Genomic DNA, 112,045 nt, shown 5'->3' on the forward strand with positions numbered 1-112,045 from the left:
ACTAATCTAAAAAATCAAGTCAAAAAAAGTGGAGATTTTTCTTAATATACATGAATTTTATAGCATTTTGTAAGTGTAAACAGGGGGTGGCCATTTTTGGCCACGAACAGTCTCAGAGGGAGTTTTTTTGTTTTTCTGCCACTGCACAAAACAACAAAGATGCATAAATGTCATTGATGCTGTTAATTATTGCTATGCATCTAACCTTCATCATGGTTAGCAAATAAATCAGATGGCATGTATTATTTAGAAAAAAAACTGGGATTTTATGATTTTCTCTATTTATGAGTTGTTATGATTATGTGCTCCAACTGGTATTTAAAGGGTTGAATTTAAGAATTTTAATGAAATTTTGATTTTCATGAACAGCCCTGATGCTAATCTAAAAAATCATGTAAAAAAACCTGGACATTTTTCTTAATATATATGAATTTTATAGCATTTTGTAAATGTAAACAAGGGGTGGCCATTTTTGGCCACGAACAGTCTCAGAGGGAGTTTTTATGTTTTTGCTCTCTCTGCACTAAAATAACAATGCATTGTAATCAATGTTGATGTGAATCAATTATATGCCCCAGACTCTACTATTAATAATACAAGAAATTTCAGTAGCAATGCAATTATATAAAATTGCGAGATTTGAGGTTGTCGTCCAGCTGGTGCAGTGGACAAACAAACTGGTGTTTAAAGGGTTAAAAAATAAAAAAGTAATAATCATTTTATATTTATGGAAAGAACTGAAGTTACTTAAAAGCACAGCCTTGTCCTCAATATTCAGATCATTAATATAAAGTACATGCACACACTCAAGCTTCTTTTTAAAAGAAAAAGCCAATCTTTAATGCATTATTTACATCCCGTCATTTGGGCTTTTCTTTCTACATTTTGTCTCAATTGACTTCAAATTCGCATCAGCCACTCATGTGCCAACAAATGTCTAAACCATCACTGCTGCTCTCAACTGACAGTACAGTTGCTCCTCTAAGGAGCCATAATGCCTTTTCACATTGTAAAGTCACACATACATACAAGTACAATAAGTTAACCTGAATATTTTTTTTTTTTTATCTTCATTTTTTTTTAGTTGCTTCTACTTGGCTTGCTCTATCATCATAATTTCAGGATGTATTTTGCATCATATAACACAAGGCTGTTCAATTGGGCTAAAACCTCATCTTTACAGCTTTGACTGGCAGCTGCAGTCACGGAGAAACTTGCTCATCTCTGTTCGGGAATGGCAGATAGAGCGGGACTCCACTATTTACTCCACTGCCAGACCTAAAGAAGAGTTGGCAGTTTTGGCACGCGACGCTGAGAAGGCATTGGACCAGATCGAATGGCCCTATTTGTTTGAAATATTAGAAAGATTTAAATTGGGTTAAAAAAAAAGTATGGCTTATGAGAAGCTCACTTATCTGGGCATTCAGGTTACAAAAAGCTATTCCTCTCTATTAAAATCTAACTTTTCTCCCTTAATATCTGAGCTTCAGTCAAGTAAACACTTCTGGAATACGCTTCCTAAATCACTCATTGAGTTAATCATATAAAGATGAGAATTTTGCCTAAGTGGTTGTACTTTTTTCAAAATCTCCTTGTGTTCCTTCCTAAAACATTTTTTAAAAACCTAAATTCACTCATCTTACCTTTTTCATGGGGCAATAAAACACATGGAATTGCTGGGAAAAATCTTTGCAAGTCTAAAACAGAGGGTGGATAATATATGAGTAGAAAAACCTTTCTACAAAGAATAAGCCATTCCAGATGAAAATAACATAGCTCAGGTTTTAGCTCAGGTTTTCTGCAACTGCATTTCAGAAAGTGAAAAACATTGTTCTCATCAAAGGAAGCATTACATTTAGAAAGTTTGGGGTCCTGAGCAATGACTCTTTGGGTTCAAAGGGATGAAAAGCTGCTGGAGTGTGTGCTAATGTCTATAGAAAAAGGTTTTTATGCAACTGGACGTGTCACTCTCTTTTCAGGAAAGTGCAAATTTGATCTAATCATATTAGAAACGTTGTGTTTCAGACACAGATGTTGCTAGATTTACTATTTTTGGAGCGAGTATAATATTTTGTATAAGGATGAGGGTGTTTATGTAAGAAACTGGAACAAAAAGTGAAGATTTCTTACACCGTGACGTGTCACTCCCTACAAACAAAAGTGCAAACTGGGTCCAGTTATGTCTTGATGCATGCTCAATCATCTAGGTAACTAAATCCCAAAAGGTTCATTCTGTTAGATAAGATAAGATAAGATTTTATTGATCCCACGGCGGGGAAATTTTTGCGTTTCCTCAGCTGAGGTACAGATAGCAGAAGGAAAATACAAATAAAATACAAACAAATATAAAACATAGAATAGAATAGAATAAACCTTTATAATCCCACGGATCAGAAATTTCTAACCCTTACAGCAAGGGAAAATAAAATATAAAAGGAAGACACAGGGTGGTCCTATGAACGTAAGCAACCGAAGTTCGTATATACAGGTAACAATGTACAGAATATGTATAGAAAAATTGAGAAAATTGTACGGCGATATGTATAAAATGTAGAGTAAACTAACAAGCTGCTGAGTAAGATGACCAAAGGAATGTTAAGCTGCATTATAGAGTCTGACAGCTGCTGGTAAGAATGACCTGCGGTAGCGCTCCTTCCTACACTGTGGGCGTAAAAGTCCACTGCTGAAGGAGCTGCTCAGTGCTCGTACGGTCTCATGCAGGGGGTGGGAGGTGTTGTCCATGATGGATGTTAGCTTAGACAACATCCTCTCCTCCCCAACCTGCTCGATGGACTTCAGCGGACAGTCCAGGACAGAGCTGGCCCTCCTGACCAGCTTGTTGAGTTTCCCCCGTCCCTCTCTGCCATTCCACCACGCCAGCAGACCACAGCATAGAAAATAGCCGGCGCCACCACAGTGTCATAAAATGTCCTTAGGAGTGTCCTGTTCACCCCCAAAGGACCTCAGCCGCCGTAGCAGGTGGAGACGACTTAGACCCAGTAGAGTGGTTGAAGGAGAAGGAAAAGTGGGACAGGTGAGGTGCATTTCATGTCCCCGGTGCTATGGGGGGTTGCAGAGAGGTGTGACGAGCTCTGGTGGATGGGGGAGGGAAGGGCTACTGAATCAAACCTGTTAAACAACTGGTTCAATCTGTTAGCCAGAACCTGGTCTCCAGACTCTGGACCCCCTCCGCTCACAGTGCTCCGTCCAGTGATGGTATTCAGTCCTCTCCACATACCTCTGGTGTTGCTCTATGAACAGTAACTCTGGAGCTCTGTGGAGTGTGCAGATGATCTCATGACTGTCTAAAAATGGATAACAAAACCGAAGGAGTGCTGAATCATTGACAAATACAGAGTAACAGGTGTGCAGCATGGCTAACTAGGTAGCAACAAGCCTCTAACACAGCGTGTATGCTAGCGGCTAATCTAGCGAAGAAATGAACAGAGTGCTTTTAGGTGTTGTAGAAGGATAAGATGATAAGCTGTGTGTGTTTTTCAGAATGACCTGCTTGTATTTACCTTCATTGATGAGTGGGACTAGGTAGGTGTGCTGAAACGAGGCAAAAAAGCCGAAGTTGAAGAGCGTGGTGTAAACATAGTGGCGCCGCCAGCAGGTTTCCGAGCAGGAAAGCTGATTCCGGGTAGCAGGAAGGCTTTGTCTTGGTAAGCCGTCCAACATTGGCAGTCCCATAGTGAATGGCAATGGAAAAATTGCTGGGTTTCCATGTGTAATTTGTGTGGAAGAATATTGCAGAAGAAAGTTAATAGGTCATTTAGAGAGCCCGCCCCCCCCCAAAAAAAACAAGTGTTGAAGAACAGAAGATAAAAGTCCTTTTTTTCCCCCCTATTTTCCATGCCGGCCTTTGGTGTAAGACGTGTGACGGAGCGCTCTGGAGCAGAGCGTCCCGAGTTCGACTCCCTCACGGACTCGCTGCCACGGCCCGGACTTGGGGACGGGGAGGCGCCAAGTCGCCTCTCCTTTTTCCTTTTCCCTGCTCTCGCCAAATACTCCGCCTGCACTACTACATCTCTCTTATTACCCTTTATTCACCCAAAATACCCATGCTTGCCAGCTCTTCATTCCTCAACTATTTGCTCGCTTATTACTCCACCTTGGACAACCTGCACTTTTTCTCTTCAGGCTAACAACTCTGCCTTCATTTTTTCATACTGTCTCCCACACTTTTACAGCAAATTATTAGCACCTAATAAGGCAGAAAAATGGTAAAAAAACCAAAAATAATAAAAATTACAGACCTAATCCTTAGGTGGCCACTTTTGGCCACGAACAAGCTGAAAGGGTGGTGATTTTGAACAACCCCCAAGGGTTAAATAAGATCTAAAAAAGTTTAATTTACAAGTGACCAGCTAGAGAAATGGCTCCAGATTGGCTCCAGGATTTTTGACCTGACAGTTGCTGCCATCAAATTCAAAATGAGCTCACTATTTGTCATGAAATAGTAAAACGTCTAATTTTAAGCATTTAAACATCATTTATGACAGGTGCCACAAAGTTTCTTTTAGAATAATAAACTAATCTAAACAATTTAGAGCTTCTTCATTTACAGTGCCAGATTATAACTATTCTATTCAAAGATACGTGAAGTGTTTTTCAATAATTTGAGCCTTGACAGAGTTTTTAATATTTAAACTTTCATTACATCAGCTAGTCTCTTTCCCCTAAGGCTGCATTTTGACTGAAAAAAAATAAAGAAAGTCCACAAGAAACATTGCTAAAAGGCACTGCAGTTATTTTAATTTTTTAAGCTGGTTCATTTTGAGATTTCATACTGGGCACCTGCAATATAAGTATAGAAAGTAATATAGAAAACATAACAATATAGAGAGTAATTAAGTAATGTATTGAGAAAAAAAACACAGGGAAACAATAACGGGTTAATTGTTATACCAATGTCCCTTTGCAGTAAAAGAGCGCCCTCTGGTGACTGAGAACCTTCACAGACCTCTGGTGGAGTGTTTATATAACGGCAGACTTACAAATTAGGAAAACGTTTCGGTTTACATCTCAAACAGGATTTCTGCACTAATACACACAAAAAATACTTCACTGTGTTTATTAATACTATTATTAGTATTATTATTGTATAATCATATTACGCTGTGTAATCTGAGGTTTCTTTTTATCTGTGTGTATTCAATAATAAAAACACCTTATAATGAAATAGATTTTGCTGGATAATGGCACTTTTCAAATATATAGGATTCATCTTGAAATTATCCATATAACGTGGTGGGTGTGCAGGTGACCAGGACTGGAAGGTGTTATAGTTACTGTTTTCAATTCATTTCAATCCAAACTATCAGACAATCCCCTGTGAGCAAGCACTTGGTGACAATGGGAAGTAAAACCTCCCTTTAAACAGGAAGAAAACTCAGGCCTAACCAGGCTCAAGGAGGTGAGGTCATCTGTCCTGACTGGTTGGGGGTGATTGGAGGGAGACAGGACAAAAGACACTCCATGGAAGAGAACCAGAGATTAAAAATAACCAATGATTAAATGCATAGTGGTGTATAAACACATAGAGAGTGAAAAAGGTAAGTGAAGAAGAAACAATCTATTGCCGCTTAAGTAAGAGAGAGTTAAGGATCACGTGATTCAGCTCTAACTTTAAGCTTTATCAAAAAGGAAATTTTTATACCTAATATTAAGTCCCAACAGACACACTTTCTATGTCTCAAAAGAGTAGGAACTTTAATCTGTTCTGACCGCATAAAACATAAAGTCTATTTTTTTTAACATGATAACACTGTCACTGACTTCATTTGTACAGTGATTTAACATAAATTTCATTTGAAAATAAATAATGACATAGACACAGGATTTTTCTACAGGTCCCCAAATGTAGTCAGAATGGAGGTCTTGTTGTAGCTTATGTTGTACTGAAGTTGTGAAAATATCTAAACAAACTTACAGGTCAACACATTACCAAACAAGGTGGCACGTCAGCTTTTAATCATTTAATGGAAACTGATGATTTATCATCATTGTCCAGCAGTCACATCTATTGTTGCTGTAACAGGGACAGTGTTTGACTTTCAGAATGAAAATTGCCCAATTTCAATTATATTTGCAAAGTCACACTTCAACACACTAAATCCCAGGAGTTATGGGTTTTTTTCCACAACAGATATGTGGCATAAAGACGAAAACAAAGCAAAATTGCATATCAACATGGCGATAAGTCTGTTTGACCTTTCCTCTGACATCTGAGCAAAGGCTCTACTTATATTATGTCTGTGAACACTTGAGCTGATAGTTCAAGTTATTATTTACATTTTTCTTTACTATGCAACTTATGTGTGTACTATGCAAGTGAATTTGTACACTGAGAAAATCAAATCTTGCTTTTTCATATCACATCCAATAGTTTTCTAAGCAACTTTTACTCATCTGGTGTGAGTTGTACATACACACTTCCATGTAAGGTGGTACAATCAATGAAAAAACTAGGACATCCTTAACTTTTCATAAAATTCGAGGTTGAAGGTACAATATAATTAGGCAGGATTTAGTTTCTCACTTAATCAATGTGGGTTCTTTGAACTAATTAAAATATTGTCACATCTTTGTGTTAATTGCAGGAAATGTACTGACTAAACAAAATTATTTATTTTTTTATTAGTAAAATGCCTTTTTAAATGTGCAGAAATGTGTGAGGACAACAGCTCCCTTCTTGTGCTTTCATTTTTCTGAACTAACAAAAATGCTCATCGCAGTCTGTGTTCTTCCATGTTGTCTCTCACATTAGTTTGAATCTCCTGGATAGCTGGGTGGAGTTTGCATGTTCTCTGTGTGCCTGTGTGGCTTTCCTCTAGGTACCCTGGCCTGCTCTCACTGTTCACAGTCATGCACATTAAGTTAACTGATACTAAACTGGCTTTGGACCTGACATACAGTAGGTTCTGTACCTCGGGAAGTGCTGTACCAATGAGTGCTTACAAGTGGCTTGTAAAGTAGAGTGCTTTGAGTCAGAATGGGGCCCTTTCAAGACTGTAATGAAAAGTTTGGTGGCCTGAATATATCTGCTACATGACTGAACTTTGATTTCAAAAACCAGTGGACGCTCTCGGAAGCCCCTTTTTTGCATCTGGTGCACAAGTGGATCAATGACCTCACCACACCCTGGGGTAATGGACTGTGAGCGCACAAGATCTTTGACCCATATTTTGCAACTTCAGAGTGTAGTCATTACTCTGAAACTACACCCTTTGGACAAAAGTACTGAGCCACCTCCACATTACGCCTACAGGAGTTTCTCGGCCATGGAAGCCCTGAACCATCCATGAAGCACTTGGCACACACGCTTTGTTCCAATTAAATGCCATCAACACAAATAGTGCAGTGATGGCACTGGAGCTCTGCAGTTATTGGGTCAGCAGAGCTTTTGGTGACCTTTACACACTATGTGAATCAGCACTTGTCGACCCCACTCTGTGACTTTCCCTGGTCTGGTGCTCTCTGGCCGAGTGTCTGTGGTTCCTCAACACTTCCACTCTGAAATAATGCCACTTACAGCTGTTCATGAAATATCTAGGAGCTCTGTAGAATGAGTCATTCTTTACAAATGTTTGTAAAGCCAGACTGCATGGAAAGGGTGCTTGGTTTTGTCCATCTGTGGCAATAGGACTGCAAGCACCTGAATTCAGAGATTAACAGGTTATACTTCTGTCCATAGTGTAGCTGCACAAGATGACGAATGACCTCTTCTGAGTGCCAAAGAAAGAAGAAGGATACTTCCGAAGCTTGATCTCATAAGCTCATTCACTCCAAAGTCAGTGTCCTCCTCATTGACACTGGTTATGTGATTGCTGCAGAAGTACTTTTCTGGCATGGTTCGGGTCCACTTGGAGAGAAGGATTACTGTAAATTAAATTAGCACACAGTTCTGAATAACAACCTTTATGCTATGCTGATTTTTTTTTCTAGTGAGACAGAAATGTTCATAAATTACAGTTGTTTGATGAGTTTGAAAAGGACATGGCTCATACATATCCTATGTCCTTTGAAGCACCATATGGAATATTTTGGAGCAGCATGGTAGATTTTGATGTCGATCGCACTCCATCAAAAAAGGACAAAGGAATAGTGTTTTTAATCTCCTAGCAGAGTTTCTCAAAGTGAACTTAGGAAACATTAAGCAGTTTGAAAATAGCAGCATAGCCACCAGTTTCAAATTGCTAGTCCTGGTGGGGTACTGCTAGCATTTCTACAAAGGAGTGAAAATGTGTGAAAGGTTGATAACATTTCTAGATCTTGATAAACTGTTTGAACCATAAAGAGTTAAATACTTATTTGGTTTACTTCCAAAACCTCTACATGTAAAGATTGTATGCTTTTATAAATCCACTATGATCTGCAATACATGTATAAAGAACCAGTTTTAGCCCTCAACACTTTAGCCATATTTGCCAACACAGCAACCCGGGTGAGTAATCGATCTATACGCTGCTTGAGTAAAATAAAACAAAATTGAAAAATAATGAAAATTAAATAAAACAATGATAACTATTTGACACACATTTAGTATGTTGTAATACTGTATACCACCCTATATATTACAGATAATACATAATTCACATGACTTTAAGCTACTTTTAAAATCTACTTTCAAATCTACCTTGCCCAGCAGTTACATAGTCTGACTTTTTTTTGTCATTTCAGTATTTATTTATAAATTATTTATCAAATACACTATTCATTCAAACTATTATAAAGGTTATTTCATTGAAAGTGATATGTTAACACAGTAACAGGGTTGCACAAGTTAACATGGCTGGATGGAGATATTGTTTTTATTTATAGATTATGCCATAAATCTGACAAATACTCAGGACCACAGAAATCTTGTTTAATAATATTTTCTATGTTTTTAGCATGTCTGTAATGTTTGTTTTGTATTTACAGTAACAGGGTTGCAAGTCAGTGCTAGTATTAGTCTTTTCTTGTAGAAAGATAGTAGCGGTGGAATGTAATGGAGTGTGAGAGTCAAGGATAAATGGCATCTATCCTTCTATGTATCCTTCCGTCCATCCATTTTCTTCCTCTTATCCCAGGGATGAACAAACTCATTTTGCATTGTTGGTCCCTTACAGGTTACTTTGATCTTAAGTGACACGTTCTGTTAGTGTAAATTTGTTTAAATGCACATTTAATCCTATTTAATATAAATATAAATATAAAAGAAATGCAAATACAACAGTACATCTCAGTTTTTCTACACGATAAAGAAATGCTGTTGCAGTAAATGCAAGAAATCTGTAAAATTACAGAATAAGTTCTGATAGATCACTTCCCAGAAAATGTCCCCTTGTGAACCCATTCTTAAAAAAAATACCCTGACATTTCTATAGTAGATAGATTTAAAAAAAAAACCAAACAAACAAAAACAAAACTGTATTTAATTGTTATTGTTTATTTATTACTACTACTAAATTGGTGTAGTATGGATGGCAATGGTGGCGGTCTTAATCAATACGAAACGCTGTAAAACCTATGAAAACACAGAAGTCCAAAATCTATCCCTCCTCTCTCATTTTCCACAGCCATCCAATGGGTTAGGGTCTTCGCCGGGTCGATTCTGGCCCCGGGCCTTGTGTTTAACACCCCTGCCTTAACTAGTTCGGGGGCACGGGAGACTGAAGCCTGTCCCAACTGTCATAGAGCAAGAGGCAGGGTACATCCTGGACAGGTCGCTGTGTTGACATTAAAGAGCCATGATTTGCCCATTCCTGATTGGAGACGATGAGGCCTTATTTGCCTCCTTCTGATTGGATAATCGAGGCAGAGTGACTGTGTAAATGAACCAATGGGAGGCTGCCACACTGTGGTTATGAGAGTTTTCGCAGCCTGTGTGAAGGGCTACACCGCCTCCATTCCTTTCTCTTTCTCTATCGACCAGTCTGCACTTGGCCCTGTCTGAGGAGCTCGCAGCCTTGGCTTTCCCCTTGCAGCACAGCTGAAGAGGGGCGCTTCTACGGACCCCATCTGCATCCTAAAACCGTTCTGTGTAACTAAAGGACTCAGTAAGCGCCGTGTACGATGTTGAGACTCATCTTTTTGGCCGCTCTCGCCGGGTTCTCTCGAGCCAGTGATGTGCTTGAGTACACGGATGACGATTTCGAAAGCAGGATCGGAGACCATGAGCTCATTCTCGTGGAGTTCTTTGCCCCTTGGTGAGTCTTGTCACATGTTTTCTCTGAAGTATCAGAGAAATTTGCATAAGTGAAAAACGCGAATGCTAGCTTACTCGCTTTGCGGTTAACAGTTGAGCGGTACCCATTTGCAGAACTCGCAGCATCGTGAATGTCAGTGGGGTTTTTCTTTTTGTCGGAAACGTGCAATTAATTGTGCAAACTGCAACGCTGTTTGTTGCTAACTTTAATGGAGGCAGAACTGTCAAATTCGCTCGCTTCTTGGCTGAGGACCAGGCATTAGCATGTTAGCTATTAGTCGAAAGGCACAAGCTAATTCGCTATGTGTTTGGCGTTTTATTTTACGTCGCATTTTAAGAGGTGCTGCAGTTTAGTGGCACACTGAAAATGCTACCTTAAACAGTGACTAACTAAGCGTATTTTTTATCTCCGCTTAGTTTCCGTTTAAAAAAAAAAAAAGAAAAAGGGAAAAAAAGAAAAGAGATTATGTGCGAATGAGGCTATGAGGAAGTTGGGGGGTGTGTCCGTTCATTGTTGTAACCTTCTGATTGGCCAGGAAAGTTTTGGTGTCCACCTAGGATTGGCCCAGAGGAAATATGACGTGTACCCTTGTGCCAAACTTGAATAAAATAAAAATGTACAGTATTCCTTATAATAAAGCACTAACGAGTAAATTTTGTGCTGTCTAGTACCTAAACTCTTTAATGGTTTGAAAAAGGTAAATATTCAAAAATTTTAATGAAGATTTAATATTTAGTCTTGGTTTTATTTTCTCAATATAATTTAAACCTTCGGGTTTTCGACCTACAGAAAACGCAAGCAATATTATAATAATGGTCTGTCGTATATTAAGGACAACTTTATATAGGCACCTGAGAAAACATAAAGCACAGCTGTAACAATATGTGGCTAATTAAATCTTCAGTACATTTTTCATGTTTTTGCTTGTACTTAAACCTGTTTCCATTTGTTCAAACATAGTTAAGTTGCATCATCAGATTCCACTAGGTCTACCTTCGGGTCTTCATCTGGCTAGGCCCTAAAGTTTTTTGTTTTTTGCCTGTTTGACTAATCCATATCATCTGACTTTAGGTGTGGCCATTGTAAACGGTTGGCACCTGAGTACGAGGCAGCAGCCACACGTTTGAAAGGCATCGTTGCACTGGCCAAGGTACTGCACAACACTGATCACTTCACTTTGTCCACTTCAGTGTGGCTTCTCTGCACTCTGAATTGCAGTGCTGTGTGTGTCTCATCGAAAAGTGAGAATAATTTGCTTTTCCACTTAGGTTGACTGCACTGCCAACAGCAACACATGCAGCAAATATGGCGTCAGTGGCTACCCAACCCTCAAGATCTTCAGGGATGGCGATGAATCTGGTCCCTATGATGGTCCCAGAAATGCAGGTATTGCCCTCATGTCTTTTAGCACTGGAAGATCTGAGAGTTAAGTGTTTAACTTGGCATTCAATCTGCCTTTTGGAGGAATTCTTTATATTATGTTAAAATGATATCCTTAGTGGGATGAGGGCTATGTGGAGAGGTAACTAAAGGATACAGAGTTTTCCACAACAGCAGCCTAACCAGTCTTAAAGGTAAAGAAACAAGAGATGGCTAACAGTGACTGAATTTTCAACATAAAATTCATACAAACGGAACCTCGTATACAAAAGAGTATAACGTTCATACTGTGTTAAGCTGAACTGTCGAGATAAAACCAGCAAGTTTGCTACCACAAGAGATGTGAATTGATCTCTTTGCCACATCACCCACTCATTCAGTTTCTTATGTTTGCATCTTAATTCAGTGTACAAATGGCAGAAATGAGCAGGTGAATGATCCTGTGGCTCTTCGCTGTCTTTTTGCATCCTTCTCACCTCACTACTTCTCTTTGCAGATGGGATTGTCAGCTTCCTGAAGAAGCAGGCTGGTCCAGCTTCTGTGGTGCTCAAGGATAACGCAGACCTAGAAAAGTTTCTTGCAGATCAAGATGCAAGTGTTGTCGGTAAGCATCTAGTTGAGGAAACCAGTCTAAAGGTCTTTTTAAGCTCTTCACTAGTAACATTCTTCATAATTTAAAGTTTAGGGTATTTTATGTTACTCACTTTTTGTTCAGACACTATTGCCGCTTTTTGCTGCTGATATTGAATCCTGATCTGACTGACCTTTCCTTCCCAGGATTCTTTGCTGATGACAAGAGCACAGAACAGGCTGAGTTCCTGAAGGCAGCGAGCGCCTTGAGGGACAACTACCGCTTCGCCCACACAAACTCTGAGGCTCTCCTCAAAAGCCATGACATTGAGGGAGAGTGAGTAGATCTCTTTAGACGTCTCTCACAAACCATTTAAAAATAACACTATTGCACATTTGATCTCACCTTTGTATCTGCTGTTAGTGAAATATTTCTTTCTCGGCTTACAGGGGAGTCATTTTGTTCCGTCCACCCCAACTCAACAACAAGTTTGAAGACAGCTCGGTCAAATTCAGTGACGATAAATACACCAGCAACAAAATCAAGAGATTCATCCAGGATAACATGTGAGTCCTGCTGTTTAGAAGAGACGCTTTGTAGAGGCATCAAAATGATCAGTCTATAAATAGTTGATCTGTTTAGGATTAAATGCAGAGTCAATTTTCATAGCAAAGGTACATATTTACAAGTTTGGGCCCAGTGCCAACAGGATCTTGTTTGGTAGGTAATTGTCCTCTCGGGACACAGTTTAGTTCTGGCAGTAGCAAAGAGTTTGGCACTGAATAAATATTACTTCATAGTAAATTGGTCTCAAAGTGTAATAACACTAGTAGATAATTGAATCTTCAATTATTGAATTTTCAATTCTTTGTGACTTGTTGTTTAGTCAGTCTTGAAGGGAATCAGCTAAGATGGAAACCCTGCTGTTTGAGATCTTGTTTTTATGCAGAGTGAGTTTGACCTCAACCCACTTTATAAAGTACATGCAGTTGATCCAGGCAGATTTGTTTTATTGCCCCCCCCCCCCAACGTATTTTTCAAAGTAGCCCTTAATGATCCTATCTGGGGATCTAGAGCTCCCTTTATTTCAGTTCTGTCTGACACGAGCAGATTCAGTTGGTCTCCCTTTAAGCAAGCTTTTTTGTGATTGGCTCTCCTTGCAGAGAGTTTGAACTACAGGTGGGTGTAGCGGCAGAAACCTGAGAAAGATTTAAGGGTATCCACTTCAACTGACATTCAGAGAGAAGAAAAGAGAATGCACCTGAAAGTGGTTTAGCGCAAGCTGGTGTTCAGATATGCGCCTCCACCACTGCAACAGCGTAACAGATAATAGGGACTTGATATGGGTTTTTATTTTGAGTAATAACTTTGACATTTGACGCACCTACAGAGAGCAGTTGTTTGCTTATCTCCTCCGCGTGGTTTACAAGTGCTCCTGCTAACCAGTCTACACATGTTGTCGTTTTGTTTTTTTGTTTTTTTTTTCTTCAACCCAAGCCCATGTGCACACAATGCAGGATACTCCTATTTATTTGCTATTTAATTTTGCTTCAGCATCACATATTTAGAGGCTAAACTCTAAGCTCTAATTTGATTATCTTTTTTTGTGTGTGTGTTTTGTTTTTTCCTCAGCTTTGGATTCTGTCCCCACATGAATGACAACAACAAGGACCAGCTGAAAGGGAAGGACCTCCTGGTGGCTTATTATGATGTTGACTACGAGAAAAACCCTAAAGGCTCCAACTATTGGAGGAACAGGTACGTGTTTGGGGGGGAGAAGCTCATTTAGGTTTGTGGGATTTTCTGTTTTTGAAGCTGCAGTTTCCCTGCCAACTTTAAATCTGCACTGTGCAGAGATGGCTCACTCTTAGATTGATCTTGAATATCATAAGTTTTGTTTTCTGTTTAGTACAACACCATGCACCTCCCTTTTGGCAGTTAGCCACATGCTAAGAAACGAAAATGAGACCAGATCTTTTTTTCTTTTTTTTAATGCCTTAATTTAATCCTCCACAGTATTATCTTTGTTTTTGGCAGCATGATTAAAACCATCTTGACATTTTTCAGGGTGATGAAGGTGGCAAAGGGCTTCCTGGATCAGGGCAAGAAGCTGAACTTTGCTGTAGCTAACAAGAACATGTTCAACCACGAGTTGTCTGAGTTTGGCCTGAATCCCAGTGGCGAACTGCCTGTGGTGGCCATCCGCACCGCCAAAGGAGACAAATACACCATGACTGAGGAGTTCTCGTAAGTCCAGGGCAACTTTTCACCACAATTCCCCACCAGTGCACACACACATCACATCACAAGTTGCTAGTTGGATTTAGTAGAACCCTTGCTACATGGAGTATAACTCTAAACAGTATAGCTTCGTGATGGTGTGGCAACACTGTATAAAAACTGGACACCAAATATTGATATGTTATGAAATAAATGGAATAATCTGGGAATATAATGAACAAGAGCGCTCATCTCATGCACCACCATCCTGAGATGATGTTAGCTGAGCAGACTTGGCTTAAATTGGCTCGACTGAAAGCATCCAACATTGAACACAGTTTGCTTTGATGATTTATCACAGTTGTATTATCAGAAACTGACTGCATGTAATTGCCAATTTGACCCCCATTCAGTTACAGATAGTAGTATTTGGGGACTGCATTTAAGCTCTGTCTCATTTTGCAGCATATCTGAAGTAAGAAATTGACCTTATTGGATAAAATGGATATTGACAAAGATTAAAATTGTAATTTGTTGTTGAGAAAAGTATTTATTGCAAAACTTGCCTTATATCAAAATGTATAAATGTGGTGGTCTTGTATCGTGTAGTGTCTGATTGCCACCTCTGTTGCCTAAGAAACTAATCAGTAGATGAGGAACTTACTAAAAGAACAGTGCCTAGTTAATGACTTCCACCTCAAGGAGAATCGTGACTTTACTGACTCGTTGAATCTCTTTCAACAGTCGTGATGGAAAAGCTCTGGAGCGTTTCTTGCAGGACTACTTTGATGGCAAGCTGAAGCGCTATCTCAAATCAGAACCCATCCCAGAGAACAACGATGGACCTGTTAAGGTGAGATCAATTTCTCCTGACACTTGTAAGATTTGTACTAAACATTTTCTTTGTGTATCATGGACATGATTTATGCTTTTAAATATACATTAAGCCTAAAGGGGGCCTAGAATCATTTACAGCTGCGAGTGTTTATTCTCTGCCTCGGCTGGAGTAGCTTTGCTTGATTCATTTAAGAAATAATCGTCATGCTGAGGTTTAGTGCAGTTGCCTAGTTCATCCAGTCTCTGAAGTGAACTGCCTTTAAGTCAACTTTCTTTTTAGAGGCTACATCTTATTTGAAAGATTTCAACAGCGGATGGGTTAAGCTCTGTGCTTAACATGCTATAATAAGTAAATTGCCTCTGTCATACATATTCAGAACAGGAAACCGTATTTCCTGAGACCAGCAGTCTTGGGAAAAAGTGAGCTGACAAACAAACACTGATGCCAAACGATGAATAAATGCAGCGTGAGGATGTGCAATTATCCTGGATACTCTGCTTAATTCAGTGACAGCGCATAATCACAACTCGTATAATCAGTCTACAACACACACCCCCACCCCCTTCCCTTCACACTCTCGCCTCATGTTTTGACAGCTTTAATGGAGATTAAGTTTTACTGTTGCCTAGGACTAGAGATAAAGCCTAAGGCCGTTTGTCCACTGCAGGAGCTATCGGGCAGTTAAATTATTCCTAATAGTGGAACCCAGCACTCTGGATTGGGAACAGCAGAACAAATTGGAAAGATGGTTAAAGAATAGTTTAAATGGATCAGTGAGAGACTGCGATGCTGGTGGGGTACAAAAGTAGTGAATCAGAGGTCAAAAACTTTCAGAAACCAGAAAGATCATTCAGTTCATTTGGAAGCAATGATTTCATCATCTTACCTCATCTGGGTTACTGAGTATGCATCAGCACATTAGTAGAAACAGACAATAGCCTTTGAGTGGAGGAAGTTCTGGGTACTTCAGGTGGAAAAATGGCTGCAGTACAGAACCGGCTCTAATACCTGCAATGTCTCTTCAGGTTGTGGTGGCTGAGAACTTCGACTCCATCGTTAACGATGACAGCAAAGACGTGCTGATTGAATTCTACGCTCCGTGGTGCGGGCACTGCAAAAGCCTGGAGCCCAAATACACAGAGCTGGGAGAGAAGGTGAGGGAGCGATCCTGACCTGCTGCTTGTTCAGATCTTGCACATTAAAACAATAACACGTTCTTAATTAACTTATCCAGAACGTGGCTTTAAGTCATGTGACCTCCAGGTTTAGCTTGCTCTTCTTCTGGCCTGCATCACCCAGCCTGTAGACTAGTCTAACGTGTGGATGTTAAGGTTTAGTGAACTGTCTTGCAAAAACTTAACAATTTGCCCTGTTTGTTTCTAAAGCTGGCCGATGATCCCAACGTCGTCATTGCCAAGATGGATGCCACAGCCAATGATGTGCCATCTCCATATGAAGTCAGCGGGTGAGTGCTGAGTCATTTAATGTGACGATAAGGCCTGGACTGTTTTTATTTTAATTAAAATGAAGCTTTATGGTTCGCCCCCCCTGTATGTGACATTAGAGTGAATTTAAAGACCATATGTGTCTGCCATGGTGACAGAGCATACAGTATGTTCCCTTCAACATAACTTGGAGACTGTTCCTGTATTCCCTCGAGTGATAAGTGTTAAACAGAGCCTGCCTTGGGCTACATATCTTCATCACAGATAAAAGGGGGGGAAAAGCTGAACATTGCACATGAAACAGCAGACATCCTGAAGCGTAATTACAGACTGTGATTATGATTAGCTGTGAGCTATGTAAGAAGCTTGACTTTGGGAAAGGTGAAGGAACTCAGGTTAACATGCATGCACCTGTGCAGTTTGATACATGAAATCATAATCTTTGTCCTCAACCTCTGTTCTAGATTCCCTACAATCTACTTTTCTCCAGCTGGACGCAAGTTGAGCCCAAAGAAATATGAGGTGAGTGTCTGCTAAAGTGCCGTTCACAGCAGCAAAGTGATATCTGTGCTTTGCTGATGAACCCTCTGCTTTCGCTGCAGGGAGGTCGCGAGGTGAGCGACTTCCTCTCCTACCTGAAGAGGGAGGCCTCAAACCCGCTGGTGATGCAGGAGGAGCCCAAGAAAAAGAAGAAGAAGAAGTCAGAGCTATAAAAGCTCCAAACAGGAACTCAGCAGCACCCCTCCCTACCTCCACCACCACAACAGGAGGATTGGGGAAGAAAAAGAACTAAATTATATTCCTCTCTTAGTGAACTACCGAATGGTCTGAAGTCAAAGACGTGGCCCTTCCTTTAGGTCCTCGTTGTGCTGGGAATGCTGTGGAAGGTGGAGAGGTTTTGGCCAGGGTCTGCCCAATATTTCAAAACCAATTTTTAGGGAAGATGGGATGACTTTTTAAAACATGAGATTTCTATTTCCCCTGGTCTGTCTACTACACCTCAGGCTGATGCACTTTGGTTTGATACAGCCTGTCATCTGTCGCTTTAGTTTCTTGTTGTTGTCATCAAAGGGGATCACGGTAATGGTGAAATTTTCTTTCTTTTTTTTTTTCTTTTTTTTTTTTTTTTGTAACATGCCTTTGATTTTGTACATTTGGAAGGATTGTGAAATAAAAAGGCCCACAAAACCAAAATGAACTCTGAAGTCTTTTCTATATCAACTCAAACGCTTGTTTGACACACACTTAGACATAGATGATCATTTTAATTGGAAATTAATATTTGGTGGCTAAATGTGAACAAGTGATGTATCTGTAGTGAAACTGAGACTTAAGCAGGCTTTTGTGGTGTTGTGTGGTTTTTTTTTTTTTTTTTTTTTTTTTTTTTTTTTTTTTTGGGGGGGGGGGTTTTGAAGATGTAAAACCTAATTTGAGTTATTTGGTTATATTTACCTTAAATATCACTAAACCAGCCTGCCTTGGGCTGGAGAAAGTTATCCCTATCACAAAATACTATAAATATAAGCCAAATAATCGGTGCATCTACATCATTTTTCTGATATTTACTGAACTGTAGCTTTTTTTCGGGGGGGATACAGTTCACATGTTGGAAATCTAGATGTTAACCTTGATTAGATGGAAGCTAAAATTGAGATGGATTCCAAACTCCATCACAAAGGGGGAAAATGCCACCACATTTTGTAAAGGGGGACATTTATAGTCCTACAGTTAATAATGTGGGATTCACATGAGATTTATTTCAGATTTAGTACCTCTCCACTGAGTGCAAAGAAAGGGAGGTGTTTTGTTAATGGGACATTTCCAAACCCTTAGTCTATATTACAGGTAGCTAATGCTAAAATCTGTAGTCTTTTTTTCATGTGTTTTTGGCAGCGGTCTGAATAACGGACCGTGTATAATATACAAGATAAGATCACTTTATCGTCTCCAGTAGGAGATCAGAGAGCAGCTACAGTCCCATAAAAAACTGATATAATGTTGCTGCAAATACCAAAAACCCAGAGTATCTGGAGGAAATGAAGACACTGATGGATTCTCAGACTTTTCTTGTGTATTTATTTTTTTTTAAATATTTGTCACGCTTACATGTTTTACATCATCAAACAAAGTCTAATATTAGACAAAGACATTATTGGACAAAGCATAATGCTGGTTTTAAATGGGAATTTCATTGGGTACGCACCCAACCAATAGGCGGCGACTCCGCAAGTGAGTTTGTCTGAGAAAACTAAAGAAGAAGAGATTGAGCCAATGGGATTAAAGAGTAGAGGAGATTTGTCCGGGCATGTTCAGACCCTACACGTGCTGCTTCAGAAGGTAACGTAAGATTTTTTTCCTCTTTTTTCTCAATTCATTTCCCTTCTTGTGTTTGTCAGCGTTCAGAAATACGTCGTTTATGCTGTAATGTATCTCAAGGGGCGTTGTGTCTTATTTTTAACGGCTCGCTGGGTTTGTTTTTTTTATAATCAAACTGAGAGACAAACTGTTTAAATACGTGGAATTTCCAGCTGAATTTAGTCGCATGCAAATTCTTCGTACATGAGCTTCGTTTTTTTTCTGAAATGTTGCCGGCTAGTGTTTGATTTCAAAAGTGCCTAGCGCGTTTTTGTAAACAACTTTAAGCTTTTACAATCTATCAAGGCCTCGCCATATCCTGATCATCCAGGCGGGTGATGTTTGGATGATGGGTGTTTTGTATATACAGCCTGAATTGTATGCTGGATCCATTATTTATCCAGTTCATGACTAACATGAAGACTAGCGAGGAAAAGGTTTTTAAACTTTAACTTGACACCGCCATCACATTTATGCCACTAAGAAGAGTCAAACTCTGCACTTATGGACTGTTTGTAATGTGTTACTGTCAGGTATGTGGCCCTTAAAGGCACCCGTATGTATGGCCACGTGTCAAGATTATTGTGGCTGGAGAATTACGATGTTCAGGTGGTATCAAATACGTTAGTCTCAAACTTTTTTGCTTTACTGTCTTCATAGTGCATGAAGTAAAAATCGGGGCTATACCAAAGTGATTTACTTTCGCATTAGCTAAAATTCACTTTCAGGTGTACCAAAATGCGACTATGCAGGGACAGTCCTCTTTGGGTGTTTTTCCAATCCTAAAAACATCAAGAATTCCTCAGACTGTTTGCAAAACATCGATACAGCCTATGGGTCTGAAAAGCGAAGCAAGTGCGCAAAGTGCCTTACATTTGCATTTATTAATTCATTCATCCCTTATGTGATCTGGTCCATTTAGGGATCACCACATCTCCCTTCATTTCACCCTATTCCTTGGATCCTCTTTTATCACCCCAGCCCCTTTCTCTGCATGTCCTGTTTCACTACATAATTAATCTACTCTGTGGTCTTTCTCTTTTCCTCCTGCCTTGCAGCTTCATCTTCTCCAAGATATCCACTCTCCTGCTCATGCTCAAACCATCATGTTCAAAGTCTCTAGTTTCAGGTCATTCCAGATGAAATTTGAATTTCTGGTTATTGTATTAGTATTAGGAATTGCACTGGGTGTGGTCTGGCCTTAGCCAATCATTTCCTCCCAAGATGGTGCTTGTGATTCCACCAGACCTGCTTCATGTCACTGGTTCTATTGATGCTGTGTAAAAAGCAGATAAAGAGGGAAGCCGAGCAAAGGATGGAACTAACCTCATGTGAAACATGCTGTTAATAGAATAATCCTTTAATTGTCCCACAAGGGGAAATCTGGTAGGTAATTTGTGCCTGGTGTATTCCTCAGGTTATCCAGGATATGCTATCCGGCTAACGACTTGTCAGTCCCCATGTACTGTGCATTGTACAGGAATAGTTCATTAACAATATTTAAAATCATTTTCACGTCATCTCAATAATCTGCAGTTCATGATGAGCCACATTTTTAAATAATGGTGATCACTATCCTGACTTTTGTGTTATTTCCTCAGACATGACTGTGAAAACTGTTTCACGAATCAATGATGGCGGAGTCATCAAACAGGAGAAAAGCCTCCTCACGAGGTCTTCTCAGCAATTATCGGTATCTGTGTAAAAAAGCCATGGTGCTCTGCGCCATGGAGAATGCAAGAGCCAGGAAGAGGCATCAGGAAAAGAGGATAATCGCCAACATGAAGATGAAAAGGACGGCCGCCCACCATGAATCACTTGATACAAGCGTATTGATCAAAAGGTCTAAAATGAGCGCTCCGGACCAGGAAAATCAAAGCACTTTGAACTCTGAAAGCACTGATCTATCCAAACATGCATCAGGGTCTGGAACAGCTAACCACCACTCTGTGATTGCGGCCCTTGGAGACCGCTGGGAGATGGACAGTGGCTTCTCCTCTGAAGCCAGTCCTCCAGCCAGCGGTCGAAGTTCGCCGTGTTTCAGCTCCTGCCCGACCACAGTGGTGGCGTTGGACTGTGAGATGGTGGGGACAGGGCCTGGAGGACGTTGTAGCGAGCTGGCCCGTTGCAGCATCCTGGACTATCATGGGAACGTACTGTATGATAAATACGTGAAACCATGTCAGCCTGTCACAGACTTCAGGACTCGCTGGAGCGGCATCCGAAGGCATCATCTCCTCAACGCCACACCCTTCGTTCAAGCCAGAGAAGAGGTACGTCTGAGTGTTTGTAGACAACGGTGATGAAAGATTTAACCTGGGCTCTAAATAGAGACTGCTCTCCTGGAATAATCTGGTGGATTGAGGATGTGAATATGTATCCCAAAAAAAAAGGGGGGGGGGAGGGGGGGGTGTAAGGAAGAAAAACTTCAGTTTAATCATCTTAGGAGAGACTGTCATTATGAGGGGGGGGGGGGGGAAATGTATATCAGACTTTTGTTCTATCATGTGCCCGACTTTAGTTTTTATTTGAAGAAAGTGGAATCCTTACTTTAAATTTTTATCCCTCAGCCGATAACTTTGGTGTTATCGTCACCCCCTGGCAGTGCGATAGGGTGATGCTCAAATGAACACAATAGGTGCATTAACTAAAAATCTTGGCCATCCCTTTTTTCTTTTTTCTTCCTTTTTTTTGTGTAGTAGCAGGTTAAAACTGTAAGCATGCTTGGTCTTGCTCTTTATTTGTCTATTTTAACATGTTGACTGCATGAGGATACGTTCATGGTTGAAGCCAATTAGGGCTGCAGGGCTTTGTCGCAATAATCAGTGACATTGTCTATTAAAATTTACAGCGTAAATGTGGAAATGCAATGCACTACTGGAAGCTAATCGGGGCAGTACCGCTTATATCGTCTGCCAAGACTAAGCTCAATACTAACGAAGAAGAACGTAGTGCGAACTGCAAAACCAGGAGGAAACGGATTTTTAAAAATGTAAAAGCATTTCACAGAAAACAAAGTTAAATGCAAACTGCGTAAAGTCGAGCTTTCCTTCCACAACAGCACTACTGCAGTGCACGAGCACTTAAAACATTGTCACTTGACTTCATGATGATGAGTTTAGAGCCCTTAGTCTGTCACAGGACATAAGTATGAAGATTTCAAGGTACAGCCAAGAGAGACTGAATCTCCAAAGCAGGTTGCAAAAGTACATGACAGCAGAAATCTAACCCCTGAATTCTCGAATTACCTCAGTAAACTTATTTGAATCTGGTACAGTCTGAAAAAAAAATATATTTAAATGTTAAGTAAATTATGTCTTCCTTCTTGTTCCCTTGCATGGATTCTCACTCTCTCCCTTAGATCCTCAGTATACTTGAAGGCAAAGTGGTCGTGGGCCACTCCATCTATAATGACTTTGAGGCACTGGACATGCTTCATCCGTGTCACATGGTCAGGGACACGAGTACAACGCGTCTCCTCAGCCGGTTGGCCGGTTTCCCCAGTAAATGCTGTCCCTCCCTCAGAACGCTGGCAAATAAGCTGCTGAACAGGAGCATACAGGTGAGAGTTTGAGATGAGAGGACGCTCTAAAACAAGTGATGAGTGGCTGTTTTGGAAAATTGTTCCTTTCAGGTCACAGCATTTTTCACTGAAGTTATTTTCTGGTATCTGAGACTAGATTTAGTAATATGCTTGTGTAACTGCAGTTGTAAACCTGTGGATCCTATCTCTCTCTCAGGTTGGGAAGCGAGGTCATTGTTCAGTGGAGGATGCTCAGGCCGCGCTTGACCTCTACAAGCTGGTGGAGGGGGAGTGGGAACAGGAGATGCAGGACAAGCTGAGGGATGACGACGCTCCACTCGAGCCAAGCTTCTCCTCATCAAAGCACTACATGCAGGACGAGTACTGGCCGGGTGACATCATTGCTGATGGCCAATAGGAGAAAAGTAATGGTGGGACAGTGGGAAATACCTCAGCAGGCTCCTTTTGCGTGATGATGCTCGTAGTCATCAGAGCAGGTTCAGAGAGTTAATGGAAGTCCGATCTGAACGAAAAGTGATGTTAAATTGAAGGTGTCCTGAATCACTTTGGAGAGAAATAACTTTAAAATGTGGAACAAAAACACTTTCTAACTTATTGCTTTTAACATGTTAAACATGTTCAGAGCTTCTAACAAAAGATTTTTGGTTGTCTGTAGAAATGGTTGATCAAATTAGTCGCTCCAGACTTGAGTGTATTTATAAGGTAAGAGTTGGTGCTCTTGCGTTTGAGGTTTGCAGTTCTCTAACAAGTATCTGCTCTTACTTGAAAAATTCAGCTATTCATTGGAAAAGATGACATAAATGTAGCTGTTCTTGAAAACACAAGATAAGTGACTGCTTTTGAAATGTTAATTACTGCCTTGATAGAAACACTTGGAAATCACAAATATTACTATGAGCTGATATTGGTCATGTGGACTGATGTTGGCAGGGTTCGGGTTAGTTGTGACAGTATTTTGATCACCTCACATTGTAAGCTGCTGTGAAATGTCCTAATAAAACTGCAGCATGTTTGGGAAAAAAAATTGTCTCATTGTTTGGCCTCACTTTAGGAATTTATCACTGTACTTTTAAAAAAATATATATGATTAGTGCTTATGAGGACGATTTTAGAAATTCACAATGCAGACACCTCCAGCCTCGCTAAAGTCATTCCCTGATGATGAAAGACCTTTACTGTACATTCTTCTTTCAGGTTGGTTTCCTAAGTACACTGTGTCATATCAGTTCTGGTTGTGGGTTTCTGTTAGCAGCAGTAGCATTACCTAATGAAATCTCACTTTAAGTGTTGGGAAATAATTTGGGGATCATTCAGACCTACTATTAAGTGTCAGGAATAAATACAGGATCAGCATGTGAAATAATGTGATGGCACCCTGGCCAAATGGGTTACAAAATCCCTTCCATAACCTGGCCCAGTATCCTCATTTAACTTGGCAAAAGCTGTTTTTAAAGGATGATAAGCCAAACAAAAGGAAACATTCTTTTTAACTAATGTGCACGATTTACTTTATGTAGGCTAGTGCAGTAAGCTCCAGGTGGAGCTGTACATATGTTTTTACATCTCATGCTTTAATCCTCAAGCATCTTTGTACGTACTCAAACAATCTAACACACACACGTCTAAAGGCTGGACTTGGCCCTAAAGCTCAGGCAACAAGGGAAGAACAGAGCATAGCATTGTTTGCACAATCCATCTAATTTTGCTCCACAAATCTCTTTATTTAGCAGATCAGGCCTGAATTAGCAGATTACTGGTTGGTTGGCTGCCTGCGCCTTCGTCATAGCATCATCAGTGACGTTAACACGGTCGGGGTCATTCTGTTTACCTATAACACAAGATTATTCATGTTTGAACAGAGAAATTAAATCAGCAAATATTTTTGGCGCCAAGAATCTTTTTTTGATCATGCTTCACTGCTGCATAAAGATGACCTTGGATATTGGTCCAGCAAAATGAAAAAAGTGGCTGTTTCATGCACAGTTGTGTGCGTGAGAACTAATCAAATCACAGAGGAGTGTGTAAAGTTTAAGATCTGTGGCCGCACATGTCTACACGCAGATCTGGGGGCTTGTGTGTGCAGATATGCATGAAAATGGTGTATATTTTGAACCTTATTATCTTAGCTGCTTCCTTTATTTGATACGTGTGACATACCCAATATAGAAAACATGTCTGACAGTTTTTGCTTTTATTTTTTATTTTTTGCTCTTGGTCATCTTTCAGTTATAGCAATAAGATTTCCTGAGCATTTCATGTGAAAACTAAAAACAACATTCAGAGGATGATCAAACATATGAACCTTTTTGAAATGTTACCTACAGATGAAGGCGATATACTAAACATCGCAAGAAAATACAATCACAGAGTTATGCAAAACTGACCAGCAATTTCTGCATCAACTTCCTCAGATTAGTAACCACTCTTCTATATAAAATTCACTTCCCTGGATGATGTTTCGAGTGCACTTGAGTTCATTATCCTGTTCCAAGACAGCTTCAGAGTGAGCACAGATGGCCTCCCATGACCTTTAAACACTATTTCGAGAGCCACTGAAACAACTAGAGACACAACGTTTCCACTGCCATGCATTACTATTTCTACAGCACATTATTTTCCAAAATGTGTGTTCTTTGCACGTACAGTATGTTTAGTGGAAAAGTGTGTTTTGGTACAAGAAAGGTTTTTGCTCGGCACACCTATAATGCACCTCAAACTTTGCAGTCTCTGATCGTGAACACATGTACTTTGAGACCAACAGTTGTAATAGTTACCTGCAGGTACCCTGAGTAAATTTTGGGGTTCTTGGAGACAGTTTTCCATCAGACGATCTGCGCCTAGGGATAAAATTACTGGGATGGGAAATCAAACTGCCTGCTGTTTTGAAAGATAAAATGATCTTTCTTATAGTAGTAAAAAATACTTTTTACTAACTCATGGACATTAAAATCTTTTGTCTGAAGGCCTTTAAGAGTTCTTTAGGTTTTGGTATGATGATAGCACGGAGTTCAATTGGAAGGAGATCACCCTGATTTTTAAATAAAGAAGTTAAATGTCATTAGCACCATGGAGCCCCATATTCTAAGGTGCCATGGGTTTACAGGGGTTTGTAGTGGATCTTTCCAAAGAAATCCCAAAAAGTGATTCTGTTCATTTGGATGTTGCGTTTTCAGTGGGAGAAACGTTTTATACTCATCCAAGTGACTTCTTAAGTCTCAGCTGACTTCAGGTTTCCCCAACCTTATAAACATAATATTTGCATAACGACTGAAACTAGCCCACTGACAAAAAATGGGCTGGGAGGTCAGTTTCATGATCAATAATATGCATTGATTCAGAAAAACAAAATGCAAACTCTGTAATGGCCTAGTCAATGTCCTGACCTGAATCTGATTGAGATGCTGTGGCATGACCTTAAAAAGGCAGCTCAGGCTCAAAAACCAGCTGAATTACAACAATTCTCCAAAGATGAGTGGGCCAAAACTCCTTGCCAGCGCTGTAAAAGATTCATTTCCAGTTATTATATGCTTGCTGAGAGTGGCTCAACCTATTATTAGGTTTAGGGGGCACGCCTCGTGATTTGTCAGACAATTTATTTTAAATTTCTTCAAGAAACCACCAACAGCACAAACACAGAGATGGTTCAGTTCAGCGACTGGCCAGCAGAGAAATTGTAATTTAGTTGCACTTTTCTGGTGGCTTAATTTTTCAGCTCTCTGGTTTTCTGCTCGACCCCAACAACTTGCATGAAATGTGATAAATTATGCAATTTAAGTTTGCCATGTAAAGAAACAAATGTCCTAATAAATCTGTAAAAACTTAATTGATAAACTGATTAATCCCTTCAGCATTCCCTTTAAGATGATATTGCTGGTTCTTTAGTTAGCGATATGACAGAACCAGACTAACAACTTCTTCACAATTATACCTCCAAACAGAGCATTTAAACACAGTGTGATCATCCTGGGGACTCAGCACTCACAATGGTCACTGTTCACTCCGTTCAAGTCTCCTCGGAATGCAATCAAATCCCTCTTCTCCTTAAATCACCTCTGAACTGAAGGGTACGCTTAACATTACATCATCCTGGCCCTGCCTTTCATCACCGGAAGCCCGTCCACCATTGGTTAAAAAAGAATCACCATCACGGTTGCCCTGTCCTCCCCCCTTTTTCCACACTCACTGCCACTTTTATACTGATTGAAAAGAAAAAGGAGCCTGTTGGGCGTAATCTGCTGTGACGCCACTAATCCCAACACTACAAATCATAGGTCCCATCGACACTTCTCCGCACAGACCCCTGTGACTCCCCGCCAGCTACTTCACGTCTGCCTCAGGTAGGAATTGGCCTTCTCTGCTCAGGTGATGCTTCCAGTTGTATTCAGTTCCTTAACTCCTGTTGTTACCAGGCAGAGGATTTGGCTCAGCTTTACAGACTTGGTCTTATGTAGTAGGATGAAAGTATGGATGTTTTGCTGCCTTGTTTCTCTTTTATCTCGAGGTATCTAAAAGCAGATCATTCCAGCTCAAATCTTGTGCAGTGGGTGCATCATGGGGCTGACAGTGGTTAGGTTTGAGGCATTTCCACTGAGACCGAGAGTCATAAAAATGCAAGCACTCGTGATACCACAGCTTTGGGCGGAAGTCTCTACTCAACAACATGTAGCATGGTATTATAAAGATATATGGATGTTGCTGGTCTTTATTAATCTATTTTTATAAATGCTTAATAGACTATTAGACCGCACTTTAATTTTCTTTCAAGTAAATAACTGACTGCAACTAAGTTAGCTATTCAACTTTTGTTCAAATCTCTTTCATCAAGTGGTTGCACGCTTTATTATACTGTATGTATGCCTATATGTATGCACCATTGTACCAATTAAAGATTTTCTTGCTCTATATTTAACATTTTGCCCATCGACACCCACTGTGAGCCTGATGATTATGAAACTAAAAAGCAGTCAAGCTTAACTCTCCTGATAAGTCACCGAGGATTGGCAAAAGCTAAATATAGCCAAAAAGGTACCGTGTGAGAGCAGAGAGGATGGGATAAAAGGGGATTTAGATGGACTACAGTTTGTCAGTTTTAAGATTTAAGTGGGATTCATAAGAATCACAAGTTACCTCTTCTTTTCTTCCAGACAGGACAAAGACATTTTTAAAGAGAAGACATGGCTGTAGTCGTGAGTATCTCAACTTTTACACTCTTAAAGAGACAAACAGAACAGCATTCATAAGGACAAACATCTATTCTCTATCTCAGATGGATTCAGCTGCAGCTCAACACTTCCCAAAGGCCCATTGTTACAGACACCAGCGATAGCCACAGTTGCTTTAGCTGCTAATCTCTGATCCCTGCTTCAGGTCGAGTAGTGGTCCTCACCATGTATTTACAGGCTTTGCAGGACTCATGTGAGGGAGATTAACCAAAACACTGAAGTCTATTGATTGCGGACCTGCAACACTGGTGGACAGGCATCCTGTCTCACGTGGATTAGACGTGTTTTAAAGCTCACACAGCAAAACCCAGTCTTGTGAGAGAATTAAATTGACATGATGAGGCACTCGGCTTTTATCCAAAGTGCTGCGCAACTTAAAGGTTTTCCTGCAGACACATGAAACATAAACATCTTTGTGCTCACAGGGAAACTGTTTTCCATCAGCCATTATAACAAACTGCAACATCTTTAGTTAGTCTCCCTCATGACAGCAATTTTGACAGGTGACACTGCTGCCATTAAAAATGAATGTGCTTCATTCACCTGTGCCACTAAGCCAGTGAACATCCATAATGTCAAGGTCCTGGAAATGGCACACCTAAGTGGAATGCATCCATTTTTAATGATGGTAATCATACCTGTGCCTTCTTACTATGATAAAATGTTTGCTCTGAACAGGGCCTACTGGGGGGTGTGCTCAAAAGCACGACTTTAAATGCTTTAAACCAACAGACAATCTTGACTAAAGTGGATATAGCATGCTCAGTTCCATATTCATTTCTTGACCACAACTAGAGTAGCTTTGAATTGAGATCAGTTTCACTTATCCTTATTTTGCAGTGGGGTGAGGTGGTGGTGTTGGGGGTTTAGAGTGGTGGAGCCTATCACAGCAATCATAGGGTGAGAGGCAGGGTACACCCTGGACACATCGCCAGTCTGTCACAGGGCTAACATGGAGAAACAGCCACCCATTCCCACTCAGACCCATGGCCAGTTTAGAATCATCACTTACTCTACAGTCCCACCATATGTCTTTGGACTGTGGGAGGAAGCCTGAGACAACCCACCCAAACTCAGGAAGAGCATGCAAACTCTACACAGAAAGACTTCGGCAAGATGGTGGAGTCAAACTCATGACCTTCTTGCTGCGAGGCAACAGGGTTAACCACTGTGCCACCCGCTGCCCTTCAGTTCAATTCAATTAGTTCCAAATCACAACAACAGTTACCTCAAGGCACTTTGTATCTCTGTATTATTGTAAGGCAAGGACCCTACAATAATACAGAGAAAACAATTAGGCCACCCTGAGGTGGCTGTAGCTCAGGTGGCAGAGCAGGTCAGCTACTAACCAGAAGGGCGGTGGTTCGATCCCAGGCTGCTCCAGGCTACATGCCAAATATCCTTGGGCAAGATACTAACCCCATGCCACCTACTGGTGGTGGTCAGAGGGCCCGGTGGAGCCAGTGTCCGGCAGCCTCGCCTCTGTCAGTGCGCCCCACTGTCAGCTTACCATCACCAGTGTGTGAATGGGTGAATGACTGAATGTAGTGTAAAGCACTATACCATTTACCCTTATGAGCAAGCACTTGGCAAAAGCGTGAAGGAAAAACTCCCTTTTAACAGGAAGAAAAATCCAGCAGAACCATGCTCAGTGAGGGTGGTGGGTGAGGGCAGGAAAACAGGACAAAAGACACATTGTGGAAGAGAGCCAGAGATTAATAATAGCTAATGATTAAACGCAACGTTGTGTATAAACATAAACACATAGTGAGTTTAAAGAGGTGAATAAAAAAGAAACACTTTGTGCATCATGTGCACCTATTGCTGCATAACAAAGGAACTAAGGGAGGATTCAAGGTCACTTGATCCAGTCCTAACAATATGCTTTATCAAAAAGGAACATTTTAAGCCTAATCTTAAAAAAAAGACAGCGTGTCTGTCTCCTGAATCCAGACTGGGAGTTGGACTTTGGGCACTCGTTTAGCTGTAAATTTACTAGTCCATTTGTTTTTCCCTGAATGGATTTAAATCTGTACTGAAAAAAAAAATCCATCACGCGAGAAAACTAATGTGTCTCTGGGTCCATTTCATTCACATTTAAATGCATAGATTGTGACAGATTAAGTGGCTTTAGATGTTTCTGAGGAATTTGAGATTACTGGACCAATAGATTTTCTCACTATAAATAAACATGTTCTAAGCAACCATGACAAGCTGTAATAATATCTTCTGTCCTCAGAGTGGAACTTACCGTATGGTGTCGGAGGAGGAGCAGGCGCTCAGGGCCAAGCTGGAACGTCTGACCGTCAAGGACCACGGACCAGTTTTTGGACCCTGCACCAACGTGCCAGACCACACTATGCAGAAGGTAATCAAAGAAACCTTTGGAATAAGATCAAGATTCATCAGAGTCACATCAGGACAAAAAACTCTTTAACAAGCAAAGGAATTGCAATGCAATGCCATTACAACCCCAGTAAAACCCCCAGGTTTCTTCTTGTTAAAAGGGAGTTTTTCCTTCCCACTGTCACCAAATGCTAGCTCATAGGGAGTCATCTGATTGTTGGGATTCTCCCTCTATTGTAGAGTCTTTACCCCATTTTACGCTAGGTAAATGACAATAAATTGAAGTGTGTTTTCATAAATAAAATTAAGGTTTGAGAATGTACAACTTTCAAAGGTTTACTTATTAACAATGTCCAGTTTTTTGAAGTTACATGTATTGTATTGGTGTTCCAAATGGGGAAAAAACATTAAGGCTTCATTAGGATGTGCAATACCCTTTCACAACAATAGGTGGCACCAGAAATGTAAAACTTGGGATTGTTTGCATTTATGTTCCCCTCCAATTGTTTTTCTTAGTTACAAGTTACAAATTGGAAGCAGTGACTTTAAAGCTGGCTTGTCATTCTTAATTGTGGTTAGACCACTACCCAATCTAAATTATCACCCTGTATCTGGTAGAACACAATAGTTTGATTAGTACGACCATATTTATGAAAACAAACCCTTATACCGTACACGACTAAAACCAGGACCACTCAAATATAATCTGTGAACTAACTCCTGGACTGGCTCCTCTCTGCAGGCCAAGGATGAGCTGAATGAGACCGATGAGAAGCGGGTGTCAGCAGTGAAGGAGTTGCGAGCAATTATTAAGGAGAAGGCAGAAGGTGGTGATGATCTGGCCAAGGGGGTGCAGGACACCTTCGGGGAGAAACCAGACAACATGCTGACCCGCTTCATTCGTGCCAGGAAGTACGACGTGGCCAGGGCTTTCGACCTTATGAAGGGTAAAATGTTCAAAATGAGCGGCTGAAAGATGCAGATCCAAATACATCCATATCATTTCTTCCTCTGTGCATCCAAGCGTCATTATGGTATCAATTCTGAAAAGTGATGTAGCCTCACAAACACATGATTTTATCATAAGGATCCAGGTTTAAAAAAAAAAAGTCAAATTTTTTTTCAAAGATGAAATGAAATCTAATAGGACTCCTGTGCCTCTACTCAGGTTATGTGCGTTTTAGGAAGGATTACCCCGAGCTGTTTGAGAACCTGACCCCTGAGGCCGTTCGCAGCACCATCGAGGCCGGCTATCCCGGCATCCTGCATAGCAGAGACAAATACGGCCGTGTGGTTCTGCTTTTCAACATTGAGAACTGGGACTACGAGGAGATCACCTTTGATGAGGTAGTTTTTTTTTTTTAATTACACAGGAAGGTTATGCATTTTTTCTCCCATCTCTGACAGGAGCTTACTAGAAGGTACTATAAATATAAAACATGTTTGTCTGTGTGTATTCAGATCCTGCGCGCCTACTGTGTGATCCTTGAGAAGCTTCTAGAGAACGAGGAAACTCAAATCAATGGATTCTGCATCATTGAAAACTTCAAAGGCTTCACCATGCAGCAGGCATCAGGAATCAAACCCACTGAGCTCAAAAAGATGGTGGACATGTTACAGGTGGGGGAAAAAAATCCATTATTTTGGTTGAATTACTTTAGAGAAGCTCAGAAACCATTGTACAGTAGAGTAGTCAAACAAAGTTTCAACACTTTGACTTGTCATTCATTTATGATGGAATTTTTATATTCCTTGCCCTTTGTCTTGCTCTTTGTGTTCCACCAGGACTCATTCCCTGCCCGTTTCAAAGCTGTGCACTTCATCCACCAGCCGTGGTACTTCACTACCACCTATAATGTGGTCAAACCTCTCATGAAGAGCAAGCTGCTGGAGAGAGTGAGTCAAATGAATCAGATTCAATGACAACATACTGGTTTCAGTCCTTGTAGAGGAACATTAATGGCAGACTTTGAGGCAGTTTGCAATGCAAACTGTGACCACTGTTGCCCCTCAAGTCTCTGATATATAAACCTATCATCAGCCAAGCCCAAGATATCCTTTATATTTTGGTTTTAGTGCAGGAGAGCTGTAATATGCAACGTGACAGCATCTGACTTGACATGAACCTGGTTGGCAAAAAGTAGCAAAAACAGTTTATGTTCACTTAGGTTTTGAATTTTTTCTATTAAAACAAGACTTTCATACATACTCGACAGTCAAGTACCACTGTATTAATTCAATAATGTGTTGGTCTGGATCCTTCAATTTGCTTCTGAAAGGATTTTGATGTGGGTTTCACACTGATTAACAGAGCTGAATCTAATAACCATAATGCCACTCTAAAAATTGGTTTTATGGTGCGCTTAAGCAATATGTTGGAGTCTCTGTCAGAATATTAGATACCAGGATATTAAATTAATTTATGACTGACATTTGGCTGGTGAAGGATAGAGATGCTTAAAAGTGTGTGCTAACAGCTGTGGATGTTTGTTTTAGGTGTTCGTGCACGGAGACGAGTTAGAAAATTACTACAAGGAGTTTGATGCCGAAATTCTCCCTGCCGAGTTTGACGGAAAAGGTCCCAAGTACGACGGCAAGGCCACAGCAGCCAAGCTGTTTGACTAGACATCGTCAGTCCCTTTGCCAATGAGGTCGAGAGCCTTTACGTATTATAAACCCTATAGACTGTGAAGAATCAATGCCCAATCTAGCTGTGTGGTTGTAGGAACTAAAGTTATGAATGAAAATCGTGACTGTGTTAAAAGGTAAAATGATATTGTAATGCAGAGGTCCTGGTAAAGCACAGTCAAGACAAAAACTAGACAAGCCATTCAGGTGACACCGTATAGTTTGAGTTTTCTAGTTGATGACCATCAAAAGTGGCATACATGCTCCAAAAAAAAAAAAAAAAAAAAAAAAAAAATATCAGTCGTATATGTGATTGTCTCATCACATAGACAGTGTTTTTCCATTACGCAAAAACACAGCAAATCCTGACCAGCTCTGAACATCGCATGTTCTGTCTCCATTTTGTCAAACTGTGCTTTCTCTGGACTTAAACCATCTGTGTGGGTGAATTTATTACTGGCAGGCCCCAGCTTCTCAGGACCCAACCTCTTACCCCTGATCATCTTCTTGCACAAGGCTGGTATTCCAACAAGTGCCTCTCTTTCCTGCTTTTCTTTTCTTTCTTTTTTTAAATACCTTTTCAGTATGGTATAATAAAGTTTGACCCATTGTGCTACCGGTGCACCAATAACAATGTCAATACATGTACAATAAACTGTTAATAAATGCAAGGTGACGTGACTTTGTTGATGTAGAAATATACAAAAGGAAACAATATGTGAAAATCACTTATAAACAGTCAGGCTGCGCACCATGAAAACACCCACATTTTCCTTCATTTTATACATCATAATCATAAATTCAAGAATGCAGACAAGCCCCTGTTATGGGAAATGAGACTAATGAGAAAAATCTTGTCAAGTAACTTGAAAAAACTAATTCATCCAGAAACAAGTTAGAGTAATGTTTGACACTATGCACAATACCCCATCAGAAAATGATTGTGAGAAAAGACAATTGAAAGGTTTTAAGTTATAATATCACACCAATAAAAATGTGTTAATTTACTTTTAATTGTCAATGACTCTACATAGTGCAGTGAAGACAATAAAGTGCGAGCAAACAGTGAAAAAGTCAGGACATGTTTGTGGTGCTGTTGCATGACATTTGACTTCTGCAGAGCAGATATAAGTTGCATAATTTGCAGGCTACATAGACTGGGTGGAGTCCACTGAGAATGTAACTCACAGGAAACTGACCAACCTCAAAAGTCCTTAACATGATAATAAGAGCTCAGAATATTAAAAACAAACAAACAAAAACAGCAAAAATATTGCTTAGCTGATGTTTGAAACCTTTAAAATCACATAATTCTGGTGGAAATTTACAGTACCATGACTCACAACAGAGCATTACAAAAGAGGATTAGGGCCCTGGGAAAAAAATGAATACAAAAAAAAGGGGGAGGGGTGGGTTTTGGTTTTTTTCCCCCAAGAATTCTGACTTTTTTTTCATTATTCTGGAAAAAAAAAAAAAATAAATCCATCCCCCATCAATCATCTTCAATAGAGCAATACTCTTAACTGTTTTCACCTTTTATGTTGCAAACACCACCATCCAGTAGGCAGCAATGAACAGCTGAATGAACAACAACAACAACATCCTCCCCCCAAAAGTAACTGATGCTAAAGTTTAATATTAAACCACTACAGTGTTTAAACTGAAGCCACACCTGGTATTTGGAACATAATCGGGACCAAGAAGAGACGCATTCAAAATGTTATCACCTTCGAAGCATACCGTAAACAGCTGTTTATACCACCACACCTGTCACTTCTAGTTAAATTATTTCTACACTGGGAATTATTAGTTATTTATAAGCATTGGGTAACCAGAGTTCTACACCAGGAGGCTTTACAGTAAATTGATTGATTCGTGGAATGGTTGGAACTACAAGTACATGTTTCAACAAACCAGAAATGTTCAGTGGGGCCTGTTTTTGTCTACCCTAAATGCAGACTGATAGTCCACTGGAGAAAATTGAGCATGAAAACCTACCAAAAAAATATCTGTAAAACATTACCTGATTTGAGAGATTAAATCACATTCCTATCAGATGTTTTTCTTCAATAAACAGCAACATCCTCTTAGTGAAAATGCACTTATTTAAATTAAAGAACTTCAGAACAGAACAGAACCAAAACATCATTAAAATATTATTTGTTGCAGGTTAGTGGATATATCTGAAATTCTATTTCTTAGGTATGTGTAAACAAGACATTAAATACTTGAGTGTTCACTGGCCTGTATCACTGATCAATAAGCATCTGGAAAAACTTGAAAAAAAGTCCACCTTTTTTTCCTTCTTATGGCAGAATTCAAATTACACACCCTGCTTTAGAGAATAAAGAAGTACCTGCCAAAAACCAGCAGAGGGCAAACTGTTGTTAACCTGAAAGATAAAAAGAACAAAAGCGGAAGGAACACTTCTAGTTGGGATCACATTACACTCACCTGTGCGATCACCTCTGTAGGTTTTACTTCTAATCTGGTTTAACCACTTCCACTCAGGCTGCCTTCTCTAATCATCTACAAGTTCCAGAATCATGTAGCTGTAAGGCCAAAAGTGCTGAAGCTGAGCAGGTACAGCAAGCTGTCAGTCTTTGTGCGTTTGTCTCTGGACTTGTATGTACGTGCAACTCGCAGAGTGGTATTGCGTGCTTCCCATACAAAACGTTCATGTCCTACTCGCTGCTACTCTGACAGATCGACTGCTTCTTCTCCCAGCGGCAGACGGCGTTGGTGTACTCCACTATGACCTTGTCCATCCAGGTGAGGGGCTGAGGGAACAGCACAGCTCCCTCGAAAAAACCCATGTGGCCCCCATGTTGAGTCAGGGCAAATATCACATTGGGCATCTTCTCTAAAAGGGGAAGACAGTTAGGAAAAGAGAAGTATAAAGTTTCAGTTCACCAAAAATCTGTTCCTGTCGAAGACCAATTTTTAAGAAGTTAAATGACACCAAAGCTGTGATGAGCCTAAATATCCAACCATGAAGATGATCATGTTTTTCAAAAGAAACTGACTGCACAGATTATACCTTGAATCTTGACACAGAACCAGTAGAAAAGTAGACAAAAATGTAAAGAAATAGAATTCATGACTACTTGAAGCGTAAAAACTTTACATGAAAACAAAGACTTTTACAAAAAGAGGATCTCGCATGTGAGGCTGGACAAAGCAGCAGGTTGAGGCCAGACACACGCACACAGGTCCCTGTATATAACCCAACAGCTCAGGTGGATCACATGGCCCTGAAAAATTAAACAAGACTGTCTGGGGAGGGTGTGTTGAGCAGATAGCTGCAGCAAGACTTTATCAACACTTAAGACTGTGTTGCGAGTATCCTGTTAACTCATTTCATGTTGCTCTGAGTTAGCACCACTGTGAGGACAGTATTTTCACCAGACTCTACATCACCTCTGCAATATACAAGTGTTGCATGCCATGAAATAATATTCTTAATATTTTTTATTAAAGGTTTTGTATGGAAGCATATTTTAAACTTTGTGTGAAACAACTAAAAAAAAAAAGAAAAAAAAAAAAGACTTTCTTTGACTTTCTCAGTTTCTTCCAACAACATGTTTTCTATGTTAAAGAATCAAATGTTCCGTGTAAATCCACAGGTTGTGATGTTCATGTTCACTACAGAGCAGGTTTCCTATTTTCTGTTACAATTTAACTACTGACTGATGACTAGCTAACATTAAATTAGACATGCCAACAGCCTGCCTCCAGCTCAATACAAAGTACAATTACAAAATCCCTCCGAAACAAACCTGGCTTCTTCAATCAGTGTGCAGGAAGAAATCTGAATAACCAGGTAGCCACATATGCTAGGTAGCTAAGAAATCATTACATAGTTAACAACAGTGATAAAAAATTAGCTTGAGGAATCCACAAAATTAAAACAAAGGTCACACTCTGAATGCCCTACCCAGTTTTACTTCAACATGCCCACTGGCCAAGACTTCACCACGTTCACTAGATAAAACCATGTCAAATACCAAACATAGGCACAGTTACGGGTGTTATTAAGAGGAATCCTTGTTAGCTTGTCAGAATAGAAAAATAGAATCAAGTGACTATTCTATTCTTCTATTCTAATAAACTGCTAGCTATCTAGAATTAAAACATACCACAAGCTATCTTTCTTGTTTGCCCGCTAACGTGAGCAAATTGGTAGCTACTTATCATGGCAGCCAGCTTTAAGCTAGCCTGTTAGAAAGACAACCTTTAACTACCACTGACTCACACTGCAGAAGGAGTTTTGACAAAAACCACAAACCTGCAAGAGTGCGTGCAACAGCCAGTAACGATGGATGAACCAGTGGGTCATCCAAGGAGTTTAGCAGGAGGAGTGGGACAGTGATCTGTAAAAAAAAAAAAAAAAAAAAAAGTAGTCCAGTTTATTTGTTAATTTTTTAGAATACGTACTTGTACATTAGTGCAGACAGTAAAAAAGATAGATGTAACCATCACTCGCACTTCTGTGCTGATGTCACTTTTCAAACCTGGAAGCTACACCCACATTTTATATTTTCTACCATTACACTTTTATAACACAATAGCATCAGTGATAAGAGAAGTAGTACTTTAACCACACCTGGACTTAATTATGTATGATTGCTATCCAAGTATGCTAGATCAGGTGAGCAATAAATATAGCAGCAATAATATTTAACAGCAGTCTAAACATGAAGTCATTGCAGAAGTAGTAATAGAGGGATAGATGTGTTGAGCTCTGTTGGATAGGTAGTTGTCACTCACTTTGTGGATGTAGTGCACACAGCTCTCCTTCTCATAGTACTCTCTCAGTGAGTCATAACCGTGGAATTTTCTGAAGTGAAAAATGATGCGATAACATAGTTAAAGAGATGGCCCACAGAGTTTAGAGCAGCCCCATCACATTCAAAGCCCAGTATATTTCACCTCATAATGCTGTCATCAATCTGCATCAGAGATGTGGCTGCATACAGTCTGTTCAGCTCTCCATCGCCAATGTTGCTGCACTGCATGGCCAGCAAACTGTCCCTGTTGAATAATATGACATTTAGACAAAATCAAGGCAGGAGACTGTGTCTTCATTTGGCTGAGAAGTGCTTTTCATCTGATTCTCCAGAAATGACTCACAGATCTACATTGTAGATAACAGATTTAGCAAAATTCTGGCAAATTTTTCAGAATTACGCTAACATTTAAGAATTTCTACTCTCTATCAGGCAGAGATAATCAAGAAATTTGTGTGTGTGCAAAAAGCCACTCCAACAATTAGCAAAGAAAAGATTCAAACTTGTGTCTGAGCTACAGAACAGAATAAAGCTGCTATACTTTATGACTAAATGACATTCTAATCAAATTTAAGAGTATTACATATCTGTAACCATTAATCAATAACTATTGTGTTGCTCCACCTGTGCGACAGAATAATCTTCTTCATATTCTCCGCCAACATAAAGTTGTAGAGCCTCCGGCACTGGTCCCACTGAAGGAAAGTTTCCTGAGCCCTAAACACACACAAGCAAATGAATGTGAATACAAACATACTGTGGAACCACATTACAAACTGAAGTCACTACAGCAGTAGTCTGATCTATCATATCACTATTATATTTTAACTATTATGTTGCTGCTTAAAACAAAACTTAAAGATAATCAATTTCAATGATATGTAATGCTGTGTAATGATCAAAGTCACAAGTTATACACCCTGATATTGCACTCAGTACCTACAAGCAATCCAAAACAAATGTAATGGGTCCGCTTAATACGACCATACACTACAAGCACAGTAATGACGCTCATGCTTCAGTTCAATAAGAAAGATCTGTAATCACTCATCTGCCTGCTTTCATGGATGTTTGGCTGTTCCTTTCATCATTTCCACCCTTTCAAATTCACTGCTGACATCATTACTCTAATCCAATCATCTTCTTTCCTCTGATGCCTCTTTTGACTCTCATTGGTGGACCGCAACTCCCCCTGGTAACTCAGAGCTCCATCCAATCCTCCATCTTCAATCCCACCAGGGCCTAGACTCGTAATGCCTATCAGCGCTGACATCCTGCTATGACGGCTCATCGGTCTAATCGCCAAAAAAGCTTAAGTGAACTCAATGCCCCTCACTGAATGTTGTTTACCACAGAAATAATGCCTCTAAATATGTATACTTTATTACTTTATTGATCCCCGTTGGGAAGTTCCTCTCCGCATTTAACCCATTCACTCAGTGAAGCAGAGTGAATGGTAACATGACAACATGTAATACTTTCTTGAAGCAAATCTCACAAGAGCCATTGGGAAACAACTTTAGGAACTTATTTGGGCACTTGATTTAAAGAACAGCTAAATTAACTGTCATTTTTTGGCCCCTGTGACACAAAATCTGCATGTAGAAGATCACTAGTCAAAGCTGATAAAAACTGCTTAAGAAATTTACTGACATTCCCCTTAAAGAGGCATTATTAACCTTTTTCCCCTTGGAATTTACTTCTATCACCATCTTTGCCACTGCAGAATTCCCCCAGATTCAATTTAGGTTTCACAGTGCTGTGTTGTTATCTAACAAAGTCTCTGACTGGAACCATACCAAGGATGGTTTTTTCACAAGCTCTTTTCTTTTCCTTTTAAAAGCTCTGATAGTCCTGATATAACAGAGTCTTCTCAGTCTCCTTTCTTTTCTGTGTTTCAGAGTAAGTAATCTCCATTTCAGTATTTATCAGAGTTCAACATGATAACCTCAGTTTCACTCGTGACGGCAGAGCAACGCCGACAACAACATGACCCACTAGTCTTAATTGTGTTAATCCTTCAGTCAGTTTACCAACCTGAGGGCGCTGTAACCCTGGCAGACGCTGACACAGCATAGCACTCTGTCCTGGTTTGACTGGTTTTCACCCAGGAACTTACAGACGATGTTTCCTCCCAGACTGAACCCCACGACCACCAGCAGAGTCTGGGGATAAGTGCGTTTTATGTAGCCCACCATAGCTCCAAACTCCCAGGTACAACCTGAAAGTAAAACAGTCGCTTTTACAAATGTATAGCAGTAATATATACTCGACAGATTAATATATATTTATAACATTATGCTTCTTAGGAATCCGTTTTATTTGCCAAAAGTTTGATTTTGGCAGGATTGCACATTATAAGGTCCCTTTTTTATCCAAGTGATATTAAAAAAAAAAAAAAAATCACAAAAACAGACAATGTGGCAATAACTTTTTACCGTATGTAAACATGCGTGGCGAGGTGAGCTCAACATTAGGCAGGGCTCCCAGGTGGTTGAGGACGGCACAGCGGTAACCCTGCCGCTGGGAGTAATCCACAAAGGTCCGGATGTAGTTCTTCTCACTGTGGTTACCAATCCCAGGACAGATTACCATGGTAATGTCATCTGGCACCCACACAAAGACACAAAAGAGGGTGGATGTGCAACTACATTTAAATTGGAGTCATGAGCTTGTGTAAAAGTCGATGTCATGTGCACTGTAGTGTGTATGCGGATTTAACCCCGCTGAACTACATCGCTGGCATTGTTCCTCGAGGGAGTTCATTAAAGTTCTCCCTGCTCGTTCAAAGTGTAGCAGGAGCTGCTTGTTACATGAGACTGATGTTCTCTCGGTCCAAACAAGCACATAAAACTCAGGAGGAATGAAATAAAAATAAAAGCACCTCAACTAAACAACAATCAGGAAGCTTTAAGTACCAGCACATCAGCCGTGGTGCAATTAAATACCCCGAAAACCAGCTGATTTGGTGGTTTGACAGAAACAAAGTAGTTTTTGCCTCTGACCTCCAGTGGTGTGGGATCCAATAGTTTCAAAGAGGTCAAAGGTAGCCGTAGCACCATCCTGCATTGGGAGGAACATGCGAACCCCACAGGGCGTTGGAGTGTTGACACGTCCCATCTTCCCGTAGAGCACCGTCTGGATGTGACCGCTCTTCCCCCACAGCAAGGGAGGAATGTATCTGAAAAGAAGGACAAGCCCCGTATTATGTAACCCTGAAGATGCTTCAGAAGATCATCAGTCTTACAAGCCAGGCTGAACTCTGAGAGTGCTCTTTTTTTTTTAGGTGTTCAAATTACATGACTCCAGAGTGCTTAAATATGAAGAGTGCCAAAAATATGAAGCCAAATAACATTTAGAAGAAATTAAGTTCACATCAGGTATGCGGCTGGTTAACATACTGCTCCTTCCTGTCCAAAAAACAAACAGCTGAGAATTTTCCTTATCTTTATCTACTTCATAGCGTGCAGCACACCCACTGTGCAAACACAATCTTTACAGAAAAACAAAAAAACCCTAAAAAAACTGAAAGTAAACTTAAGGAAAATGGCCAAACCTCACTAGGATGGGTAGTGGGTCAGGGCTACATTAGCTTAACCCATCCGCGGACACTCCTAATGAATGACATGTTTCTTTGAATAGTTGTGCAACATTAGTGGAAGGGGTGTGAGGTATGTTTTGTCATCTTTGGTGAGTGAGTCAGAAGTGTTACCCAATCGCTAGCTAGATTTTTATCACGGCCAGTGCACACTCTAGGTAAAACACTTACATAACAGGACGGGATGTTCAACGCACCAATGTTCCTGTTTAAATAAATGTTTTGCTAAGTTCTCTCAGGGTTGAACGCAGCCCTGAATCTGTGGCTAAACTTGCAGTTGTTTTAATGCAGTAATGTAGATACCAGGTTTTTACAACGCAGAAGAAGCTGTGGACTATCTCTGATATAATCTGGATACTATGGATCAACCACTTAGCAGCACTTGATAGCTGCTATTGGGGCATTTATTTTGAGGCCCCTATCTAAATAAATGAGGATATCTATCCATCCACTGCTGCCTGTCTTTCTATCAATAGATAGATATTGACTCAAATGTATTGTACATGCTTAGAAAGGTTGGTAAATTCCCTCCCAAAAAATATTTCTACAGTTTGTTTGTTTTTTACCCTATGGAAGCTTTTTTTTCCTACCATGTATGTGGAAAATTACAGTTTCACTAATGGGTCAGCTCAGCGTAAATTGTAATTCCTGGCTCATTCCATAAATGTCATGTTTATTCACATTATGGTCAGAGTAAGAGAAATGAAAGGACATTTGTGAATGGATGCTATGTCTCCAAACAGCTGAAATCCCCCTAAACTGCTATAATGCAACAACACTGCATGGTTTTCTATGTTTCCTAGTTCAGCCGCTGCCTGCCTCTGTGGGTGCTGGGCTGAGAGAATGCATCTCTCCCTTACAACGTTTCTGAAAAGTCTCCTGCTCCTCTAGGCTCTGTTTACAGTGTTTAGGAAATCTAGTCCTTCTTGGGAGACTCTGGCCAATAACAGCTTTTTTCCAACCCCCCTACAATGAGTCACATAAAGCAGAATAAAGACCTCAGAAGTCCACACAGGCAGTGGTTAAGTCAGTTCAACATAGGACTTGAGGACCTGTGAGAGTGGGATTCAAATCTATGTAAGCCAAAATCTGGAATTGACAAAAATTTAGTGCAAACCACTTCTTAGAACAGAGTTGGGACAGTTTTAGGATGACTGTTTTCTGATTCTGGCTTTTGCTTTTGTTGTTGAATTTTCTAGATTTCTGTATGTTGTGTATATCATACACTGTGCTCACACTATAAATACACTGATCAGGCATAACATTATGACCACTGACAGGCAAAGTGAAAAACACTTATTAAGTTGATGCGCTAGAAGCAGGAAAAATGTGCCAAGGTAAGGATTTGGGCGAGTTTGATTATTGTGATGGCTAGACGACTGGGTAAGGGCTTCTCCAAAACTGCAGCTCTTGTGGGGTTTTCCTGGAATGCAGTGGTCAGTATCTATCAAAAGTGTTCCAAGAAAGTAACACTGGAACACAGCGGTGAATAAACGACAGAGTCATGGGCAGCCATGGCTCAGTGATGCACGCGGGGAGTGAAGGCTGGCCCGTATGGTCAGATCCAAGAGATGGGCTATCAGATTGGAGAAAGCCTTAAGGCCGGTTCTGATAGACAGGTGTCAGGATACACAGAGCATTGCAACTTCTTGTGTATGATGCTGCATAGCCACAGAGCAGTCAGTCCCCTGTCTACTGCCAAAAGCACCAACTATGGGCACGTGAGCAGCAGAACTGGACCATGGAGGAATGGAAGAAGGTGGTCTGGTCTGATGAATCCCATTTTCTTTCATATCACGTGGATGGTCAGCTGTGTGTGAGTTGCTTACCTGTACACCCTTTCGTGAAAACAGTATTCCCTGATGGCTGTGGCCTCTCTCAGCAGAATAATGCTCCCTGCCACAAAGCAAACAAATTGGATCCATGGAGGCCCCACCTCCCAACTTACGGGACTGAAAGGACCTGTTGCTGGTGCAGATACCACAGCACACTTTCAGAGGTCTGGTGGACTCTATGCCTTGATGGCTCAGGGAGATTTTGACAGCAAAAGGGGGGCCAACACAAAATTAAGCAGCTGGTCATAATGTTATGCCTGATGAGTCTATGGTGCACCTGTATCTAAGGTAAAAATCACCAGTTCATGATGAAGTCCACATTCCAGTCATCCCAGTGCCATCACAGATCTTTTAATATAATATTAAAATCTCTCACTCTTTGGTCAGCATTGGGCAGGTCTTGAGCAGGTAGTGACTGAGCAGGGTGTCCTGGTAAATGATCTCCGGTGGTGCAGTGGGACTCTTGAGGTTCAGACAGCGGACAATGATATAGAGGATGGTTGCCACCGCCGCCAGCTTCACACCATCAAACATGGCAGGCAGCTCTGGGCCAAAGGTGTGTATGTAACCGCCCTCCGTGGTGGTCATTTTATATGTGTGAGTTGATCTGCTGTGTGTGCATAAACATACAATTTATACAAGCAAAAAGCTTACAGCACATGGATTATTTTTACACAGTAAATTTACAAAAGTCAAATTTCATAAATGAAACTGAAATATTGAAAACATAAAATATGTTTGTAAATTTCTGCTAAAACGGCAGCTTCTCACATACAACAGCATAAAATTACGTGGTTCTCTAACTTATAGGCAGCTGTGCGACATTTGGGATCTGATCTTTCAGTAGAGTCTAGTATGAAATCTCTAAATAATGAATAAATAACTAAAAATCCACTGAAGACTTTACACGATAGAGTTATCCAGCAGTGACACCATCTATTAATGTTGACAGTTTTTACTCACCTTGCTGCCAGAAGAAAGTATTTCATTCAGAGCTGGAAAAACACGCAAGTAACATCTCATTGAATTAAATGGCCAAGGCAAACCAACAAAAGAGTACACAAACACGTGTAATTTGCAATATATGGTCTGCGGTTATGTGACGCGTATGAATGATACAAAACGAGAAATAGGGAGGTTAGAAGAAACTGCCTGCTAGCTTAAAAGTGCCTCAGTTTGTTGCCTTTGTCACGTCACTCAGGTAAAACTTTTTCTGTCAGATGTCGACCAAACACAATAGGCACTTTACGTAAAGTACGCAATATGGGTTGAACATAAAATTAAAATGTATGGTCTTACCATTACACTTTCTGAAGTTTCACTGGGTTTTTCCCGGACCCACCCGAAGTTTGACGCTCTAACGCCGCCTGTTTACAGCGGAGAAACTGACTGACCAGCGGCTCGCTCAGGATGCCTTCATGCCACCTGAAAAAGCTCCGAATCTTTGCAATCCCAAATATAACCAAATAATAAATTTATAATTGCGAATGAAAATATGTATATTGAATTTTTTAACGTTTTATTTTCACGTTTTTGTCCACTTATTTTACGTTCTACTTGTTAGACCTGTTATGTATAGTCATAATATAATACATGAAACTCTCCATTTCGGTGTCACAGTCTCCGCCTTCGCTTTGTGAAACTGAAATTTCCGATTATACCAGCAGGCAGCACAGCAAACATAGCCACTTACTTCCTACTTAACTGAAACCCTAGCTTACGTTGACAAATAATAAAAATAACAATGATACAAACAGAAAACTCCAACAACTCCAACAAATTTTATTCCTCTAGTTTAAATGTCATTAATTTTCCAGTGATCTGCACTGAGTGTGTTAGCCACAAGAGGGCGCCATTGATTAACTGGAAACACTGTCGTGGGTCAAAATCATAGACTGCATATTCTCATAGCAGCTTAACCGTGCTTTAAATGTTGTTTCTACAAATATATAATATATCCATGTATTCAATTCAATTCAAGTATTTATTGTCATTGTCAAGTGAATATTTGTTTATTTTAATGTGTTGATGACATGGCTTTAACTTTGACATCAAAAAGTATAGTTATACAGATTGGTAACATACACATTCTCAATATTGTTTTGCATACATTTCATCACATCTCCCAAATCTTTAACTCTTTCAAAAAAATTCTCAGAAACGTGATTTTCAGCATACTTTATGCGACAATCATGCAATGATGACAACTAAAATTAATAGAATTCTTTTGGCGATATATAAATTCAGCAATTATTGTCATGTGTATATCTAACACAGTCCAATATACACCAGAAAGCCCCATTTGGCAAAATATCATTGAGCCTTGAGAGCATACACAGCTGTACAAATTAAGAATGTCAAAATGAAACTCTGCTGATCTCCACTCCTATCAATCATTTTCATTTCTTTATATCTGGTGCTGTTTATGATAAATTCTCAGTCTCATTTCCAAATGGGAGACAGAAGTGAAAGACATCTTGGCCAATTTTTCTTGTTTCTGTGGAAGAGACAGAAGTGAAACATCACTGATACATACCAGCTATACATTCATGAATCCTGTGCCAAATTTGCTGAGTAGCATTTCCCTTTAAGGGTATCACATGTTCTCAAGATTTGAGTTCACAGGATTATGCTACTCTCTGCATTGCGGATTAAGATCAAACAAGGTCCTGTCTCATTAAATTTTCATTTAACTGTCATCTTGTGATGATTAACCCAGCTCATACTAACTGAAGGTCAGTCATGTGAAGAAGCTTTGTCGCATGGAAGAGGAACATCAGAGAAATCTGTCATTGCTGAGTACACACGCCACAGTGACCACTGATACATGTCAGTCAGCCTGATGTGTACATGATACGGTGCCATGGTGTTTTCAGAGAAAATTGGTAATTTTTTGCGGTTCATATTAACACGTGACTAGGGTCTTAAACCCCCCCCCCCCCATTTACTTACCTCTTAAAGAGAACTATAATCTTTAATTATTTTTTTTCTCTCAGTTCACTCTCTAATCAATTAATGATAAAGTCCCTGACAATAATCACCTTATGTTTCACTTGCTGCTCTTCAAACTAATGAGTGAGCCTACAAGAGAAGCTTAATACCAATCTCTAAAATATTTAAAGATAATACTTTAATGATAAAATGACCATTCGGGGATTTCCTTTTCTTGCTAATGTTAACTTTGCACTGCCTCTCAAAGTGTGTAGCATTAGCAGGGAAAGAATGACGCGTCCATTACAGGCACTGAAGTTGTAAAATAGATGTAGTGTTGCATAAACAAATGTAGTTGCATTAATCGCCCAGATTTGGAGCTGTACGAAGAGCCACAAATAAGTTACATTTATCTACACAAGAAAAATGTGAAAGATTGGGAGCTTGATAGAATCTCCACTCCTGGACATCACTCTTAGTCTCACACCTATTAAAAACAATTCTTTGTCTCACGCCCACTCCCTCTGACAGCTCAGAAATCAACTCTGACCCAGTGCTGGATCCCAGTTCCAGAAACACCCACAGATAGCTTGATACAATAAAGCTTTAGCCTTAATCTGCATGTCAGAAGAGAATTTCATGCATGGCACATCATGGAAATTTTCCCAGAACTTTTTGTGAATAGACTTGCAATTCATCAACCGGCCTTCATCAAAGAGTGACATTACAGACTAAAGCTGTACTGATGGTGATGATGCAAATTAAATGCATGTAAATTCTGTTTTAGAAGAAAAATGGCACTCATTTAAATATTACAAATATTTATAAAATATTTCAGTGTGCTTCAAACATTTTTGGATACAAGATACATTATTCAGAATATTAAGAATCAATGAACTCACTCACATTTGCTATAGTAAATCCGCCATTTTAGACCATATTCATATATCATATATAGATGATATATAGATTACAATTAAAGCAAAAACCCATATGGAATTATTTATTTATTTTTAAATTTTTTTAAATGCTGTGGTCTAGGCCTACATGATAATAGCTCCTTTTCCCATCTGTTATCCATCCTGTTGTAATCATATAAAGCTGTTATTGATGTATAATGAATTCACATACAGCGAATCTGACTTTAGCCATAAAACAACCAAATGATGCTAATGTATGCTGATTGAACTGTTAAAGTTTGTAAAATCTTACCACTAGAGTTCAGTAGATTGTAGATTGCAGTAAAATAAATTCTGTTTTCTTACACCTCCCAGTTCACCTCACTCACCGCCAACCCATGGTTGTTCCTCCCTCAAACTGGTTTCTGGCAAAGGTGTTTTTTTCCTGTTAAATGGAAGGTTTTCCTTCCCAGTGTCGCCAAGTGCTTAATCATAGGAAGTTACCTGATTGTTGGGGTTTTCTCTGTATTTTTGTAGGTTCTTTATCTTAAAATACACAGCACCTTTGTGTGACTTTTTGGGACTGTATAAATTGAATTGAATTGAATTGAATTATCATAGCTACAGTGGCCTCTGTGGGGTAAACAACTCTGGCCACCGCTGTTTAGCTTCACTGTCAATATGTGCGTTGCTGTTTTTGTCACTGTTAGCTGTAACTCTCATACAATGTGAACATGTAATTAAACTGTTTGTCAAGGGAAGAGTGTGATTTTAAGGACGTCCTTTTGGTGGCCAAAGGTGATGCTATCAGAAGTTGGTTCTTGAAGTTCACTACTGCTGTTGGCTTGATATCTGAAATCAAAATAAAGAATGCGTGGTTCCTGGTGCTGTGATGTCCCTCAAACTCAGAGAAAAGCATTTTACTACTCTGGAAAGGACTGGCAGACCTATTCACCTTCGTTATACATAAATGTTACTAAAATGTAAACAATGATTTCCTCCTCAAGGGTTGGATATTGAAAAATTGAATCAAATCAAATTTGGATATAGTTTATATATTATAGCCTATTAGCTATAATAGCTTCTTTTGTTTCCATAGCAGATCAATTTACTTTTCTTAGTTACTTTTTTTAAACGGGGGGCGGGGTTACAATTAAATGCCAGGCTGCGATTGGCTGAGAGCCGAGGTACACGTGCTCCTTCTCCACGCCTGCTCTCTGGGAGTAAGAGCCGAACAACAAGCTCGAGCCGCCGTAGCAACAACGTCCAGACTGCTGTTGCACTCTAACCGTACAGTTGTCCATCAAACTAACAAACTACGGCTGACAAAAACAAGAAGTATGAAGGAACAGACGCGGTTTTTCCTTTGGCTGCAACTTTTTACAGCTTGTCTGGTGTTTGGGGTAAACGGTAAGTTACCTCTCTCTCTCCCTCTCTCTCCCTTAACATTTGTTCTATTACTATCAGTATTTACTCTTAACAGTCCTTACTGCTCAGACGGCAGCCCACAGCCTCCCGTACCGTGACTGTTTCAGTTGAGTTGGTTGCTTCACCTCTCGTCACTTCTGATTTTACACAGTATAAATTAGTTGTTGACGCCTCAGAGTTTTTTTCCTCTCTCCCCCCTTTTTTGTGCGTGTGTGTGCGCGCGCTAATCACACCCCGGCACAAGTGGTGCCTTCACTTCATCGCCAGAATATTGGAGCGGTGGGCATTTGTAGGTGCAAGTTCAAGCGATCCTTGAATAAGTGGACAGGACGTGTGGGAATGTGGTGAGTGGGACACTGGCTGGTTGTGAAACGGGAGGATCAGCTGTAAGGATAATCACATAAAAACAACTAACCGTCTGTAGCTGAAGAGATCTAAATGTGTTCCAGGTTTTGTATGGTTTACAGAGTCAACGCTTGGAGGCATTCATGTGGGCATTGGCACCCCCCCCCCCCCCCCCCCTTTTTTAAAAAAAAAGAAAATAAAGAAGCATACACACACATGCGGTGACTATTATACTTATCCAGTGTTAACCTCATGCCATTGGCGCTTATCTTTGTTTGCTTTTCCACGCATCAAACACATTTAGGCCGATGGACAAAAGCTGAAATGGCCTGACTTCCACTGCCTCCATTTCTGCTAACACACCAATGGAAAAGGAATCACATGTGTTTTCCTTGGTATGATGGTGTATTTTCCAAATGTGAAAAAAGGAAAAAAAAAAAGATCCTGTTCCACCATTTGCATATTGAAAAAAGGGAAATTCATAACTTGGATTACTGTTGTGTAATAGTACATTGCTTTCCAGATTAAACATTTTGATTTATAGTCTATTCAGCTGTCAGTGAGCCACTGGCCTATTCCTCCTGAGGGATTGAAACTCAGTATCAGAGGTCAAGGCAGATGTATTTGAAAATATGTTGGAAAGCATAAAAAGTAACTAATAAAGAACAGAGTTAGATTGATTTGAAAATAGAAGCGTAGAAATGGCTACTTTTTTTCACAGTATATCATGACTGTTGTACTTGTCATGGTTTCACTATCTGCCTAATGCTTCTGTGTCAAGAGTTTTTCCTGCCTTTTGACACCCACCAGAGATTTTGTTCAGAGCCAGAGATTCACCAGCATTGTACTTTTTAAATTGCAGTTTACTCATGCATAAACCATGCTTTTCTTTGTAAGATGGTTAGAAATATCAGGAAATCACACTTTTGTTTCCCATCAAAGTAACAAAGACTCATTAGCTTTACTGAAGGTGGACTGAACTAGCTGTTATGTGTAGTCTCCACTCAAATAGCTGTTTTGAGCCAGAAGAAACAGAGTGTGCCTTGGCTGTGTCTGAGGTGCCTGTGTTTGGTGACGAGCCAACATGAATCTTATAATAGATACTTTATGCATTATGCTTTGCTTATAATATAACATCCAAACTTAAGTGCTTCTTAGTGAGTTTTATTTTATTATTTTGTAGATTTAGTGCTTTTGCTCATCAGTTGTGTGGAAAAACATGCTGTGTGGGAAAAGCAGGACATAATTGAAGATGTGTTCTGTTTGGTAGTTAAGAGAACCATATTTTTCAGACTTAAAGGATAGTGAAATTAAGCAACACCTTAAATTTCTGTTTCCTCTTACTTATCCCAGGTGCAGTATTGCACAAATGTTTCATGAACTTTTGTACTTCTGTTGCTGAAACTGAAATTAATGAAGTGAAGTGCATATCTCAGTGTTTTCTTAGTCCTCAAGACTGACAGACAGGACAGCGGTGGAGAAGAGGTGTAGTTAACCCGACCACAATGTGGAGTCAGTTTTCCATATCCAAGCGTGCCAGCGAACTTCCACCCACACCAGCGCTCACTCAAATCTTTCTGCTACAGACTGAAAATGAATGAATGGGGGGGGGGGGGACTTGTTGCTGCTGTGTGATGCAAAATGTTTAGAGGCCATAATAAGAGCTGAGTGGATTTTTCCCACTCTGTGTTTTACCTAATTAGGTCCATTTCAGCAGGTTTTGCTTTGGTTTTCTTCTTCATTAGCTGCTGATGGAAGAGAAGTGGAAAATTGAGTTCTGTCAGAGCTGAGGCAATCTTTTTCTCACAACACGACCACTTAGGATAGCTGACGGAACCAGGGCTAAATATAGCCAGGACACTGCCCGGGGCGTGTGTGTATGTGTATAACTTGTGCATGTTGGCAGGTGTGTATGAATAATTTCCTTTACAAATTTTCTTGTGAGTGTGAGATAATTGCTAATAGATCAGGTAGATATTGGTCTTACTAAATGTGAGATATCTGATCTCAACAAGGACTTTAATTTCCTGTTAAAGTAATGATGTTTCTTCTACAAAGTTACAGAAAAAATCATGAAGAGACTTTCCTGAATAATTTAGTTATGTTTATTTTTATTTTTATTTTTATTTTTTTGTTTATTGTTTTTACATTTTTCAATTTTCTTCTGCTATTAACATTTATTAACATCTTATTTTGTATTAAAGAACATATAGCCCATGGAATATCTTTTATTGTATATTGGCCTTCTGGACTTATTTACACACTTTCTGAATACATCATTACTACTTTTCCCAAGTATCTTTTTCTGCATTGTTGTGTTGAAATAATAATAGTAATATAAAAGAAACAGCTTTTCATATTGGATTTATTACTTTTTCGTATATTTTGGTCTGACTCTACTAAAAAGGGTCTACTTACTAATAGTAGTTAGTTGTTATTGTTATTGGCTAACAACTTGTGATTGAAAAGTTGTTACCCTGGAGCATACCCTGGATAATCTTACTTATTGATATTTAGAATGAGCATAATTTGATTTACTGGATGGACATATTGACTTTTTTTGCTTTTTAATATAACCTGAAACAAGTAACTGAGCCCTTAAATTCACCAGGAAAGTATTTCCTATAGACTTCTATATGACTAGGAATATTTAAGAAAACTCATCAGTTTCCCCTTGGTGGACATGAAAAAGTGTAGATTTAGGACAGTTCAGTTTGGTTCACTTTTCACACGCTACATCCATGTTTTATACACATTCTGTGTCTTAGGGGACTGGCAGGACAACATCTATCCTTTTTTTTTTTTTGCTCTTGGAGTTTGGCGTTTCATCGGCATGTGTGTGAATGTGTGACGGAAATCTTCATTCATATCAAAGCTTCGTCGAACCATCTGGCTTCCCCTTAGGCGGCTGTCTGCTTCAGCATGTGATGACTTTATCATTACTTTTCCCACCAAATCCCTTGGGGACAGGACAGGCTCTTTCTTTCTTTCTTTCTTTTTTTTAAAATTCCATATGAATTTTGAATAGCTTCCTTAATCAATGTTTCATAACAATATGGAATTTCATCTAATTCGGGACACATTATTAGTGTCTGTCGCCCCACTTTCCAATCTGCCATGCTGAATATTTTACACGCTGTCTTTTGAGCGTTCAGCACTGGAGCCAAGTAGAAAATTGATGGGATTTGCATCCAAGATCAGGAGTTGTTTACACAAACTTTTTGTATTCATATGGTCAGAGAAAAGAACGCCAAATTATTGACAGTATTGCCACAAAGGTTAAATCTCCAATGAGTAATCCAGTTAAGACTGTTACTATGGAGTTATTATCTCTATTTCAGCTGTAGTCAGCTACAGACGAGCTTGTTGTTTTGTTGATGGTGCATGACTCGTGTGTGCCTGTGTGTTTGAGTGTGTATTTTTAGCGGCTGGCCTTCGTTGTTGTTTTCTTGGGAGCAGTAGCAGATGGCTGTGCTCTAGAATAGCAAATGCAGATTACAGAAACCTCACCTGCAGCTGGAGTCCCACTGATTCTTAATATTGAAAAGGCTCGGGTTATCACAGGACCTTCTTTGGGCAGCCATAACACATCCACTTCCTGTGCGTTCAGGTTTTCTCAGCTTGCTCCTTGAGCCCTCAGTACTACAGGCATTTTTATTATAGTTCAGCACATCCTTAACTGTTTTAACAAGGGCTGGAAGTGTGTGTGTGTTTGTGTGTGTGTTTGGACATGATGTAAGCTTTTCTCTCTCTGGTACACTGAGTTCCCACACTCGCCTGCCAGCCTATATGACCTGGCATGCCAGTGTGTGGACGTCAGAGCAGCGGACAGCATGTTTGCTGTTTTCAGACCGCGGGACCTTTTCAGTCCAGTTGTTAAGACCGACACCATTAGCCATTTCGGAGTCCAAATGGTCCTTCAATTCCCAATAGAAAATGAGTACTGAGACGCCATTGAAAGTTTAAAAAATGGTTTGAAGTCTTTTAGCTCCATTAGAACAATCAGCGTGGCTGTCCTCCTAGGTGTTATAGTAAAGTAAAATAAACAAAGCCTTGCTAGCTTTAGTGGCATAAGAAGTTAACAGTAAATGAACCAGTTAGTTAACGTGTAAGGATGATTGTATTTAAATCTGTCTTTTGTAGATTTGTATGAGATTTGAAGGTAAGCCTGTTTTTGATGTAAAGATGAAGTATTTTAAAAAAGTACAGCACTTATATAACTGTGCATGTAAAGAAAGCCAGAAAACAAAATACTAGTAACGTTTGGAGGGTTCTCAATGAAACTACATGTTAAGCAGCCACAATGGACGAGTGCTTATGGCATATGGCAAGAACACAGAAAACAAAAAAACCCCGCAGAGAGTGTCTGAGATCCACAACATGAGGTTGTTAATATGTTGCTGCATGGTTTGGTATTAGCATAATATCCACAGTGAAACATTGACAGCATCATGTTAAAATGGCATGAGCCTTACACAGTCCAGGAGATGCTTGGGTCCAGAAATGAGGTTGTTTTATCCGTCAGTAACACACTGGTATCAGTGCCTTGCTGCATTCTGTCCTGCACTAAAACGACTTTCCATGTATGCTCCTTTTTTTTTGTTCTGTTTTTTTTCTCACCATACATATCAACAGTATGGACACATTACCTTTGAGATTATTGACTTCCAAACCCCTGACCTCTGACAGATCTCTCTCATTCTTTGCACTTAACATAGAGCTTATGACACTAATCACCCCTCAGACCACAGTCAAGTTACTTCCATCTGGCTGCAGATGGCTCCTGTTTTGAATACATTTAATAAGGTAATTCCTTAATGTCTTTTTAACCTGTGTAAGTGTATTATGTTTTGTGCACCACTGTATTTTTTTCTCCAAGTCTCCTTCGATAACTCAGGGGTAATTCAGATGAAAGAAACTTTTTGCCCTTGGCTATGTGTATTTTCTGCACACAGCAAATGGCATGCACTGTCTCTGAGTCCTTTGCAGTCCCCACAAATGATTAAGTTTGGAATACAAATGGATTGAACATCAGTGCGGAGGCCAGAGCTTATGTTACCTCAATTTTCTAGTTTCTTTTTCTTTAATGTGGACTCATTAGGTGTCCTCAGTTTGTCCACCATGTTGCTAATGTCCTCAAATGACTCCTCTGTCTTCTTCCTCATTCAAGGTGCACATTAAATGCAGTAAATCCAAAAAGTCCCTTGTTGTGGAGCCTGTTCATCCTTGTTAAGTGCTTATTTTGTTTCCTGTCTATCCATCTGAATTGTATTGTGTATTGTGATTAACTGTCAAGGTTCCTCCTTCTGTGATGGTTCTATGGGAAATATCTGTTGTTGCCCCCCGCCCCAACAAGTAAACGCAACGCTTATCACAGACACTCATACCAAACCCAGCTCCCTGTTTGGTCCTCAATCTGGGGCTGGGGCATCATGGGAAAGGCATAGACAGTGACTCATAAGGAGTGAGAAAAACACAATGCCCTGTGGAAATGGGTTTTCCTGCCAAACATAACTCCACATACCTTCCTGATCTGTCACTGTGGTTTAGACTTAGTGGGGCACCATGTTGGGTACTTGTAGAAGTGGTGTACTTTTTGTTTTTTTACTGCATTAATAACTGTAGCAAATATTATGCATCTATAGCTGTACTCTTGTAGTACAGAAAACTGTTACTTAAACATATTTTTAAGCTTAAGTTTCTTGGAAGAGTATAACAGAGCTTGGGGTTCATGTGGTTGCAATTGCAAAGCATATAATAATATGTTATGTAACTGGTTAAATTCAGAACCATGACTTGTTTGCCTTGTGACTCTTCAATTTCATTATATTTTAAATGAATAGGTGTGAACAACAAAAGAAGTTTCACTCATCTCACTCATCAGTAAAGTGTCTTTTACTGACAATGGTGTCATTGTAGGGATTTTTTCCATATACTGTGGTTGGGTCACTACCTCTTTGCGGACTACATTAACTTGATGTGTCATTAATTTCATTTCCTCAATACACCCAAGCAGATTTTCAGCTGAAGCCAAGTCATACCACAAACAGACAGATTAAATGCAGATTGTTGCAAATTTTATTTTATTATTATTATCTTTTTTTTTTTTTTTTTACATATTTTGTTTTTCATTTTTATCTGTTGGCACTAAGGCGGTTTCCTGAAGGGAGCTGTCTGTCAGTATAGAGGAAGGGAGGATGTGTTCCTTCCCAAAGATAAACAGGCAGCAACTTTGTTTGATAAGGATTTGTTAGTGGTACGGGGCAGGCCTGTTTCCTAAGAATCCCCGGAGATGTGAAAGCACCCGAGGGCCATGGCACTGGATACAGCACAGATAACCCGGGACATTCGTGGGCAGGGCACTTCATGAATAAACAGTCAAACAGGATGTTTGTAAAATGGATCTGATTCCTACATTTCCCTCAGTGCTGTTTGCTGGTGAATAACAAATGAGGTCCATATTGTGAGAAGTGACTACACAATACTCAGACTACACAATATTCATTTGTCCAACAGTGCTTCGAACTCTGTTTTTTGTTTTTTGTTTTTGTTAAAAACAACTAAGGATGTGTGTGATTGCATTAGAAGCATGCAGGGATGCACATTAAATTTAGTCTCTCCAAAATACCATTTTTAGCTGTGGTCCTGTGGCCTATGAGAATTATACCCTCAGCACAGCTAAAATGCAGCTCTTTACTTTATATTAGAAGGCGGAAAAATATTTGTTTCCTCCACCAAGACACGGGGTCAGAACTCCTTTCTTAGCCTGTATGGTAGACTCTGTGGTGATTAAACCACTAGTTTGTCCCAAGGGGTCCAACCTCAATTTCCTTAACAATTATCTAAATGATGATAAAGTGTTTGTTTGAAAAGGCATCTCTGTCTTCTTGGGTGTTATAGGATGCTAAATCATTGACTTCCTCTGTATTATTCAAAGTGTCAAAATAGCTATATAGAAGTGTAATTTTCAAAGTTGATTTTCAAAATGCCATGTATCAATTTGCAGAAAATTGTCATTACATGTGGTTTGTTATTTAAACCTTATAAACGTCTGATGGCTGTGTGAGATGCTTTCTCACTAAGTTTGCTTTAGGAGGAGGAAGAACCGTTTTGATAGAGCATGCAGGAAGTAAAATACCCATTTGCTCATTGTTAATTTACTGTACCTCTTTCACTGGTGTTATTCTCAAATAGACAACACACATAGTGTGAATTAGAGGCGTCCCTTTTGTGGGACTAAAACTCTGCGAGTGAATCAGACCTGATTCAGTCATGATGCTTCTGAAAGCCACAACAAACTCTCTCTTTCGTTTTTTTTTTTCCTCCACTGAGCACTAACTGACATGATTTCCCTCATGCCCAGAGAGCAGCCAGATTGTCAGGTCCAGGCTCGGCAGCAGTTACATGCTGGTAGAAGCATCCAGTGTTTGTGTGGTGTTTACAGTGTAGTGATGGCTTACTCAGCTTTTTAAAACCCTCACTTCCAGCCAGCAGCATAGTGTTTACTCTTCAGAAACACAATAAGGGAATGGAATGGAAATATGATAACCAGGACAGCGTCATTTTAGTTGTTTGATTGTTGTTACACTCTTATTGAATGGCTTCAGACTATAGTTGTAGTGCTAAAAAATGAGAAAAAAATAATATTAGTAAAAACATGTATACTGGCTCCATAGTGTAGTGGTTTTCACATACGTCTAACAGTGAAAGATCTCTGATGTGAGGAAGACGAGACCAAAAAATCCATTTGGGGTTGTGTCAGGAAAGGCATCTGGTATTAAAAAAATTTTAACATGTGGAGCTACTCCTTTGTGAAAAAGGGATAGCTACTTCATTGTAAAGATGCGTAAAGCCAATGCTAAACCTGCCTACTGTATGTGAGCATATTTTCTGTCCTGAAATATTCTCCTGGAGATATCAGATGTTTGTTGAGGGGTAAAAGTAAACTGTCAAGCATTTATAAATGTGAAATGAAGCAAATAAACCACAGCTGGCTTTATAAAAAAAAATCTAATTCAATTTCCCCACTAGAAGAACATACTTATTTGTCAGTTCTTGTGCAGAGTAGTTTATTTTAAATGTAGTACTCAACTTACCACCGCTCCACTTTGTATGCAGGTGATATCTGTAAGGTGAACGTGTGCACTAACGGTGGGACCTGTGTGACCGGGGCAGGGTCTCCATTCATCTGCATCTGTCCTGATGGCTTCTCTGGAGAAACCTGCAATGAGACTGAGTCTGGTATGTTATGGCTCTGCACGATGACTGATTCACAGTTTGCTACTTAGTTTTTCCTCAAACATTTATGGCATACCCCACCTCAGAAGTTTAATTTTGTTAAATCAAGGTTAAACCCCTTTCATAACAGATTACATAGAATGCTGCTTAAACTCTATTAAACTTGACTCTTTTTTTTCCAATACCCAAAGGACCTTGCAACCCCAATCCGTGTAAGAATGATGCCATCTGTGAGGTGACGGGCCACTCCCGCCGAGGTGATGTCTTCAACGAGTATGTCTGCAAATGCCAGCCAGGCTTTGATGGAGTTCACTGCCAGAACAGTAAGTTTGTGCTCCCTCTTGACTGGTTGTATAGTAGCAAATATAAAATATTGGCAGGCTTTTTGTGGGCCTTGTAGAGCTGCTGTAGCATACTTAACTGTAACTGTACTTAATGAAGGCCAACTATGAATGAGAATTGAAAAACACTCATAGCAACAATATTTACGGGTATATTTTGAGTGTTGAAACACTGTGAACTGAGAAATTGCAATAAGCAGACCTAAGTCTCAGTGTTGCCACTGTGCTACTATTGTGTGTGTGTTTGTTTGTTTGTTTGTTTTTTACCAACAGTAGATACTTTGCCATGCCATTAACTGGCACGTGTAATGACGTCAACATTGATCAGTGTAATCTGATACACTAACATGGAGACAGCTGCTGTGAGTGCTGGCCACCAGACCAACAGCTGTCATCCTTTTTCAGACGTCACTCAGACCAGGTTGCTTTAAACAGGGTCAGCCTGAGAGAGTGGCAACAAGGATGGGAACGTGCTGCGCTCCTGCAGCTGCCTCCACCCCTGCACACAGAGACAGATGGTTACTGTTTGCAGGACAAGGCAGCAGAGTGACAGTTACCACGCGTGCTCAAAGAGCTTATTTGGTCAGATGCAAGTCAGACCTTCAAAGTGTATTTTTGTGTGAACCTGTGTGCTTTTCTGTCCTAGGTGTCCAGGGTGCAGATTTAAATTCAAAAAAAGGTAACAGTGAAAACAGGAGTGTTTGCTGCACTTTCATCTCTTTTCCTTCTTGGATCCAACTGCTCTCTGTTCTCTCTGGCTGCATGTGGAGGCTGAGGAATTTGACTACATTCACAGACATACATATAGACAAGGAACCGCTGAGTTCAGCATTATCTCTAACTCAGCACAAATAGTCCTTTATGAGTCAAGGCCAACCACAAAAACAGCAGTGATATCATTTTAGCATTAGATGCACATAGTTTTAATCAGTTCAGCTACCCTGATGGGATGGGTCTTGTTATACTAAAACATTTGCTCAGATGTCATTGAAGCTATGCATTATTCCCGCTGAGTCAATTAGGTTGCTTCCAAGTTCTCATCTATTTTAATTTACAGTCCCCAGAGTGTATTTAGGTTCAAGAGATTCTTTTTTCATTTAAGAAACCATAGCCAAGCAATCTGTTTCTGTTTTCTTTTCCCCTCAAAAACCACAAATCACAGCTCATCAAAATCTATACATTCACAAGTCATTTGGCAGTTAATGTTAGCTCAGCTGCCAGAGTAAGAGCCCTCCATGGGGCAGGCATTTACACTAATTAGATGATGCCTCGGGGATAATGAGGAGTGGAATTTATTTGACCATGTCTGTTTGAGAGCCCCCCTGAGGACTGCTGGGTCATAAAGGTCCCCCTCCTTTTACAGCTTCTGATGACTTGTTTGACAGTTTAAGTGCTCTAAAATATATGTGTGTGTGTGGGCAAGGAATAACTATCATGGCAGCCAGCTCCTATGGTTTGTGTGAAGCAGAAGGAGTCTGGAAGAAGAAAACTAGTGACTGTGGTGAACCCAGGGATGTAGTGTAGTTAAACATTTAGCCAACATTCTCACATTCACTTTACACTTGCAAATCAGACTGAAATATGAGGCCAGATCTTCAGATAAATAAAATATTCAGAAATGTGAAGCTGTATAGGATTGGTAATGCATGGGAGTCTGTGACTGGAGTGATGGTGCTAATCAGAAAGCAGTCAAGCTCAAAGCCTGACAAGCAGGTGTCAGGAAACTTGAAGGCAGATGTAGGAGATGATGTTCTCACACAAACCACTGCATGTAAAAAAAACAAAACAAAAACAAAAAAACCCTATAAATAGAAACAGAAAAGAAGTGAAAGATTGGCTGATCAGGGAATGGAGGGTACAAAATGGCACCATTCAACTCCACTTCAAGATTCGCAGCCTAAAATTCTTTTGAGAAACACATCAAAGGAACAAGAAATCTACTGGAAAAAAGCTTAATCACGTGTGGGCTGCACATCCCACATGAACAGCCGCACGCAGCTTATGATCTCATGTACAGACTGTTTAGCATACACTTACACACACACACACATGGTTTATGCCTCGTGCCAGTCTAGCCAACAGAAAGTGGCGGTCCATGCTGAGTGCTAGCAACGTCAGCGCTGCTTCTGTTGCCGGGTGAAAAAGCGAACATGGAGGCGGAACAGTGAATTAAGTCTGCCCTCCTGACAATGTCACACTCACTACTCAGGTCTGACTGCAGCAGTTCTGATTGTCCTGTCAAATTGGCCTAAAAGCCTTTATGGGTTGTACAGAATTTGTGTGTGTGTGTGTGTGTGTGTGTGTGTGTGTGTGTGTGTGTGTGTGTGTGTGTGTGTGTGTGTGTGTCTGTGTCTGTTGGGGAGTGGGGGACTTAGATATAGAGATGCAGAGAGAGAGAGAGAGGGAGAGAAGGATGCTTTTCACTTCAGACCAAAGCAGATTAATGCAAACAGTAAGGGAAGGAGTCTTTTTCTTCTTACAGTCTTTAAATCCCACATTTCCGAACAGATCACGGCAGTTATTCCGACTTCTTGGAAATCACTAAAGGGTGTGTCTATGAGTGTTCTGATCTCTCATTTGTTTTGGGAGAGTTTCAACTCCTCCCAGGATGTGGTGGTGCGGACAGTCTGGGACACATGCCCCCTGTGGAATACAGGGTGTGTGTTTCATGTGTGTGTTTGTGCCGTCATGAACTCTACTGTGCCTGGCATATATTTATTGGTTCTCTACAGTCTGCATTTAAGAAGCCCTGTTGACCTAATAGGAACTCAAAGCAGCTTATGTGGAATCACTACACGATCTTAAGAATCACGACACAGCTGTCAGGTGTTTTGATGAGAGGCTGAACCCTCACAGGTAAAAACCAACAGACTAGCAAGGGTGGGTAGTCACAAACCATAGAGGTTGATTCCATGAAAATAAAGCCATCACAGCTTGGATGGATGAAGTGAAGTAAAATTATACATTTTTTGATATTAGCTCTTGACATTAAGTTCTTTTTAAACTAAAAGGAATGTCCTTGTCAAAAGTAAAAACATTCTGGGTCCACTAAATAAGTATACGCATCTGAGTAATACTTAAAATTTTATTACTGAGTAGACTTAAAAAAAAATTAGACCTATGGCATTCATCCATGAAGTTATGATAGATTAGAGGAGCCTGCTGTGTTTTTATTTGAAATTGTAGGGAGTCGAGTGGCTTTGCCCGGGATCCCCAAGAAAGTACACCAACCACATTTGTGTAAATATGTAAATATAATGTGGTGTTTAACTTTAGATTACTTCTAACTTTAGAAGGGTTTTGCAGGGAAATCAAACTTCCCCTTCTCTTTTCTTTTTTCTTTTAAGCCACAAGGACATGAAGTCATGAATGATGAATACAGCATACGAGAGTGTGGAGATGCAGTAATATAGATAGTAAAATGTTGCACGCTATTTAGAAGCTTTGGTGTTATCGTGGGTCAGATCTATTCTAGGCTGTGCTATAACAGTCTGTCCAGTTCACAGAACAGAGAAAATAACACATTTCAGCCTTTTTTTTAATTTAATAATGCCACAGGGGTTAAGAGCAGCTCTTGGTTACTGTACCATGGCAACAGTATGAAAAGTGATTAAAATATGTAATTTTGTTACTTCATGTTGGCTTTAGTTTGAATAAACGACTTTGGTCCTGTTTAATAGTCGTGCTAAATTTTATATCATAAGGTTGAAAGTTGCTGGCATTTATACTGAGTTTAGCATTTTCATATAAATAAGTTTCAGAAGGTTCTTAAGTAACGTCCTCGGTGTCAGTTGCTACTCCTTGTCTTTGTGGAGAATGTTTCTGTTTTGTTGTAAAATCACATCAATCATTTAGTTTCAGAGCTCACTTTGAGAACCTTGTAGGGTCTAGTCTCACACTGTGAGGTACGGAGAACATGACACTTTTAAAAGAGCAACTCCAAAGCAGGTTTGGACTGTCAGACGCAAGCTGGCACCTCATCCCACCCTGCTGCAGCACAGATGCAGATGCAGACAGCTTTGCTGATCACCACAAGCGCTGCCAGCGGACCTTGGCTGTGCTTCGATCAGGGTCAGATTTCAAACAAGCCATGTGAGATCTCTATTGGTTTTCGCTTCATGCTGAGACAGATATTGACACTCTAAATATTGTGGTAGTGTGCCGTTTCCCTTAGAAGTGATAGGGTTTGTTGGATCCCAGCCATGGAGAGCTGGCCTGTTTAGCTACCACGCACTCATCCCACTAAAATCTATATGTATGCTGATACTGGGATGCTACTACACACAGAACAGTCAGTATTGTTTTTCTTTTAGCCGTGCAGGTCATACATTTTGCAACATTTCCCTTCCCTGTTTTCTCCCTCTCTTCTTTCCTCCCCCTTTTATCAGATAGATGGATAAATGGATTAGCGCCTGGATCTGACTAGGCTGTGTGGTCCTCCTGGTCCTCAATCCTCTTACAGGAGGAGGGCCACCAGCTGACGCTCCTCAGAACTTGACAAGAGTTTGTCTTACCAATGTAGGTCTGGTTTGTTTTCTTTGAAACCTCACAGGTCATCCCACTCATTTGTGACAAGAACTCAGTTTGTCCCCACAAAGCCTCTCACCCCAGAAAACAGCTGTCTGATTTTAAATACGTTTTAAAGTAAATATAAATGGAAGATTGACCTTTAACTTTTGACTGTTTTATACCCATGAATTAGCAAAGTGCAAGTATTCATACACGATGTGTTACATTCATCCACATATTTTATTTTATTTTATTTTCCTTTTTCTGTTTCTGTAGTTTCGAATGTTGTAAAGATCCAGTGCATGTAAAAATAAATAAATAAATAAAAATAAAAACAATTGTGCTGTAATAAATTGTTCTAGTACAACGTAAAAGTGCTCTGATACAGGAAATACCAGCATGCCTAGATATAGACAGAGGTAGCTGCTATCATTTTTTTTTTCCACAACAACAAAGTGATCAAAGAGCCTATTTGCAACATGCAGAGCCTGATGTTTAAAATATTCAGCTGCTAAAATAGTCAGTTTTATGTGATGTAGCATGAGCTCCCCAAGCTAAAGTGTCACAGCTGTGGACCTCATTATCCAGAGTTTGTGGATGCACATTTCAAAATGACTATATTCCTCCTGTGACGTTTGAAAATGAATGTTTGGACACAGAGCTATTTATAGAGAGAGCATGTGGGCAGGAAGATGCTGCTGTGTGTGTGTGTTTTGTTGGCTAGAAACATTACATCAATGTGCCGAGTTGTTTGCGTGCATTTCCCTGCGTAATAACAAGCACTCAGGATTAAAGCTTTAGAGATTTGGTCTAAAATTCTGCTTTTGGTGTGCAGTCATCTGTACAACCAGCATCATTCGTGCCTTGGTCCTGTCTGAATGTGGTCAACATAGAGTGCCTTCAGTGTCGGTTTAGTCACACTGACAGTTGTGGTGGGTGAGATGAAAAGGAGTTTAGTCCCATTTTCATTCTGCTGATTTGTCCCCTTCTCTGACTCATGTGCTACAGTTTTTAAGTGGGACACATAATGTTTGTAAGGGTGCCATCAAGAGGTGATGCAAAGAATCACAGGAAAATGAACACATTCAAGGCACTGAAATGATTCTCCAGAAGATCATCTATTCCATTTTGAGCATCCAGAAATGGAGTCAGAGATTTAAAGACACATTTACTTCTATGCGATTTGTTTTATAATCTGTAAGTTAAACACACGATCTCATGTGCAGTAGTCTCTTTGATGTCGAATATATCTATCAAGTTTGCATTTCCTGACTAAGGACTAAGCTCGTCTCACTAACCTCTCTGCTACAGCTTCTGCTGCCACAGCATGAGGTGACCTTACTGAAAATTAGATGATTGAATATTGAACTCTGTTTCTCAAGCATGATATGCACCTCACTCACACTTCTAACCGTAATCTGCTTTTAAACTTACCTATAGTTGACCTGTCCTGTAACAACACTGACTGTGATTTATCTCCTTGCAGATGTAAATGACTGCGCTGGACAGCCATGTGAGAATGGCGGTACCTGCAGAGACCTGGATGGAGATTTCAAATGCCACTGCCCTTCCCCTTATGTAGGAAAACACTGCCAACTTCGTAAGTGTCAGACAAGCACTTGGTACGACAAAATGCTCTGAGGGATAAATAGCTAAAAACACAAAGAAATATTTTTTTAGATAGCAATAAAAAAAACTCCATATCTTCTTAGCTTTATTAATGCTAATGTAACAGAAGCACTGTGATTAAAGGAAATGCACGACACTAAGGAGGATAGGGGATGGTGGCCAAGCTGCTGGGGTTTTATGATGATCAATACTCAACATAAAGATGGTCCGTTCCAAATGCGAAATCAATACTTTGTTCAATTAGGCTGATTCAGTGTTCTGCATCCCTAATGATTGTATGGTTGAGGTTAGTAAAAGTTATGCATACACACCACGTGTGTGAGACCAAATACTGACTTTTTACATGCCTCTCCATTGGTGACCGTCAGATGCAAAATTTTGGGGGGGACTTCTTCATCCCTTGAGCCAATTCTTCTGAATGTGATACTTAAGAAATGCGTTGTTGGTACTGATTGATTGGATACAGACATTCACTTTTACTTAATAAATAAATAAATGATAAACTAATTTCAGTTTTGTTGTCAAAGAAAACACAATTTTGATTATAAGTGAAGAATTAATAAAGCAACAGCAGAATATCTTCTATAGAGTTTGGCCTCTAGCTGCCAATTACAATATCAACACAGACATGTCACCTATATAAATTAGGTTGATGACTAGAACGGGTGGATCCTGGGGAGGTGGAGGAGTTGAATCAGCAGGCAGCAGTGCTGACATATCAGACCCCAAGACTGGTATGATACTGGGGAGTGAGGCATAAAGTGAAACTATCTCACAGGTTTCACACCACGTGAAGAACGTGAAGACTGCATTGTGACATAATTTTTATTCAGCTCCATATCTCAGAAACAGAAATGAAATGGAAATAAACTTTAACCTAACATCGGGCTCTTTCTTCAGGCTGTATTTCTCTTCTTGGCATGGAGGGAGGGGGCATTGCCGAGTCACAGATCTCAGCCTCATCAGTCCGCTACAGCCTGCTGGGCCTGCAGCGCTGGGGCCCTGAGCTTGCCCGCCTCCACAACAAGGGCCTGGTTAATGCCTGGAGTGCTGCTGCACATGACAAGAACCCATGGATACAAGTGAGAATAGTTATACAGTAGATTATGAGTGTAACGCAGGCAGTTAGAAAACTGACCATGTAGACTGACAATAATAAATAAACGCTGGTGAGAAATTAGGGTCTGGAATTATCGAGATTTACAACAAATGCATTTCAATCATAAACTATATAATATATTTAATATATTCTCACAGTATGCAGAGCTTTTTGTTTGGACTGCTTCATTTTACCCCTTATGTTTTTGAGATTTTGAAAACTATTTGCTTTAAAGGGAAGGGAGACTCCTCTTACTATCATCCATTTCTACATTTACAGATCAACATGCAAAGAAAGATGCGCTTCACAGGAATTGTGACACAGGGCGCCAGTCGCATGGGCACAGCTGAGTTTATCAAGGCCTTCAAGGTGGCCTCCAGCCTGGACGGCAGGACATACACCATGTACAGAACAGATGGACAGAGAAATGACTATGTAAGGCAACAGAAGAAAAAAAACACAGTATTATAGTTCAAAAGTCTGTTTTCCGTTGCTTTATGTTAGAATTGCAGTAACTGTTCCAAACAAGACAGATTCCACAGTGGTAAAAGACTTTCCTTTACAAATAAATAATATATCACACATCACACAGATAAATCTGGTAATACTCTACCATTACTATAATGTCACACTTTTGACTGCATCAGCTTGGAAGCAGAAGTTTATTCAAGATAGGTCACAAAGCTGCTAACAATGGTTGCTAACACTCACCTGATGGTGCAGTTGACAGTTTGCTTACTTCCGCCTCTCTCCTAGGTTTTTGTGGGGAACATGGACAATGACGGCACCAAGACTAACATTTTTGACCCCCCGATCATTGCCCAGTACATCCGCATCATTCCCGTTGTGTGTCGTAAGGCTTGCACTCTGCGCATGGAGCTGGTGGGCTGTGAACTCAACGGTAAATTCACAAAGAAAACATCAGCTGTACACATGCCGCGCACACATGCACACATGTTAGGTTCTCAGTTTATTGAGGTTTGTTAGTGACTGAAAGAAGCTTTTTAACATGCAGGCTTAATGTGGGAGGAAGTTTTCAGGAAGGGAAATCCAGCAGCCTTTTTTTCTGCTGGCATTTATCTCCTATGTTTTGTCACTAATTATTTCAGTTTTGCATTGAGCGGTTAATCATGATCAAACGATGTCATGCGCAGGGTAATACTGTTTGCCAGCTCTGCTGTGTGCTGTCTGAGTCTAAGATGTTCCCTAAAGAATTTATTAAAACCATATGATTATATATACCACAACATACTGGATGCTAATTGGTAAAAGACTCATCATTTTCATCGTCCCAATGTTGTCACCCCAGGAGGCTGATGTAATATGTGGTCCTTTTGAAGTCGTCTGTATTTCAGTAGAAGCATATTCATCTTTCTTTTCCTTTTATCATAAGCCAGTGTAGCTCTTTCAGTCTTGCTGGCCTCGTCGCACTGTCAGACGTCTGTTTCTCTTCATGGTTGTTTCTCTTATCAGTGTTTGTTCTTCTTCCACTGAGCTTCAGTTTCTGCATGATTCCACAGTTGTGTAACACGAGATCTCGACCAGCGTGTGTTTTTGGTTTAATCACTTTACAACATACTAATACTTTCACATTCACTTTAATGCAAAATGCTCATTACCTAATCTAGCACTGTTTGTTTTACATTCACTGACTTGCTTCAATGCTGTTGAGTGAATCAGCTCAACTGTAAAGATGCTGTTTTAATATTCAGCTGCTTGTGCTGAATATTTTTCATGCAGCTTTGACCCTTGTTCATTTAACATGCATGCTCAGCTGTTCCACTAACTCATTACTCATTAAAAAGTCTGTTACAGCCTTTAAATATTACACTGAGCTAACACATTTTTCTTTTTTTAAGATCTTTACTCTGCACATGTAAAATTACATAGAGTAAGAATACTGTGGACCTCCAGTCACTGTAAAACCTAATGTTCTCCTCATCCAGTGGGTGTTTGTCAGCCTCAGGTGTGATTGGGTAAGAACAGAGATGTTATAGAACAAAGAAAAGTAGAAATCTTTGGGCCAATTACCCACTTTATAACAGCAAAACCAAAAAACTAATAAGCCATTTATCTTGTTGCATGCTCAGAGTTGAAGCTTATGTAATTTTAAACTTCAGGTTGGTGGGCATAACTAATAGTATTCATAATAAAGATGAAGGCAAGTGTACGTAGTGTTTGTTTTTTAGCTTGCTTTATCCATGGTGTGAACAAGCATGGCAGTGCTCTGGTGAGCTGAGCCAGGCACTACAAATATATGATTTTATGTCCCCATGAAATTAAAACATTCATTTAGGCAAAAGCCCAATGTTGTTAGCCCAAAATGGCTGCTAAATAGCTAGACTGTCTTGTAGAAGAAATGTAGTTGGTCTAAGGGTTAGGACAGTACATTATGAAACATAAATGATTCCAGCCAGCCGCAACAAACAGTTGAGAAACACCCACATTTTGTCCTTGCTCATTTGTCTGTCGCTTCGCATCACTGGCTGGCCTTGGGCTGCTTCCTGTCCGTCCTCTGTCTATCATGCTTTCTTTCTTTCTCTTTCTTTCCATTCCTCTTTTCTCTCTTTCCTTTGTCTCTTCTTCTCTGCCTGGTCTCACCTCCACAGTGTATTCAAACGCTTCAGGTTGTTCAGAGCCAATGGGCATGAAGTCCAGATTGGTGTCTGATCGCCAGATCACGGCCTCCAGCACCTTCCGCACCTGGGGCATCGAGGCCTTCACCTGGCACCCTCACTACGCCCGGCTGGACAAACAGGGCAAGACCAACGCCTGGACTCCTGCCACCAACAACCGATCTGAGTGGATACAGGTGGGAGAAGACTGCCCAGAGTTGCACATTGGTTTTTATTTAATGCGTTCTACTTATGTAAAGGTTCCTTTTTTTTGTCTATGTCCTCAGGTTGACCTTCGGTCTACCAAGAAGATTACAGGAATCATCACACAGGGAGCCAAAGACTTTGGCTCTGTCCAGTTTGTCACAGCCTTCAAAGTGGCCCACAGTGATGATGGACAGTCCTGGACCATAGTCAAGGACGAGACCACAAAGACAGACAAGGTCGGTCAAACAGCACAGGGGAACAAAATGTATTTAAATGAGTAAAACCTAGCACACCTAAACTGGTTGCAATATTAAAACCATCTGCCTAATCTTGTGTACCTTCCAGTTATGCTAGCCAAACAGCTCTTACTTTAACCGTGTGTCTTTTGTAATCAGTAAATAATTAAATAAAGCAAAAAACTGAATAAGATTGAAATCTGTATTTGATGTACTTGTCTGCATCTGGAGCCAGTTATGCTATCACTGGGACTGATTAGTCTTCTGTGTGTATTCATTTCCATTACAGCCGAAAAATCAATTGATCTGCAGATGCAAGCAGTATACGGCCAGATTAGGTCACACTGAGGCGTGTCTCTGATTTAATCAATAAAACATTTATGACTTTATGATCTCATTTTGAATTTTTTATTTAATGTTGACAATGGTTTTAGGTCCCATGTTCCTTTTTACTTTTGCAACTAAAATATCTTAATGGATCTTAATAACTTTACACAGTAAATTGAGGGTGTTTTAATTAGAATCAGCATTTATTGTTGCAACAACATGTGAAACTGTTGTGTTAATTAATCACTGTCTTCTCTTCAGATTTTCCCAGGCAACAGCGACAACAACGTTCACAAAAAGAACATCTTTGAGCCGCCGTTCTACGGCCGATACGTCCGCATCCTGCCGTGGGAGTGGCATGACCACATCACCCTGCGAATGGAGCTTCTGGGCTGTGACGAGTAGCGTTGCCCCCCTACCTCCTCTTCTCTACCTCCTTCCCCTCTCTTTGCTTTCCTCTCTTCCCTCTTCCTTCCCTCCTTTCTTTCTCCCTGCTGAGCCACACCTGCACTGCCTTGCTCTCAGCCCTAGAGGGCAGCAAACACCAGAGTAGCACACCACGACCTAAACCCTGGCTGGCCGGAGGTGGGAGTTGTTGCCACTAACCAGTGTTACCAGAAGTCCACGTGTTCCCCCTGTTTTTGTTTCCTGAACTGATCATTCATCTTTTCCACCTGAACCAAATCTGGGATCTTTTCAGGAAGCAGATCTATGGACAGATATGATCCCATCTATTGGCAAAATAAAAATAAAATTATTGTGTCCCTAATCCCCGTGTTTGAGGTCAGGGGTAACATGACTGCTGCTGTACCAGTTGGTGCTACCTGGACTCTGATCTTAAATCAGTTCTTTGTGGAACATTGAACCTCCGAGACCCACAGCTGGTGATGTATATACGCTCCATTAAAACAGCTTGCACATGTCCTGTAAATGAACCTTTGAGCTCCCCTGAAGAAACACAGAATATATATTATCTTTTGAAGTTACACTGAGGGTTATGGACAAAACTTAATCTGAATATCTAATAATTAATATATGATTAACATATTGGCAAATAACCTGATTTTTTTAAATGTATTTTTATTTGAAAAAAACTACCAAATTTACTCATAACAAACTAAAACATGAAAGCTTGTAATATTTTATTTTGCTGGGCAAAAAAAAATGTGAGACTGAAAATCTCAAGGTCAGTCTTAGAGTAGTACTAGTCTTTCTCGCCAGTGGTTTAAAGAGTAAAATTCTTAGTTTGTTAGCTTTTGTTCCTTTTCGGGGCTGCTTTAAGAGATTTAATATCTATTTAATATCTAGTTCTAAGCATTAGTATAGCAGCCACTAACAGAATAGTGTTCCTTTTTTGTACAAGAGTAAATTCTTGACTTGGATGCTTCAAATAAAGATGCAATCCACACATATTTTTTTTTGCCAGCACATCCTCAGGTTGTTGTTGTATTTATAAAAATCTAGTATCTGGTGCACTGGTGCTGACACAGAGAACAGAAAGAGGAATCAAATGTGTTTAAGTCTCCATCATTACGAACCTATAGAGTCACTTTGCTTGTGATCTAAAATACCTGAGGAGATACCCGGGATAAGATATTTTAAACAAAAGACAACAGGTTTAAGATAATTAAGAGGTAATTAACATATGAAAGAAAAAAACAACACTTTTTTCTTTATTTGCAAATTGTTCAAACACATGCTGCAGTCATTAGAGGGGATAAAATCTTTCTTGGATCACTCAGAAAATGATTTTTCTTACAGTTATTGCAGTCTTTCATGTGTTATTAGCTATACCAGATATATTTTGCTTTTATAAAGTCACATTTGTGTTCTGGTTATAAAAATCTCAGTTCTGGACCCTCTACTGAACTTATGTTTTACTGAAATAACAGTATTAAATCAGTAATAAATCAAGATTTATGTATTACCAGATGCAAGCCTAAAATTAAACGGATGTCGTCTCAGGTCAAGGTAGATCTGCTCCAAATGTACAGCAAATGCTACTGAACACTCCTCTTTCACTCACTCACTTGGCCCTGCTTCTAGTCCTGTTCACACAGTTTCACTTTTTTATGGCACTTTTATGTTCTTGTTTTGAAAGTATTAAAAACCAAAAATTAAAAAAAAAAAAAACCTGTGCTGTGCATCGAAGAACAAACATAGATTTTGCTGTTATGTGTAGAGGTAAGCAGCAGAGAAATCAAGTTTGCAGTTCAGTGTCTTTGTTGGATTAAACTGAGTTTTGAAACTGGTGTGTGTGTGTGTAGGGGGTAAGGGGTTTGGGTTTAACATTCATATACGCAGTACGTTTGTACTGGGATCTGTCTGCATTGGTAGACGCTAATGTTTGCAGCAGATCATTTACTTTGGGTCCAGCATTATGCCTCCAGTTCAAAGCTGCAGCCCTGCTGATAAGATACCAAATTAAAGCTGATTTTAACGCTTCCACTGGACATGACACAAGCCTCCATATCATCAGCTTTCTGCCACCCTGTCACAGTATTCTAAACCTTTCCACCCCATGAATTATGAATTATGGGCTTGTGCAATATTATACTGTGTTAGTTTTGATGACAATAAATATTAATTCAGGATCCTTAAAAAATGCATGAGGGGACAGCAGTGCCACTGAGAGGTCGCGGATAGATGTCGGTGTCAAACACTGTACAATATTTATTATCGGCGCAGATGATTCCAGGCAGCAGTCAGCCCTCTTATCCACGCCTGCATGCGTTTTATTGAGTAATAGTTGCTCGGTTTAAGTTTCCATTTTATTGGTGACATATTTTTTCTAGATAGTCATCAGCATTGAAGTTATAGATATCTTGTTCCCCTGTTCTGGCTTTTTTTTCTGATTGATCAAAAAGAAACTGATGGTATTGATGTGTTTTATGGTATTATGAGTTACTGACCTCTGAATTTTGGCTGGTTTTGAAGCTTTTTTAAAAAAAATATTATTATTCCAGTCTTGTGTTTCTAAGAGGACCTTGTGTTTGGCCTTTGTATCTTTTAAAATGAATGAATAAATAAAGAAAACTGAAAAACTGTCATAATGAATTGACTGGGGGTTACTTGAATGTTACAGCAGCAACCTTTAAATCTGTCTTTGGGTGGAAGACTTAGGTTATATTATCAGTCATAATGCTGAATTAATTGGACCCGTTTTCCATTTAAAAAGGTGGCAGATCAAAAGATGAGGAGCGTGGAGGGTCGTTTTTGCCTGTTTAGCATTTAAACGCCCCAAGGGTCTTTCTTTTTTACCACTCTGCCTTTTTAAAGGTATTGTCACCCAAAGAGGACATGTCTTCTCCTCTCATTACAGCCTGTGAGAGTCACTCCCAAGTAGGGAAATCCCTCTAAGGTTTGACCCACATAATTGCAATCATATGAAAATACATTCAGATGGTGACACAGTGACGGTTAAATTCTTGTCGGTAAGGGCTTTTTTTTTTCTTTGCTAGAATTGAACAAACAAAAGGTAAGTGTTGTGGAAAATTACTCCAGCAAAACCTTCAGATGACTGTTGTTGTGAACTGCTCCTATATAATAAAATTTAGCTGAATACTATGTTTTTTGTGCTTAACCAGTAAATTCTGGCTAATCGTGTAAAACAGCAGTAAATCCAGTTACGACCAGCCCTCCCAAGTAAGCCCGCTGTTTTCCCTCTGGTCTTGCTGCCAGCTATGGTGTGAGTTGAGAACCTGTCTCCTTTGTTTCCCCTCTAGAAAAAAAACATTTCTTCCTCACCTCTATTGTGCTTTCTCTGCACAGTTAGCTATTTAGTGGATGATTGTTTTGTTGCCACATATATCTACTTCGTAATACACAAACATTTTTATTGGAGGGAATACTTTACAAGTTCTTTCTTACTTATTAACCTTTAATACTACTTTCAAAATCCTCAAATTGATCCTATTTTATTTAATCAGTGAGATTAATGTCTTTGTCAGGAAAGACCTGAGAACAAAAATGAGTCACAAAAACACAAACAACAGACAAAAAATGCAGAACAGAGTACACAATGTGTTAATAAATGCAGCTGAAAGAATAATAAAAACATGAGATGATTAAGCCTATACGTGGGGGCTAAATCTCCATTTCAAGGGCAGTTTGAAGTTGTTGACATTTAAAGGTGCGTGGTATATGAAACCAGTTTTAATGAGTTTAGACGTAAATGAAAGAAGAATGTAATGTGGTTTGAAGACATTATCACGGGGGCTGTCTTCACACAGCATATTACCACCACTGCTGAAAACTCCTTCCACAGTATAAATAAATTGCATTGAACTGGATGGTGCTTGGTTTTCTGCTATTTTCTTGAGAACATTAAATATTATATTTCAGTTTGTTTAATAATAGGCGAGCTATGCCATGCTATTTTGTTTTGGGCCCAGTTTCAAAGGTTTATCAGTTAAAAGTAAAATTACAGTTAAAATCAGTTCTTTATGGAACTGTTTCATAATTTTATGAGTAATTCAGAAAACAAACAAACAAAGAGAATCTTGAGAGAAGGAATGAATAACAAGTTTTTCCAACCTTCAATCAAACCGTTTCATGAACCTTATGAACTCTGAATTAAAGTCTACTGTGAACAAAAATTCCTGGGTATTTGTATGACTCAGCAAGAGTAACAACGTTTAATTGTAGGATGTTCTGAATTTGTGGCAGAGGTGGAAAATTCCATGTGCTTGATCTTTTCTAGTCTGGGATAAAGGAGCGCTAATTCTATTTGAAAAGTATTTTAAAATTGTGAAAAAAGTGCTAATTTCTCCTCTGTTTTAATCCACCTGATACACTCCAAAACCACTTTAGGTTTGTGATTTTCCATCTCCTGTTCTGCAGTGTGGATCTTCATCATGGAAGAACAGCACAGTCTACAGATATTTCAGTAATACTGACAACCACAATGAGTTTTAATGAATAAGTTATTTTGATTGCTTGTGCCCAATGTGCATTTGATTTTAAACAATGAAAATGGATACTGAGAAAAATGACAGAACTAATGATATAACTTAAGGTACTTAGGAGCATGCTGAAATTAGTTAGGAAAAACCCAGGAACCACCAAGGTTTGAGCTTGTCATGAACGGGAAATGTCTGGAATGCCATTGTCACTGTCCAAAATCAACACCTTTATGCTTTTAAGCTGCCCACATGAACAAGCCAAATGCCTTTGGGAGAAGATTTCTGTATCAGATAAGACAAATATTTAGGTAATTGGCCACAATGACAAGAGGTGTCTTTGCAGGAGTAAAAAGGTGAAATTTTCAAATTTAAGAAGACTGTACCAGCTGTACCAGCATGGTGGTGGTAGCATGGTGGTCATCACTGGACAAAGTGGATGGAATAGTGAAGACGGACTGCCTCCAAATTCCTCAACAACAGCTAGACAGTTGAAATTTGGACGCAATTGGGTGTTCCAACACAATGGTCCCAAACACAGGCTAATGACAAAATTCTGGAATGGCCCCAAGTGGAATAAACCCAGACCTCAACCCTACTGAAAACGTTTGGTTTTGCTTGGAAGCCAGGACCATGCCAGTTCAAGGCCAAGAAAAATCAAGAAAAGTGGTCAAATATCCAGACAGAATTATGCCAGAAGCTTATTGATGGGCACCAAATGAAGGTGTTTGTATATATTTGAGCCATCATTGAACAAAAAATCTTAACTGCTGAAGTGACAGGGAAGTGATAATTCCATGTGTGACAATATCCTTGTATCCTGCATTTGTTGTTGTTGCCTTGATTATCCCATTAGTATTAGAAAACATCATAAAACCTCATTGTCACTGTCAAAAAACACAAGATCCTCTACACCTGAACGTCCATTGTCCTGATGCATGGTCAATCAGGGAGGTAAGGAAATCCCAAAAAGTCCATTCTGTTCATCAGGAAACTCTACATCCAGATGAACAGAATCAACTTTTTAGGAATGAAAGTAAATTATATCTCCCTGAGTTGTCTTAGAAAATACAAGCAAGCTGCCACGTCCCTCTGTTTGGTTTCCTGGTATGAAAAGCTGAGTGCGGCATTGGGCCAGAGCTGGCAGGAAACTGGAGGCACCGCATTTGGTTTGAACAGGAAGGATCCACTCCTGGAAAACAACTGCTATTTTAAATCAGGTCTGTAACAACACAGAAAACTTCTCTGAGAGTGTTATCTATAAAGAGTGGAAAAGCTTTGTTATTTCTTCTAAAATAAATCTTAGAAGGTATTTATTTGGCATGTGATGAAGGGCTTTTATACAGTGATGTTCCCCTTATTTTGGCATTTTATGTTTAATTGGTGCTGATCTTGCATTTGTGTGTTATAAAAACATAAGAAATTGTAGTGTTTATTTGTTATTGCCCTTCATTTTATCCTCTATCTATTAATTAAGTCGGAAACTGTCACTTTAAGCCCTGCGCTTCAGTTTCCTGTCAGACCTTTTACTGAAGCCTTCATCTCTAATCACTACAGTCACACTGAAACCGTCTCTCTCACACATGTCTCTTGTGACTAACCGTCCCTTTCTGTGAGCAGTCACTGTTAATGACAGTGCGTGACTGCTCATACTGACACCATCATCTCCTTGGCTCTTCCATCAAACACCACAAACTTAAACCCACACAGCCATCCTTTTCTCTTTCATGTTGTTTCCCCGAGCTCTGGGTCCAAGCTTTGCTCACCTCTCTGGGCTTGAATGTTGCTGCCTTGCTGAAATTATACCCCTTAAAAAGCCTCGGTCTCCCAGCATTTCACAGGGGCTGTTGGCATTTGGGGCCCCAGGCTAAAACCTTTCATCTTTTTTTTAGGGAAGAGCACTATTTTGGTTTCTTCAAACACACTGAGATAATGGCTTAGAGACACATAGAGCGAGGGGAAACGTCTGTCACGCTGGCTGAGAGTGGGGGCTGCATGAACTAGCAAGACACTGAGGAGAGGTTTGCTGGATTTTAGGAGCTTATTGATGAGTGTTCGGACTGCTGCTAAAAACTGAAGGAGCTTTGATTTAATTTGGGAGCTAACAAAGTTTATTGCTTAGCACGAATCCAGAAATGGCATTCTGAGAAAATACTGAGCCTGGATCTCAAAACACTTATCTGGAAACACCACTGGAGCTGCTTTTGGGTGCCAGTGTTTCATTCTGTGTTTTTTGGTCCAGACTGAAAGAATCCCAACAATTGCAAGTATGTATGTTCACGGTCTATAAAAGATGAATGACTCTTGCTCAACATGAGTTATTGTGTGAGATGTTGTAACATTGTTGACAGCGTACCGTGACAGTGTGTCCACAGTTTGTAGTAGCTTTCACAATCCCTGTAAGGTCACCTTATTTAATGTCATATATATACATAGTTACAATAGCAGCTAGATAGTCATTGTGGGTGGTCTTTGTCCTTCCATCTCGTGCCCTCTACCTGAGGCTTGGGAGCTTGACGGTGTCTTAGCTGTTCGGATGTCATTGTTGGGATCTTGCTGGAGCCACCCACCCACTTTGGGGACCACTGTTGCCTTCACCTTCCACATCTCCTCTAGCTCTTCTCTTCACCCTTGGTATTTCTCATGCTTCTCATGTTCTTTCTTCCTTGATATAAATTGATATAGGTAATTATAGGGTAAACTTATACCTATTTAACATCAGCTTGCCTGCTGCCATTCAGTTCATGTTTGTGTGCTGTTCTTCGAAGCCCACTGTGGAGCCCCACAGATGAACTAGAAATTCACTTTTTATTGTTGCACACTGTAAAATGGCAGCCCCAGTAAAGAAACTGATCCCCACTTTTGAGCCCAAAATAAATACTTACATTGAAACCAGAGTATATTTCTGATGGTGATGAACACAGTGAATGGCAGTGTAGGAAAAATAAGGAGGATGTGAGCTTGAAATGAGCAACAAAAAAGCCCTATTATATGAGTGAACATACAATTATGAAAAGATTGTGAAAATTCTGAAAAAAAAAGTATTTCATGACATTGGGCAATAATGTGAATGTAACGTGAATAATAACATAACTGTCTCATATACAACACGCAGTAGGTTGGTTTGTGGCTGGAAAAGAAGGGAGGAGGAGGAGGAGGAACAGGATGAGGGTTTCACTGGCATGTGGGCAAACCACAACTGATGAAATGTTCCTGGTGATCCGGATCTGGGATTTCTGCCATTAGATGATTATCAGTCATGACTGTGATATTATTGCAGTTGAATAGCTAGCACAGATACATAAATTCGAACTGACATTGAAATGCCTGTGAGTTCTTAGAAAGTCACAAAGTAAGTAAGTAAGTAAAATTTTATTTATATAGCACATTTCTAGATAAAAGATCACAAAGTGCTTCACAAGGTATAAAACAGAAGCAGTCCAAAGTTAACAAAATGCAATTCTAAAAGTGAAAATGTACGCTCCTTGGAAACTGCTGTGTGTTGTTCTCCAGCACAGTTCTCCATATATCCTAATACTCGTGGCAAGTCTTTCACTTTTCTTTTCCCAGACAATAAGTGTGACTCTGGTTATCCTCTGCCCTTTGTTGTTTAAAATGAAATGTTTCAATGCAAATGTCTTAGAGCAATTAAGTGATTTGCTAACATGCTGGGATTCTCACAGAATGAATCAATAACACTAAAGCAACTGAGCTTGAAGGTTAAGGTCATTGATGTTGCCATTATATTTTGTACAGGAATACTTTTTAATGCCTCCATTTGTATTTATCGCACCTAAACCATTTCTTTTATGTATGGCAGAACATTCTGAAAGTTCTAAAAGGGCAGTTTATAACAGTTTTGTAGAAAAAAAACAACGTATGTAAAATATATTTCATAATTCCTGACCGTTACTTGTGACAAAACCTTTTTGTCAAACTTCCCTGTCAGACAGATCTGTGGTTTAGCATGAACTTTAGAACTCTTGTTGATCTCAGTTATGTTGCTACATGAAAAAAAGAAATAGACATAACATTATCTCAAAATTTGGAAATTAGCATTTACATCAATGTCAGACTAAAGACTTGAGAAAACATCCAGCACCAGGAGAGCGCAAACCTCCACCAAGCTAGCTCACTCTCTGAGCAGTATTTCCTTTTAAGGGAGGAGCGTTTTCTGCATATTTCTTTTCTTTTCAAGCGTCAAGTTCAGGCTTTTGTTATTTTGCCTGTTGTAACCCATTTTGATATGCTTCACATAATTCTGAGTACAATTATTTTTTTTATTTATGTGGATATATCAAATCTGTAACACTTATTTCATTGTTTAGTTAATTTGTTTAAATGTCTAGAAATAAATATCAAGTCAAAAAAGCTTTTCATCACAAGTTTATTCTGTTTTCAACATTGTACATGTAGTCAAATGATTATCTATTGAAACAGTTATAACTTCTTACTGTAATGTGACATCATACATCAACTATAATGTCATTGTAAAATAACATGATGTGTAGAATCCTCATATATCATGTACTAAATGATTTTAAGCTGTCAACACAAACAATGGCAGTAAGAAACATAGTTTTAAATAGCTCCATATATCATTACTATCATCTTGACCTTCAGATCAATTTATTGATCCTGAACTAGAGGTCAAGGGTCAAATGTGATGATATTTTAGATGCTTACACTGTACTTTCTATTTGTTGACAATGTCAGTTTTTGACCAATAAGTCATTAGGTTGACCTTAAAAACCTTGATGCATGTAAAACAAATTTTAATGGATTGTTTACACGACTCTGCCCTACACCCCTATAAAGTTTTATCAGAATTCATTCAAAGCTTTTCGAGCTATCGTGACATGCATGCATGTATGCAAACACAGAAATGGTACTGGGTACTTTAGAGGTGATAAAGAACACCCTCCTCCTTTCTTCTGTTTTCTCCATCACTGAGACCATAACAGTGATTTGTGTGCGTGTATATTACCTTCATCACAAAAAACATAATTGTGGGAATGAACTGATAATTCATATACAACATTTAGACTCCAAAAGTATATTATCTCCTTTTAGTGTATATATGGACCTAACATGGCCATCAAACAGACCTGGGGGATCCATTATCAAGTCAAAACTCTGATTTGTCCAGTTAATGTTCCTCCACATACAAAAGTGCACTTTCTTAATGGTAACTTTCTTAACTTACCAGTTAAGTATACCAGGTACTAGTATACTAGTTAGTTTTAAGCATTAATGCAAAAAAGGGGTTGATTCTAGAGGCATTTTTGAGAGCGCTACGCACCTTTGTAATGATATTGATATGTAGCAGCTTCAGAAAGGCATCAGCAATCAATCTCAGACTGATGAAGTTACAACTTTTGTGGCTGGTATGTACATAACAGTTAAACTATGTGAATTAATCTTTTCCTTTTTAAAAAAAATGAAGCTTCCTATGCACACAATCATGTTCATACCCGTGCTGTGATGGAGGTTAGGTAAGACTTTAGAAATAAATACACGTACAACAACATAAAAAACATTAATGCAGATGGCTGCCCCTCCCTGAGCTGGTTCTGCCAGAGGTTTCTTCCTGTTAAAAGGGCTTTTTTCCTTCCCACAATCGCTAAGTGCTTGCTCATAGGGGGTCATCTGATTGATTGTTTTGAGGTTTCTCTGTATTATTGTCTGGTCTTTAACTTACAACATAAAGCACCTTGAGGCAACTGTTGTTGTAATTTGGAGCTGTATAAAAAAAACTGAATTGAATTATATTGCTTTTAAATCTGAATGGATTTGGTTTTGTTAAATTCTCCATACAGTAACCGTATTTCATAAAAGCTGATAAACTTTTTTGTACTGGGCATTTCATGTGAACCAAATTGTATGTGAAAAAGTTTTGAGACATACATTTTTGATTAAAATGAAAGCATGTGTTTCAACTACATATGTCTGGCCCTCGGTGTCATTCTCAGTGAGGCGGCTGTGGTAAACAAACAAATTGTATGACTAGCATGTACATTGTTCACTCATTAAAATCCACTCTTTTAACGTTTTCCAGGGATTTGGGTCAACTTTTTCCTCAACATCCCTGAATCCACCACCACACACCCCACCCCCCACCCCCCACCCCACCATCTGCAGGAATAGTGGTGGGCTTGGGTTTCTGTTATGCCGGCTGGGTGTCAGTGAAGTCACTAGAAAAACATCAGTGGCTGCAGAGGGCTGACCACAGAGGAAAGCATTGCGTGCAGAAGATTTTTTTTTTTTTGAGGGACTCTGAGTACTGGAGCTCATTTGGAGGATGGTGCTGTCGTGCCAAAGCAGTTTTAAGGTTCACTGTGTAGCAGTGTCAAGAGGGCAGCTTCCATATGCACCGTCAGCCCTCACTCAGATATTCAGGAGGCGGCACATTTTTACAGGCCTCAGTGGAGAACTGGAATTGCTCTCGTTTTCCACAATGTCTCCTTTTGTTTCAGCTAGTGACTGAAATATGAGTTCATATGGCAATATTTGCTGTCTTACTTGAGGTCAGGGCCAAACATGGCATGGAATATTTTCTGTCAGCCTAACTATGCAGGACTCCAGAAGCTGGCAATGGCAAATTTTACAATACTGCAGAGACTAGGCAGCTTTTACATGCCTGTAGGTGTTAATAAGACATAACACCTACAGGGGGGTACCCCTTTTAACCTTTTGCTTTTCTTTACAGGCACAAGATTTTAAGGATTTAGATTAGATTTTTTTTCTTCAGACCTTGCACTGACTAGTACAAATATAATCTACCTGCACTGTTAAATTTTAATGAGGCTTTGAGGATTTTTCTCTGTTTTGAATTTGCTCTAAACTTTAGCTGTGATTATGTGAATGAATGCTTACACAAAGCTACAATGTATTCAAGCTATACTTAAACTCTGCGAAATAACAGATAACATAGTTGTTATCTGTTATTACACAGCTAAATTTGTGTAATAACAGATCTGGTTTTGGTTTTATTTTAAATTTGGGGTTTGTCTGGTTGGCTTTCAGCACATTTTTGTGAGGTCTTAAAGAGGTTGACCGGACTGAGCTGACCCCTATAAATTTTTTGTCAAATGGCAGGCTCCATCTGTATGCAAGATGCAGTACACTGCGTGTGTACTACAGTCATATTTACTGTTTAGGATCTTATTCCATGTGGCATCATAAGAATAAGAATGTATAAGCAGCCTTTTACTGTTGCCTTTGTGTGAGATGGTCAAAATGTTTGAACTGCTTCCTGGATAACTTGTCTCAAGCAATGATTAAACTGCTTCTCTACTCAGGTTTAGTTAAGGTTAGACAGATAAAATGCAACAAAATAAAATAAAAATATAGCATGAAGCTTGATTTAAAAGTAATTAAGTTGAAAAAGAAATATTATAACAGTAGGCTACAATATTGCTCCTAATCCAAGGCAGTTTAGAAAGATAGGGTTGTTTTTTAAATCTCTTTTTAACATTAATACTGTGGCCTAGTTGTTACTTTTAGGACACATAAAATAGGGGAAATTAAACTAAAAGTGGAGGAAAGGAGTTATGTGGAAGCTAAAATGAAACCCCCGATGGAAATCTGGGCAGCTAAGAAGTGGAATGAAGGGATTACAATTCAAAAATGTTGGATATTATCACATTTATTGAAACATGCGAGGCTGATACCTCGTTAACGCCCTGATCTTTTAACTCTGGACACTCGCATTAGATCACTGAAGTCTGCAAAACAGATGCTCATAGTTTTCACGACGTCCAAGTTAAAACATGGGGAAGATCAGGTCTTTGCAGTACTTGCTCCTAAATCTCGATTACATCCCAACCTTTTTAAAACCCGTTTTTGTTCTCTGTGGTTTAAACCAGGAAGTCTTCTGATTGCTTTTACATGTTTTATTCGTGTTTTATTTTAAAAGCAATGACTTCACTTGAGTTGACCCAACTTTCCAAATGTATTTTGCATTTAATATGAAAACAGTTTCTCTATACTTACAGAGAAATTCTCTTTTATAATAACGGCTTAAGCATTGGATTTAGCAGTTTGGCTCTCTTGTAAAGGCAAACTAGGCTGCATGCACTAGCATTAGTTTGGCACTCCTGTGTTGAAGCATCAGAGTCGGTAGAAAACGTTATAACGTGCTGCGGCGACGGTGTCTCCACTGTAGGACGATCTCATTGGTTAATCGGTGATGAGGTCTTTGCTCGAGCGCCGATCACTTCAAAGGGGATGCCTCAGCTAGTGACGTTGGCGCGCGCTCCCCCTGACTGGTTGGCTGGTAGGACGGTCCGGTGAGCAGAGACAGCAGAGGATGAGGAGTAAGTGAAGCGAAGGCACGCTCAGCGGACAACTGCTTTTCTGTGAGTGAGATTTGGATTATTTTATAACTGTTCCTATGAACAGTATTTTTTTATTCGTGTGGTAAAACAGAAGGCTTTACTAATAAAGGCGCCATAGCCGGTGTTGTCCGGTTTGTACTACTCATTTCAGAGTTGAGACCTTTAAATGGAAATGTTTTCGTTAGGATAAAAGAAAGCTGATAGTTTTCTGTTACTCGGGAGATTTTAAGCTAATACAATGACAGATTCATCGGCATTTGTCTAACGACTGAACTAAGAGGGAAAGTTTCTTCTGTCTCCTCAGTCTGTGTATTTGTTTTATTGGACGCCAAGAAATATGAAAGGGTCAATGAGAGTACACTTTTACACAAATTCATTGAAAGTGTTTCGCAATTTCGACGTTTTACGCAGACATGTTTTTCTATGTAAATAATCAAACTTTCCAAATAAAACTTATTAATTTAATCTGACTTGCGTTTTAACCCATAGTGTATAATTTTCTCATACACAGACACAAAATTGATCGTTTTGAGAGCGTTTAATCCGTGGCGCTTAGTTTAATTGTGATACTCCTGTTGGGTATTTTCGACAGCTTTTAAGCTGAAGGAGCTGAATGGTCGTTGCTGCAGCCATGCTCAGTCTACTGCGCCCTCTTCTGGCCACCTGCGTGTGTCTCCTGCTGCTGCCGGGCTGTCAGGGCAGGATCCTCGGCTACACCAACGGCTTTCACTACCAGGACATCAGCAACGGGAATGGACACGGAGAGAGTAGGTTGTCCGTGTGTGTGTGTGGACATGATTAACACATTCTGTGGTACATGCATCAACACACAGCTGGTCGGAACTAATTAGGATGTGGGAAAACAGCTGTAATTTATGAATTTACAGGCAGTCAGCCAGGGCTAACAAAACAAATACTGTTAGAAGTGAGCGATGTGTGTTTGTGTTACATGTAATATGCGTTTTTGAGGATATTCTTTTATCTTCTTTTTTCAGTACACACATCCATGTTTCTGTGACTCTAAACAGACTTTACAGACTTGAGTATCGTGTAGTCTCATCAGATTTGCATTGTTATATGAAACTCAAAATAATTTGGCAAATGGTAAACATACATGACCACTGTGCATTGATTATCATAGCTTTTATCTGTAAAATACTGGCTAATAATATAAACCATTTGGGTGAAGGCACAATGGACCTTCATAGACTTCATACAGGAGGACAACGAGGGGGAGGCACAAGTTTATTTTTGCTGTGATGGTGGTAAATTTCGATAAAGACCTTCGATTTAGACTAGCTCAGCACCACTTTTCTGCACAGCAGGACTTAAAGTACCTAAAGTCTGTGCTGGCTTCATTTTTAGTTTGCTTTTATTCTGCCTTTTAACATGTTGTTTTTCTGCTGACTTTTCTAGTCTATTTTAATGGGATTCGTCTCCACGTGGAATCCCCTCAGTCTTCAGTGTCGGCCACTAGAGGGAGCACTGTCACCCTTCCGTGTCACTACCACTATGAGCCTGAACTGACCACACCACGCAAGACCCGTGTCAAATGGTCCTGGTTGCCTGCCAACACCATGACTCCACAAGTTTCTACTGAAACCTTCCTCAAGGAGACTGAGGTTATGGTTGCCATGGGAAGCCGCCACCGCAGCTACGGCAGCTTCCGTGGCCGCGTGCGCCTGCGACGCTCAGCGCCAGGGGACATGTCTCTAGTAATCAATGAGCTACAGGTCAACGACACAGGAAGATATCGCTGTGAAGTGATTGATGGCCTGGAGGATGACAGTGTGACGGTGGATCTGGAGCTACGGGGTAAGATGTTTGTTTGCATCTATGAGGTTAAGTTTGGGCCTCAACCTGAGTTAGGTTGGATTAATCCTTGTGAGGGCCACAAAAAATGCTGTGGACTTTTGGTTCCAAGAGCAAGAGGGAGCTGAACTCAATAAAATCATAAATCAATCAAATCAATCATCTGTGTTAGAATGGGGAGCTCATGGTTTCACCCTACCGTATAGCTGGATTAAGCTCTACGCTTCCAAATAATAATGGTACTTCTAATAGCAAAAAAAGTAAATTATTACTCGTTTCCTAAATTATGAATTAATTTTATAGTTGAAAACATTTCCATTGGTCCATATAAAATGTACAAAATAAGTGAAATTAACCTAAATCTTATATGCTGAATGAGCAATTTTCAATAAATGGGTTTAAAATCTGAGTCCAGTATCAAGTTCTGTTTCCAGCAGTACATATTGACAAAACAACTATTTAATTAATCACATTACCATAGATAGGCAGATTATGCATATTATTTTAGGGCATTCAGCAGCCCTGAGTACCAGAGACATCCAGCATCGAAATAATATTTGAAATCATCAAATAGATTAACAGTAACAGTATCTAGTTGTAGCCAAGTTCATGGGTGTTATTATGTTGCTGCAAGAGCATTCACTCTTTGTTCCATTACTCTTTTTTACGTCAAATTGGATGGAAAATTGCTGCTGCACAGTCTCTGAAATTTCAGTTTTAGAATGGTGTTTCACTTCTGAACTTACAGTTTTGTTATTTTTATGCAGACAAAGTTTGTGACGAACGTTAACTTGTTAAACAAAGTGAAAGCTTAAGAGAGGATTCACTGTAAAGGGACAATGAATAAGTGGATTTATTTTTCATAGCAGCTTCATAGGCTATAAGGTGCTCCTGTTCGTGGATGTATTTTAAAAGAAGATAATAACGTATTTATGTATGTATTTTGGTGACCTTACATTTCCCGTGAAACCTGTGGCATAGCTGTGTGGATGTTGGACTCCACAAGAGCTGTCCTTTGTCACATTGTCAAGGCACAGTCATGCTGTGGAGGGTGTCTTGTCTCAGGATCTCAATTCTACTTTTTATAGATGATATGATTTTTTTTTTAGCATAATCAAATGATAGCCTCCAGCTTTAGCTGTGTGTGAAGCGACTGGGGGGAGAATTAGCACTTTCACATCTGAGGCCAGGGTGGAATATGCCCACTCTGCGTTGTTGATGACTGCTGTGGTGGACTAGTACCCTACTTGGATGTATTTTCATGTGAAATGGCACTTTATAAATGGGAGTAAAATAAATGTAACCTATTTCCATCCAACAATGTTTTTTTAAATTTGCAAAACAAAAATGAAAATTGCTGACTTTATTCTTTTGCCAGTCACTAATGAAAAAAAAGAAACTCTACATTTCAGAATATACTTAAGATTTGACACAAGATTTATTTGAGTTGTATTTCGGGGTTTTCTGATTATGTTGAATTAAAAAGAAATGTACTCACTGACAAACTGTTGTAATACATTGTTCCTTCACACACAGGTGTGGTGTTTCCTTACTACTCTCAGAAAGGACGCTACCATTATAACTTCTTCAGGGCCCAAAAAGAGTGCCAGGATCAGGATGCTACTTTGGCTACATTTGAGCAACTCTTTACAGCATGGGAGGAGGGGCTAGACTGGTGTAATGCTGGCTGGTTGGCTGATGGCACAGTGCAGTATCCAATCACAATCCCACGTGATGGTTGTGGGGGCAAGAACTTGGCTCCTGGTCTACGCAGCTATGGACAACGAGACCGTGTCCTTCACCGATATGACGCTTTCTGCTTCGCTGCGTCTGTTAAGGGTCAGTATGAGCATGTTTGAGTTCATATTTTTAGATCTAAAAATTCCAGGTCATTACAGTTTCTTCAATGATTATTCTCTTCTGGATAGGGACAGTTTACTTCTTAGAGAACACAACCAATCTCAACTTCACTGATGCGATCCAGGCTTGTGCCAGTGATGGAAGTCAGATTGCCAAAGTGGGCCAGCTGTATGCTGCATGGAAGCTGATGGGATTGGACCACTGTGATGCAGGCTGGTTGGCTGATGGAAGTGTCCGTTATCCTATCACAAAGGCCCGGGCTAACTGTGGTCCATCACAACCAGGTGTGCGTAGTTTTGGGTTCCCCCCTCAGTACCTGAAATTTGGTGTCTACTGTTATCGGTAGATGCTCTGTTTTAACGCGGGACAAATTAAACCATACTAATAGTGAAGCAGGTTAAAGCTCTGCTTGAGAGGTTAGCATTAGATATAGCCTGGATGCAAATTAGCAGTTAGCCAGTTTGTTCCTCTCTGAGCTATTTTAAAGTGATGGAATTTGGTTTATCTCTCTCCATCTCAAATAGACCAATGACACAACTGACCATGAAGCAACTGTTAAACTAACTGTGGACATCAGTCTTGCCGACATGTCATTGTTAAACATGTAAATCATGGGTGTTATTATGTTGCTGCAAGAGCATTCACTCTTTGTTCCATCACTCTTTTTCCATCACACCTGTCACTATGCATTTGACTGTTGTTCCCATTTAGTACACAACAGAAGGTGATATGTCTGTGGTCACAGCTGGGTTTCCAGTTTATCTCAGAGGTGTTAGTTGGGGTTATCTCCACTGTCTCAAGGCTCACCCAAAAAAAGTAGATGTGTACATATACCGTTAGAGTTGGAGGCACCATTTATTTGACCTGCAGAGAGTAAGTTTGACCATAAACTCAGCCTGACACCAAACAACATGAAAGTACCCAGACAAGCAAATGTTCATATACTGTTGGCCACAAAGTGCAACATGTCACAATCACAGCAAAATTTGCAGTAAAATGCACAAGGCCATTGTTTATTCCTGCAATTAAATTTGTGCTGTCAGTTTCCGTCTCTGCTAATTTAACTTTAAAATTTTTGCAGCTATTTTGAAATTTGGTTGAAGATTTTTGGCATTGATCCACCATCAAAACTGATTCATTTGACGACTCATTTCAAGCTCAGGGAAGGTGTTCAGACTCAGAAAAGTCCCCTTCCCATCCAAATTATTTCACTGGTTTCCAATCATCAAGTTTGCACTGACCCTTTAACCCGTAGCCACCAAAACAATACAAAGATTAAAAAATAATCAGTTGTAATAGCTTTATACCACAACCACAGACTTTTGTGGGGCATCTTAATGGTTAAGGGTGTAGATTTTTTATTATTTTCCTCTAGGATCTTTCCAGCTGGTCCACAGTTTTCTGTCTTACATTTGAACATTTTATACAAATATAATGTGTTTCTCTTTATTTTTAAAGGCTGATTAAGAATGTTGTTCTCTGTTGGAGGAGGACGTTCTGGTTCTCAGTATTACACTACCCTGTTTATGTTCATTGTCAAAGAATATTTACATACAAACATACCTTTTTCGTTTTCATTATGTCTGTGCATTTATACTACTTTCTACAAACTAATAAAAATACTGCTGTGAATACACTTTCATTTGAGTAACATTTTTTTTTTTAAGTGGGTGGTGTCAAACAAATTCCTTTAAATCCCGCTGTTAAAAAACCTACGTTAACATTTTCGGTTGTTGCCGAAAATCAGCGACTTCAACACCAGTGATGGGTGATTTTTTCCACTTCCTCCCCAGACTATGCTTACATTAAAGAAGGCATGGTACTGAGGATCTCCTAAAGGTGTTCTTCCTAACTATGTTCTCGGTCGAAGTCAGGAGTGTCCCATCCCCACTGTCAACGGTGTATGTAGAATACCGCTTCCCTGATGGTAGGACCTCAGTAACCCTGTCCAGGCAGAGTACACTGGACCCTTGATTTGTTTCATTCACCAGGGTTTGCTGAATCACTCTTTGTTTGGCCCCACACCCAGGGAGACATGGGAGACCGTATCAGGGGCAAGTTGGCCATAGCTCTTGAAATCTTGCACAAACCCCTCCACCGCGATACGGTGGTGATTCACGCAGGGGTATACAGAATAGAAAAAGAGTGTCAGAAGCTGAACTTTCAGGAGAGTGTGAAGCAGCTCATAGGTCTTTGACTCACAGATTACCTTTACACATACTCACATCATCATTTGAAATTTTGGCTTTATTTATTATGAGCATCTAGTGCTGTAAAGGAATATACAGAAGGGGGAATAATTATTTGATACTCTGCTGAATTTGAAAGTTTGCTCACTTTTAAAGAAATGAACATTCTCTCATTTTTATGGCAGTTTCATTTTAAGAGAGAGAGACAGACTATCAACCAAAAATCAAGAAAAAACACAAAATATATAAAAGTTATAAATTGATTTGCATGTCATTAAGAGAAAAAGGTATTTGATCCCCAACGGAAAACTCAACTTAGTACTTGGTGCAGAAACCCTTGATGGCAACCGCTGAAAGTAGGAAGATGTTTTTTATAGGTGTTCACCAGGTTTGCATACGTATCATAGATTTTCTATAAGATTGAGGTCTTGAGGCCAAGTGTCTGGTGACTATACCACTCCATGACCTTAACTTGTCCTTCTTTAGCCACTTCTTTGTTGCCTTGGTAGTATGTTTTGGTTCATTGTCATGCTGGGAGACGCATCCATCTTTAGACCTCTGAAGGAAGGACGTTCTCGCCCAAAATTTTATGTGGTCCGAACTTTGGCTCCTGAATGTGATGAAGTCGTCCTGTACTCTTAGCAGAAAAACAGCTCCAAAGGATAATGTTTCCACCTCTGTGCTTGACTGACGGGATTGTATTCTTTGGATCATACTCAGCATTTTTCTGTGGACAGTTGTGCCTTATCTATACTTGATGATTTATTGATTGTGATGTGAGACACAGCCAATCTGTGGGAGCCTGAACTCTGTCTGGATTGTAAGGTTCAAATACTTATTTCACTCAGTGACATGCAAATAAATGTATTAACTTTTATCTAACATGTTTTTTTGTCTGGATTTTTGGGTAGGTATGTTATCCTTCTTTATAAAATTGTAACTACCATAAAATATACAATTTTTTTCATTGTAAGTGAGCAAATCAATGACGCAAACTTACAAATTCAGCAGGGGACCAAGTAATCATTTCTCCCACTTTAGATATATATACATATATGACAGAAAATAAGGAAAGTGTGAAAGGCAATGAGTGGTTCTTAGTTATGTTTTGAAGATTTTGGATGTCCTTTAATATTGTGTGATTTGCACCTCTGAAACACCTTCTATGATTTGTTCATTGAATTTCCTGTTTGTTGTAGATTGCAAACAACCACCAAGAAGTCTGCTCACTAGGTGCCGATTCAGTTTCACTTTACTCTTGAAACAGGAAAGTTGAAATGGGTTCCTGAGCCGTACAAAACAGGCACCTTATGTAAAGCTAACATGCGCCACTCTGTCTGGGCACTATGTGCTTTTAGATGAGTGGAGTCAAACATGTCGCTACTCCCTCCTGCATCTGGGTGGGAACAGAGGTTCTAGTGACTATGCTGCCACTAGATTTTAGAAACACATCCTATTTACCTGAGTGCACACATACAGATTTCATGCCTGCACAGGCTGGAACATACACCTCAGATCACTGCACACATATGTATCATGTAACCACGAAGGCAGACTCACCACGCGGATGGGTATACATGCCTGAAATATACACACAGCTACACTGCCTGTTAGAAATACACAGAGCAGATCTGTTTGCTGTGACTACAGTGATGAAGGTAGCTGCTGTATTGGCCGATGAAGGAGCTATTTATCGTGTGTTTTTTCACAGTGTATTTCCACAGGAAGGTAAAAACAAACTGTATGCCAGGTTGTGCCTCTGGCTCCAGAGAGTTTACCTCAAATTTGACCGCTTAAGGGAAAGATACTTTAATAAAAACGACAAAAAAAATTGCATTTAAATTTCAAACATAGAAAATATTGATGACTCTTGAATCGTTAAGAATGGGAAAAAATTTCCAAGATACACATGATTCCAAGTTTTATTCAGTACAGCACATTACGGTATACTGTATGTTCACATCAGAAGTTGGGATCTGAACAGAGTTACAGCAGAATTTACGTCTATGTGATCACTTTGCTTTATTTCTTCAGTTGTTGGAAGAACCAGTAGTTCACAAACACTGAAACAGACTCACTCTTCATGTTGAGCTTTGCACATATTATGCACAGTACTGCAGTACAGAGGGAGCATCAATGGATTTCATTCATATAATTGAATGTTATAAAAAAAAAAAAAACCTACAAATGTGTAAGCATTTGGTTTGTGAGTTCCATGATCCACTTTTGTATGTGTGTCCATGAGAGACTAAGACGTTTCAGTGTTTGTGAGCTGGTCTGTAAAAGGTCACATATGCACTAAAATATCTGCATTCTCTCAGAGGTGAAGCAAATCTTGACCTTAACAGGTCATGGTCAACATTTCAGAATTGTTTCATCCACCCCAAATGAACCCTACATGTCATTATTTTTCATAATTTCTGCTGCTTCTAATTTATTCTTTTTAAGTATGTCTGTCAATAATACCCTGTTACTTGACACACAGCCAGAAACCTCCACAAAATAAACAAACCAAAGAAAAAAACAGCCTGTTTTTTCCTCTGTACTGGTGGCTGTCAAATGCCCATGTGTTTGGTGATGCATAACTGTCCAGTTAACTAACTAACAAACTGACAAAAAAGTAGATGATGAATAAATCAAAACAATTAAACTGCGTGCGCGTTGTAAGTTATGACAGATCCTGCTGTTCAGAGAATTCTTCTGAGAATATTTACAGTAAGAAATATATTTTAAGAAAAACAGAAGTTAAGGACTGCCTTTAAGAAATCTACCCAACTTTAAAGACAATATGAGCATCTTTTCCACCAGCAGATGGCAGGTCACGCTGTTTTTGAGTTGACTTCCTTTTTTTTTTTTTTTTTTTTAAATTTAAGGCGCATTGGATTCAAATGATAAGCAAAGAAATGAGCAAAAACTTCCAAAGTGCATGAGTGCCTGCTGTTTCAGTCCAGGATTGTTGCACTTCAATCATGAACTTTCTCGTTATCAACTACAACAGCACATTCATTTCAGCATATCTGAAGCTGTGGTGATGTGTTAGCACTGAGGAGGTTGTGACAAAATCATTCAAGGCTTGAAAGATGATTTCAAATTATTGCAGCACTGGATAGATGACAAACTATAGTCAAACTGAATTTAAACTAAAATGAAAGAATTAAAAAAAATGATTTATAGTTTTTGTTTGTTTGATTTGATTTTAAAATGTATTTAAAAATATTAGTATGTAAAAAATGAAACAAGAGTTAGCTGGTGTGATAATCCTGACTTTTTTGGGGGGGGGGTGGAACCTTTATCACCTTCTGAAGAAGGCGTTTTCCAGTTTGAGAACCACAGGTCTACAGGATTAAAGAATGGATTTCTTTTGTACCAATGTGCTGCCAAGACTTTACTGATATTTAAGAAAATTTGTTCAGATTTTCAAAGCCTCCTCAGTTCAGATGAAATGACTTTACTGCATTCTGTATGGCTGTCACAGCCAGAAGATTTAATCATCACTGTCTATGTAGATTGAAAGAAAAAAACTGTTTCAGTTCTCCAAAACACTCAGATTCTGTCTTTATATCCAAAGACCCAAAAAAAGAAAGAAACACAGATCTTGGAAAACACTTACATACTAACAATGAATTTGACTTCAGAGAGTCAACCACATGTACTGGGCTGTTTTGGACTTTGCATGTTACTCTTCAGCCTCTCTTGACTGACGGACAGTTTTATCTAACTGACCTTGTCTGCAGTGCTGGCAGTTCATTGCAGAAACTATCTTGCGTTAAGATTTTTTAAAATACCGGATAATAGCTATAAATTAAATGTTATAAATACAAAGAAAAGTGCCTTAAGAAGGTGACGGGTGACTGCTAAAGACCCAAAACATCAGTTAGTTACACTATCAGTCTAAATGTGCTTCAGTTGGTGAAAATCCATGGTAGGGGAGGGCATGTTATCTTTTTGGTCGGGCATTTGCATTGGTGTCCATGCTTCTTTACACGAGGGGTCCTTTGTGGCTCTCTGTTGTATGTCCTTTCAGTGCTGCTCAGGGCAGTTTCCTCTGCTCCCACGGGGTGCTCACTCCTTTACTTCTTCTCCTGAGGGACCTTTTGTTTAGCCTGTTATGGCTGGCACCAGCTGAGCGGAAGAAAAGGTACACATACTGATGACATCATATAAATATGAGCTGCCAGAAGACTTTACCTTAAGAATGATCATGCAGTCAGTGGTGTGATTAAAGAATGAATTTCAGAAAATCCCATGGGGTCTTCATCGGTGTAATGGTAGAGTGTTAGTGTTACTGGAGGTACACTTTTTGTGCACAAAACATTACTCCTGCCTCGCTTTAGATATACATTCTCTGTTTGCCTGGGTTCTGCATTCCTAGTTAAAACACTGGGAACACCCAGACCTAGAGGTTTAAGTCAGTTTGATTCCATATGTCATTGCATGCATCTGTAAACATGATAGCTCGAAAAGTTTTGAATGAATTTGTTGGTAGGGGTGTAGAGTGGGGTCATGTTAACAATATGTTAAAATTTGTCTGACATCCAACAAGGTCTTCAAGGTCAGTTTAGTGATTTTTTTGGTTGAAAATGGACAATCAGCCTTATAACTTACAAACTATGATTCTTACAAGCGTGGTGTGTATTGTCTACATTTAGAAAGTACTGCATTTAGAAAGTACTGCATAAAGATAAAATACCGATTTCAGGCTATGCTTTATGCAAGATATTAATTAATTAATATGGCACCGATGCGTACTAGATTTTGAAGCCAGCTTTAAAAAATAGTCACATGTTCAAATGCAGACATTAATCCAAAAATAAACTTGCTAACACCCTGATAAAAAAAAGCGATTTTGGTGACTGTAGCTAATTAAACAACTCACACTTTTAAACTTTGTTTAGTGTAAGGGCTGTCAGGGCACAAATTCCAATTGTAGTAACTGAACTTGACCTTTCCACAATGTTTGTACTGTTGGGGAATTATAATTACACATATTTAACTAATAATATGTTTTTCTGTGTAGCTGTACAATTGAAGTATTGAAAGTTGTCGAAATTAAGTATTTTATTACTGGATACTGTTACTAATTAGCAGGCATGTGTGTTAGTCTGATGCACCCATAGAGTCTGGGATTGCAATTTTCTAACTAAACTTGCCATCGCTTGCTTTTTATTTAGACTCCAAACATTTTTTTGTGGTCTTTTCATTGTTTTGTATAATTATATTTTTCAAGAAAAACAAGTAACTCTAGCCTATCCTTAAGAGCTGCATCACTTCCGTTATCACTTTGCTGCCATAGCCACAGCAGCTCCCTGAAACTGTGCCATAACTATTTAACACACAACTACAAACTCAGCTAGATCCAAAGAACTGTAAAATTCCTTGTTCAAGTGTCTTCAATCAGGGGTCTTACGAAAAACTGATTTTAAAATCTAATAATTTTATTATAATGCATTGTTTTGTTTTTCATTTTGTGACTGTAAGGCTCAACTCTTTTAGGATCAAGTTACAAACGGATGATAAATCACCTTCTATACATTCCACTTGCGGCTCTGTCCACTGTCCGTCATCCATACAGCGTATGACAGGCAGGTGGCGTTGTTTGTAGCCTGCGTCACACTGGTAGCGGACTATAGAGTTGACAGGGCTGCGTGGCGTGATGTTGCCCATCGGCTGGGCATGTTCCACCTCAGGGGGAGGGCCACACATGACTGACAGAGATAAATAAACAATAAAAACAAAAACAATATTTCATTGAGCTGACAATGTTAAATGAAGGCTGGTGTTATCATAGTATAATCGAGGCTTCTGGTTCACTCTTGATTACGGATGGCAATCGAGAACCAGTTTTTGTGGAGAACCGGTTCCCAGTAGTCCAATTCCTTGGAATCACTTGTGTGCCTGTCTACAGATCCCGCTTATTGAGTCCACTTGCACTTGCAGTCAGCTCATTTGATTTTGTGTGCCTGAGGTAGTGGTGCAGTCTCCAGCGTGGATACATTTATTGTTATTGCACAAAATGACGAGAGTGAGATGGTAAAGTGGAGACTGCATCCAGGACAGAAAGAACTGCATTATGCTGCTAACACATCTTCAGCTTGTCGAAAGCACCTGCACAGATAGCTTGCTAACGCTAAGCTAATCAAGAATCCAGGCTGGAGACTCTGTTTCTGCCTGTTCATGTTTCCAAAGCAGAATCACTGCGATTGCTCTGAAATCTCTTTGTGCTGGTTTTCATGTTCGCTTTGTGGTGTCAGTTTTGTGTATGTGTCCTCATTAAGATAGGAATTTGTGTTGGTGTGTTGGACTATAGCCTCAGCCTTATATTGTTAAATGGTAATTGTGAGACAGTGTGTTTCAGGTCATTTTACGAAGAAACGTACGAGGAATTGCTTTCTCCTGGGACTCCTGCATTATTTTTAAGAAAAAGTTATATCAATAATGGAACTGGATTTACTAAATACTTATTAATTCCTATCCCTACTGCTCATCAAAGAGTTTTGTGCTTGCAATGTTTTTCAGTTATGATTTCTGTGGTATGATTGGCCAGAACAAAGCTACCTCACTGAGATTACCTCTAAAAACAGAAAGCTAAACGTTTTAGTAATCCAGATGTTTAATCAAGTAAACTGACCGGGTCCAGTCTTGCAGGTGAAGGGAAGGTAGTAGTTGCAGGGCACGTCATTCCACTGTCCACCCTCATGCCAGATCATAACCACACAATCTTCCCCAGAGTCAAAGTAGTTATCTGGTTGGTTGGGCCTCCAGTTCTCAAAGGTCTAAAAGAATTACAAGAACCATATTTTTGCCAATACAAAACTTCAAAATTAAGTAAAAAGTGAGAATTCTACAAAATCTCCAACTATATATATATGTATATAATCATATATATATATATATATATATATATATGATTGAGAAAGATCAGGTTTGTCAAGAATGTGCTATGGCTTTTTGAGTACACAACTGAATCTCTAACCAAACTCACCAGGGGACTCCCGTCTGTCCAGCGGAACACATTCTGCATATCTTTGTCATTGAGTCCAATCCACTGGTATTCCTCACCATTAGCTGTTGGGAAGTGACAACGTCAATTAGGCCTTTCAAGCAAATATGACTTAACATTCCCATCTTTTATGTCGATAGCCCTTTGATGTGATGTGATGCAGTGGTTTACCACTTTTGGCTCACAGCAAATACAGCCCTGTGAAAACGTATTTGGATAATTGATATTTATACCCCAACTACACTTAAGCATCAGGGCACAAACTAATGGCTAGACATTATTGTTCTTAAATCATTTGTATTGTTTCTTTACTTTTTACTTGCTCTGCAGCACTTTGGTCTACTATACTTAAATGTGCTCTGAAAATAAATTAACTTAACTTGATTTCAGGATTTTCTGGTAGACAGCAGAATTAACCAATAATGACAATCGTTCAGGCTTAGAAATGGAATTGTGGACCTTTCAGGACAGATGTCAATGACTTTGTTTCCCACCTTTTCTTGAGTATCTTTACATCGTGGCATGCTTGCATGTTGATGATTCATGATTTCATAAGTAGCCAATTTCTTTCATCATTTAAAAACTTCATTTTGCATTTACTCAAATTATCTTTAACTAATTTTAATTTTCTTTGATGATTGGAAACATGTAAGGGTGACAACTATGCAAAGAAATTAAGAAAGGAGGAAGGGAGGAAGTACTTTTTTACAGTACTGTATAATGTCACAGGCTGGTCACTCATCTTTCCAACAGTTACTTACAGATGAGAAACTGCTGCTCCTCCTGGGAGCTGATGCTGACCAGGTGGGCATTGAGTTCCTGACAGTGTTTCTCAGCTTCAGCCCAAGTGTCTCTCTCTGTAAAGTGGCGGTAACAGCTGCCCATAAACTCCACCCAGTTGTCGGGACAGTCCTGCACAGCTACACACATTTGGACAAAAATCTTAAAAGCAAATAAACAAATATACGTCTCACTAAAGATATCTGCCTTCTTCAACTTTTTCAGTTTTGCATGAGATCCTAAGCTCCATGGGTTTGGATCACTGGTATCTACATAAGTTTATAGCGAGGAACAATAGGCATTAATTTTAACATGAGTGATTATGCAGTTACTTTGCTTGATAAATAAGATTCTTTCCCAAAATGTTGGCTATGTCAACAGACAAAAAGAACATACCTTTCTTCACTTCTGGCTCCTCCACAACAGCAGGAGTGACTAAAGACACAGATGGTACTGTGGTTGGACTGATGTAGGGTGTGCTCCCCTCCTGGACTTTTTCCTCATGTCCTGATTGATCATAAGCTGAATAAATCTGCAGTTCCTCCAAATTCAGAGTGGTGCCACTTCCTGATGGCTGCAAGATTTGATCTAAAATGCTGTTCCCTGAACCACTTCCTTGCCCACTTATCTCCACCACACCCCTGCCCTGCTCAGGATGTTGTACCAGTGTTGGTAGAGTCATTTCTACCATTTCATCATCTGTTAAGTAGATGACATCATCGTGATGCTGCAAAGAGTGTCCAGAGGCAGAGCCACTGCCTGAAAAACCAGATGGAAAACCACTGGAAAAGCCACTGTGAAACCCTGATCCAATGGGATATCCAGACAACTCTTTCTCCAGAGATGGTAGGACCGTCAAGTCAATGCGACCTGAAAACTCTTGGGAACCTGATGCAGACATACCTCCTGACCCAGATGCACTTGATTCCAAGATATCAAATCCTGCTCGGCCTAGTTCCTGCTCGGTGGCCTTTTGCTGGGTTTGTGAAACTTCCACCATCTTTCCATCTAACATGATTATTATGGAGTCTCCGCTGCTGCCACTGGTGTCCCCACTTCCACTGGGAAAACCTGATCCAGATGTAATGAAGCCAGAGTATTCTTTGTCAAACCCCTCCCCAGATCCAGATACCGTGCCAGTTTCTCCAGATGCACTACCAAGATCTCCAGATGCACTACCAAGATCTCCAGATGCACTTCCAAGATCTCCAGATGGACTACCAGGATCTCCAGAGGCACTTCCAAGATCTCCAGATGCACTTCCAAGATCTCCAGATGGACTACCAGGTTCTCCAGATGCACTACCCAAATCTCCAGGTGCACTACCCAGATCTCCAGATGCACTACCAGGTTCTCCAGATGCAATACCCAGATCTCCAGATGCACTGCCAGGTTCTCCAGATGTAATACCCAGATCTCCAGATGCACTACCAGGTTCTCCAGATGCAATACCCAGATCTCCAGATGCACTACCAGGTTCTCCAGATGCACTACCAGGTTCTCCAGATGTGAAGATGTCAACACTTCCCCTTTCTGCCTCCTGTTGTCCTCCAGAGGTAGACTGGTCTCCAGAGAAGACATCACTGTCTCCGCTAAACTTGACTTCCACATCTGACCCAGATCCACCACCGCTGGAGGTGGAGGTGCCAGACTCTCCAGAGAAATCTCCACTGGCTGAATGTTCAGCTGAACCAGAGCCCGAAAAATCAACTGGTACTGGAATGGTTTTGACTGTGGGGAATGGTAAGAATCCAGACAATAATCCAAGAATTAGTTTGTTGTAGCTCAGTGAGAAAGGTTACCTGTTGTGTTTAGTTTGACAAAAACTATTGTATTACTTTCTAATAAGAAATGTTTTATATAAGGCTTGTACTCTAATGGCTTTAGAAGTGATTACTAGACAATGTAGTAACACATATATGTGACATTCAACAAAACAAAATACCTAATATATTAATTGTGTATAAACAACTCAAATAAATATCTCAAACTCTTCACGACTTTAAAAGTGAGTCCTGGTATTAAATTATTACATCAAAATTTTGACACAAGACATTAATAGGTAGAATTAAACATTAAGTCAGTTGATTTGATTGATTGACAAAGTTGTTTCTGGCTGTCTTACCTGTAGGAATAACCTTTTGAGGTGTGATGATGGTCTCATTGACAAAGTCAATATCAGTAATGTTTGTACTGGTTTCAGTTTCATTGTAGTCTACAGTAGTTGCAACTAAAAGCAAACAAAACAAGGTGTAAGATCAGAACATTGAAGTATATCTACATTGAGAAATTTTACCTGCATTCACAGTAGAAAGCAGGGCCATAATACATTTATTTTTGTGTGTTTTTGTTTTTTTGTTTTGTTTACCAAACATTACAACTGTAATACTAAGCCAAGAAAACAGCAGGGATTTTAAAGTGCTATTTTCATGCATCTGTCTTACCAGTGCTATCAGTGATAGCTATTGTCTTGTTGATAAGATCCTCAGTCACTGTGGTCAAATATACACTGGTTTCATTGTCAACATGAACAACGGGAACTTCAGCTGAAAGAAACAAATTGCAGTGAGCAGCTGAAGTTTTAAAGAAGGCTGAAACATGCAGATAAAACATTGTATCAGTATCATTACAATAAAAATGTAAAACATCAAATATCAACATTACAGACTATATAACAAGATCACATCCATATTGTTTCACGTGTTTACCTCTTTATCAATTATGTTTTACTTTTCCAATCTTTACAATTGATCCTACAGTAATTTATTCAAACCATTTATCTCTTACTTTTAAATAACTTCCCAGTGTATAATAGCTCACTAACAAGATTCACAGTGGCAATGTTCAGGGTTTACTGCCGACTCAATATCTAATTAACAGTGCATCTTTCTATTCAAATGAGTCTCAGTGAAATCTGTCTTTCTATGCACTACAAAAAATATTCTTCTCCCTCAATAAACATGAAGCAATCATTTTGAGAAAAAATGCAACTGAAATATATAAAATCAAAGGTTTATTTATGAAAATAGTCAATCATTAAGGAAAATATGCTTGGTATACACTGAATGTATACCAAATCAAGTAAATTTCATCTGAGAAGATTCAGTTAAATTTAGCATTTTACATTGTACTTATGAAACAAATTTACATGGAACATTTACATAACATAACATTTGGGGCATAGATTTTTTTGGACTGCAACGGTCCAATAGTACTAAAATGGTTTTCTGAATCAGAGGAAAAATAAATATCTCCTCATCGCTTAATGCTTGAGGGAAGTTTCCCTTTTTTGCACATAAATGAATCTGCACTTAACCCATTCCTACCTCTAAAACAGTAGGCATCATGGTGCAAGTCCTCACTGGGGAAGCCTGTCTGGTTGGGGTAGGCGTAGATGGTGTGGACCCCCACCTGGCTGCCTCCACAGTGAGACCTGGGGGTTGTGATAGGGAAGCGGACACTGCGGTCCATCAACCAGCCAGGACTGCACTGGTCAAGTCCTTGATTCCAGGCAGCATAGAGCTCCCCAGGAGTGGCCAGGGTGGCGTTAAGTTTCTCACAGTGATGCACAGCCTCCTCATAGGAGAATCTGCCATAGTCAGTGGTGAAGAAGACCACACCTGACAGAAAGTACAAACAGTCAGAGGTGGTTAAACAGTCTGTTAGAAAGATTTTACAGTTTCCTCTAGAGTGTTGTAGAGGACACAGCAGTGGAAGTTTGACGTCTTCGGAGTGATTAAAGCTCCTCACCTGTCAAACGTTCAACATAGCAGTATACATCATAGAGTTCAGCAGCTGGTCTCAGGCCATAGGATCTGACTCCTTTGAGGTCTAGAAGGTTACCAGCACAGTTTTCTCTGGGTGACACAATTGGATACCTGAGCAAGAAAGAGAGTGTAAGTGCAGTTTAATAAGGACATGGTTTGCTGTACGATAAAAATTATGATATGAAAGATTTTTTTATTTCTTTTGATGTCACTATGAGGGCTGCAATCCAGAGTCCAAAGTAAAACATTTCAAACTAAAACTGACTGTACTGTATGACAAAGATACTGTATATTTTGATATATATCTATGCTACATGTCTCACCGGACACTTTGGTCGCTTAACCAGCCGGCGTCACATTGATGCAGACCTTTCTCAAAGGCTGCCTGCAGCTGCTGAGGACTGGCAATGACTGCCCCAATGTTCTGGCAAGCCTGCTGAGCCTCCAAAAACGTTAGAGTATACCGACCAGTAATGGGTCGATAGTGGAACACCACACCTGGGACAAGATTACAGGATTACAGTGGCAACCTCACTTTTTTGTACTTGTATTGTAGTCCTCTGAAATTTCCTATTAAAATGTAGGGAAAAAAATATTCCAGAGGATTCTGTTATTGATTATAACATGTAAGTGCGTACCAGTCGGAGCCATAGGGGCATCTACATCTGTCATACTTGGAGGTATAGGTAGTGGGGGCAGAGTTACTACTTCAGTTTTGACCTCTTCATTTTTAGATGAAGGGATGATGTCCGGCACCTTAGAAGGAGGCGTCACGGTAACAATGTCTGGGAATGGAGTGGTCCGCCCAGGCACGGCATCTTTGTCCTCATCAGCTAAGGAAAAAAATTGCATTACCGACAAATTATTATGACCTTAGTAGTCAGCACATCTAGACATTTACGCATTCAGTTAGAAAAACACCTCACATATTTATTAAATTTATAAGAGGAATATAGTCAAGTAAAAAAATAAGGGCAGGAAAATACTGATCTTCTCATAATTTGCATTTAAATGAGCAAACAGTGCTTTGCATTTGGAACTGTGTCTAAAATATAAAGGAGATATTATAGAAGTATTTAAACATAACATTTTGACAAAATTAGAATGAGCAGTGCCATTTTAAGTGCTAGTAATCACAACCTAAAGCTAGAGATGTGAAACCCGTTTTAAACCAAGGTATTAGGGTCTCTTTGCTGTTAGTGAATAACTATAGGCCTTAGATTTAAACACTGTAACTCTAAGGCAGGGGTCGGCAACCCGCGGCTCCGGAGCCGCATGCGGCTCTTTAGTCCTTATTTTGCGGCTCCGGGTGGTTTGGGAAAATAGAAGAAGTATTTCGCTGAAGTGCATTTTATTTGTGTTTAGTTCTTTTTTTAACTTGTAGTTCTAAATTGGAAGATTATTGTGATTTTGAAATATACAAATAAAATTATATCTTATTATTTTTTTCATCGCTCAAAATAAGCGTCACACTCGCGGAAGCCGGTGTACCCGCCGAAACGCCCTGCATTTATCGAGACTTTCAACCCCAGATAGGCCAATTATGGATCTTCGGATCCACATTATATCGGCAGCTGTTCTCCACCATGAATTATGTTAAAAACAAACACCGCTCACGCCTCACAGATGACAGCTTACAGTCCTGCGTAAAGATGAAAGCCCTGATTTGCAGACGCTGTGAGCAGAGGTTTGGGACCAGAAGTCTCATTGTAAACATATCACGGCAGACCCGACGATGTTTGCATGAACATGCTTTTCAGCATCTCTTTATTGACCACTTTTCACACACGGTTGCTTTTCAGCTCACAGCCCGACAACACAACAGCAGAGAGAGCACAGACTTTAAGGCGGCGAGGCGTGATTGCGGGTGCCGCTCAGGTGCGTCCGACTCCCATGCAGCGGCACTGCAGACCACGCCCCGCCACACAAATTAACAAGGTAAAATAGATATTTAGGCAGAATTTTGCAAATATCTATTTTTTTTTTTTAGCGGCATAGTGCTTTTTTTCCAATTACTTTTTAAAAGTCAGGTAAAGGCTCCAAAAGCCTTGACCTGAAAAGGGTGGCGGCTCACAACAGTTTTTGTTTGCTACATGGATCATTTTAGTTCAGCTGGGTGTCTTTCCTTTTGTTATATTTCTTTAAGAGTTCAAAATGTGTTAATTACATAAATAAAATGTAATTTTCTCTGTAGCACTTCATGGATTACATAAGCAACACACCTTAGTTGCTCTGTGGATTCTTTTAAAAAGCAGTTAAAAACTTTTCTGTTCAAACAAGCCTTTTGTTGATCTACGTATTTTATATTCTTTACATTATTTACATTTGATCTTTTACATTGTGTATAATGTCAATTGATTGTATTATTTATTTTAATATTTGTGTACAGCGCTTTGTGACTGCCTGTCTGTGAAAAGCGCTTAATAAATAAACTTTACTTACTTACTTTAGATGTTCGCACAAAGCACAAAAGTAAAAAACAGCATATACAGTGTTATCTTCATTTTAGATTTCAAAAAGTATTTGCGGCTCCCAGTGTTTTCTTTTGCGTGGAAACCGGGTCCAAGTGGCTCTTTGGGTGTTAAAGGTTGCAGACCCCTGCTCTAAGGAAACCCATATAAAAGTAGCTTGATTGGCCACCTCTGTAAGTTCAACCCAAGAGCATACCATTCGATGGAAAGGTCGGTCTCCAAGTACCCAAAATATAATAATGGGATGTGCCTGTAACCTTTGCATCTACTGACAGTGATGACACAAATGTGACCAGTTTGAGGGGCAAAGTTATTGAAGTCCAAAAATAACTCAACAGCTAAAGAAAAAAAAACAAAATCAGCCATGACCAGGCCTTTTGGAATTATGGGCTCTAGACATTTGGATCATACATAGCGTTGTTTGGCCGCAGAACGGGTTGATATGCTTGGAGCAGACCACAGACACCTTTCAATGAAAACAACGATACCAGCCTAGGGTACTAGAGTTCCTAGAGTACTTGCCTTGGAAGCAAATGGCATCATGGCGATCATCTGGATAGGGGTACCCAGTCTGGTTGGGGAACAGGTAGACGGTTCTCACTCCCAGGAGGCCCCCTCCGCACTGAGGCCTGGCGATGTTGATAGGGTAACGTACACTCCTGTCTGCCAGCCAGCCAGCATTACACACATCCATACCATTCTTCCAGGCGAGGTAAAGCTCTCCTGTGGTGGCAAGTCTGGCACCAAGTTTAGCACACTGATCTTTTGCCTCGTAGAAGCTAAACTTGTCTACAGACATAGAGTAGAAGACTCTGCCTGGAAGCAAGGAGGATAGAAGAAGAGAGGAAAGCACAGTGATGTGAGTGGATGCAGTTATTTATGCTAGGAGGTTTTCTGTGGATCATGGGGAGCTTTGAAAAGTTGCCCTTGTTTGCTTAGCCTACCTGGCATCTTTTCAGCAAAACAATACACGTCGTAGGTCTCGTTGACGTCTCTCACTCCATAGGTCCTGACACCAGGAAGTTCTCTCTTGTCTCCGTAGCAGGGTTCTCGTGGATGATGAATGGGGTACCTTGAGGAAAGAAAAGAAATAACTGAGAAATGTATTGCAGGTAAATATTCTAAGTGGTTTTGTGCCCAGCAAAGTAGACACTTTTTGAATGTAACTATCCATCCACCCATCTATCCACCCATTTCCTGCATTCAGTTTTAAGCCGAGAGACATTTTTGGTAGGTAAACTGGTGATTCTAAATTGATCGTAGTCATTCATGCCAAAACCTGTGTTGTTGAAATATAGAACTGCTTGAGGGTAATTCCACCTCAAAGCAGCAAATCTTACAACATGTTCTGCTTTATCATCTCTGATTTGGATAAAAATGTTAAAGTTCAATATTTGAACATTTATAATGACTGCTATGAAATTTTACCTCCATATACGAAATACTTTTCTCGTGTTCATGGCCTTTTTTGCACTTCAAAAAAGATTTTGCAAATCTTAGGCAATGGTTGAACATGACTTCTTCCGAAGCTGTTAAGGATAAAAGCATTAAATCTCTTACTGGACTTTTCTACCATCAAAGTGAATCACGATTTATAATTTTGGACAGGTACAGGTACAGAGACAGAATCTCATCATGGACCTGCTCTACTTGCACTCTGCCTCTCTCTGCATTGAGTGCTTGGCTATTCTTCAATCTTCTGCAACTGTGATAAGTATTTTCAACATTTGATGGTTAAAAGGGTAAACACTACCTGACCGTCTGATCAGAAAGCCATCCAGCATCACACTGGTGGAATCCATCATCATATGCAGCCTGCAGTTGGGCTGGGGTAGCAATGGTGGCACTGTTCTGGATACAGGCTGCCTTGGCCTTCTCAAATGTCAAGGTGTAACGCGTGGAGATGGCACGGTAATGGAACACAATACCTATGAGACACATAAAGTTAGCAGAGGGCGGTTCTCAGATAAAATACTGCATCTTTGCACAACAAAGTGTATTGTTGGCAACTTTCACTTTGAGACAGCCTTAAGAGTGAGGTTGGTGTTGGACAAACAGTGATTGTTTACATTTTGTTTACATTACACCCTTTTGAAGTGAACAAAGTTGTTAGTGGTTTCGTATCGTACCCTGAACTTGCATTTCCACAGTATCGGAGTTATGCTCGATGCCATGCGTCACCTCACAGCGGTAGATGCCAGAATCTTTGGACCTAAGCTCTGTCATTTCCATGGTGGCATCAGAGGGCACCAGCGGGTAGTTAACCAACATCACTCTGTCCAAATAATCTTGCTTGACCTCAACTTTGCCCTGTGATGCCACTAAGATGGTGTCGACTTTGTCCTTGGTGATGTAGGTCCATTTGATGCGGTGGGAGAGTGTGGCGATGGTCTGTGTTCCAGTGTCATTGAGGCTATTATCCAGGAAGTAACATGGCACCACCACCTTTCCCCCCAGGAGAGGATGAAGAGGCATCTCCACAGGGATGCTGACACGTAGTGTGCCATTAACATCTGGGAGAAATATAGGCACAGTTATTCGAGGTGCAATTTAATATACTGTGCAGAGATGTAGTCAGGTCAAAAAGTCTGGGACCACAATAAACATCTGTTAAATTTCATGCAAAGTGTGAAATAGTAAGACAGATGAAGCAACAAGAGACATTTCAAAACATAAGACAACACAGGCCAGGAATCAATATTAGCCAGTTTGTGGCACTGACCAGGCTGAAACCTTTGTTCAAAGGGTCAGATTTCTTTGAGTTGTGTCTTTCCATCGAAAATGTAATAATGATACTGGCTTGACTGCTTATTAAGGACCATTGTTAAAGTGGGGAAAAGTGTAATCACAAATAGGTAAAGGTATCAGAAATCTAAAACAAAACTGAAGGTCTCTAAGGCGAACAGTACACGACACTCTCTGAAACTGAATGTGCAAACAGAATCATTCATATTCAAATCAAAAATGACCATCACAAGATTAATATATCAAGGTTTATAAAGATTGCAAAATTGGTAGATACGTACAGCATGACTATAAATTAGCAAACGTATTGCCCAAAGAAGGCTGACTAGTAGACTGTCTGGTAGAAAATAAATTACTTTCTTAGGGTGGGCAAAGACATACCAGTATTTAACAAAAAATATTATTTACTTTTTATTTTGAATACAAATTTGAAATTTCTGGTCAAATACAGCTGAACCCTAAACAGTGCAAATTGTCATGGATTTTCCTCCCGTTCAACATTAACAGTCATACGTCTTAATATAACTGCTGGTAAAATGCTTCCCCCTGGTGGTGAAAGTTCTTCAGAGGGTATTTACAAAAAGTATCTTTAAGGCGTCAAAACTGAAAAAAAAATTTGTGAGAGGCATTAAGAGGAGCAATTAAATTTTGGCCACTTACTATCATGGTCTTCAGAAGATATTGTTGCCAAGATGAGTGGTAAGGACACACACAGCAGAAACAAGGGGGTCATCGTTACCTGAAAAACAGCCAACATTCATAGCCTTTTTACAATTTTGCATTATTTATTTCCTCACGAGTCGGGTAAAATGACACACACTTTTAAAATCTTATTACCAGAAATACATGTGAAGTTGTGACACAAGTGTTAGAGTGAATTAAGGATTTAATTCACTCTAACACTTGCCACTGTGTTTTTTCCCCAAACTGTACACATATAACACACACATATATATACTGTACACATTATATCCAGCACTTTTATTTATTGCATCAGCTAAAATGGAAATAAGCCATCATGAGTCTGCAGTATCACTTAGAAATACTCCGTGAGGAATGAAAGACCCTCTGTGTCTGGTCACATAAATGTGTTTAGAGCTAAAATAACTTCAGACAGCGAGTAGGACGTATGAATCATTCATCTCAAAAGGTTCTTCATTTGTGAACAAATGATGGAAAATGAATGTTGAATGAAGGCTTTTCTTTCAGCAAAACTGTTATATTGTCTGCACTGTGTACGTGTCTGCCTGTAAATCTGTTTAGTGTGTGCCATCTGTAACTTTAAATCATGTCCAACAGTTCCTCACATGGTCACTTAAGGCTGGCTCCCAACTGATCTCTGTGTTAAAATGAACAACTTTATAGCAGAAATACTGTTTGTAGTCTCGTACAGTTAAAACACTTTGGTTAAAACACAGCTTTGTTTGAACTGTTGCCTGTTGAAGTAAAGTTATTGTGTGTACAGTACTTTTCTTTTGTTAAGTGCTGTTGCAGTTGTTAGCCTCTGTTAGCTGCTGCCTTCTTTGAAGGGGATCAAACATTGTTGGGCTGATACTTACTGAAGCTGTGTTTTGCAGCTTCGTGTCTGCAAAACACACTAATCTACACAGTCTACATATGTTTTCTGCCTTCCACGCTAGCAGATAATTCAGTACCCACTTTTATTATTTAAATGCAGACATATCTGCCTCTAAAAAGCAAGATGAGGGGTTAGACATCTTCTTTTATAGACAGACTGACAGATATTCATGTTCTCCTTGGGGTGAATTGCGGTAACATTTGTCTTCCACTGACTTTTTATGTAATTCATTTAATTCAGGTCTAAATAAAAGTGACACAGTACTCAGTTTCATGACTAAATGACTGCAAATGTAATTACAAACAGCCTCAGCCTTATTTTGTGCCTTCCACTGATTAGCAAATGCTAAATGACATACTGTAAACTTTAATTTGAGGTCCAACTATATCAATAAATCACACAAACACAAAAATATTTACTCCTGAAATATCTAAATGCAGCTTCTCATATATATTTTTTTGTTTCTGTTCATTTTTTTGGTTAGAAAAGCCAGGCACGAGACAATTTCAGCCAAACAACATGAGCTTCAGTATCACAAACTCATATCTGTCAAGCCCCAGCTACCTCATTGCTTATTTTCTCTCAACTTTCCACTGCTCTGACGTGAAGCACGGTCAAACAGGCAGAACCGTTGCAAGTCCCCACTGAACCCTCATTGTGCTGCTTTCACAAGCTCCAAGACAGGCAGCCGAATGCTCCCAGTTCCTTCCAAGCAGCCACAGAGAGACCTTTACAACCAATAAACCTGAAGCTCACGGTCACAAAGCCTTTGCTGACTGACTACTGAGTGACAGCCTATGGAATGGCTCAAAAGAGAGCTACTGTGAGCTGTCAAATTTTCAGTAATTCAACATAAAATTAAAATCAAGCGAGATAACGCAGACATAGTAGAGGTATCTGTGTGCATTATACAGCTGAGTGTGTCTGTCTGCATGTCTGTCGGGTGTTATCCCTTCCTACAGTAGCGCTAACATTTCTCCCGCTGTCTGAGATCTGTCTGGGGGTGAATGCTGGCTCAGTTTAGGAGGAAACACAAAATACCACACAGGATGTGTAGACAGACTGACAAATCCACCCAGGATTGCTTTACTTGTGACTTTGCCATGCTCAGTCCATAAATCTTTTCATTAAACTTGTTCAAGAGGTAAAGCCAAAGAAAAAGCTCATTAAGATGTGGCTGCAGCTCTCGACCTTGGTGGAGGATGTGTTCTCTGAGTGCTGTTTCATTTATTTTTGGTGTCATTTGACTTTCTGAGTGACTCCTTTAAAAAGAGGTCTTGAGAAGTAGCTCTCCAGGTTTCTGAAGGTCTTTTTTTTCTTTAGTATTGGCTGCTTTTTTACCCATTTTCATTCAGGTCCTTGTACCGGATTATTTTCAGCAGAATGTTTTTTTTTTGTTGATTATTAAATTTCCATAATTAATCAGAACCATATTCTGATTCTGATTCTGATAACTTATTACCACATTACAAGTTTCTCAAATTGATTCCCCCAAACCCCTCTCATTTACATATACTTATTAATGGTTGCATATAAGTAGTTACAGTTAAAAGTTTAAAGTTGGATCTAAATGTCTGTATTGACTCTTTTTAGTTAGTTAGTTACTGTTTTTGTCTGTTTCCATTATCAAACTGATGCCAAGGTATGGATATTCCAGAACAAGAAGCAATTTAACAGCAACTGGCAAGCCTGTTTTCTCCTGGCTTAGTTTCTTGTCTTGCAGTCATCGCGGTGCATAATTCACAGTGATGCCAAGTGTGGTGAAAAGGGTGACAGTCCTTAAAACTTTCCACCAGATTGCAGTGTCATTAAAGGGAGCTATTATCCTTTGTGCTTTTTTTTAAAAAATTCTTGGAGTCTACTAGAGTAGCTTGGCTTGAATCTTTTTTCTTTCTTTTTTTTTTACCTTACATTGGACCTCAGAGCGGGTCAGTTATCCTCTGCCTGACAAAAGACCTTTTAGCTCCTCAACTCTTTAAGGCATCTTTCTTCTGACTGGCTGCCCCTCACTCAGGAAGCGGGTGGGTGGGACTTGTGTGCTCACAACAGGAACTGTGGGGCTTAGATGACCATATTAAGGATATCTGCTCTTTTTGAGATCACATGGAGCCAAGTGAAGGGAAAAAACTGCTTCAAAATGTTTAGAGCAGTCTGAAGCCTTAACTTTTGATTGCAGGGATTAGCAGGGAGCCTAAACTGGCTTCACTGTCTGAAACGTTGGCATCCACCATTCTCACAATGTATATATGACAGGAAATACAAGAAAGGATCAAGTTGGATGAAGGATGAAGTTTTATTCTCATCAGGAGAGTTCTTGATGAGAGTTTAAAAACACAATATAACTCTTTAGATGAATGAGCACTGAATCTTATTGCATATCACATCTTTGTTACAGTCAGGGTGGTCTTTCCAGCACAGAACGAAAGCAGCCAAAAGCAGCCAACAATCGACAAACTCTCACAATGGATCGGCACAGAGAAAGCCAGCAAAGTCTTTGCCCATTTCTCTAGCCAAACCAGCCTAAACCTTGCCTCTCTGTTGCTTAGTACCCAATCTCTGAGCAGATCTTAATGCGCTCTTTAAATGCATCATTTAAACTGTGGCACATTTGTGAGCAAACTTTGCCAGGCCAGGTCAAACGAGTCATTCCTCCCTCCACCACAGAGTGCCCATTCAGTCAGTGGGGTGGCTGCAGCTCCCCTGTACAACCACTGTGGTATGTTCTGCTCCCAGCTGAGGTGGAGGGCAATAAGGCCTTGGTCTGTTCCATCAACGGACAGAGGCGGGGCCTTAATATTCACAACCCTGCCAAGGTAAACACAAGGGAAGCCCCCTCCCCGCAAAACCACCACCACAACGTCACCCTCCACCCACTCTCCTCTAACCCTACAGCAGGAGAACAGAGTCGACATTGATATGACAGCACACACAGAAACACTGAGCAACACTCACAGATCACCGAGGGAATTTGTTGGAGTACGCGTCTGATGCCCCTGGTAAAGAAAAGGCACGGGAGTGTGTGCACTTACGGATATGTACTGTAAGGCCTGTGTTTGAGAACACACATACCGACTCTTGCTCAGTGAAAAGGGCGGGGAGCTAAAAAAAATTTCTCAGGTGTTTCTGGGTGCATTAATACATGTTTAAGTAGTCCCCGGTTTAAGAGATAAGAAACAGTTAAATGTGTGATATTTTCACATATATTTATATATATATCTATACACAAGTAGACACATATACAGACAAACTGACATCAGGAAGAAACTCCAAAGTCTCAAATGTAAGTTGCTGTTTAATAATGCAGAGTGTAAAGGTGTTTGCTTTAAATGAACTCTTTGTCAATTGTTTTTTCATTTTGACATCTGGGAATTACAATTCACAACATGCACTCATGCAGCCTGGTGTAACCATAGTAACAGGATGTCGCTCTACAACACTAATGTCCTATATAAACCCATAAGTGTTATCCCAGGGGAAGGGAATACCAATAACCAAACACAGAGTGGTTTTCTTATCAACAGCTCCACAAAGAGTTTGAATGAAGGAGGAATTTTAGAAAAATTATACACAATCCTTCACATATTTTGTGCTTGAGACCTCAGAGACCCAAAACTCTAGTAAAAAAAATCAGACCTTGTTTAACAATATATTATGTTATAAAAGGGCTTAGGCAAGGAGTGCTGCAGTGCATTTTAGTATTTTGGGCCAGTATCACTGTTGAAGCCTGGATAGGTATAGTTGAATCAATTTATTTTAGCCCCCTAGTTTATTACATCGTACAAAAAACAAATAATGTTTTTCTTTAAACTTTCATACTATATTTGCATTAAAAATTAATGGATAATTCTCAATTTTTAGACCTAAAAAAATAATAAAACCTGAATTGCCTAGTAGACACAAGCCCCCAACTGTAACACCATTGGGCTAAAAGGTGACTGAAAACAAGAAGCGAGCACAGTATTGAGGTTTTCCTGACACACAAAGAGAGCTGACACTGACTGATTGGCAACCTAGTACACTTCATGATACAGTGTGTGATGGGTCCTATAATGTAAACAATTAAAATATTACTCACTACTGTATAAACATAAAAATATGATTTTAAAACGTTCTTCAACAATGTAATAAAGTTTAGTGGAATTAAAAATGACAAATAAGCATAAAAAAGTCACTCAGATTTAAGAGCAATTGACTGAACACCCCAAAGAAGTCTCCAAACTTTCATCGCATCAAGATGAAATACTGACCAAAATCACATTAGCGTTATCGTCTGTGCCCACTGTAGTGGGTAGTCATCCACATCACTGTCATACTAGTTATTATCAACAAACTAGTTGAGAAAACTACTGAAAAAAAAATCAGAAAGTTACCTTTGGCTTGGCATCAGAGTACCTGAATCAATACCTGTCCCCCCCGAGCAGAGGAAATGTGAAAGTATCCCCTGAAACCTCTTTACAAAATTCCTTGCTAGAGCTTCCAGTGGTGAGTTGTAAAACGTACCGTTGATGCTGCAAAGCTCCCAGTGCCAGCGACTACAGGGGCCTCTTGCTCCTGCCTGTGTAGGAGTGCAGAAAGAAGCTCTATTCAAATTCTGCCACACATTTAGATGTTGGAAAGAGTGAGGGAGGGAAAGGAGTGGAGAGAGAGAGAGAGAGAGAGAGAGAGATGTGGGATCCTCCTGCCAGTTGGTGAGGTCATGCAAACAGCCTTGAATATCAAAGCTGAAGAAGTAAATCAGTCATCAGTCTGGTCAGTGTCAGATAAGCACTGAGTGTGTGTGTGTGTCTGTTTTGTTGGGCTAACTGGTTGGAACTCAGGTTGATGCTTCACGAAATCAAACTTTTGGAGGCCGATTTGTGATTTTTAGTATTACAGTCACATCCAAGGAGTGCTGGAGGGAAAAGATGACCTGTTGCACTTATTATTAAATGTAATCTTAACCAATATTTCTCAAATTTGCCATGAATAAACAGGAGGACCCTACAGCTGATTCATCACCACACTCATTATCACCAGTGATTAATGGAAGTGGATGCCTTCTGATCTTTTCCAGAAAGATTCACACTGTGGCTTACACACTGGTCGTTAGTCATAGTCAGGCAGTCAGATGCACCTTAGATGATCATTGAACAAGAACTGTGTTGTTTACAAGCATTATTAATTTCTGTTTATAACTTTATTGCATTTTTTTTTTTAAGTTTTGATTTAATTTACTCACTTTCTTTAATTTTATCTAGGTTCATTTTTACTTTTTCATGTAATGTCTTAATTAGTGTGCACGTCTTTGCACTCTGGCTCCATCTCACAGTCCAAAGACATGCACATTAGGTTAACTGGTGATTCTAAATTGATTCTAAAGTGCTCAAAATGTATAAAATAAATCACTATATGAATAGACATAAACTTTATTTAATCCCACATTGGGGAAATTCATTTGTTAGAGATATATTAGAAAAATAAAAATAGAAAAAAATAATACTACAATATACAACATACTACTACATAATACTAATCTATGTACAGATGGCTATTAAATACATTAGAATGCACCAAGATTTGTGTTTTAGATTTTTATGTACATAAAGTGCAGTGGGAGTGATAATAATGCACATGCATTTATAAATGGTAATTTTCCTGTATGGATAATGGTACGGTCTGGCTGCTATCAGAACGAAGGACTAGTGATAGTGCTCAGACCTGTAACAGTCTATTGCTGAAGGAGCTGCATGGGGCCTCCACACTCACATGCAGGGGTTGAGAAGTGTTGTCCATAATGGGCATTAGTTTGGCTAACATCCTCCTCTCAACCACCTCCTCTGTGGGGTCTAGGGGACTGGACAGGCCAGAGCTGGCCCTCTAACAGTCCATTAAGCCGTTTCCTGTCCATCTCAATGCTGACACCTCCCCAGCAGACAGAGGTGGCAAAAGGACAGACATTCTTTACTTAAGCAGAAGTTCAGATACTTGTGTAAAAAAATCAACTTCTTTACTCAAGTAAAAGTGAAAAAGTACAGATTCTGATCTGTACCCAAAGTAAAAAGTAGCTCCTTCAAGGAGAACTGTACCATCTATTTTTATCTTTACCTTTTGCATAGGTAACTGAATCTTGTGCTATAATAATAATATAATAATAAAATAACATTAATACATAAAAATACAAATACTGAAGTAAAGTACAGATATCTGAAAATTCTACCAGTACTGTAACAAAGTATTTGTACTTCATTACTTCCTACCTCTGCCAGCAGACAACTGCATAAAAGATACCAGATGCCATCACTGTGTCTTAAAGGTTCTTTATTAATGTTCTGAACACCCAAGAGATCTCAACCAGCCCAGCAGACAGAGCCGTCTTTGGCCCTTCTTATACAGAGCATGAGCGTTATGTGGCCAGTCCAGCTGATTGTTAAGGTGAACAATCAGCTGTGTTTAAGGTGTTCACTGGTGCGAGGGGTGGTGGTTGTCTTACTGGTGTTGATGTGCAGGTGGATGAGTTCACACCAGATGACAAATTTGATGATGAGCTTCCTACACTCCAGATTGTTTCTTCTTAGATACACATCCAGCCGTGACTGTATGAGTAGAGAACGTCTGGGAGTGGTATTGTATCTGAATGAATAGTTAAATGTGACTTTGAGTCGAAAGTGCTTCAATGGGGTCTCAAGATTGGCAGTCAGGTGCCTAGCCTGTAAAGGTCTACAAGTTCATGGATATGGCTCCCCAGACCATCATTTACCCATCACCAAACCAGTTGTGCTGAATGATGTTACAGGCAGCGTAACAATTCAACAGACCCTTTCACGTCTGTCACATGTGCTCAGTGTGACCCT

At 39.7% G+C, this 112,045-nt stretch overlaps 7 protein-coding genes and 1 long non-coding RNA gene across 14 annotated transcripts; 5 read left to right on the forward strand and 3 right to left on the reverse strand.

Moving 5' to 3' along the window:
* The first annotated feature begins 9,856 nt into the window (after nt 1–9,856).
* Nucleotides 9,857–17,674, forward strand: pdia3 (protein disulfide isomerase family A, member 3). Its single transcript, XM_003455427.5, has 13 exons — nt 9,857–10,196; nt 11,268–11,346; nt 11,465–11,582; nt 12,073–12,180; nt 12,354–12,483; nt 12,597–12,713; nt 13,780–13,905; nt 14,215–14,394; nt 15,112–15,220; nt 16,231–16,359; nt 16,591–16,670; nt 17,115–17,172; nt 17,253–17,674. Exons 1-13 carry the CDS (start codon nt 10,063–10,065, stop codon nt 17,361–17,363), a joined length of 1,479 nt encoding a protein of 492 aa, XP_003455475.1. The 5' UTR covers nt 9,857–10,062; the 3' UTR covers nt 17,364–17,674.
* A 1,162-nt stretch (nt 17,675–18,836) lies between these two features.
* Nucleotides 18,837–23,573, forward strand: LOC100699779 (apoptosis-enhancing nuclease). Its single transcript, XM_003455401.4, has 4 exons — nt 18,837–18,987; nt 20,607–21,278; nt 22,367–22,567; nt 22,746–23,573. The coding sequence occupies exons 2-4, from the start codon at nt 20,637–20,639 to the stop codon at nt 22,944–22,946; spliced, it is 1,044 nt and encodes a 347-aa protein (XP_003455449.2). The 5' UTR covers nt 18,837–18,987; nt 20,607–20,636; the 3' UTR covers nt 22,947–23,573.
* On the reverse strand, nt 23,094–30,961 carry LOC112847374 (uncharacterized). The gene is made up of 3 exons (XR_003220889.1): nt 30,836–30,961; nt 30,023–30,153; nt 23,094–24,377 (listed from the first exon to the last, which is right to left on the reverse strand). It is a non-coding gene; the product is annotated as an uncharacterized LOC112847374 (long non-coding RNA).
* Nucleotides 26,081–33,426, forward strand: rlbp1b (retinaldehyde binding protein 1b). Its single transcript, XM_003455428.5, has 8 exons — nt 26,081–26,886; nt 27,694–27,735; nt 30,011–30,139; nt 30,860–31,064; nt 31,286–31,464; nt 31,579–31,737; nt 31,903–32,013; nt 32,614–33,426. The coding sequence occupies exons 2-8, from the start codon at nt 27,724–27,726 to the stop codon at nt 32,740–32,742; spliced, it is 924 nt and encodes a 307-aa protein (XP_003455476.1). The 5' UTR covers nt 26,081–26,886; nt 27,694–27,723; the 3' UTR covers nt 32,743–33,426.
* An 853-nt stretch (nt 33,427–34,279) lies between these two features.
* LOC100700045 (monoacylglycerol lipase ABHD2-B) lies at nt 34,280–44,427 on the reverse strand. 3 transcript variants are annotated; one of them, XM_013264191.3, is made up of 11 exons: nt 44,268–44,427; nt 43,932–43,963; nt 43,345–43,575; nt 40,541–40,716; nt 39,974–40,141; nt 39,573–39,756; nt 38,160–38,252; nt 37,678–37,779; nt 37,516–37,585; nt 37,034–37,118; nt 34,280–35,608 (listed from the first exon to the last, which is right to left on the reverse strand). In XM_013264191.3, the coding sequence occupies exons 2-11, from the start codon at nt 43,955–43,957 to the stop codon at nt 35,430–35,432; spliced, it is 1,314 nt and encodes a 437-aa protein (XP_013119645.1). In that variant the 5' UTR covers nt 43,958–43,963; nt 44,268–44,427; the 3' UTR covers nt 34,280–35,429. The 3 variants fall into 3 exon arrangements, with proteins under 3 accessions (XP_013119645.1, XP_013119644.1, XP_019217228.1); XM_013264190.3 differs by having other exon boundaries at nt 43,345–43,578; XM_019361683.2 differs by lacking the exon at nt 43,932–43,963 and having other exon boundaries at nt 43,345–43,578; nt 44,268–44,400.
* Nucleotides 44,428–48,006: 3,579 nt separating this feature from the next.
* On the forward strand, nt 48,007–70,829 carry mfge8b (milk fat globule EGF and factor V/VIII domain containing b). 4 transcript variants are annotated; one of them, XM_005459985.4, is made up of 11 exons: nt 48,007–48,208; nt 56,690–56,812; nt 57,001–57,132; nt 57,797–57,829; nt 63,146–63,259; nt 64,189–64,370; nt 64,667–64,822; nt 65,144–65,288; nt 66,997–67,199; nt 67,290–67,445; nt 68,034–70,829. In XM_005459985.4, exons 1-11 carry the CDS (start codon nt 48,139–48,141, stop codon nt 68,175–68,177), a joined length of 1,458 nt encoding a protein of 485 aa, XP_005460042.2. In that variant the 5' UTR covers nt 48,007–48,138; the 3' UTR covers nt 68,178–70,829. The 4 variants fall into 4 exon arrangements, with proteins under 4 accessions (XP_005460042.2, XP_005460043.2, XP_013119642.1 ...); XM_013264188.3 differs by having other exon boundaries at nt 48,008–48,208; nt 67,015–67,199; nt 68,034–68,295; XM_005459986.4 differs by lacking the exon at nt 57,797–57,829 and having other exon boundaries at nt 68,034–68,295.
* Nucleotides 70,830–80,879: 10,050 nt separating this feature from the next.
* On the forward strand, nt 80,880–86,326 carry hapln3 (hyaluronan and proteoglycan link protein 3). Its single transcript, XM_003455405.5, has 5 exons — nt 80,880–81,033; nt 81,605–81,779; nt 82,429–82,827; nt 84,361–84,663; nt 84,753–86,326. Exons 2-5 carry the CDS (start codon nt 81,626–81,628, stop codon nt 85,028–85,030), a joined length of 1,134 nt encoding a protein of 377 aa, XP_003455453.2. The 5' UTR covers nt 80,880–81,033; nt 81,605–81,625; the 3' UTR covers nt 85,031–86,326.
* A 2,442-nt stretch (nt 86,327–88,768) lies between these two features.
* Nucleotides 88,769–109,858, reverse strand: acanb (aggrecan b). 2 transcript variants are annotated; one of them, XM_003455406.4, is made up of 18 exons: nt 109,716–109,858; nt 104,297–104,375; nt 103,021–103,404; nt 102,645–102,819; nt 101,836–101,963; nt 101,414–101,707; nt 99,059–99,253; nt 98,744–98,918; nt 98,404–98,531; nt 97,980–98,273; nt 97,098–97,199; nt 96,779–96,883; nt 95,050–96,384; nt 94,635–94,793; nt 93,856–93,938; nt 93,502–93,646; nt 92,396–92,578; nt 88,769–90,995 (listed from the first exon to the last, which is right to left on the reverse strand). In XM_003455406.4, exons 2-18 carry the CDS (start codon nt 104,367–104,369, stop codon nt 90,904–90,906), a joined length of 4,050 nt encoding a protein of 1,349 aa, XP_003455454.1. In that variant the 5' UTR covers nt 104,370–104,375; nt 109,716–109,858; the 3' UTR covers nt 88,769–90,903. The 2 variants fall into 2 exon arrangements, with proteins under 2 accessions (XP_003455454.1, XP_005460045.1); XM_005459988.4 differs by lacking the exon at nt 109,716–109,858 and adding an exon at nt 109,586–109,700.
* Between the last annotated feature and the right edge of the window lie 2,187 nt (nt 109,859–112,045).

The sequence above is a fragment of the Oreochromis niloticus genome, linkage group LG7 (assembly GCF_001858045.2).
Source record: "Oreochromis niloticus isolate F11D_XX linkage group LG7, O_niloticus_UMD_NMBU, whole genome shotgun sequence".
In the NCBI taxonomy this organism is placed as follows: Eukaryota; Metazoa; Chordata; class Actinopteri; order Cichliformes; family Cichlidae; genus Oreochromis; species Oreochromis niloticus.

Excerpts from the sequence above, each read along its gene's own strand:
- mfge8b (XM_005459985.4), top strand. The coding sequence starts at position 48,139 with ATGAAGGAACAGACGCGGTTTTTCCTTTGGCTGCAACTTTTTACAGCT. Across the intron at positions 57,133-57,796 it reads TGGAGTTCACTGCCAGAACA|GTGTCCAGGGTGCAGATTTA; the intron begins GTAAGTTTGTGC and ends TTTCTGTCCTAG. Across the intron at positions 65,289-66,996 it reads GGTGGGCTGTGAACTCAACG|TGTATTCAAACGCTTCAGGT; the intron begins GTAAATTCACAA and ends TCACCTCCACAG.
- rlbp1b (XM_003455428.5), top strand. Across the intron at positions 31,465-31,578 it reads AGGAGATCACCTTTGATGAG|ATCCTGCGCGCCTACTGTGT; the intron begins GTAGTTTTTTTT and ends GTGTGTATTCAG. Across the intron at positions 31,738-31,902 it reads AGATGGTGGACATGTTACAG|GACTCATTCCCTGCCCGTTT; the intron begins GTGGGGGAAAAA and ends GTGTTCCACCAG.
- LOC100699779 (XM_003455401.4), top strand. The coding sequence starts at position 20,637 with ATGATGGCGGAGTCATCAAACAGGAGAAAAGCCTCCTCACGAGGTCTT. Across the intron at positions 21,279-22,366 it reads TCGTTCAAGCCAGAGAAGAG|ATCCTCAGTATACTTGAAGG; the intron begins GTACGTCTGAGT and ends TCTCTCCCTTAG. Across the intron at positions 22,568-22,745 it reads TGCTGAACAGGAGCATACAG|GTTGGGAAGCGAGGTCATTG; the intron begins GTGAGAGTTTGA and ends TCTCTCTCTCAG.
- pdia3 (XM_003455427.5), top strand. The coding sequence starts at position 10,063 with ATGTTGAGACTCATCTTTTTGGCCGCTCTCGCCGGGTTCTCTCGAGCC. Across the intron at positions 12,714-13,779 it reads AGATTCATCCAGGATAACAT|CTTTGGATTCTGTCCCCACA; the intron begins GTGAGTCCTGCT and ends TTTTTTCCTCAG. Across the intron at positions 14,395-15,111 it reads ACCATGACTGAGGAGTTCTC|TCGTGATGGAAAAGCTCTGG; the intron begins GTAAGTCCAGGG and ends CTCTTTCAACAG.
- acanb (XM_003455406.4), bottom strand. The coding sequence starts at position 104,369 with ATGACCCCCTTGTTTCTGCTGTGTGTGTCCTTACCACTCATCTTGGCA. Across the intron at positions 103,405-104,296 it reads ATCTTCTGAAGACCATGATA|ATGTTAATGGCACACTACGT; the intron begins GTAAGTGGCCAA and ends TATTTCTCCCAG. Across the intron at positions 98,532-98,743 it reads TTAAGCGACCAAAGTGTCCG|GTATCCAATTGTGTCACCCA; the intron begins GTGAGACATGTA and ends TTTCTTGCTCAG.
- LOC100700045 (XM_013264190.3), bottom strand. The coding sequence starts at position 43,957 with ATGAAATACTTTCTTCTGGCAGCAAG. Across the intron at positions 40,717-43,344 it reads TGCCCAATGCTGACCAAAGA|ATACATTCCTCCCTTGCTGT; the intron begins GTGAGAGATTTT and ends CCTTCTTTTCAG. Across the intron at positions 38,253-39,572 it reads CAGGGTTACAGCGCCCTCAG|GGCTCAGGAAACTTTCCTTC; the intron begins GTTGGTAAACTG and ends GTGTGTGTTTAG.
- hapln3 (XM_003455405.5), top strand. The coding sequence starts at position 81,626 with ATGGTCGTTGCTGCAGCCATGCTCAGTCTACTGCGCCCTCTTCTGGCC. Across the intron at positions 81,780-82,428 it reads CGGGAATGGACACGGAGAGA|TCTATTTTAATGGGATTCGT; the intron begins GTAGGTTGTCCG and ends TGACTTTTCTAG. Across the intron at positions 84,664-84,752 it reads CTTCGCTGCGTCTGTTAAGG|GGACAGTTTACTTCTTAGAG; the intron begins GTCAGTATGAGC and ends TCTTCTGGATAG.